Genomic DNA, 144,179 nt, shown 5'->3' with positions numbered 1-144,179 from the left:
AATGTGTCACCACACAGTCCTCCCCTGTATTAAGTACACTGTCCAGTTTAATGTCATCTGTAAGTTTTTGAGTTATAGTTTCCTTTCAAGGCATATATGTAGATGGGGGGCTACAGCAGTTCCAGCACTGAAGTTCATAAAAGACTGCACCCATTGTTTTCCAAGCTGAGGATCTATCTTTACTCCACTTTCACTTACTGCTGTTCCAGATCCAGCTTGCTAAACCTTCTGTTATTAGAATACTAACTTTGCATTTTGTGACCTAACTTACGAGTCTAGCAGGCTGTACTTTATCAAAGGAATTTTGGAAATACAAGTATGATGCATTACTTCGATCTTATGCACATCTGCTGTTTTGCTTGTACTTCATAAAGTTGAAACAGGATGGTCAAGCATAATCTTCTCGTTTGGAACACGTGCTGGCTTCGGTATTTTATGTTTGGTTTCCCGACTAATTTCTATTACATCCTTGAGTGAAGATTCCATTTTTTTTTCCAACGTTAAGTTTATTAGTTTGCAGTACCTGAATTTATTTAATTTCTCTTTCTGTATGTAAGATACTTGAGTTGTCTGGAAATCCACTGACAGCTTTTATTCTTTTCTATTGAATTCTAAAGATATGTAATCATGTGCCTGCTATCTTTTCCTTAACTTCATTAAGATGTATGGATGTAATCTGTGGAACTCATTGCCACAAAAGGCTGTGGAGCCCATGTCACTGAGTATATTTAAGACTGAGATAGATAGGTTTTTGATTATTGAGGAGATCAAGGGTTAAGGGGAGAAAGCAGAAGAATCGGGTTGAGAAGTTTATCAGTTATCATTGAATGGTGGATCAGACTCGATTAGATGAACGGCCTAATTCTGCTTCTATATTGTAATACATTCCATCAGGATCAATGTCTTATCCTCTGGCACTTATATCGTGCCTTTAACATAGTCAGATATTCTAAGGAATATTAATTGAGACCAGTGAGTTGTGCATGTCTCTCGTGTTTTCTCCAGTCAGTCTATGAGTGGTTTACTAATGCTAGAGGCAGATCTAAGATAGATCTTAGCCAGATGATGGTAGGATGAGGTGATCAGAATGGGTCTAAATGGAAACCAGTGAAGGTATTTTGCAGTGCAGTAGAGATGAGAACAGAATCCCTGCAAGTCCAGCTCCGCGCAGATAAATATTTTGAACAACTTTCCTTTCTGATGGCAGCTTCCAGCAAGCCCATTCAGGACGGCCAGTGAGATGGCATTAGTGTTGGTTATTCTGAATGCAGCAGGCCTAGTGAAGCAAATTAATCCTGTCACAAAAGTCTCAAATGGGCAGTAATCCTCTTATCACCATATGTTAAGGTCTGAAGATTAGTTTTAGGCTCAGGGCCCAGGCACAGAACAGAAAGCGTGCATGCATACTGTCCACCATATTGGATGCTTTGGCCTGTCAATCACTTTCAAGGTCATGCTTTGAATAAATGATATATGCCAAATGACTGAGTTCCACATTAGGTCAGTGCTGAACTGCCTGATAGTTAAGCAAGCTGCTGATAATAGTGGAATTTTTAATAAGGTGTCATTCCTGAACAACTTAAACATTACTCACAGAATCGTAGATTCAGGGAATAGTTACAGCACAGAAGACCATCATTAAGACCTTCCTGGTTGTGCCAGCTGTCTGCAAGAGAAAATTAGTTTGTCTCACTCCCCTGCTTTTTCCCCACAGCCTTGCAAATATAGGTACTCCAATTGCCCAATACTTTGAAAGCCATCATTGATTATACAGACACAAGAGTCTCCCAGCAGCATATTCCAGATTTTCTACACCTTGTAGATGTAAGCTCATTGTACAATTACTTCATATTTGAAGCATTAACAACTTCCTGCTGAACTCTTAAAGATATTTGTGCTTGTCCAATTCTGCCCTCTTGCACTATGCAGATTTGAAGCATTTCACTATTGGCAATTATGCCTTCAATGATACAGCCATGTTTTCTGGAATTCCCTCTTGAGTTTCTCCATTGAGATTTTTCTTAAAATTAACCTTTTTGACAAATATTTTGGTCACTGTTCTCATATTTCCTTGCATGATGTACTGTCTAATTTTGTTTGATAACACTCCAGTGAAGCAGTTTAAGACATTTTACTGTGCTCGTCATGCTATCTAAAGGTAAATTGTTGTTGTTAGGCTGGTTCATTTAGAACCTGAAGACTCAGCTTTTTTTTCTCAGTATAGTTATTCAAGTCCACACAGGCCTGAAGTATTGCTGACGAGAAATTTGGGTCTCTGAAGATACATTTCATCGGAATGTATTAGTGGGTGGGAAAGCTGAAATTTCTTGCAGCATTTTTGTAGTTTCACAAACTTCAAAAATTTCAACGTGTGGTTTAAAACATTCCCTTCAGAGAAATGGTTCTTAAAGTTGAATAACAGGAAATAAATTCTTGTCCAATAATAAGAAAGGAATCATCAGTTCAGATGTGCTAAGTGGACTTTAATATTGTACCAAAATCTCATGTTAGATAAATATTTGACCATTAGGATATTGTGGGTCCATAATGGGGAGACAGCAGCAAGTGGAGCCAGAGTTAGTAATGTCCATTTCACACCACACTGCATCAACCCGCTGACTGTGCATCAGCCCTGAAGTATCATTTGCAGGAGATAAAGCAGATGTTTAGAGCAACAAGAGCCAAGTGAAGGTACAATATGAGGAAAGAGGAGCACTCGGAGATTGCATTTGAAGAAAAGCCTGTTCTAGCCTCCCACAGATGGGAACCTCTCAGAACAGTACCATGCAGGATTTGTTTCAGCATCATCAATTCATTAAATGCTTTAAGGAAGAATGCTTGTTTTTTAAATTCATCCACAGGATGTGGAAATCTCTGGCTAGGCCAGCGTTTATTGCCCATCCCTAATTGCCCAGAGGGTGTGGTGTGGAGGTACCAGTGTTGGACTGGGATGGATTGGGGTCACACTGCTCCAGGTTGTAGTCTAACAGGTTTATGTGAAATCACAAGCTTTTGGAGCACTGCCCCTTCATCAAGTGGGGCAGTTGAGGGTCAACCATGATTGAATGGTGGAGGAGACCAGATGGCTAAAAGACCTAATTCTCCTCCTATATCTTACATCTGGGGTCACATGTAGGCCAGGCTGGGAAAGGATGGCAGATTTTCTTTCCTAAAGGATATGATTGAAATAGGTGGCTTTTTCCTGATGATTGGCAATGGTTTCATTGTCAGTATTAGACTCTTAATCCCAGGTTTTTAAAAACTGAATTCAAATGCTACCATCTGCCATTACCTGGGTCTCTGGATTAGTAGTCTAGTGATAATACCACTGGGCCAGTCCTCTCTCTTGAGTCTTTGGTATTAACCAAGTTGCATAGACTGGGCAAAGTGTGCTGATAATTTTGGACATTGAAGTAAAGTTTTGAAGATGATCATAGAAGAAAACAAAGTACAAGTTTCTCCAACACCAATTCCACCAGTAAAACACAGAACAAGTCATAAATTCAGCAACAAAACCATAAATTTCTGGAAAAACTCGGCAGGTCTAGTAGCACCTGTGGAGAGAAAGAAGAATTAACATTTCAGTTCTGAAGAATGGTCACTGGACATAGAACGTTCATTTTGTTTTCTCTTCACAGACCTGCTGAGGTTTTCCAGCAATTTCTGGTTTTGTTGCTGATTGCCCACATCAGCAGTTCCTGATTTTTTTTTGTTTAGTGTTTAAGAAATTCAGCAACCTGGGATACTCAATGTATTCATTGCCATTGAGAGCTAAGGATGGTTTCTGCAATCAATATCCGGTTCTTCTCCAGCGTTTTTGTAGCTCATTTCACAATGAAATCTTTATTAGAAATTTCTAAATGTTTGTAGTAATGGGAGGTTGCAACTGTATGGAACCTTTTGGCTCTGTTTAATAATACTGGCACAAGGATCAAAATGTTGGTTTGACAAGGTAACATGAGTCAAACTTAAAGTTCTTAAAGCACGACCTGTTCCTTCCTTTTCTTCACGCTGAGGCAATATCTGCTGCTCAAAGAATTTACAAGGTATTAACAATCACTTTCAGAAGAACTCCTTTCAAACTTAGCCACTTTGAGATGAATTTCCAGATTTTCTCATTTAGACTTAATAACGTTATACATTGGTGTTTTCCCTAACTCAAGCATCAAAAATGCAGTTCCTCACCTGCCAATTCTGTCTGAAATGAGGCCTGAACACAATCTTCGGGCTTAGGGCATGAAAGATCACCTCTGAATAAGTAGTCACTCTATCCAATTGGAAAGGTCCAACTGAATGTTAATACAGTATTAACTATCGTGACCATATTCTCATTCTCAACACTGTGCCTGGAGTTGGCTTGAAAACTGTACACTTTACTGGCGCAAAGAAGACTAACACTAAACTAAAAAGCATTTGCTTCTTGGATAAACAAGTTTCATACTTTTTTCAAATGTTTTGGCAATCTATTTCTGAAATGACTATGGGGAATGTGCAAATTCTGTCTCCAACAGATGGAAGTCAAGCTTTCTGAATATTATTCCTATGATACCTTTAGCTGTCATTTTTATGCTGCATTAATATAGATGCCAGACCAGTTGGGCTGAATGGCTTTCCGATACTGTAAGTGTATGATCCTCAAAGTGGCACAGTGCCTCAGTGGTTAACACTGCTGCCTCACAGCATCAGTGACCTGGGTTTGATTCCAGCCTCAGGCAACTGTCTGTGTGGAGTTTATACATTCTCCTTGTATCTGTGTGGGTTTCCTCTGGGTGCTCCGGTTTCCTCCCACAATCCAAAGATGTGCAGGTTATGTGGATTGGCCATGCAAAATTGCACATGTTGTTAGGCACAGTAGTCAGGGGAAATGTAGAGAAGTAAGGGAGTGGGTCTCTTCGGAGGGTCGGTGTAGACTTGCTGGGCTGAAGGGCCTGTTTTCACACTGTAGGGATTCTAGGTTCAAATGAGAAGACACAGTCTGAGGTAAACCTGTAATTGGAATGTTGAATTTGGGAGAGTGGATAATCTAACAGATGTAGACAGACTACCATATCTGAATAAAGAAAGAAATCAGAATCTCATTAACAGATGCTGAAAGAAACCACAGGATAACTCACTCGAGACATCATACATCAATGTCCAGTTTTGTCTCAGGTAGATGGCCTAAAAAGGAACCTCTCACTGTGTTTAAGATAATAGTTAAATGGCACATGTGCTTATTACTTTCATCTCACTCACAGTTGCAAACATAACTCTTCAAATAATCTGGGCACTAGTTAGTGATGGTAATAAAAAGGCATTTAACTCTTCAACTCTGCTGACATCTCCTGCTATGCCGATTAAATGGGCAATTCTGCTTTTACTTCAGACTTTTATAACTGCAAAGATCACAGTTGGGCCATATAAATAAGGCTGTGACAGGCAGACTGAGAGTAAAGGAGCCTAGGGATTTAAACCCATCTGTGCAACAGAACAAAAGCAAGGATCAGACCTGGAAAATCAAAAGAAGAGAAACTTTGGCATACTTTTAACCTTTAATATATGTCTATTGCTAATAAGAAGTAGACTGAGATGCATAAACAGGGAATGAAGGTAAAATTTGGGGAGTCATGTTTCCCGGTGAGCACAAGGTTTTAGGAAAATGCTAAAGCTGCTGCAGATTTTATGCAATGCAAGTGGTGTATTTTTACTTTGCAAACACTTGTGAAGAGTGACTAATAAAGAAACCCACTCCTTCCATCTCTCTGAACTTGTAGAGAAATACTGTAAAATTATGGGGTAAGACCTGGATTTAAAAAAAAAACAAATGGGACGAATGCTTGATTCTTCTATATTCGAAGATTTACCTCAGTCACCAACATTGAGGATATGCACTTTGAGAAAAAACACTTCCTTGATTTTGGTATTATTCAATGTTATTTAATCTGAAATCTAAGCACTTCTGTCTCTAAGGCACCACTACCCAACAAATGGATGGTGATGCTGAAACAGATCAATGTTAGGTAAGTTATGGTTGATAGAAATTGTTGACAGCCGAGTGATGGAGATTTCAAGATTTGTATAATTGTGGCATTACATGGTCTATTTGATAGTATATGGTATTTGAAAATGCATTTGCAAACCCTGATCACCAGTCATTACAGCGACAACCAACAGCCATGATGCATCAATTATTTCAGGGTTGCAAACTAGTTTTAAGTATCACCAGGGATGAAGGACCTCCTCACTAATTGGGCAACATGCACTAGTTGGGCTGAACGGCCTGTTTCAATGCTGTCAACCTCTATAACTGTATGACTTTGACCTGACTGATGATGCGCAGGTTGCACTGGATTGGACAAGGTCAAAGGTCAGGTGACACCAGATTATAGTCCAACAGGTTTATTTGAAAGCACAAGCCTGATATAGAAGCAGTGCTCCAAAAGCTATTCTTTTCAAATGAACCTGTTGGATTGCAACCTGGTATTGTCTGATCTTTGACAATGCCTTGGTCTGAGACTGAACAGACTTTTTCCTTAACTCTCTATCCTGTAAAAAGGACAGCTGCTTTTGTGATGTGTCTCAAAAAATGATTGGCATGATGAGGATTTTTTTCTTCTGCCAGTACTATTCAATACCTGCTAAATATCGGACGGAGAAGCAGGAACCTGCACCGCTCGGTTCCACCTTTGACCCAAAATTCACCCATCGTCTCTGCCTGCTCCAGTCCCACCCAAACCTATCTCTTCATATCTTGACACTGTCCTGTCAACCTTGGTCCAAGATGGGGAAAGTCAGCCAGAGCCCTGGTCTTATGGTGCTAAACCCCATCAGTGCCTTTAGGATAGAAATGAAAATGGTGCAGAATTGGAAAGGAGCTAAAACTATGAAGATGGATATCTGGTCAGTGGACTAGACCTGAATGGTTGCTGAAAAAGAAAGACCTTTACACATGCAGATAAAGAGAATATCCTTTTATTTTGATTAGAAAAAACTGAAGCAGTGATAAGGTATCGACTTGCAATCAATACTGATTATGTTGAAAAGAAGTTTGTGCAAATCCAAATTCAAGAGAAAGGTATCAACTCACTGTTACATCCTTCTCAACAAAATCAAACCTACATTACTGATATAAGTTACATATTATTCAAAATTTTCAGCTTAATTATTATCCCATCCACCTTCCACAAGGTGAAGAGGTTGTATCTGATTTAGAGGGAGCACCTGTAATGATATTATTCATTTTTTTTTGTGAAGACCCTGACAATTTATGTGTGATTAACTGAGAAAATATGCCAAGAACAGAGGATCAGCTTGGGAGAAATAGTCATTTTTGATCTCATGGAACAAACAAACAACACATTTGACAAGTACAAGAATTTTGTTCTAAGACATTTGATATGGCCCCTTTTTAAAGAGAAAATGTTTCAGTTGAATCAATCACAATTGCAATTTTGATAGTTTTGTACCTCTATTATTTCACAAAAATATCAATAAAATTAGTCAAATAGGATTTAAAGTTGACAAACTCAAAGCTGATGTTTATTTATTAGTCTGTGATTTTCCAAACTTTTTAAATTCATTCCCAGGTTGAGGACATCGCTGGCTAGGCCAGCATTAATTGCCCATCCCCCGGAGGGCAGTTCAGAATCAACCATATTGCTCTGGGCCTGGAGTCACATGAACCAGAAGGGTTTTTCCAACAATCAACAATAGACTCAGTTGTCATTAGACGTTCAATTCCGGATGCTTTGAAAACAATCGAATTCAAGTCCTTCCATCAGGTCCCTGGATTATCAGTCCAGCGACAATACCATGAGGACGCACACACGCACACGCGCACACACGCACACACGCGCGCACACGCGCACACACGCACACGCGCACACACGCACACACCCTTTGCAGTGGTTTACTTAATGGAATTTAGTATGTCCCAGATTATCATGACTCCATGTTTCCCTGTAACAGATTGACCTGCACCTATTGGGTTTGTTTGCTTGGAAGAAGGTGTGAGTTCTGCAGTCTATCAGTATCAGCTCCATTTCTGTAGAGGAGCGGAGGATTGTGGCCAGAGTTTTTACAATTGCTACACTTACTTCCCTCAATAACTAACAATGCATCCTGATCACTCCACATGACTTTTCCATTTTCAGTATTTTTAAGTACATCTTTCTTATCTATTTCTATCCCTTCCAAAAGTTGCTACTGCTTCCACCTTGACTGCCATATTGGCAATATCCTCTTCATTACTGAGGGCAGATAGAAATATCTCATTGTTGTGCTCAACAACGAGCACCTGAGCTACAAATCTTCTCGCAAACTTTGAAGAAGTATCTCAGCTATTCACCTCTGCTTCTGCAAGAAAATTTTGTTTCTTGTGCTTAATTTGTTCCAGCCTTCTTTTTTCAATTTACATGTGTATAAAATAACTAGGTTCCTTTTTATGTTTGTCATTAATCTGCTGTTATACTTGGTGTTTAACTTTCATACCTGTAGTTTTGTATTTTTTCCACTTTAGGCACATCGCAGTCAACATTGAAAGACACTCTCCAATTACTGAACAATTCTTTGTATGATTTATAGCAAGTGATATCACGGCGAATTCACTTAGAAGAGACAAAATGCTGAGCAAATGTTCCTGGGCATTAATAACAAATGTATAAAACTGCAAAACCTATTGGCCTAACTTAGTCAATGCAGTCAACTGTTTGAAATGATACCTTAGTAATGAGATGTTGTAAAATGACTAAGTCAGCATCAGCATTCACTTCTCAAATGAGTGATCATCAGCAGACCAACTGAACTAATTCTGAACTTGCACAACATCTTATAAGTATCACTTTGACAGTTACAGATAACCTTATTTTGCTCAGTCAGCAGAAAGGTGGTGAATGGTTGTTTGGGCGTATTATAAAATTATAGAGATTTTACCTGCACAGGTTATTGAACCCCTGAGCTCTGACTGACCACTTGCTGAAGTTATCCAGGATTGGCAATGGTGTGTGTGGTCTGCCAGCTGCAATTTAAACAAATTTCCTGTGAATCGAAATTCGATGTAAACCACAGGAGTTTTGTTGTGAATGCTGCATTTGCACCAGGTTGATCTCGTGACCTGGAGCTTTCCAATACATTCAGCTGGAGCAGTGTGAACTAAAGTAGCTGGAGCAGTGAGGCGCTGAGTTACAACAAAAGTCTTCTGTGTGTGAATGAATGGGGACTGTTGGCAACAGAGAGTTGCAGCCAATGGAAATATTTGAGAGCCGGGGAAGCGTCTCAAATCCTTCTTAAATCATCATTGAAAAGTCATTAGAAAATGAGCAAGGACCTCAGCACAGATTGTTAAGAAGTAGAACAAAACACCAGCTTCTTAACATAATGATGGAAATGAAGTGGAAGACACAGGGAGGAGCTGCAAAACAGATTTCCTGGTCTGTAACTAAAGCTTTTGAAACTTTGTACAACAGTTTTACTGGAGAAGGTTACATTTTGTTCACGTGTTGTTAAGCTTGTTGCTCACTGAGGTGTTTTATCTCTCTGACCTCCAATCACATCTCACATCCCCCCATCAACCTCCAGCCATATGGTACCAAAAGGGAACCTTTTACATCTGAAGAGTATTGTCCCAAGAATCAAACACAAGCCCCATTACATTGCCATGAATATTGAAAAAGTCCTGCTATCAAGTGAAGGCAAGTCAAAGAGCACTCTTGCATATCCAAGAATATAAACTCATAAAAAGTTCCCCTTTCTTCAAACCTAGTATTTGAGTCTTTCATCAATATACTCTCAAGTTATTTTCATTATTCCTCACAGGCCTATAATCATGCTTAAAGTTGTATATTTTTACTACAGTAAACATGGAATCATGGAAGTTTTATTTAGTTAAATAAAAAATCATATCTATAACTTGAAGGCCGAACAGTATCAACAATAATTCCATACCGTTTCTGCATTCACTGAAGTTTGTACAGAGATAGCAGCACCAGACGTTCCCTTCTGACAGGCAGTGAGATGCTAATGTAAATTAACTCTAGTTTTGCATTATGACCAAGGAGACAGCTGAGTTTTTAGTTAAGTCTAACGTTACTTCACTGGATTGGGAAGCATAGTTTAGTGACTGTGAGAAATGGACATGATGTATAGCAATGCCAAATTTGCAACTTGGAAATAAACATTTGGAGCCTGAACTGATTCCAAGGTCAAGAAGAATAAAACATTTCTTAAAAGAAAACCTGAATACTGCAGATGCTGAAAATTTTAAATAAAATGACCTTTCTCCAGGAATGCTTGCATCCATATTCTTCTCGTGTCAGATCAGACCTTTACTGCACATCTGTCTGAATTGACTATGAATAAGTGAAACTTTTTTGCCTGATTGTACAGTTGTAAATGCACTATTTTAAAATGTTGATGGTATTTGGTTGTTTGCATGGAGGCAGCAACAATTACCCATCTCTAATTGCTCTTGAGAAGGAGACAATGAGCCATCTTCTTGAATGTGCAGTCAGGGGTAACCTTTTCACACAGAGGGTGGTGCGTGTATGGAATGAGCTGCCAGAGGAAGTAGTGGAGCCGAGTACAATTACAGCATTTAAAAGGCATTGGGGTGGGTATATGAATAGGAAGGATTTAGAGGCATATGGTCTGATTGCTGGCAACTGGGACTGGGTCAGATTGGGATGTCTGGTCAGTTGGACCAAAGGGTCTGTTTCTGTTCTGTATAACTCTATGACTCTACAGTACACTTAAAGTGCTCTGAGATAGAAAGTGCTGTGTGACTCGAAAGGGAATTTGTAAACGGTAGCATTCCGATGGGCTTGACACCTTTATCCTTTTAGGTGGTAGGAGTGTTACTTTTTTGAATAATTCTGTCAAGGAGCATGGATTGGAGGGGGGAGCAAAAACTAGTATATTGTTCTGTCATAGTGTTGAGGTTCTATGGTTTTGTTGGAGTTGCACTCATTCAAACAGGGTGTGGGGAATATTCTATTAGGTCCCGACTTGTGCCTTGTAGATCGTATGCAGACTTTGGAAGTTCAAAAGAGTTCCTCATTACACCTTTCTCAATCTGCCCTAGTAGACACAATCTGCTCTCATAGCAACAATACCTATGTGCCTAATGCAGTTAAAGTTATGATCAATGTTTTCCAAAGGATATTATTGATGGAGTATACAGTGAAGTAATGCTATTAAATTGCCAAAGAAGATTGTTGGATCTCTTTTGATTGAGCTTATCATTGCCTGACACTGTTTGGTGAGTATGTTATTTCCCACAAATCAGTCTTTGTTGCCAGCTCTTCACTACACTTTCATTTACCTGCAGACATTCTGTGGTATTTTACGCTGCAAATTACTCTGGATTTTTTTAACCGGCCCATCTGAACAATTGTTAATGAACAATGTGAAATCTGGACCAGGAAGTGTGAGTTAGAATATTTAATCAAATCGGATGCAGAAGGAAAATATTACAAGAAAGGAATTCTAAAGATAGAATTATGACAGAGAAAAAGAAAAAGAAATGAAAGTACAAGTAAAATCCTCCTCCATACCCAACATCTCCTCACACAGCACCCCTTCACAGGATCCTCCCACACAATCACAGAAGGCATAACACCTGCCCATTACCTCCTCCCTCCTCATTCTCCAAGGTCCCAGTCACACTTTCCACATGAAGCAGCAACTTACCTGTAGTTTATTCAATTTGATGTACTGCATTCACTGTTCACAATGGACAGAGGAACTTCGACTATCTGAATCTCAGTTATCCGAATTACGGAATAGTCGAAGAAGATCTTAAGGTCCCATTGAAACACTACATCAAAGACATGTTTCTAATACTGATCGCGTCTTTTGTTTATAATGATTAAAAATGAACTCGGCTTCTGAAACGCTGCCGAGAACAGTCCTGGACATCGATGGGAGTCCAGGCACTGTTTCCAAATGATTGATCTCCCACCCTCTCTCTCTTCCCAAACTTTCCATGGAGTTCTACACATAGGTGTACCCTAACCACACCCCCTCCCCCCCCCCCCACCACCCCCCATATCCCCCAGATAATGTCTCCAACATTGTCCTGTACAGTAAAAAGTTATGTGTGTGTGCATCTGTGTGTGTGTGTGTATGTGTGTGTGTATCTGTGTGTGTATCTGTGTGTGTGTGTGCATGAGTGTGTGTGAGTATCTGTGTGCGTGCATCTGTGTGTGCGTATGTGTGTGTGCGTGTATCTGTGTGTGTGTATGTGTGTGTGTATCTGTGTGTGTGTATGTGTGTATATCTGTGTGTGTATCTCTGTGTGTATGTGTGTATATCTCTGTGCGTGTGTGTGTGTATCTGTGTGTGTGTGTTTGCATTTGTGTGTGTATCTGTTTGTGTATCTGTGTATGTATGTGTATCTGTGTGTGTGTATCTGTGTGTGTGTATATCTGTGTGTGTGTATGTATCTGTGTGTGTGTGTGTGTGTGTGTGTATCTGTGTGTGTGTATCTCTGTGTGTGTATATATCTGTGTGTGTGTATATCTGTGTGTGTGCTGTGTGTGTGTGTGTGTATCTGTGTGTGTGTATCTCTGTGTGTGTGTATTTATCTGTGTGTGTGTGTGTATATCTGTGTGTGTGTGTGTATCTGTGTGTGTGTGTGTGTATCTCTGCGTGTGTGTGTGTGTGTGTATCTGTGTGTGAGTGTGCTATTTTGAGACTCACACTCCAAAGGCAGCAGCAGTCTTGCTGTTGGTGTCCAGTTCAGCTGCCCCAGAGCGGGGGGAGGGTTGGACATGGGGTGAATGGGGTTGGGGGTGCGAATGGGGGGCATGGGTGGGAGCGGACGGGTAATTTGCGCAATGTGTTGCTGAACGGGGAGCGGTCTTAGCAAGTGCTCGTTGTGTCAATCCCATTGAACTGAGGCTTCAACAATGCAGCAGGTCCCTTTCACACGATTGTGTGTCTGCTCAGAAACAAGCCCTGAGACAGAGAGAGGGAGCAAGGCAGGCAGAGCAAGGAAAAAGGGAATTTCAGAAAACTCCTGAGCCCCAGAGGAGAGTCATTGAATCAATTAAGCAAATAATAAATTATCTGAATGAAATATTGCCCACCCATCTCATTGAGATAATCGAGGTTCCTATGTAAGTCAATGTTTCACATTGGTGAGATGAAATACAGATTGGGTGATCAATTTATGGAGCATCTACATTCTGTCGGCAAAAACGCACCCAAGTTTTCAATTGGTGGCCACTTCAACTTCCCTCTGTGTTCCCACACTGACATTTCTGTTACAGGCCTACTGCAGAGTTCCAGGGAGCCTCAGCATAAGCTTGAAGAACAATATCTCCTTTCCACTTGGGGACCTTGCAACCTCTGGGAATCAATATCTAGTTCAATAACCTTAGAGAAATCAAAGTTAATGTTTTGGGTCCGGTGACCCTTCCTCAGAATTGATGGCCGCAAGGAAAATGTTGACCTATATGCAGAAGATAGGGTGGAGGGAGGGAGTAAGCAGTAAAAGATATGTAGGGATGGAGCCCAAAGACAGAGAAGATCAGTCAGACAGACAAAGGAGTCGATAACAGTCTGGCTGGGAATAGCTGTGAGTGGATACTGTTAAGTGGCTAACAATAGGTAGTGTTTAGGCTGCCAATATGATAACAAAATAGACAGATAAGAGGCTGGAAGAACAAAGCAAGCCAGGCAGCATCAGGAAGTGGAGAAGTCAACATTTTGGGTTGCTACAGATAAAGAGTGAGGGGGATGGGGTGGGGAGAGTCGCAGAATGGTGAGGTAGTGATAGGTGAACACAGGTAGTGGGTACAGCCTGGTTGATCAATGGGAGGGATGAATTTAGTTAATAGGGAAGAGGTGGGGCTGGAAAGGGAACAGGGGGATGGAGGGGGAGGTTATTTCAAATTTGAGAATTCATTGTTAGCTCCTCTGGGCTGTAGGTTGCCCAGGCGGAAGGTAAGGAGTTGGTCCTCCAATTTGCAGTCTGAATCACTGTGCCAATGGAGAAGACCAAGGATGAACATGTTGGAGAGTGAGTGGGACGGGAATTGAAATAGGCGGTCACTGGGAGGTCAGGCTGGCTGTTTTAGCCCAGGCGAAGATGCTTGGTGAACTGGTCACCTAGTCTACGTTGGGTCTCCCCGATGTACAGAAGACCACATCGGGAGCACTGGGTGTAGTAGACTAGGTTGGAGGAGAGGTGGATGAATCTCTGTCTCACCTGGAAGGACTGTTTTGGAGGTGAGGCGGGTAGTGTACAGACAGGTGTTACATCTTTCTCGCTTACATTGGAAAGTACCAAGAGGGGTTGGAGGGGTTGGTGGGAAGCGTAGTGCAAACCAGGGAATGGCGAAGGGAATGGTCCTTGTGGAATTCTCTCATCGGCCACTCTTGCTTCATGGGCGGCACGGTGGCACAGTGGTTAGCACTGCTGCCTCACAGTGCCAGGGACCCGGGTTCAATTCCTGCCTCAGGCGACTGACTATGTGGAGTTTGCACGTTCTCCCTGTGTCTGCGTGGGTTTCCTCCGGGTGCTCCGGTTTCTTCCCACAGTCCAAAGATGTGCTGGTCAGGTGAATTGGCCATGCTAAATTGCCCGTAGTGTTAGGTAAGGGGTATATGTAGGGGTATGTGTGGGTTGCACTTCGGCGGGTCAGTGTGGACTTGTTGGGCTGAAGGGTCTGTTTCCACACTGTAAGTAATCTAATCTAATCTAATCTTAAAAAACCCTCTGGCACACCAACTCTTCACACCCCCACCTTTCCCTTCCCCTTTCCTAACACCCTGGGCCCTAGTTCTACCACTTGATGGGTTCAATGAAGGGGTGGATCTGTGAGCAGCAGTAAGTGGGAGACTGTCAGCTAGAAGTCATGAGCATTTGAGATCAGCAAAACTGGAGATGTATTGGTCTGTGAGTGAGGAGATGGCAGACTGGAGGCTTGGGAAGGGAACATACAAGTGGGAGCATCAGCAAGGTGGACTGCTCAGGGAAGAAATAATAAGGAGAACAGCCCGTGATCCAGAGGTGAGTCACATTCAACAGGAAGTAAATTTGAAACATTGTTAATCTATTAATAAGAATTTTGTAAGGGTTAGCAAGAGGATTTTTAGGCCAGTTAGGTTTAAGGTAGACAATAGTTTTTTTTATATAAAAAATTACTGGTTAGGACCATAGCCCAGCCTCTAGTATATGGTTTCTTCTGGGAAAGTGATAATTGTTTAGCATGTTTCATTCCATGCTGTTGTTTTTTAATAAATGCAGTTGAAGTGTAAAGGGGAGTCAGCTCCATTTTTCAGTGTTTCTCTTTGTTTTTACAGCCTGTTGCACCTACACTTCTCTGTATTCAATTTCATATGCCACATGTCAGCCTGTCCCACCAGGCTATCTCTTCTTGAGTTGCATCTCTATCCTCTTCCCAGTTTACAATATTTCCAAGGTTTTGAAATCCACAATTTGAAGTTGTACCAAAAGTCCCCATGAACCAAGTCCTTAATAAAGATTAAGAAAAACAGACTCTATGGAAAATAAAGAGCGTGAAAGCATGGGAAAGGTTAAAGCATGAAGACCACTGGCAATCTGTGACCTGTGGAAGGATAGGATAAGAATAGTGGACTGCTCTGACACTAATTAACAGAGTAAGGTTGAGGCTGAAAGGTCACTATGGTGAGATGAGATAACACAAGTAATAAAGCAAGTTTCTCTGACAAGATTGGGACAATAAATATTCGGGACATGACATTTAATATCTAATTAATAGTAGAGTCAGCTTGAGACAGGAGACTATTGTAATAGTTGGAATAGCTGAATATTTATCATGACAGGTTAGTCTGGAATGGAAGATCACTGTAGCAGAGGTGATAATAAATATCCAACAGTGACATTAGAATAGCATTATGTAGAATGTACAACTAAGGAGATAATGGGAACAAACATCACTGGCTTATTGTGTAGCTAGAGTGAAGTATTTTGATTAATATAGTTGGACATGCTGATAAGCTCACAGAAACATGATAAAAAATATTATAAAAATCCACAGACCCTAAGGTTCACGGGCATTTGAGAATCTGCTTTCTCGATGTCACAGTTTTTTGTTTGCAAATAAAAGACCTACGTTTTGAAGAACTCTCTGCATCTCCTGGTGATTCTCTACATTTTCTCCATGACAACCCCTACTCAGCTGTCCCTGTTAAACTTCACTATTCCTCCAAAAATAACAGCTCATCACCACTCTCTGCTTCCTATCACTCAGCTAATTTTGATTGTCACAGCCTGTTTTACTGTTTGGACTTTAATTTTGCTGACAAGCCTGCTAGCTGGCATTTCACATCAAACGTTATCAAGAAATCCGTGTACCCCTCATCGACTACATAGTCGGCATCAAACAACTTTATTGCCTCATCAAAATAAAACTTAATACCATTTGCACTTAACACAAACATTGGTTTTCTTTAATTAATCCACATGTCTAAGTGACTAGGCTAATGTTTCTTCCATTTTTCCAATCAATAAGGTTAAACTGACAGGCCTGTAGTTCCTGGAATTATCTTTGCATGTGATCTGAATAAGGATGTAACATGCAGTTCTTTGGCACAAACTATGTACCTAAGAAAGATTAAAGTTATGGCCAATGCATCTACATTGTTCACTTTTATTTCCTTCCAAATCATTGAAAATATCTCCTTTGGTCCTGTCAACTTATAAACTTTAAGTGCTGCCAACCTTTCTGATATGTTCTCACTTTCAATTTTTTAGACATCCAGAGTCTCAATTGCCTCCTGTCTCACAGTGATTTTGATAACATAGAATCCCTACAGTGTGGAAGCAGACCATTCAGCCCATCAAGTCTACACCAACCCTTCGAAGACCATCTCACCCAGACCTACCACTACCTTGTAACCCTGCATTTATCATCTTATCTATCTAGTCTGCATATCCCTGTACACTAGGACCAAGCCAACTGACCTGAACATTTTTGGACTGTGGCAGACACAGGGAAAATGTACAAACTTCATACAGACAGTCACCTGAGGCTGCAATTGAAACTAGGTCCCTGGTGTTTTGAGGGAGCAGTGCTAACCAGAGTCACCGTGTAATTCCAAACATCTTCTTGCTTGGTAAAGACATGCAAATTTCTAGTTCTCCTTGTGGCATCTGCAGTTCTCTGGTTTTCTTTTTGAAAATTCTGTCTGCTGGTTTAAACTGTTTGCAAACCAAATGACTCGATTAACAAGAAGTTGAACTTCTGGGATAGCTGAAATGAAGGTTATGAGGCAGGGGGTTCTTAGATGTGAGCCTCCAGAGTTAGAGCACATCTGTACTGAGGTGTATCAGTGTACAATGTTAGAGACGTGTTTTGGACTGAGATCCGACAATCCTTGGAGAGTTGGAAGAAATTTGAAATGACTATCTTTCCAGATGTTAGTGAAAGGTTGAAGAAATCTTAATCCTTATTCAAGTGTTTGAAACAGTTATCAGACCAAATGAGTAATTTTCCAACTTCTGATAAGTATCTGACTTGAGCTTTTTACAATTACAAGCCCAGTGGCTGCAAAAGGAAACTTAAGATCAAGAGTTTTGATGGGAATATAAGGAACTGTGTTCACTGTACTTTCAATATATATAACACAACTGACTGTGGAAAATAAAGTGTCATTATTGGTTTATTGATTTTTATACATTCAGGTTGTTTTGTTTTAAACTGTGAACCTTCACAATTTATTCTTTTGATACAGGTCTGGGTTTTCAGATTTTGAAAAATGTTATTGGTCTCCATTGAGATCTTAATATCAATGAACAATTTTGCAAGGATTATGCAGCATTCACTGTCCTTGCAGAATCTAAATAGTCAGTCTAGCACCACACAAGCAGTACCATGCAAATAAATTCTTCCGTAATCTGCCTGCCCGCACAAATAAGCATTTGTTGATATCTAATCATCTTTCTTAATACTCTGTGTTCCAACGGAAGGCTATCAGACTACCAAGAAATTAGGTTCCAAAGATGTGCAAAGGAGTGAAGCAATTAATTACGAATCTTAATGCTTGAATAGCACACCAGCATTTCCTACTCAAGCTCACAAATGAAAACTAGTCACCAGGTAATCACTATTGCAAGTGGAATTGAACTCTAGAAGTGAGGAAATTGAAGAAACTCCTTCATACTGCACTGAAGTCTTCAATATTTATGGTGCCATGTGTCTGGAATTGGGAGGTAGTAATTAATGCAAAATGCAGAAGTCCAGGTTTGTTTCCTGAATGCCTTTCCATTTTTATAATCGCCAGATCACTTTTATATAGCTGTTGCTTGTTTTCTTTCAATCAACGAACATACAAAATAGAAGCAAAATTTAGGCTACTTGACCTCGACGTGTCCTTCAAGGAGGTCAGGGCAGATCGGTTTGTATTTTGAATTCCACATTCTCATTTGCTCCTGATAACCTTTGATTCGATTAGATTACTTACAGTGTGGAAACAGGCCTTTCGGCCCAACAAGTCCACACTGACCCGCCGAAGCGCAACCCACCCATTCCTCGACATTTACCCCTTCACTTAACACTATGGGCAATTTAGCATGGCCAATTCACCTAACCTGCACATGTTTGGAAATGTGGGAGGAAACCGGAACACCCAGAGGAAACCCACGCAGACACGGGGAGAATGTACAAACTCCACACAGGCAGGAATTGAACCCGGGTCTCTGGCGCTGTGAGGCAGCAGTGCTAACCACTAGTCACCGTACTGCCCCTGCCTAATAAGATTGCATCTGTCTCTGCCTTAAAATTATCTAATGAACCATTCCTCCGCTGCCTATAAAGGCAGAGAGTTCCAAAGCTGCACAAACCTCGGAAAGAAAATATTTCTGCCCTGATTGGGTTATCTCAAATTTTAAAACTGCCCTCCCTAATTATGGACTAACCCACAAGAGGAAGCATCGTTTCCATATCTACCTTATTAAGACTGTTCAGGATCTTTTATCTTTCAATCAAGACACTCCTTTCACATCCTTCTTTAAATAAGGAGTCTGAAACTGAACACTGTAGTCGAGATGTGGGCTCACTCTATGTAACATTGATCCTGGCACCTGATAAGGAGGCATGCAACAAAGGGATGGTATTGAGCAGAGAACAGACAGCTGTGAGGGACAGATTGCAGTGAGTGGGAGCACTGTGGGAGGGAGAGGGGTGCATAATGGTTCTGGAGCAGTGAAATGATGGTTAGGAGTGGTGGGTCGGGGAGAGCTGGTAGTCAGAGGGGAGATGGTCATTGAGGGACTTTGAGATAGTGGTCAGAGTGATTATGGAAGGGTGTAATGATGGTTGGGAGGCAGCAGAGTTGGGGGAATATTACTGGGAGTTGATGGTGTTTGGTGCGGAGGCTGCTGGCTGTCAAGAGGGTGGTAAAATGGTCTTTGTAGTAAGGGGAGATTAGTCTTGTGATGGTGGAGTTGGAAGCGTCTATGTGAATCTGAGGCAAAGGTAGCTGCTCCTCTTGATGCATAAGCCATTCTATAAGAATGGCAACAGAACTTTGTTATAAAGGACACGTACACCTTCCTTAAAAATCATTGACTGATCCACTTCCAGAGGGTGGAATTGTCATCTGCTCATGCTGACCTAGTTGCCTCCATTAAAACCTTATCTTTGGCTGTGTTCAAATTAAATTTGGATTACATTTGAAATGTGTAAAATATTAAATTCCTCTTGATCTTTTCCTGCTTGTATGGGAGTTAAATTAACACTGAAGTGTCAACCTAGATTGAGTATTCATGCTTCTAGACTGGGGTTTAAACCTACAAACATTTTACTAACAGGTGAAAACATCTCATAGAGGTCTACAGCACAGGTAAATGCCCTTTAGCTCCTTGAGTCTACACCGGTCAAAAGCAAGCACTTAACTATTCTAATCCCATTCCCAGCACTTGGCCCATAGCCCTGTATGCCTTGGCTTCACTCGTGAATGTCTAAGTACTTCTTAAATGTGATGAGAGAGTCTGCCTCCATCGCTCTTACAGGCATGAGTTCCAATTCTCTCTGGGTGAAAATGCTTTCTCGTACACCTCCTCTTAACCACTTTAGCCACATCTGGCCACCATAAAGTCTAGAATGTAGAGGCTGATATACAGTTGAAACTTTGCAAAATCAATCCAAGGATCCACAGATTGAGTGCTGGAATAAAACAGGCATATCATATTTACTTAGAGAAGGATGTGCCTTCAACTGATATTTCACATCCAAGTTAATTTAGCAAAATATTACTGATGTAGATACCATTTATAGAGCTGTCTATTTTGAGTAACATGTTATATCTACTAAGAAAATAAAATCTTCTTGTTTGATGTGCAAATACTGTTTCTTGGAAAGGAGATGGCTGAGTATGGGTCATTAATACTTCAAGCATTTCAAAAGTTTGGGGTGGGCAATGTCATTGTTCTTCATTCTTTCAGGTCTCCAGTTTAGATTGCTTAGCCGAGTGGAATATAACCAGTATACTGGACCTAACTGGACAGGTGCAGAATCTTTCTTATACTTCAGCATTCCAAAAGGGTTTGGGGCGGGCAATATCACTGTTCTTAGTTTTTTCAGGTCACTAGTCCTTGCCACTTCGTGCAGATCAACAATGTATTCCTCAACACAGGTGCAAAATTTCATCTTTAGTGCTACTGAGACTTTATAAAGCTTTGGTTAGGCCCCATTTGGAGTACTGTGTTCAGTTTTGGGCCCAACACCTCATGAGGGACATACTGGCACTTGAGCGTGTCCAGCGGGGATTCACACGGATGATCCCTGGAATGGTAGGTCTAATGTATGAGGAACGGTTGAGGATCCTGGGATTGTACTCATTGGAGTTTAGAAGGTTAAGGGGAGGTCTAATAGAAACTTACAAGATAATACATGGCTAGGAAAGGGTGGACGCGAAGAAATTGTTTCCGTTAGGCGAGGGCACAGCCTTAAAATTAGAGGGGTTAAATTCAGAACAGAAATGCGGAGACATTTCTTCAGCCAGAGAGTGGTGGGCCTGTGAAATTCATTGCTGCAGAGTGCAGTGGAGGCCGGGACGCTAAATGTCTTCAAGCCAGAGATTGATAAATTCTTGATGTCACAAGGAATTAAAGGTTACGGGAAGAATGCAGGTAAGTGGAGTTGAAATGCCCATCAGTCATGATTAAATGGCGGAGTGGACTCGATGGGCCGAATGGCCTTACTTCCACTCCGATGTCTTATGGTCTTATTAACCTGTGAATGATTAATAGATTAATAGCAAAAAGATATGGAGAACTGTTGATCTACAGCAAGAACATGCAACATGCAAGTAAATAGCAAACAATGTTAATGGTTGACATTACAAAAAAACAAAATTCAACCCATTTGTTCAACATAATCTTCAATTAAATTGCATGGTTGGCTGTCTGTCTGATGCTCAATCCCCAGCTTCTAATGTTGCAGTATAATTATTATTAAAGATATGGAAATTGGAAAGCTCTGTTTACCCATTGCAAAGAATAGAAAATCTCAGAATTTTATTCAGCTTCCAGAAGCAATTGTAAACATTTTCTTGGTTCACCAGCCTGCGTATCACAAAGGAATACACACAGCACAATGTAGCTGTAATGAGCCACAATGCATTTCATGGCATCTAATTAATTTCCACAGCACTGGGGTGTTTACACAGCTGTAAACTAAATTGGAGCCAAATTAGATCTACACCCTGGAGATCAGAGTTTTTGCTCAGCAATAAATTTGCAATTTTTCAGCATTCACTCAACTAAAGCTGAATAAGAACAAATGCGAACTCACTCCAAAGATGAGTTAGTACTGGCCTGAATTAGGTGAGTTCCGTATGCCTACACGCAAAGAAAAATAATTTGCATCTCTATAACAAGTTTCATGATGTCAGAAAGTCCAAAAGTGCTTTGCAAACAATTGGATGCTATTGAAGCATTTCTGTGTGAGAAACAGAAATGATGTGCAGCATGGCCCCTCAAGTAGCAATGAGATAATGACTAGATAGTCTGCTTTTTAATGATGTTAGTTGATGGTTAAGACCCCAAATCAAATGCTCTGCATTTCTTTGAATCACAGCTGAGGTATTTTTTACTTTGCCTGATAGGACAGACTTGCCTTCATGCCTGAGAAAGTTGGCATCTCTGATAGCACAGTATTGCATCATTATTGCATTAGAGGGTCAATAAGACCATTAGACCATAAGACATAGGAGTGGAAGTAAGGCCATTCGGCCCATCGAGTCCACTCCGCCATTCAATCATGGCTGATGGGCATTTCAACTCCACTTACTCGCATTCTCCCCATAGCCCTTAATTCCTTGAGACAACAAGAATCTATCAATCTCTGCCTTGAAGACATTTAGCGTCCCGGCCTCCACTGCACTCTGCGGCAATGAATTCCTCAGGCCCACCACTCTCTGGCTGAAGAAATGTCTCTGCAATTCTGTTCTGAATTGACCCTCTCTAATACTAAGCCTGTGTCCATGGGTCCTAGTCTCCTCGCTTAATGGAAACAATTTCCTAGCATCCATCCTTTCCAAGCCATGTATTATTTTGTAAGTTTCTATAAGATCTCCCCTTAATCTTCTAAACTCCAATGAAAACAATCTCAGGATCCTCAGCTGTTCCTCCTATGTTAGACCGACCATTCCAGGGATCATCCTTGTGAATCTCCGCTGGACATGCTCCAGTGCCAGTATTTCCTTCCTGAGGTGTGGGGACCAAAACTGGACATAGTACTCCAAATGGAGCCTAACCAGAGCTTTATAAAGTCTCAGTAGCACAACGGTGCTTTTATATTCCAACCCTCTTGAGATAAATGACAACACTGCATTCGCTTTCTTAATCACGGACCCAACCTGCATGTTTACCTTTAGAGAATCCTTGGCTAGCGCTCTCAAATCCCTTTGTACTTTTGCTTTATGAATTTTCTCACCGTTTAGAAAGTAGTCCATGCTTGCATTCTTTTTTCCAAAGTGCAAGACCTCGCATTTGCTCGTCTTGCATTATGATCTACATTATGAGCTCAAAATCACGGAGCGACACTTGAATCCACAAACTCTGAGTCAGAAGCATGTATTAACCATTGGATAAGGCTTCTTTCACTTGTGCTACTTCGACATCTTTCTTCCTAAGGGCCGATATTTCAAATTTGCTGATTTTACTTAACATCGATATTTAGGTATGTCTTAAAGTATCCACATGATAGGTTGCAGTACATTGAGCATCGAACTCTGATTAATTTTCTCCACATGTTGCCTTGATTTCTTCAATATCCTAAGTAGTAAATAAGCAGCAAAACAATACTTGCAAGTGCTGGAAATTTGAAACAACTTGTGAAATGCTCAAAATGTACAGAAAGTTATTTAGCTGAGGAAATTGAAAAGACCTAGTTCAGGTGGAGATCTTCAAAGAACAATAGAACATAGGAGCAAGCCCTTCAGCTCACCAAGACTGTGTCAATACATAATGCCTTTCCAACTAAAAGCCTTTTGCCTCTATGTGGTCCATATCCCCATATTCCCTGCCACTTCATAGATTTGTCAAGATGCTATTGTACCTGTGTCCACGGCTTCTTCTGGCAGCACATTCCAGGCATTTACTACTCTCTGTGTAAAAAGCCTGCCTCTCACAACTCCTTTAGTCTTACCTACTTTTATCTTTAACCAAAGAAAAAGACTGACTATCCATTCTACTCACGCTTCTCCTAAATTTGCAAACATCTATCAGGCCGCCCCCCCCATTCTTCAACATTAAACTGAAAATAAACCATGTTTATCTAATCTCTTCTGATGGCTAATACCCTCCAAACCAGGCAACAACCTGGTAAATCATTTCTGCACTCTCTCAAAAGTCACCACATCCTTCTGTTAATGTGGTGATCAGAAGTGGACACAATATTCCATATGCAACTGAATTGAAGTTCAATGCAGTTGCAAATCTGTGGAATTGAATACTCAAAATCAGATTAATATTTCATACCAACCTTGTACTTGTTTCATAAAATGTTAATCTCCAACTCCTCCTTCCTGTTCTAATTAACGGTTCTCCATCGAAACACATTACACATTAACCAATCTCCTGAACATATCACACAGTATCTTTCATAAGGATAAGGCCCCAGTTCAAGAAGAGAACTCTCCACACCATCTCAACAGCAATTAGGGACAAGAAATGAATGCTGGCCAAACCAGAGATACCGATATTCCATGAAAGAATAATTTTAAAAATTCCAATCTTTTACCAAGAGACCCGGATCATAGGAAAACTTTTAATGGATCGTAAATCTAGTGACATTGGTTGATAAAAGCTGGGAGTGGGAAGCAAAAAAAAACCAAGGAAACAAAACTATTTTTTCTAGTTGGGAATCTCAAACTTGAACTTAAGCTCACATCCAAATCATTTATATAAATAATGAAAAGTGGTGGACCCAGCACCGATCCTTGTGGCACTCCCTGGTCACAGGCCTCCAGTCTGAAAAACAATCCTCCACCACCACCCTCTGTCTTCTACCTTTGAGCCAGTTCTGTATCCAAATGGCTAGTTCCCCTTGTATTCCATGAGATCTAACCTTGCCAAACAGTCTGCCATGGGGAACCTTGGTGAAAGCCTTACTGAAGTCCATATAGATCACGTCTACTGCTCTGCCCTCATCAATCCTCTTTGTTACTTCTTCAAACAACTCAATCAAGTTTGTGAGACATGATTTCCCACACACAAAGCCATGTTGACTATCCCTAATCAGTCCTTGCCTTTCTAAATACATGGAAATCCTATACCTCAGGATTCCCTCCAACAACCTTCCCACCACTGACGTCAAGATCACTAGTCTATAGTTCCCCTGTCTTGTCCTTATCATCTTTCTTAATCAGTTGCACCACGTTAGCCAACCTCCAGTCTTCAGGCACTTCACCTGTATCAATAACACAAATATCTCAGTAAGAGGCCCAGCTTCCCACAGAGTACAGATGTTCAGGTCTTGGGGATGTAACCACTTTTACGCGTTTCAAGACATCCAGCACTTCCTCCTCTGTAATTTGGACATTTTTCAAGATGTCACCATCTTCATCCCTACATTTTGTATCTTTCAATGTCCTTTTCCACAGTAAATACTGATGCAAAATACTCATTTAGTATCTTAATCATCTCCTGCGGCTCCACACTAAGGCCATCTTGCTGATCTTTGAAGAGCCCTATTCTGTCCCTAGTTACCCTTTTGTCCTTAATGTAATTGTAAAAACCCTTTGGATTCTCCTTAACTTCATTTGCCAAAGCTATCTCATATTCCCTTTTTGCCCTCCTGACTTCCCTAAGTATACGCCTATTGCCTTTATGCTCTTCTAAGGATTCACTCAATCTATCCTGTCTATACCTGACATATGCTTCCTTCTTTTTCTTAACAAACCCTCAATTTCTTTAGTCATCCAGCATTCCCTACACAAACCAACCTTTCCTTTTACCCGAACAGAAATATACTTTCTCTGGACTCTCGTTACCTCATTTCTGAAGGCTTCCCATTTTCCAGCCATCCCTTTACCTGTGAATATCTGCCCCAATCAGCTTTTGAAAGTTCTTGCTTAATACTGTCAAAATTGACCTTTCTCCAATTTAGAACTTAATCTTTTAGATCTGGTCTATCCTTTTCCATCACTATTTTAAAACTAATAGAATTATGGTTGCTGACCCCAAAGTGCTCCCCCACTGACACCTCAGTCACCTGCCCTGCCTTGTTTCCCAAGAGGAGGTTAAGTTTTGCAGCTTCTCAAGTAGGTACATCCGCACACTGAATCAGAAAGTTTTCTTGTACACACTTCAAATTCGTCTCCATCTAAACTCTTAACACGATGGCAGTCCCAGTCTATGTTTGGAAAGTTAAAATCCCCTACCATAACCATCCTATTATTCTTACAGATAACTGAGATCTCCTTACAAATTTGTTTTTCCATTTCCCTCTATTAGAAGGTCTATAATACAATCCCAATAAGGTGATCATCCCTTTCTTATTTCTCAGTTCCACCCAAATAACTGTCCTGAATGTATTGCTAGTAATATCCTCCCTCAGCACAGCTGTAATGCTAGCCCTTAACAAAAATGCCACTCCCCCTCCCATCTTGCCTCCCTTTCTGTCCTTCCTGTAGCATTTGTATCCTGGAACATTAAGCTGCCAGTCCTGCCCATTCCTGAGCCATGTTTCTGTAATTGCTATGGTATCCCAGTCCCACGTTCCTATCCATGCCCTGAGTTCACCTTCCTTCCCTGTTAGGCCCCTTGCATTGAAATAAATGCAGATTAATTTATCAGTCCTACCTTGTTCTCTGCTTTGTCCCTGCCTGCCCTGATTGTTTGACTTGCTTCTGTTCTCAACTGTACCAGTCTGAGATTGATCTCTTTCCTCACTACATCCCCGGATCCCACCCCCTGCCCCCCACCACCCCGGCCTTACGAGTTTATATCTTCCCGAGCAGCTCTAGCAAATCTCCCTGTATATATTAGTCCCCTTCCAATTTAGGTGAAATCTGTCCTTCTTGTACAGGTCACTTCTACCCCAAAAGAGATTCCAATGGTCCAAAAATGTGAATCCTTCCCCCATACACCAGCTCCTCAGCCATGCATCCATCTGCTCTATCCTTCTATTCCTGCCCTCACTCGCTCGAAGCACCAGGAGTAATCCAGATATTACTACTCTCGAGGACCTCCTTTTTAAATTCCTGCCTAACTCTTTGTAATCTTCCATCAGAATCTCAACCTTTTCCCTTCCTATGTTGTTGATTTCAATGTTTGGAATAATCTCCTGCTGTGCCCTCTCCCCCTTGAGAGTATTCTGCACCCTTTCTGAGACATCCTTGATCCTGGTACCAAAGAAGCAACAGGCCATTCTGATTTTTCGCTGCTGGCTGCAGAAACGTCTGTTTGTATCTCGGACTAGAGAGTCCCATAACACAATAGATCTCCTGGAACCCCATGTACCCATCATTGCATTAGAGCCAGTCTCAATACCAAAAACTTGGCTGTTTAGATTAGATACCCTACAGTATGGAAACAGTTATCCTGGCACTGTGAGGCAGCAGTGCTAACCACTGAGACACCGTGCCATACAATATCCTTTTCCATTTTCAGTGCATCAGATTTGAGAGATTGTGGTGAGTACTATTGATCATATATAAGAGTTGAGGCATCCCAAAACTGTTGGATATTTGTTTGCAAGATCTTGAACAGTTATTTGCAGACTTAAGAGAAATGTTTGACCTTGATTTAATCTCACAGGAGAGAAATTATGCATCACCTACATCTCTGTCAGCTTCTTTCGATTCCTTATAGAAGTAGGGTGAGGACTATACATGCAATAGATTAGTTTAAATCGAACCAGCCTTGTATTATCATCAATCTGATCTCTCTCATGTTCTGACTGACAGAAACAGTTCTACAGTAATCGACTCATCTGTTGCAAGCCTGTAGTACATTTTTTTCTCCTATAGATCACTCAGCTTTGTCTTTTCTTATTTCCAAGCAGTTTTGTATTAAGTGAAAGGAAGCTGAAGAAACACTTGTTTCATTTAAGTTTAAATTGGGTGAATGTTTTGTGATGTAATGGTAATGATTAATGAACTCGTCATCCAGAGGTCTGGAACGAGAATTTAGGAAATGGAAGTTACAATCCCACGATGACCGGCTTCAGAATTTGAAATCAGCTTTTAAAAGCTTATCAATTAAAAATGGCTATCAATAAATTGCGTTCGTGAAATCATTGGCCTGCCCTGAATCCAAATTTATTCAACCAAAGTGGCTTTTCATTTATGGTTTTAATTTCCTCGCTGGATTCCTCCAGTGTAGAGTATTGCCAATTGTGCTTGTATGGCCAACAAAGTTGTAAAGGACAGGCCAGAGACCTTCATCAACTGGCAGGCCTTCCACTCCTTGATGTTCAACTGGGTCTGCGATTACAACAGGAGCTACTTCCATATATGTGCTTGCTATCCAGCAACTGCCATGCATATTTGGAAATTCAGGATGCATCCACACAAACATGGATTCCAGAGGACAATGACTATGCTTGGAAGAGATGGCTCCTGATCCCTGTAGGAGATCCCGACATCTGTAGGAGATCCTGACACAGCTCAATAGAGGGATTGACACTAAAGGTACCTGCTGTCAACAATCACTGTAGAGCAGGCCATTGGACTCTAAAGATGTAGTTCTAGTGTAGTGCAGGTGGCCGGATTAGTGAGGTGGCTGCCCTGCATTACACTTCTGCAAGGATCTTGCATGTAGTGCTCTGCTCTTCACATATTTCAGAGAGATGTGGCCCTTGATGGTGCTGAAGTTCTAGAACACCATGGCTCATCAGAGTAAGAGGAGGAGCTGGACACAGAAGGGACAGAACAAGAGGAAGAGGAGGAGGACAAAGATGCAGAACACAGATTGGTCTTGGCTGCACAGTGTGGAGGTGCCACAGTCCAGAACAGACTTTGATTTCTCATCAGGAAAGCATTAATGTCAGGGATCATCTGATTCAGGCATGTTTCATCTGAGCCCCTCTAACCCCCTCTAATACCATGATCCAGTAGCACACTTTGAGTTGCTAGTATTGTGCTTCTATTGGAGATGAAGTAAATCCACTTCTTTTGCAATAAATTGATCTATGGTAACTCCGCCCTTTCCTTTATGAAAGCTTGCTCTCCATGTGTCCGATGTAATCCTCCAATACACCCTCTCTCTTTCTTTATGTAGCCACTACACATCGAAAGTTCTTTAGCCTGGAGCCATGATTACATGGCCTCAAAAAATAGAAAAAGGTATGACAGGCACATGCAGACCGTAGCCTGGTGTGGCGAACTCTGCTCTCAGCAACGGCTACTTCCTTCCTGGAGGCTGAAAGGAGCTGAGGCAGCCTGTGTATTTGTCTCCTCTGTGGTTGCTCAGATCCATATCATGTCGCTCCTCATCTTGGAGATGCTAGACAGGTCTCCTTCCGTACCTGTTGCATTAGCATAATTGCATGCACAGTCTAGACTCTGAGAGATGTACAGAACGGAAACAGACCTTTTGGTCTAATTCATCCGTATCGACCAAATATCCTAAATTAATCTGGTTCCATTTGCCATCACTTGGCCCATATCCCTCCAAACCCTTTCTATTCATGTACCCATCCAAGTGCCTTTTAAATGTTTCAATTGTACCAGCCTCAACCACTTCCTCTGGCAGCTCATTCCATACACACACCACCCTCTGCGTGAAAAAGTTGCCCCTTAGGTCCGTTTTAAATCTTTCCCCTCTCACCTTAAACCTATGACCTCTAGTTCTGGACTCCTCCAACCCAGGGATAGGATGTTGTTACTCTATTCATGCCCCTCATGATTTTATAAACCTCTATTAGGTCACCCCTCAGTCTCTGACACTCCAGGAAAAACAGCCTCGGCCTATTCAGCCTCTCCCTATCGCTCAAACCCTCCAACCCTGGCAACATCCTTGTCAATCTTTTTTGAACTCTTTCAAGTTTCACAACATCCCCTAGGAGGGAGACCAGAATTGCACACAATATGTCAAAAGTGGCCTAACCAATGTCCACGTGATCTCCCAACTCCAATACTCAATGCTCTGATCAATAAAGGAAAGCATGCTAAATGCCTTCTTTACTATTCTATCTACCTGAGATTCCATTTTCAAGGAACTAAGAACCTGCATTTCAAGGTCTCTTTGTTCAGCAACACACCCAGGACCTTACCATTAAGTGTAGAAGTCCTGCCCTGGTTTGCCTTTCCAGAATGCAGCACCTCACATTTATCTAAATTAAACTCCATCTGCCACTCCTCAGTCTTTATGAATGTATGCGCTTCATTTCAAAATGATAACATCATTGAATATAATGGGGAGATTGCAATACTTTCTGTTGTTAGACAGTGGCATTGCCTGGAACGTGTATGGCAGGAATGTCATTTGCCAAGTACCGACTCAAGTTTGTATGTTGTCCAGATTCTCCTGTATGTTGGCATAAGCAGCTTCAATAACTGAGGAATCCCAAATGGAATTAAAGATTGGGCAATTATCCGTGAACATTCCACTCCTGATCTTATGACTTAAGAAAAGTTATTCATAGGAACATCAGAATGCTCAGAGAGGATACATTTCACGTGACATTAAGATAGATGCAGGCATAGGCAGAGGAAGAAGAGAAGCTGCATAATGACTTGGAGAGGTGAGGAGAATGGGCAAAGAAATTGTGTTGGGCATTGGACTGCCCCGCTGAGAGTACTTTCTGTGCCCTTGCCAGCTTCAGTGAATCTTCAATCGATGTTCGAATGGAGCAATCGTGATTAAGTAGAGGTGGGAGAGGTAATAGGTGGTATTCAGCAGGGCATTTCCTTGTTCACCTTTGACCTGATGCCATGACGTTTCATGGGGTCTGAATTCAAGTTTGTGGACTCCCAGAGCAATTCTTCCCTGATTGTCACCTCTGCTATGGTCTATCCCAGTGATGGGACAGGCCATACCCAAGGACATTCATGATGGTGTCTGGGACATTTTCTGTAAGGTATGAATATCATTCTGTTAGGATGTTCCTTGACTCGTCTGTGCGATAATTCTCCCAATTTTTGACAAAGTCTCCAGGTGTTAGTAAGGAAAACCTTACAGGGTTGAATTTACTGTGGTTGTTTCCAGTGCCTGGAGTGATATGATTTGATTCCCTACTTTATGGAAACAGTCCCTTCGGCCCAACAAGTCCATACTAAAATTCCAAAGAATACCCATCCGGACCCATTCCTCTACCCTATATTTACCTCTGACTAATGCACCTGATACTATGGGCAATTTAGCATGGCCAATTCATGTCTTTGGATTGTGGGAGGAAACCCACGCAGACACAGGGAGAATGTGCAAGCTTCAAGCAGACAGTCACTCGAGGCGGGAATCGAACCCGGGTTCCTGGTGCTGTCCAATATTTATTGATCCTTCCAGTTTCATTCCTTTCTTGAACTTTTGTAGTAGTATGTTAGAACTGAGTTGCTTGCTAGGCCACATCAGAGGGCATTGAAGAGTCATTCAGTTTTCTATTGATCCAGAGTGAAATGTAGGTAAAGATGACAGAATAACATTTTGTTAAAGGGCATTACATGGGTTTATGAGCCAAATGACAATAGTTTCAGACTTTGTAATAGTTTTAAATTCCAAATGTTTTAATTAATTGCATTTAAATTCAGTGTCTCCTTTGTCATTGGATTGGAAACATGTTGCTTGAGGAAAAAAAAATCAGACACAGTCTGAGAATTCTTGCCCCTCACTGCTTCTAATGCTATTCCAGTTTCCATTTGGGCTGAAAATGTGTTGCTAAAAAAGCGCAGCAGGTCAGGCAGCATCCAAGGAACAGGATGCTGCCTGACCTGCTGCACTTTTCCAGCAATACATTTTCAGCTCTGATCTCCAGCATCTGCAGACCTCACTTTCTCCTCGAACAGTTTATATTTGGGTCCATTACAACCACATTATAATATACAACCACATTATAATATACAACCACATTTACAATATCTGTAAATTTGTTCACCTGCATCTTCCCATTAGTTTGTGGTTTACAGTCAACACGAAATAAGGGAATTTTATCTTTTTTTGCTTCTTGGACATGAAGATGATGATGTTCGGGTTGGTTGAGGATGTGCCTGAAGTTATGAGGTTGCTTGGTCTGAATCTCTGCCAACAGCATTTGCCCCATCGCTGACACACCAATTTATCATTTCCTTGGAAGGCCTGCATCTGTTGCAGCAAGTGAAGAAATCTTGGGGAGTAGAGACGTTGGCTGTACTGATTGTGCTCTCCACACCAAACCTTCTTCTCTGCATTTCAGCTTCTAGTCATCAGACTGGACTCACCTGACTCCAGACATGAGAACTTTCAATCTTTACTGGCTATATAAAGAAAGAGAAAGGAAGTATTGAAGCACCACCCAATCACTTCTGGCTGAAAATGGTTGTAAAAGCTTCCAACTTTTGTGCGGAGGTGCCGGGCTTCCCATTGGAGATATTCATGGAGCCTCCTCCCATTGTTGGTTGTTTAATTGTCCACCACAATTCATAACAAGACCCGGCAGGACTGCAGAACTTTGATCTGATTCAATGGTTGTGGAATCACTTAGTTAATTCCAAATCACACTGTCCCATGTCAGATCTCTCATCGATCATGCATCTGGTCCCATGTTGTAGCTTCATCATGCCAACATCCCATTTTTGAATTTTTGGCTGGTTCCCCTCCTAGAATTGGTCACCTGACCTGACAGCAGTGATTGAATGAGAGATATGCTGCACCAAGATGTTCGAGATAAACACCACAAACACAGATGATCAGCTCAATGTCACTTTGTTGTTTAGAAAACCCATTGTGCATAAATTGGCTGCTGTTGTTTTCAACTTAATAGTTCAAAGGAATTTAATTAACTATAACGTGCTTTGGCATGTCCTCATATCATGAAAAGTGCACTGTAAGTGTAAATCTTTCTTTCTCACTGTATAAATACAATACACCACTGAGATTATTGATTGATGTCAAACAAAGCAATGCTGTCATAATTTATTGATCCTGTGGTGTATACCTAACATGTATTTTTGTAGCAGAGCCTGTCATTCCTCACTGTAAATCCTTCCGATGTGTTCACCAGCATGTACCAACAATCTGCAAGGGCCCAGTGCTCTATGCAGTCCTTACTGACAGCCTAACAGGATTTATTAATCCATGCACCATTTGTTAAATGTGGGGTATTTTAAAAAAAAGGTCATAAGAACCTGCTTAAGATAATCAAAGTTATTAGTTTGGAAAGGTTCACCTCAGCCGTGGTGTGTGAATGAGGGCACATGCCAGGAGGTAAGTATTACAGAAAATAAGTGGAGGCTCTGCGTTACCCATTCAAAAACATTTTATTTTATTTTGCATTAATCCCTGTATGGACATTGATCTACTCTTCAGCCACACACATAATTCACTCAACACCACAGAGTGAAAAGTATTTACAGAAATGACATTGCTTCATGTTTTACAGTGGCATAATCAGGGAAAGAATGAGGAGGAAAATCCAAAATGCATTTCAACCAGACAAAAAAAGAAATCAATTGAGAATTGTTGTTTGCAAAATACATTCCCCTAAGTTTATTTATTTAATCCTTAAAAATATGTTGGTATAATATCCAGCTCCATTGCCCCAGGTCACCTTGCAAACCTCCTAATATTTGGTTGGGAAAAGTAACAATTGATCAAACACTCTGTCACACTTAGCCATGATAGTACGTGAGGAGATGAGAGAAATGACAGAAAATTTGAGCTGAGTTTCATCAGTATGGATATGGTAACTGGCTTTGAGTTTGTGCATGATATGACCCAGTGATAGTTTACAGAGAAGGAAGTACAGAGAGTAACAGGTATAGATCTTGACCTCAAGGATGATTGTATTGGATATGAAGAGGTTATCACTACAAATGGATTGGCAGTGTCTATATCAGAGCTGAAAAATGTGTTGCTGGAAAAGCGCAGCAGGTCAGGCAGCATCCAAGGAGCAGGCGAATCGACGTTTCGGGCATAAACCTTTAATCATTCCTGATTCCTGCCTCATTCCTGATGAAGGGTTTATGTCTGAAATGTCAATTCTCCTACTCCTTGGATGCTACCTGACCTGCTGTGCTTTTTCAGCACCACATTCCCGACTGTGTTAGAGAAGGGAAGACATTGGACTTTATTTTTGAGAAGGTGAGTTTTCAACTAAATGTTTTGAGGCTTAATCTTATTTTAGGAGGTTGAGGCTTGAATTGGGGCTAGTGAAGAACCTATCAATATGGCTTTATTTTGCAATTTAAATATTTCAGTAAAGTTGAGAAATGGAGAATGAGTTTTAAAAATTAGCAATCCTCAAAACAGAGGATTACAAGTTGGGTGAAGTTATGTAAACAATGTGGAAGAGAATAAAAAACTCAGCGGAATAACAGAGAATCACTCACGATTCATGATCTTGGCAAAAATACAGGGTTCCTTACACACGTTGCTGAAGAATATGACCTTGGAGTACAGATTCATAGTTCATTGAAAGTCACAGGTCAATAGGATAGTGAAGAAGACATTTGGTATGCTTTCCTTTGTTGGACAGAGTTTTGAGTACAGGAGTTGGGAGGTCATGTTGTGGCCACTTTTAGGTAGGCCAGTTTTGGAATATTGTGTGAAATTCTGGTTTCCTTCCTATTGGAAGGATGTTGTGAAACTTGGAGGATTTCAGAAAGATGGCACGGGCCATTTCCCGGGGGCAGTACCAGAGTGCACGGGCCATTTCCCGGGGATAGCAGCAGTGTGAACGGGCCATTTCCCGGGGATAGCAGCAGTGTGAACGGGCCATTTCCCGGGGATAGCAGCAGTGTGCACAGGCCATTTCCCGGGATAGCAGCAGAGTGCATGGACCATTTCCCGGGGTAACAGCAGTGTGCACAGGCCATTTCCCGGGGTAACAGCAGGGTGCACGGGCCATTTCCCGGGATAGCAGCAGTGTGCACGGGCCATTTCCCGGGATAGCAGCAGTGTGCACGGGCCATTTCCCGGGGTAACAGCAGGGTGCACGGGCCATTTCCTGTGGGTAGCAGCAGTGTGCACGGGCCATTTCCCGGGATAGCAGCAGTGATTAGATTAGATTAGATTACTTACACTGTGGAAACAGGCCCTTCGGCCCAACAAGTCCACACCGACCCGCCGAAGCGCAACCCACCCATACCCCTACATTTACCCCTTACCTAACACTACAGGCAATTTAGCATGGCCAATTCACCTAACCCGCACATCTTTGGACTGTGGGAGGAAACCCACGCAGACACGGGGAGAACGTGCAAACTCCACACAGTCAGTCGCCTGAGGCGGGAATTGAACCCAGGTCTCTGGCGCTGTGAGGCAGCAGTGCTAACCACTGTGCCACCGTGTCACCCTAAAATTGAATTCAAGTTCCATCTTCCGCTATGGCAGGATTTGAACCAAGGGTCCCAGAACGTCACCTGGGTTTCTGGTCCAGTGACAATACCACTAAGCCATTCCCTTTTTTGCATCCAAGTGTCCCATTTCTTCCATACTAAATCCTGAAAAGGTTTATTGGTGCTAACATCTAGTGGCGGCACCATGCTCATAAGGCCTCCAGGGATCATTGCAATGTCAGTATTGTTAGCTCATTGTTCACTGATAACACTTATTCTGTGTGATCTGAACATATCCCAAACCAGTAAGCTTTCTTCCTGTCTAAGTCCATCCAGTCCCATATTCCAGACTTCCCTTATCCATGTCTTGCAGCCACCTCCATTCATCCACCCTTTTTCATGGATGAGGAAAGCAATGCCTTTTTAGAAATTGCTATTTGGGCAGGGTTTTCTGTTTAAAAATCACCACAGGCTATAACTTTGTTCCATTTGCCATACAACCAAGTACCACAGTGAACCGACTCCTTTCATGGCCAGTAGTCTTAACCAAAACTGTTTTTGCTCCAATCTTGTCCACAGTTTTGTTCACTGGCGTATCAAAGTTCACTGGGGTTTTGTCCATGTTGTTGATGCACGAGAGTATGCATCTATTTTTCTTCTGATTACAAAGAGATGGAACCCAATTAACTTGCCATTAAGTTCTTCTGGTAGACGTTGGGCAACATTGGTTTTCTATCTGAGCACTAAATTATACCTTTTCATTAACCTACTGTACCATCCAGCACTGGCTTTGAAATCAATGAGTCCATCTTTTTTTGCTGTGTTTTTGTGCGTATTCTTATACATTGTTGAGTCACTATAATTCCATTCTGACAACACTGACTTACCCAGTCAGCAACCTTTTCTCCTAGCAGTGGCCACTTGTTCAACTGTCCTCAGTTGGCCTATTTCTGCTTTGGCACAGCCTTTAACTGTGCGGCATTTATCATCCAATCTCAGACAAGTTTTTCGGAAACACAGATTTCCCTTGCAGCCAAGCTGTTGCTCTTCTTCTCTGCAAATTCAATAGCTTTTAGTTTAAACCGTGCTCTATACTTGTTTTTTCATGATGCTATTTTGTCAGAAAAATTTGACGGAGTTTTCAATAAGTTCAGAGCACAATTGTACATGACACCTACTTCGAAGAAATTGAGGCAACAGCAGAGAGACAAGGTTGAGGGATGCTATAACATACTGTAGATATTTGCATTCACTGGTCAAATATATGTAAGTAAATATTACATAAATAAGTACTTAAAGTAGATAAAATATTTTTATGTACATATGCATTTATCAACACTTAATTTAACGATTTGTAAATTACATTGCGCAAATATATACTGATGCGCATAACATGTGATGTTGCAGGTATTGAATCAAAAATTTGCAAATCATACCCTTTAAGTCTACATATATGGTCAAGAGGAGGCCCCTGAAAAACTAGGATCAACTTAAACATGAGGTCTATGAAAAATACGAGATTTTTTGCCAACTTCATGTATAAGCTGACCCTTTATTTTTGGGCAAAACATATGGTATTTTTCATAAACCTCATGTTTAAGTTGATCCTAGGTTTTCAGGTCAGCTTATACATGAGGTTGACCTATACACAAGTATATATGGTAGTTTCAGTCCTTTTTTTAGATTTGCTGTTAACCTGAACAAAAGAGATCTTGTATTTCTCAATCCAAATCTTGCTTTCTGTTGATTTTCTATTTCAACACATTGGCCTAATGGAAATGTAGATTTAACAAAAAAAAGTCTGCTGTTGCCATGTTTATTATTCCCATGACAGTTTCCCACTACAGAGTTCACATTTCCACATCTCTCTGCTGGCATGAACACACACTTATTAAAGTAAGATATCAAGGATTCATTTGGGAATTGAATTCCCTTAGTATTTTTCTGCAAATTTATTGAAGAAGCTTGCTATATTGTAATTAAAAGGCAAACATATTCAAGATGAATGAAGTGGCTTCTTTTGTCTTCTAGAATTTAAAGCTATTTACAAGCTGCACATTACCCTCAATTATATCATTACTTTTCAAAGCACTGTATGTTACATTAAACATTACCAAAACTAAACAAAAGTTCCTATCAAAGTTTTAAATATGAGGTCGGAGTTATGAAGGACTAGCCATTTAGTTATCCAAGAAGTCTTTTGTTTTCCCTTCAATTTGTTCAATTTTACGTCCCTTTGTGTAATTGTTCAACATAATCATGCATTTTGCATTAAGTAAAAGCAGACAAAATGGTAATTTAATCACCTTTTTTTCTTGCAATCCTTAACAGGAAGAGACATGAAACAAATGTTTTGGGAGGTTTATTTAGCCTCCTCTTGTTTGAGGCAAGCCAGCATCCCTCCCTGGGCCCCACAGAAACAGCGATAGGACAATCTGCTGCTTGAAGATGATAGACAGAGGAACTCAGAAGGCAGGAGCAGAAGTAGGCAGTCCGACCCCTTGATCTTGCTCTGCCACTCAATCCCCTAATCCCATCATTTCCCATATTCCTTGATCCCTTTTGCCACAAGAGTTACATCTACCTTCTTCTTGAAAATACAGAATGTTTGGCATCATCCATTTTCTGTGGCAGTGCATTCCATAGGCTCAGCACTCTCTGGGTGAAGGAATTTCTCTTCAATTCAGTTGGAAAAGATTTATCCCTTATCCTTAAGCTCTGACCCCTAGTTCTGGACTCCCTACAATTAGAAACATCCTTCCAGCATCTAACCTTTTAGTCCTGTTGGGATTGTATAGGTTTCGATGAGATCCCCTTCATTCTTCTAAACCATACTGAATAAAATCCTGACTCAATCGCTCCTCATAGGTCAGTCCTGCTATCCCAGGAATCAATCTGGTATACCTTTGCTGCACTCTCTTTACAACAAGAAGATCCTTCCTCAGATAAGGAGACTAAAACTGCACAGATTTCACCTGTGGCTTTACTAGTGCCCAGTCATTCCTGATGAAGAGCTTATGCCCGAAACGTCGAATTTCCTATTCCTTGGATGCTGCCTAACCTGCTGTGCTTTAACCAGCAACACATTTTCAGCTAGTGCCCAGTCTGTGTAGGTTGTAGTACACAGAAAGCCTGACACCAGTGCTGTGATAGATACCAGCTCATAGGCATAGCTACTACTATGTTGGTAGTACCATAGTGGTATACCTACTAAAAGTAAATTTATATTCAGGGAGAGCCCCAAAGACTGGGATGAATTTAGAATCCAGCAAAGGAGCACCAAAAACCAAAAGAAAGAAAATAAACTACAGCAGCAAACTAACCAGGTATATAAAAAAACTGACAATAAGAGCCTCTTTAACTGTTAAAAATGAAGAGGGAGAGGTCAAAGTGAACATATCCCTTGGAAAATGAATCTGGGGAAACGGTTGTGGAGAGCAAAGAAATGGCAGAGACGTCAGACTCCTTTTTGCATTGGTCTTTATAGTGGAAGATATTTCAAACATTCCAATAATACTATAAAATACAGGGGAGAAATTAAATACCAACGCCATTACTAAAGAAGTAATACTAAACAAACTAATGGGATTAAAAGCAGTCCCTGATGACTCGCATTCTAAGATCAGAAAAGAGGTAGCTACAGAGATAGTGGATGAATCAATTGTGGATGAAACAATCCTTCAATTCTCGAGAAGTACTGGAGGATGGGAAAAATGTCCATGTGAAACCCTTACTAAAAAAGGGAGAGAGGCAAAATTTGGGTCACTACTAAGCATCTATTGTTGGAAAAATGTTGGTATCAATTAATGAAGAAGTAATAGCAACTCATTTGGAAAACCATAATTTCATCAAGTAGAGTTGGCTGGTTCCATAAAAGAAAAATCATGTCTGACTATTTATTTGTTTTCTCAAGGAAGTCTCCACTAGAATGGATAGAGTGGATGTGTTGTGTTTGGATTTGCAGAAGGCATTCACAAATTGTTAAGTCACAAGATCAGATTCCATGGTGTTGAAGGTTTTATATTTGCATAGCTAGACAAGTGGCAAATGGCAGGAAACAGTGAGTAAGGATGAGGGATTGTTTCTCAGACTGAGCAACCTGTAATCAGTAGGGTTCGACAGCAATCAGTGCTGGCACTGCAACCATTTCCTAATAAGTTGGTGGAGGGATGCCAGTGTTCCATAACCAAATTTACAAATGACCCAAAAAAAGGTGGGAAGGCAACTGGCGAGAGGAGTACAAACAGTTTACAGAGAGATGTTGATAGGTTAAGTAAGTGGGCAAAATATTGACAAATGGATTAGAATGTGGGAAAATGTGAATTGTTCATTTTTGATGGGAGAACAAAAGAACAGCATTATTTAAATGGAGAGAAACTGCAGAAAGCTGCAAAATAAAGGGACTTGGAGGGACTTGTGCACAAAACATAGGAAGCTAGCACACAGGGGCAGCAGGTTAATGGAATGTTGGACCGTATTTCCAGGGAGTTCAGCATATGAGTAGGGAAGTCTTACTATAACTGTACTGGTGCTGGTGAGACCATCTCTGGAATACTGTGAGCAGTTTGATCCTCTTATTTAAGAAAAATATTATGTATTTGGAGGCAGTTCACTAGGATGATGGAGGGATTGTCTGATGAGCCAAGGCCAAATAGAATGGGACTTTATTCACTGAGTTTAGAAGAATGAAAGATAATCTCATTGAAATATACAAGATTTTTAAGGTGCTTGACAGGGTAAGTGCTGAGAGTATGCTTCCCCTCGTGGGAGAGCCAAGGACCGGGGGCATAGTATCAGAATAAAGGAGTGCTAATTTAAGACTGAGATGAGGAGGAATATCTTCTCTCAGAGGGTTGTGAGTCATGGGAACTCCTTGCCTTAAACAGCTTTGGGCCAGAATCCTTGTCCTTGTGTATATTAAAGGCTGGGACGGACAGACAGATGGATGGGCAGGCACATGATAATGAGGGGAATAAAGAGGTCTGGGGAAAATGCAGAAGGTGAACATGAGGAATGTCAGGTCAGCCATGGTCCAATTTAGATTAGATTAGATTCCCTACAATGTGGAAACAGGCCCTTCGGGGCAACAAGTCCACACTGACCCTCTGAAGAGTAACCCACCCAGACTCATTTCCCTCTGACTAATGCACCTAGCTCCATGGGCAATTCAGCATGGCCAATTCACCTGATCTGCACATCTTTGGACTGTGGGAGGAAACCAGAGCACCTGGAGGAAACCCACGTAGACACAGGGAGAATGTGCAAACTCCACACAGTCAGTTGCCTGAGGCTGGAATGGAACCTGGGACCGTGAGGCAGCGGTGCTAATCACTGATCCACAGTGCCGCCCCAAATTTAATGGCAGAGAAAACAGCCTACTCCAGTTCCTATTTCTCATTGTCTTATGGTTTTAAAAAGATCGTTTTTTTTACATTAATTTTGTCAGGACTCACTGTAGTGCACTAAAAATCATACTTAAACTTAAAGCTTAACTTAAACTCTAACCCTTTTAAATTCCCTCCTTCACAAACAGACAGACAACAAAAGCAAGCTGGATCTAAAGAGTGGAAAAAGTTTTTAAAAATCTTTGAAACACAGATCAATAGCACAGTCTGTTTGCTTTCTTTCATTTTGTTTTGATACTTTGATGTTGAGTAAAAAATGAGGTCTGCAGATGCTGGAGATCACAGCTGCAAATGTGTTGCTGGTCAAAGCACAGCAGGTTAGGCAGCATCTCAGGAATAGAGAATTCGACGTTTCGAGCATAAGCCCTTCATCAGGAATAAGAGAGAGAGAGCCAAGCAGGCTGAGATAAAAGGTAGGGAGGAGGGACTAGGGGGAGGGGCGATGGAGGTGGGATAGGTGGAAGGAGGTCAAGGTGAGGGTGATAGGCCGGGGTGGGGTGGGGGCGGCAGAGGAGATGACCTGGGGGGAGATGCTGGTGTTGCGTCTGACACTAGCCTGGAGGGATTCTGAGGCATGGAAGCTGAGGGTAATAGTGATCTTCATAGAATCTAAAAGTACCTTCCTCATCCTGCTCTATAGCTGGAGGGTGTGTTAGATTAGATTATTTACAGAATGGAAACAGGCCCTTCTGCCCAATAAGTCCAACCAACCTTCCAAAGAGTAACTCACCCAAACCCATTCCTCTATATTTACCCTAAACACTATGGACAATTTAGCACAGCCAATTCACCTGACCTGCACAACTTTGGATTGTGGGAGGAAACTCACACAGACATGGGGAGATTGTGCAAACTCCACACAGACAGTCACCTGAGGCTGGAATCAAACCTGGGTCCCTGGAGTTGTGAGGCAGCAGTGCCAACCACTGAGCCACCGTGCCTACCACATTGTAGGAGGTGACACTGTTCAGTAACCACACTCAAGACCATATCTTTAAATGTCCCTTATTTTTGGACTGTACACAGGAAGATATTGTTTTCAACTAAGGATTCTGTAATGAGATGGCTCCAGTTTCAAAGATTTTCTGCTGCACATTGTGAGTTGTATATAATGATGCCTATTCCTGGAAAAGTGAGAGCAAACCAGATGGGCACAGCCAATAAGTTCTGAGCCAATGTCCCGACAGTTTAACAAGAATGTGCTGATTGGCTCCTGACCAAGTGACCATGGCTTGAGAGAGGCCAATGCAGGGGAAAGAGAAAGCATCAAACCATCTCGACGAATCAGAAAGTCTCTAGTGACAGCGAGTCAGCTTTCACTCACCAGTCTTGACAAATTCGCTGTTGAAGAAGAATAAAACATCTTCAGAGATATTGAAACGTTAATTCTCAGCCAATGAGTGAAAGAGTGAACCACAGTGTGTAAACAAACTCGTGTCAACATCAAAGTTGGTTCACTCTTTCACTCATTGGCTGAGAATTAACGTTTCAATATCTCTGAAGATGTTTTATTCTTCTTCAACAGCGAATTTGTCAAGACTGGTGAGTGAAAGCTGACTCGCTGTCACTAGAGACTTTCTGATTCATCGAGATGGTTTGATGCTTTCTCTTTCCCCTGCATTGGCCTCTCTCAAGCCATGGTCACTTGGTCAGGAGCCAATCAGCACATTCTTGTTAAACTGTCGGGACATTGGCTCAGAACTTATTGGCTGTGCCCATCTGGTTTGCTCTCACTTTTCCAGGAATAGGCATCATTATATACAACTCACAATGTGCAGCAGAAAATCTTTGAAACTGGAGCCATCTCATTACAGAATCCTTAGTTGAAAACAATATCTTCCTGTGTACAGTCCAAAAATAAGGGACATTTAAAGATATGGTCTTGAGTGTGGTTACTGAACAGTGTCACCTCCTACAATGTGGTAGGCACGGTGGCTCAGTGGTTGGCACTGCTGCCTCACAACTCCAGGGACCCAGGTTTGATTCCAGCCTCAGGTGACTGTCTGTGTGGAGTTTGCACAATCTCCCCATGTCTGTGTGAGTTTCCTCCCACAATCCAAAGTTGTGCAGGTCAGGTGAATTGGCTGTGCTAAATTGTCCATAGTGTTTAGGGTAAATATAGAGGAATGGGTTTGGGTGAGTTACTCTTTGGAAGGTTGGTTGGACTTATTGGGCAGAAGGGCCTGTTTCCATTCTGTAAATAATCTAATCTAACACACCCTCCAGCTATAGAGCAGGATGAGGAAGGTACTTTTAGATTCTATGAAGATCACTATTACCCTCAGCTTCCATGCCTCAGAATCCCTCCAGGTTAGTGTCAGACGCAACACCAGCATCTCTCAGTTTGTTGTGTATTGGCAGAGCAGGGAGATCAGAGGTAGTGCACACATGAATAAGAAACTTCAGTCTCTTTTTGAAACTGGGAGTAACAGCAGAAGTGGGGTTTATGGGGATAGTGAGATTTCTAATGGTGTCTGGAGCCACTGAATGTGTGCATGTAGCTTTGTGGTCACTGCATCTGATGAGAAGAGGTACTGAAACTGGAAAATATTCTGCTGTCTTAAAATGTAATTGGCACGTGACCATCATTACAGAATTATTGCAAAACAGAAGAAGGGCATTCTATCCACCAGTCTGCTATGTTTCTCCAAAGAATAGCTCATCAAGTCCCATTCTCCAGCTATCTCCCTGGAACCCTGTGCACTGTTCATTTTCAGATAACAATCAGATTCCCTTTAGAATGCATTCACTAAAGCTGTTATTCCCATGCTCACAGGCATTGCAATCCAGACCTTCATGACTTGCTGCATGAAAATATATTTTCTCATGTTCCTTTTGCTTCATGTGTCAATTAATTTAAATCTGTGCAACCTCATTCTTGAACCTTTCACAAGTGGGAAAATTTCCCACTCTCTGCTCTGTCCAGACATGATTTTGAGCATACCTATCAGATCTCCTTTTAACCATTCTTCTCTAAGTCATAACTTCTCAAATCTATCTTCAAACTTGAAATTCCTCATCTCTGGAATGATTCCTGTGAACCCTTTCAGTACTTTTTCCGATTCCTTCCCCCGTCTCCTAAAGTCTGGTTCCCAAAACTGGAGGCAGTATTCCAGCTGAGACTGAGTGTGTTTTATAAAAGTTTAACCTAACCCTTTTGCTCTTGTACTCTATTATCCTGTTAATAAAGTATGGAATACCTATGCTTTGTTAACCACTCTCACAACCTACATGACTATCTTTAATGACTTATGCACATGTACTCTCAGATTCCTCTACTCTTGCAGCCTTTTAAAAGTTTACTGTTTAATTAAATAATATCACCATGTTTGTCCTACCAAAATGTATCATCTCACATTTCTCAACATTGAACTTCATCTGACAATTGTCTCTTCCTTTCACCAACTTGCCAATGTCCTTTTGAAGATCCCCACTATCATCTTCACAGTTTTCATAGTTTGCTTCCAAGCTTTACATATCCTGCAAGTTTTGAAATTGTGCCCTATATGTCAAATTCTAGGTCCTTAATATATATTGGGATAAGCAAGGGTCTCATTGGTCCCTGGGAAACTCCATGACAAATGTTTCTCCAGCCTGAAAAACCATGCAGTAACTCTCTGATTCCTGTCACTTAGCCAATTTTGTATTCATGTTGCTACTGTCTCTTGTACCCCATCAGTTAATATTGTCCCAAATTAATATTTCTACAAGATTCCTGACTATTAAAGTGATTGACTGCCACCTGGGATTTTCTTTACATCTAATATGAACAAGGCTGTAAAGTTGCAATTCTCCCATCAGAGTATGGACGGAGTGGCAGTGCTGGAGGGATAAGTGTGCTATCTTTCTGACAGAGGACAATAGCTTCTTTGCACCTCAGAGCCATGACCATGCTGAGAAGTGTCACAGACGAGTGGGAGAGTTGAATAGAACTAAGTTTTTACTGCTCTCTTCTTCTGTAGATGACAGAGGCAATTGTTAATTTTCATTTCCCTATCAAAAAGGAATGCACTGGTGTGTTTACTCACAAGTTGTTTGCAGAATCTAACAACAAATTGATTCACTAAGGTTATCATTTACGATTAAAACAAAGAAGGGTTTATTACTGCTTTCAGAACCTAGAGGAATGGGTTGACTAAGAGGACAGGATTACACTGTTGCTTTTTTAAAACTGCACAGATTGCAATATACACTGAAAATATTTTACCCAAGATCGAATATGGACAATTAAAAACATTCTCTCTTAAATGAAGAATATCAGGTTTCATTAATTTAAAAAATCTTATTATAAAATGAAACATATTGAATTAAAATACAGAGTTGATTAACACATGTAATTTATAACGTAAAACTATAAATGCTTTGCCCTCTAAATAATTCAAAACAGACACCTCTCAGATAAAAGAGGAGAAAAGACTTGTTTTTTTCTGCATGGATTCACCCGAGAAAGAAATAAGAATATTTTCACATCTTGCTCAGCATATTCAATAGAGAGAGGTTCTTTCAATCACTCTTCCAGAAGAACAATCAGGTTTCTCCCTGATTTCACAGCAAGGATATTTCAGGTACACAAGACACGAGCTGAGTAGCTTGTTCTGTGGCAGGTTCTCCCCAGTTGAAGCTCCAAGTACAATTCCAAGCTTGAGAGCACATTTAAAACAGAGCAGCCATAAAATCCAGTTGTAAAATAGTCAGGTGTTTTCCCTGAAGCGAACTCAAGCAACCAAGACCAACAATTATACAGAGCAAAGTGGCTTCCAAGAAATGCCTTGTTTAAAATAAATTCTAATGTGTATTTACATGGACATTAAAAAAAAAGTTACAAATGTTCAAACTGAAGTCCACAAAAATAATGAAATATGAAACATCTTCAAAACACGCAAACACATTCGGGCGGCACGGTGGCACAGTGGTTAGCACTGCTGCCTCACAGCGCCAGGGACCTGGGTTCAATTCCCGCCTCAGGCGACTGACTGTGTGGAGTTTGCACGTTCTCCCCGTGTCTGTGTGGGTTTCCTCCGGGTGCTCCGGTTTCCTCCCACAGTCCAAAGATGTGCGGGTTAGGTGAATTGGCCATGCTAAATTGCCCGTAGTGTTAGGTAAGGGGTATATGTAGGGGTATGGGTGGGTTGCGCTTCGACGGGTCGGTGTGGACTTGTTGGGCCGAAGGGCCTTTTTCCTCACTGTAAGTAATCTAATCTAATCTAAACATCCAAGACAATATTAGAAAAGGGAATTACGTATTTCTACATTTATTTAAGAGTGTATTGAGGTTTACAGCACCACCGGGTGGAGCTACATGCAACCAAGCATAAAAACTGTAAGACCAAAAGACATGGGAACAGAATTAGGCCATTCAGCCCATCACATCTGCTCTGCCATTCCATCATGGCTGGTATGTTTCTCAACACCATTCTCGCGCCTTCTCCCAATAACCCTTGATCCCCTTCCAATCAAGAACCTTAACTATCTCTGTCTTGATTTTAATGTTGCTTCATGTTTGATGTACAGTTAATAACATTTCCTTTACAATACAAGGGAATCTATTTAACAAGAATGATTGTTCACTCGTGATAAGATCCACAAGGAAAAAGTTTTGTTTAGTTTCAGCCACAGTGACAATTTACTAATAAGAAGGGTCTCCACCATATGTTAAAAAGGCTAGAACAAAGATAGCAATTTCTGGAGAAACTCAGTAGGTCTGGCAGCATCTGTGGAGAGAAGGTAAAGTAATTATTTTGAGGCTACTGACCCTTCAACAGAACTTTACAGCAATTTCTGTTTTTTGTGTTAATCGAACCCAGGTCCCTGGCATTGTGAGGCAGCAGTGCGAACCACTGAGCCACCATGCCACTCTGTTGTTGGTCCACAACACTTCGTGGATGCCCTGTCTGTTCAAAGTCTACCCATTTAGCATGGTGATAGTGCTATATAACACGATGCAGGTTATTCTCAATGTGAAGGCGGGGGCGAATCTTGTCTCCACAATGACCATGGAGACTGTGGTCACTCTTATTGATAGGACATCTCAGAGGGCAATTGAAAGTCAAGCATATGGAATCACACACACACACGTAATCCATGTAAGACTCTGTTAACTCAATTTTTAGATTAGAATCAGTCTAAACATTATGGCACAGACAGGGAACACAGGGGGCTAACACCTTCAACATATTATAAGGTTCACCATTGTAGACTAATGGAGAAAGTGAAGTCACATGGTGTGCAGGGTGTTCTGGCTAGGTGGATAAAGAACTGGTTGAGCAACAGGAGACAGAGAGTAGTAGTTGAAGGGAGAAAGGTGACCAGTGGTGTTCCACAGGGGTCAGTACTGGGGCCACTGTTATTTGCAATATACATAAATGATCTGGAAGAGGGCACTGTTGGTATGATCAGCGAGTTTGCAGATGACACAAAGATTGGTGGAGTAGCAGAAAGCATAAGGGACTGTCAGAGAATACAGGAGGATATAGATAGACTGAAGAGTTGGGTGGAAAAGTGGCAGACGGCTTTCAATCCAGACAAATGTGAGGGGATGCATTTAGGCAAGACTAATCCTAGAGTGAATTATACAATGAATGGAAGAGCCTTAGGAAAATTTGATGGGCAGAGAGATCTGGGAGTGCAACCTGAAGGTTGCTGCACAGGTGGATAGAGTGGTCAAGAAGACATATAGTATAGAAGGCCTTGATTGGATGGGGTATTGAGTATAAGAGCTGGCAAGTCATATTAAAATTGTACAACACATTGGTTCGGTCACATCTGTACAGATCAGATCGCCGTATTATCAAAAGGATGTGGATGCTTTGGACAGGATGCAGACAAGGTTTATGAGAATGTTGCCTGGTATGGAAGGTGCCAGCTATGAAGAGAGGTTGAGTAGGTTAGGTTTATTTTCACTAGAAAAAAAGAGATTGAGGGGGGACCTGATTGAGGTTTACAAAATCATGAAGGGTATAGACAGGGTGGATAGAGACAAGCTTTTTCCCAGGGTGAAGGATTCAATAATCAGAGGTCATGCTGTCAAGATGAGAGGTGGAAAGTTTAAGGGGGATACATGCGGCAAGTACTTCACACAGAGAGTGGTGGGCGTTTGGAACGCGTTGCTGGCAGAGGTGATAGAGGCAGGCACGGTGGATTCATTTAAGATGCGTCTGGACAGATGCATAAGTAGGTGGGGAGCAGAGGGATACAAATGCTTAGGAATTGACCGACAGGTTTAGACAGTATGTGTGGATCGGCTCAGGCTCGGAGGGCTGAAGGGCCTGTTCCTGGGCTGTAAATTTTCTTTGTTCTTCTTTGTTCTTTATGTTATCTGGCTGACACCAATTGTTACAGTTAATCTGAGAATGTAACTTTTAAAAAACGTTTTGTGATTTACATATGAAAAAAGTGAAACTATCATGGTCATTCTAACAGATGAGAGACTTAACAAACAATCAAGGTATTTTTCAATGTATAATTTCAGTTACATCACACTGTAAACTTTTGCTATAAATTCTGTGGCTTACAATTGTGTGCTCCACAACCACCTGAAGAAGGAGCGGTGCTCCGAAAGCTAGTACTTCCAATTAAACCTGTTGGACTATAATTTGGTGTTGTGTGATTTTTAACAAAATAGAGGCACAGGTTATGAAAATCAAAAATATCAGGAAATACTTTTGTACACACTTACAATCAGATAAACTTGATAATTGAGTTCAAGTATGAGAGTCATTAAAGAGAAAGCCGTATGCCACAATGGGAAGTCAGGTTGGTCGTTTGGAAAGATGAGGATTAAATGGACTGGAGATTTTAGATTAGATTGCTTACAGTGTGGAAACAAGCCCTTCGGCCCAACAAGTCCACACCGACCCGCTGAAGCGCAACCCACCCATACCCCTACATTAACCCCTTACCTAACACTACGGGCAATTTAGCATGGCCAATTCACCTGGCCCGCACGTCTTTGGACTGTGGGAGGAAACCGGAGCACCCGGAGGAAACCCACGCAGACACGGGGAGAACGTGCAAACTCCACACAGTCAGTCGCCTGAGTCGGGAATTGAACCCGGGTCTCAGGCGCTGTGAGGCAGCAGTGCTAACCACTGTGCCACCGTGCCACCCACTAATGAAGGAATTCCTACCTTGGTATCTTGTGATTCATATTAATGGACTTTTTAATGGAGAGTCAATGATTTCATGTTTTGAAACGGGGATGCATGCACTGTGATATATTTATGCTATTAAAAATTGAAACAGAGATAAACAAACCTTATAATCGCTTTATTTATACAGCAGCGTTTGTAACTTCAATTTAATTTACTTCATAAATTAAAATTAATGACTGAATCTTTGAGTATGAAGTTGCCTTTTTGTGACTTTTTTTCTCATTTTTTATTCGCACTGTCATCAGCAAAATTTAGTAATGCCTTCCTTAACCACATGCTTGCATATTTGCTTTATGATCAGAAGTTTGTACTTTTCATGTTGTGCATTTAAAAATATATATTTTGCATGTGCAGAAATTAACAAACGATGCTACGTTGCAGTTTTATATTGCTGATGGTGAGCCTTGCTTTCAAATATGTAGAGAATATGTTTCCTGAAATGTAACAAATGAACATATCCAACTGTAGTCATCTTTGCTTAATATTCATTATGATTTAATATCATTGGTTTACATCTGTTATGAGGTGTCATGATGCCTATTGGGTGCATCAACTCAACTACTGATATAAATATTCCACATCATGTCTGAGGTACGGCATTCATTTCTTATCTGTAATCTTTGATTGGTGGTTGCTCATGGCGACTGACACACACCACTTGGTAATGCAATGCAAATACTGACCTGTGCAGTGTGAATTAGGAGAAAGTGAGGACTGCAGATGCTGGAGATCAGAGCTGAAAAATGTGTTGCTGGAAAAGCGCAGCAGTTCAGGCAACAACCAAGGAGCCCGAAACGTCGATTCTCCTGCTCCTTGGATGCTGCCTGACCTGCTGCGCTTTTCCAGCAACACATTTTTCAGTTGTGCAGTGTGAATGCCATGTATTAATATTTGTTCTATTTAAAACAGACAAGCAGTAGGTATGGTGACATTCAATGAAAATGTACAATGGTCTGACTGAAATAGAGATAAATTAGCAACAAATATAGCGCATGGAAGACACTTACCTCTCTTTTCCAACGATTCAGTGGAAAGGCAACATTAAAGTCTCAGTGCTGTGATGTTGTATTTTTAAAATATGTTTCTCTTGCCTGAAGACTGCTTCAGTAATCTGATATTTCCCCATAGCAAAGTTAAGGAGATTATTTTCTTCAATTGGAACAGATAATGGTGCAAGAATGCAAGAGTATGCAATAAATAAAACTCCTATGCTGCTAGACCTGCTGAGCTTTTCCAGCAACTTTTGTTTTTGTTTGTGATTTACAGCATCCATAGTTCTTTCATTTTCTAACAAAACTTCTGTGTTTTCCAAATATTACAGTTCAGAGCATTGAGATGTTGTGAAGAGAGTAGCCAAAAAATAAAGCAACAGTGAGAAAATATGAGCAGATTAAAATAACACATTCCCAAAATCACAGTTCGGTTGGCAGAATGTTGCCCTATAACTTAAAATGCAGCAAATGGGACTGGCCACCAATGGGACCAATAGTGGGCTGGTTGATCAAATATTGAAAATGTGTTGCTGGAAAAGCACAGCATGTCAGGCAGCATCCAAAGAGCAGGAGAATCGCGTTTCGGGCATGAGCCCTTCTTCAGGAAGACCTGCTGAGCCTTTGCAGCAACGTTTGCTTTCAACTTCAGGTTCTTCCGGAAGAAGGGCTCATGCCAGAAATGTTGATTCTCCTGCTCCTTGGATGCTGCCTGACCTGCTGCGCTTTTCCAGCAACACATTTTCAGCTCTGATCTCCATCTGCAGTCCTCACTTTCTCCTGGTTGATCAAATATTCCAGATAATCAAGATGTTCACATAATCACGGTAAACCCTGACCAACTGAAGCTTCGGGATATCAACAGCCCTGACAAATCTCTGTAAAAAAAATCAACACACATTCTAAAATCAAAGTAAAAACACAACAACTAATATAAACATAATATAGAGGGTACACACATCATTGTTATACTTTATTTACATCATAAATACTTGGACATTGTGGTAGATTTGAGATATATCATTTTTTTGCCATTTCTGAAGAGTTCTGGTTGATAAGGTGCTGGTTAAAGCAGAGTTTGCTGTATACGTGGATCAGATCACAATTTCAGTGCAGCACTAATGACAACAACCAATGAGGTGAGCCACACAACACTGGATTCCTGGCTTCTGCTGACTGCTACCAGCAAGCTGCTGCTGCAAGGCTGAGATCTCCCATTACTGCAGCCAACGTCTGGCATCAGGCATGGAAATGGGACTTACATCCACTCAGCGGGCAAGTTGGATTGTTACATGTGAGTACCCACTTCTCAGCTTATTACATATACAAGGGAAAGAAGAGTGGAGGGGTCTTAGCACCAGGGAGACATCATCCCTTTGGGACATACTTAGTTGAAGTTCTGGGACCCATACATAAAGGGCCTCTGGAGAGCCCTTTACTCTCTGCAGCATCAGTCGGCCTGTGTTGCACACCTTCCATTCCTCACTGTCCCACACCTCACCCCTTTAGAAAACTGAGACTGATAGAAAGTTCCCTTCAGTTTGAGTAATACTTCGCTGGAGGTTACCACCTCGTAAGAATGGCCCTGTTTGCTTCTCCCCTCTGCACGTGAAGCAGCAATGTGCAAATATATCTTGAGTATTATAAACTACAGCGTGAATAAATCTTTATGTTCTTCTTTGTCACTTCTGGAGCCCACCCTAATTCCATACAAAAAAGGAGACGATCCCTGTATGTGCACCCATCTCCACTTACACCTCCAGTATTACCTCTGAGAAAGGTCACGGCCATCAGAGGGAACACCGTCAGGGAGCTCCTTCCCACCTTCCACTTGTACAGAACCCATCACCTCACTGGATAATCCTTTGAGAATAGGCTTGGGGTCATCAAAGCACTGACATAGGTCCACTGCTGGTGGGGAATGGTAGAATCAATGTCACTGCCATTCAAGTGACAGATGAACAATGTGCCCTGCCTGAGGAGATTATGAGTATCCTGATTAAATCCTAAATGAGTTAATGGAGATAGGCAGGGGAATGTCTGCTTGACCTGGCAGAGATCATGCAGCAAAGGATGGAGCAGTCTGTGTCCATGTTCTGCTGTGGCTCTGGCATGTGAACACATTGTGAGCCAGGTCCAGCAGAACTGTCAATATCTGAAGGAGATATGTTGGGGACTTCAATCCATTGCTCAAACTATAGAGGCATTCATTCACTGGTGCTGCAAGTCTGGGAATCCCTCCAAGACCAGCATTTGTGGAGTGACTAAGAGCCTTAGACCTTACTGTGAGCCTGGAGTCACACGTACGTAATGTCAGATTTCCCACCTAAAGGGCATTAGTAAAGCAGATGGGAGTTTAACAGCACCAGTGTCATCATTACTGAGACTTATATTCCAGAGTTATTTAGTGAATTTAAATTCCTCCAGCTTCTATGGTGGGATTTGAACCCATGCCTCCAGCCCACTAGCCTGGAGCTCTGGATTACTAGCGCGCTGATATTTCCTCAATGCCACTGTCTCCCCTAACTGCTTCCCAGTTTAGGAATGTAAGACAGAACAATGCATTGTACTGACAAATGGTCTTTTTTGCTAAATGAATGTTGTATCATTTCCTTGAGGACAAAAGTGCTCTCATTCACCATGGCCACCTAACTCAAAGTGTCTTTGTGCACTTATGAAAAGTCACCCAGCCTCAAATCAAGTTGCTGTTCAGTTCTCTTGATTCTGTCATGTCCCACTAATGCCTTAGCCTCTTCAGCAAGATTATCAGCATCATCCTCCCCTTCTTTCTCATCTGAAGAGACATGAGGCTCATCCATGCTCCTCTCTAGGAAGTTCTCTGTTGAGCTGGGCTGTGGAGGATACAGCAAACAATCACTAACCTGGAGGCACAGCACTCAGAATATTGGAGTGTGGTGCCTGAGTGACCCACACAAGAGAACCTCATTGTAAGTAAATCACTTATCTGCAAAATGATAGCCCTTTGTTGATATATGTGCTGCATTTCCTTGATGTTCAGCATCAATCTGTGAGTTGCAGACATAGCTCATAAGCCATGTCTTCTGGGCATAGCCCTTGTCATCCATGAGCGAGCAGAAATAGAATACACGACAGGCCTGTGCCAAATCCTAGTCCTTAATTAGATCTGCTACTTATTGCCCATGTGTGGAAGCTATCTCTCTATTCGCCTCACATTCATGGGTCTATCAAAATCTACCTTAAACAATGCTAATGTGCTTGTTTCCACCACCTGCATTGGCACCCACCCCTCTGGGTGGAAGATCTTCCCCACATCTCTCCCCAAACTTTCCCCCTCTCACCCCCTCTTGTAGCTAACCTTTCCACCCTGGGAAAAAGCCCCATCCATCCTATCTTTGCCTGTCATAATTTTGCCGACCTCTATCAGGTCACCTTTCATCTTCCATCTTTCCAATGAAATCAACCTGAATTTATTCAACCTCTCCTCATAACTAAACCCTCCAGACCAGGTAACATCCTGGTAAATCTTCTCTGCATGCTCTTGAAAGCATCCACACCCACCTGGTAATGTGGTGACCAGAACTGCATGCAATATTCCAAATGTGACCTGTTTTACAGCTGTAACATAACTTGACAACTTTTATATTCAACGCCCTGGGTGATGAAGGCAAGAATGCTGTATGCCTTCCTAATCACCTTATCCACCCGTGTTGCCACTTTCAGGGATCTGTGACCCAGATCCCTCTGTATGTCAATGCTGCTCAGGGTTCTGGCATTTACTGTGGGTTAATGAGGGAAAGTGAACTTTTGTGGAAGTTTTGCACATTGTAGGCATTGTAATAGCTCCCTGGATATCTGTAAGAGTTGTCACCTGTGATCACACATCTGGGGCCTGGTACAGGCTGTCAGACCACAGCCTCGCTCAGCAGCTGCAATGCTGCTGCAATGTAGTGTCAATATGAAATTCTTTGCCAGTCTGTACTGTCAATCCTTTAACTATCTTACTTCTAACTTATTTTTTCAACACTGTTAGCAATGCTTCTATTTTTCCTCTTTTGTACCCAGGATTTGTACCAAGGTGCTTGTACCTGAGATGGTGCCATCAGAAACAGCCATTGTAAAGACTTTTCACTGTACTGGAGCACATATGACAATAAAGCATAGTCTATCCGATTCTATGAGTTGGCATGAGGGAGTGAATTTGTATCCTGTTTAGGAACCTTGCTAGATGATGTTAGTGAGCTCTGTGCACCACATGGTGGCTATCAATGAGCCATTAGATATGAAGGAAGTCACTGACCCAGGCAAATCTCATGGATCAGGCAGCTTGGCTTGGCTGGGTCCATATTGAACTGTGCAAACAGATGCACTTTCCAGACAAAGCATCCATAAACTCCTGTGGATGGCCAATTTAGACAGTTTGATCTTCAGTGCCTCAGGCTCAGTGTATTCTCCTAAACCGTGCAGCTTCCATGAATGGTTAATGTCGGTGATAGTGTCCATGGTCATATGAAGCTGCCTCTGGGGTTGCCTTTTGCTCATTTGCGGGTAGCTACATTATCGTCACTGGACCATCTCTTGGTGCCCGACAGTACTGCAGACCCCAGCACCCCTCTTCAGGAGCCATCTGTTCCTTCAGAGCTGCAGCGCCCTGTGCCTTGTGTTTCTATTCATGCCTTCAGTTGCATCCCGTTAAGCACATCAAATCCAAGAGAACTAATGGGTTCAGCTGGCATGCATATCGAGTGGAAGTGTGGATCTGTGAACAAATAGCAGTTAAAATATTAAAAATCACACAACACCAGGTTACAGTCCAACAGGTTTAATTGGAAGCACACTGGTTTTCGGAGCGACGATCCTTCATCAGGTGATAGTGGAGGGCTCGATCGTAACACAGAATTTATAGCAAAAATTTACAGTGTGACGTAACTGAAATTATACATTGAAAAATAGATTGCCTGTTAATGCTTTCATCTGTTAGAATACAGTGATAGTTTCACTTCTTGAGTGATTTTTAACTTTGTACATCCCAGTCCAACACCAGCATCTCCAAATCAGTTAAAATATGGTTGGCTTTTTTCCTGCTAACTTGCCCTTATTCCCCTGGTCTTTTGGTCCTTATCAGCTAGTTCATACACTTGGTGAATTGTGGTCCACTCTCTTGAACCATAGTGAGGCCCATCCTGCATGAATCCTGACCATTCATATTCTCCCTCATGCAGCCCTGTGCAAGGAATTGGAGCCACATGCCTTCCACCACAATCAATGCATGAATGACGAAACTCGTGTGGATTCTTAGGAGCCATTATGATGCACCGCAACACAGTCCAGCAATCTTTCACTTGATAGCATGCAAGGTTTGTGAAGGTTTGTAGCTCAGGTTGAGGTTTAGGGTGTAGGTTTGCTCACTGAGCTGTAGGTTTGATATCCAGATGTTTCATTACCTGGCTAGGTAACATCATCAGTGGCGACCTCCAAGTGAAGCGAAGCTGTTGTCTCCTGCTTTCTATTTATATTTTTCTCCTGGATGGGGTTCCTGGGGTTTGTGGTGATGTCATTTCCTGTTCGTTTTCTGAGGGGTTGATAGATGGCATCTAGATCTATGTGCTTGTTTATGGCGTTGTGGTTGGAGTGCCAGGCCTCTAGGAATTCTCTGGCATGTCTTTGTTTAGCCTGTCCCAGGATAGATGTGTTGTCCCAGACGAAATGGTGTTTTTTTTCATCTGTGTTTAGGGCTATGAGGGAGAGGGGGTCATGTCTTTTTGTGGCTAGCTGGTGTTCATGTCTCCTGGTGGCTAACTTTCTTCCTGTTTGTCCTATGTAGTGTTTGTGGCAGTCCTTGCATGGAATTTTAGAGATGATGTTGGTTTTGTCCATGGGTTGTAGTGGGTCTTTTAAGTTTGTTAGTTTTTGTTTGAGAGTGTTGGTGGGTTTGTATGCAACTAGGATTCTGAGGGGTCTTAGTAGTCTGGCCACAAACACTACGTAGGACAAACAGGAAGAAAGTTAGCCACCAGGAGACATGAACACCAGCTAGCCACAAAAAGACATGACCCCCTCTCCCTCATAGCCCTACACACAGATGAAAAAAACCACCATTTCGACTGGGACAACACATCTATCCTGAGACAGGCTAAACAAAGTCATGCCAGAGAATTCCTAGAGGCCTGACACTCCAACCACAACGCCATAAACAAACCCATAGATCTAGATGCCATCTATCAACCCCTCAGAAAACGAACAGGAAATGACATCACCACAAACCCTAGGAAGCCCATCCAGGAGAAAGATATAAATAGAAAGCAGGAGACAACAGCTTTGCTTCACTTGGAGGTTGCCACTGATGATGTTACCTAGTCAGGGAATGAAATGTCTGGATATCAAACCTACAGCTCAGCGAGCAAATCTGCACCCTAAACTTGATAGCACGTTTACAGGCTTCATAAGTCCAGACTATATAGGAGCAGAATTAGACCATTAAATCACTTCACCATTCAATCATGGCTAATACATGCCATTCAGATGGTTTGTCATGAAGAAGCATAAAGCTGAGTGTCCAGGGCATGTCTTCCCTGTCAGGTACATACCTCATATTAAAGGCCAGGTTTCAGAAGGCACCTTTTTCTTGATGATTACAAACCAGGTTGTGACTGTCATACCATTGCAAAAGATTTTCTCAACCAAAAGACACCTAAAATGTTTTCCTAATTTACTGCCAAAACTTTAATGCCATGGGAATCTGAATTTTGGCATCTGCGCTGTTCAGTTCCCCCTCCCTTCTTTCAGCCACTCCAGGTGGATCTTGAAGATTCTGTCTCAATAATGACTCCAGGCAGGAACAGATATCGATTGGTTAAGTGGGAATACTGGGGAGGAGGAGGTCAATGCAAACAGTGAATGGCAGCGCCTAGAATCAAATATGTAGTCAACAGGCGACTCACAGCAAGGGAAGTTTAAAAAACACCGACCTCTCTTCAGAACGCAGCTTCCAGCAATCCTTCAGGATGACTGCGCAGGCTGTCAATTAACTGCCTGAGAATATTGATCACAGTATTTCTGTGGTTAGTCACTAACAAAGTTTAGAAAGGGGACGTCAAGAGAGATCAATTTCCCTATTTACATACTCCAAGAGCCAAATAGCTGTTTCAGGCACAGATTTTGAACATTAATGCAAGAAGTTGTCCCAGAGTTACCTGTTTGAAATATTGCACTACAGCACAGATATTGTACAAAAACCCAATGTCACATTGTTGCCCAGTTTCCTGCGTCTACAAGGTGGCATACTTGTGGCTATAACTTGGAAGATGGGAACCTATTGCTTATTCATTGTGGGTACTGGAGGAGATCATAATGGGCTACATTGACAAGCTTCTTCCTCCAGGCTCACCTACAATTTGCAGCCTCCCAGCCGAGACTGCAACTGAGGCAGTCAGTCCCAGCTGACTGACTCATGGGGACAATTCTAGGAGCTGACAAGATACTATGTGTCCTTGCATCTCTTCCAATGGCACCTCAACTCTCCCACTGCAGATAGTGATGTGAAGATGTGAAACTGTTGGGCTTAATATGATGAACATCTGGATATAGACTTGCTCGCTGAGCTAGAAGGCTTGTTTTCAGACATTGTTTTTGTCAGTATACTAGGTAACATCATCAGCGAGCCTCTGGGTGAAGCACTGGTGGTATGGCTCACTTTCTATTTATGTGATAAGGTATCTCAGGGGGTCATAAATGAGATCCAAGTCAATGTGTTTGCTGGTAGAGTTCCGGTTGTAATGCCATGCTTCTAGGAATTCTCATGCGTGTCTCTGTTTGGCTTGTCCAGCAGGGAAATTAATCTCTGTTTAAGGTCCTCTTTCAAAAATTGTTAGTGACAAACATGAGAATTCCTAGAAGCTTGGCATTCCAACTGGAACGCTATTAGCAAACACATTGACTTGAATCCCATTTACCACCTTCTGCAAAAAAAACAGGAAATGGCATCATCACAGGAAATGACATTACCACAGGAAATGGCATCACCCGCCCAAGGAAACCTAAACACATAAATAGAAAGCGGGCTATACCACCAGTGTGCACTGATGATGTTACCTAGTATGGTGATGAAACGTCTGAAAAATGAACCTTCCAGTTCAGCAAGCAAATCTACATTCAGAACCTCAACCTGAGCTACAAATCTTCTCAAAACCCATTAACACCTATGGTCACAATATGCTAAAACTGGCCTAAAAATGGGAAACCAATGCCATCCGACAAAGCACCACCCTCGAACAGCTGTACTTCCTGTATGACTGCCTAAGGAAACAGGGACTACCTAAATGTCTTCAATACAAACTTCCCAAAACACCCCATTAGTCAAAAGAATAGTTGAGCAAAACAGCCACAAAATGGTTTTAGAAATGATTAATGATGCCCACAACAGACTTCGCAAATACAGCTGGGTAATTTCACACCAAAAACTTTACTCACTAATGCAACAGACCATGAATGGACAGATGCAATACAACAAACCATAGACATTAGACTGCAACAAACACAGAAAATGAAAAAAACTAGACCTGCAGAAAAAGAACTAGACAAACTTACACAAAATAACAACACTGACAATACAGAAGCATAGATAGAAAACTTATCTGACTGACCCTTAACAGACACTGAAAAAGCTGTCTTTGTAAGAGAATTAAGTTACAACTTCCAAGATGTGGACAAGAAAGATTTCTTCACAGAAACAACACTGATAAACAAATTTGTGAACACAGTTCACAGAGGAAACCCAGCAAACCATCAGACAGACAGTCCCATCAACATTAAGCAGGAAAAGTAAGGAAACACATTCATTACACAAGGAAAGAAAGCGCTAGAAAGACTAAAAAAAACAATGTTATCATACCTGCAAAGGATGCTTGACAGTCATTTTAAATCAAGGAGACTATATTGAGAAAGCAACTGCACTACTTGCAGATACCAACATTTAGCAACAAGTGGTGATAGACCCAACCCCACAACTAGAGAACCGAATCACAGCTCTACTCAAAAAACTTCAGTAATCTGGAGAAATAAATAAGCCAACTTCCAAAAAATGAAACCAGATGGATCCAACACACCATGATTCTACTGATTATCCAAAATTCACAAATCCAATTGCACTCTCAGACCCATAGTCTCGCTACCTGGAACACCAACTTACAGATTGGCCAAGGAGCTACATGAAAGACTAAAACGCTTAGTAGAAGACTCACGCCATTCCATCCACTCCACCCAAGAATTCTTGAAGACCACCAAAGACACCAAGATAGAAGAGGATGAAATAATGGTCTCCTTTGGCATAAAAGCCCTGTTCATATCCATCAACATCAACCTGACCAAGGAAACACTGATGACATTATTAGAAAAACCAAAGAAACATATACCAAACACCACCAACTTCATCAGCAAGGACAGTATCATCATACTAGTGGATCTATGCCTTACCATCCACTTCACCTTCAACAACAAAACCTGCAGACAAACCAATGGAACACCCATGAGATCGCTTAGCAGAGACAGTGATGCAGAGATTCGAACAAACAGCTCTGCCAACCATCCAACTCAAACTTTGGGCCCGCTACGTGGATGACATCTTTGTCATCACTAAACGAAACAAATTAGAGGAAACCTTCATGACCATCAATAATACCCTTACTGGCAAAAAATTCACTAAAGAGGAGAAAAATGACAACAAACTGCCATTTTTAGATGTCACAGTAGGCGAACAGCCAATGGACAACTTCAAACCAGTATCTGCAGGAAAACAACACATACAGACCAAATACTGAACTACAGAAGTAGACATCCCAACACCCATAAACAAAGCTGCATTAGAACATAATTTCAATGAGCCACCACACACTGCAGCACAGAGGAACTACGCAGAGCTGAGGAAATTCACCTATACAGAGTTTTCAAAAAGAACGGTTACCCAATGAACACAGTCCGCTGATTTCTCAGCAACAAACCCCAACAAGCAGACAAAATGCATCCAGAAACCTTAGCCACTTTCCCCTACATCAAAGACATCTTGGAAATGACTACCAGACTACTCAGACCTCTTGGCATCATGGTAGCCCACAAACCCAGCAACACACTAAAACAGCAGCTAATGAACTTGAAAGACCCTACACAGAAAACAAGCAAAACTTTTGTCATTTACAAAATATCTTGCATGAATTGTAACCAACACTGCATTGGACAAACAGGCAGAAAACTAGCCACCAGGATACATGAACATCAACTAGCCACAAAAAGATATGACCCACTCTCACCAGTATCCTTACATATAGATGAGGAAGGAGAGCACTTTGACTGGGCCAATGCATCCACCCAAGGACAAGCCAAAAGCAGGAGAATTCCTAGAAACCTGCTATTCCAACCAGAACTCTATCAACAAACACGTCGACTTGGACCCCATTTATCACATCCTGAGAAAAAGAACAGGAATTTACATCACCACAGGAAATGACATTGGCCACCCAAGGAAACCTAAACACATAAGTGGAAAGTGGGCCATGCCATCAGTGCTTCATCCTGATGCTGACTAATGATGTTACTTAGTATGGTGACGAAATGTCTGAAAAAAAGGACCTTCTAACTTAGTGAGCAACCCTGCATCCAGAACCTCAACATGAGTTACAAATCTTCTGAAAACTCGCTATGATGAACATCTCTCCCACATCTGCCATTGAAAATTGCCTCTGATGAATGCAAATTTAGTTTGATTAATTCGACAAATCTATGTAGTTCAGTAAAGATTTTAATCCTGTTCAGGCATGGATGTTGTGCCATTTATAAATAGAAAATTTTCAGTCCCCCAATTGATGCAGCTTTGCAGCTGATTGAAATAACTCCTGATAATAATGGATTTGCTGCCATTTGTTCTAATGAAAAGTTCAATGTTAATATTCCATTCTTTGGTTCATTACTTGTGATAAAGTACCATATTAGTGGGACTCTTGAGTTATAATCTCTGTTTGGTGATTGCTTTATATGGTTAAAGGTTTAATTCAGTCTCGTTCAGCATTATTCACTTCTGCCAGTGCCGTTAATGTAACAAAAGGCAACAGAGATGCCAGAAGGATGGTTTATGTATGAAAATTGCACAAAAGTGCAGTAGAGGGTGCTCTTCAAAAGCAGATGACAAGGCAAATTTAGATTGTAATATTGCACATGTTAACTTATCTGTTAAAACAGCAAACGGAACAAGTTCATATATTAACCCATTGACCAAAACAGAGAAATAAAACCAATGCAAATCAATTCATTTAACACTTAAGTTTGACAAGAAGGAGCAGCTTCTAAGTCCTTTCATTGGGCAGTTTCCATATCCATGCATCCACTCTGGCCACAAGAAGAGATTTTTTAAATGATGACAGGTTGGAATTTGTAGACATACAAAGGTACTTGGATGACCTTGTCAATAAGTCACTGAAGGCTAACATGCAGCAGCAGCTAGTTATTAGGCAGGCAAATGGAATGTTAGCCTCTATCACAAAGAAGATTTGAGCATAGGAATTGTGTAGTATTGTTTTAATTGTACAGGGGTTTGGTGAGACGGTGCCGAGAGTATTGCATGCAGCTTTGGTCTCCTTGCCTCAGGAAATCAACACTTCCTATGAAAGGAGATTAAGTAAACTGGTCCTATCCTCTCCAGAGTCTTGAAGAGTGAAAGGTTATTTCATTGAAACCTACAAAATACTTAAAAGGTGTACACTGGCTGGGTGAGTAAGATGTTTCCACTGTTTGGATAGTCTGCATAATATAAACAGAAAATGGTTACAAATTAGAATCAAGTTTAGGAAAAGTTTCACTCAGAGGTTTGTGAATTATTGAATTCTTTATCCTCAAGGGCTCAGTCTTTGAATATATTTAAACTAGAGGTTGATGTACAATTTTGATTAGCAATGGCAGAGAGGGTTATGGGTAAAAAGCATTGAAAAATTAAATCAGCCATATTAAAAGGTACAGTAGGCTTATCAGGCCTGAATGGCCAAATCCTGTTTCTCGGTATTTTTCAGCATTCATAAAGCCATTATTGAGCAGTCCTGTTCAATGTATCTTTTTTGTGTTTACATTGTGTGCAGTCAGAATGTGTTGAAGCTGATCACTATAAAGGTATTTTAAGAAGATATTTTAACTCTTGAGTTATAATTTGATCACATTCACCAAGGGCACTGTGATGATATATTTCATTTGTTTGAGTAGAAATCAGCCCTTTGTTACTCATTTGTTTAAACTAATATAATTCTTCAAAACATTTAACTCACCTGGAACAGTATTTTATGCAACACTGTAATACAGTGAGTTCTTTGAGTGATTAGGACTGCTTAATAAACTGCTGGTGTATCACTGTTAAAATGAAACTTTTGTTAATATTATCATCAGGTAAATCTAAGGCAATAAGATGGTCAGCTCCTCAAAAATAATAAAACTCTCTCCTTGAATTTGCTATCTCTGTGGAAAATCTGCACCAACAAAAATAGATTATATTTTATATTGACTGTTGCTGAAATCAGAATTTTCTGTAAATCAAACTTGATGCTTTTAGCTTTGTTCACTTGACAATTTAATAGATTGAGTCCCATTCTATGATTCTATTAATTTAGCTTAGTGCTGTCATAGTGTAAAATTCAAAACAACTATTCAATTCTTCAGTTAATTACAGTGCAGAGCATTACTGGAAATCTTCAATCATAATCTCAGTTCACTCTCAGACAACAGAATCTTTCTGCTATTCATCATGTTATCCAAATCTCTAACCATCATCAATAGGCTTTGGGCTTTTATGATATCATTATCCTAATTTGTATGTTCCACCCTGTGTGCCTCTACAATCGTATTTAGGTACATAAATATCTGCACTTCTGATTTTATCCTCCATTATACAGCCACCCGCTTTGATTTTTTTTTAGTATCATAGCCTTAGATACTGCAATGCTTCTCTCTTCCCTACTTCAAAAGATAGTTTAGAATATATTTTATTGATTTTGCTCTCCGTATTGCCCCCAAAATTTTGATTTCTGTAAAGTGCTTTGGAGTGTTTTTTTTATCATAAAGGCTTTCAGAACATTGTTAACAAAAGCTGGTATTTATATGATGATGATGTTTTAACTGTCTCCTTTAATTAGAAACCAAATTGTTATAATCGATATTGGATATCATGGTGGCTGGATGGCTAGCACTGCTGCCTTATAATGCCAGGAGCTTGAGTTCAATTCCAACCTCAGGTGACTGTCTATGTGGAGTTTGTACATTCTCCCTATGTCTATGTAGGTTTCCTTCCATAGTTCTAGGACAGTTGGATTGACTATGCTAGATTACCTGTAGTGTCTAGAGATGTGAAGACTAAGTGGATCAAAAGCAGCTGTTCCCTTAAGTAACAGGTTAATAAAGAGGGGTATAGTTTTAAGATGAAGGGCAGGAGGTTGGGAAGGGGTTTGAAGAAAATGTTTTCACCCAGAAGTTGGTGGGAATCTGGGGTGCACTATCTGGTAGGGCAATAGAGGCAAGAAACTTCACAATCTTTATCAAGCAAATTAATGAGCCATAACTCTTGAAGCTATGGACCAAATGCTGGAAAGTGAGATTAGTATAGGTAGTTTGGCACAGACTTGATGGGCCAAAGGGCCTGTTCTGTAATGTATGGCTTAATGGGATAGAACTGCCTAATATTTATTAGCACTGTTGGTGTGTGAACATTACTTATTGCACCTACCCCAATATTTTCTTCCTGTACAAATAGGGAAGATTTGATGGGGGAGAATTTCATTCAACTAAACAGTTTGTGAGAGGACCATGTGTTGCTTTGAGAGTGATGGCTTGTGGAAAAGCTAGTTAAGTGGGCAATTTGATTGTATCGTGAAGTTCACATGATCCACAGGGGCAACAATAAATTCTTCCTCTTTCCTTAGTTAAAACGCAAATGTTTTGTACAAAGGTAGACGTCACACAACAGCAGGTTATAATCCAACAGGTTTGATTCGAAGCACTAGCTTTCAGAACGCTGTTCCTTCATCAGTTGGTTGTGGAGTATAAGATTGTAAGACACAGAATTTATAGCAAAAGTTTACAGTGTGATGTAACTATAACTTTCAGTTACATCACACTGTAAACGTTTGCTATACATTCTGTGTTTTACAATCTTATGCCCATTAAGACTATGCCCATATCCCACAAATGAATAAACAAAAAGAAAAGCATCAATCATTCTTGAGAATGTGGTGGTGAGGTGACTTCTTAAACTACTATAGCCCTGGGAATTAGGTACATCCGTAGACTGGTTAAAAAGGGAGTTTCAAGATTTCAACGCAGTGAGTGTGAAGCATCGTCAAAATAGTTACGGAGCAGGACTGTGTGTTACTTTGAGAGTACTTATAACTGGTGGTGTCCTTATGTATCTTTGTCCATGCATTTCGAGGTGGTAGAGGTCACATGTTTAGAAGGTGCTGTTGAAGGAAGTTTTTGTGAATTGCTGTAGTTTATCTTGCTGATGCCACTCTGCATCAGTGATTGAAGGAGTGAATGTTTACGTTGATATACAGGATTCCAGTCAGGCAGGCTGCTTTGTATGGGTTTTAAACTTCCTGAGTGTTGCAGGAGCAATCCAGATGGCATTCCATACTAATCCTGACTTGTCTTTGACAGATGGTGGACAAGTTTTGACCAGTCAAGAGTTGGATTACTCACCACAGAATTCCAAGCCTCTGACTTGTTCTTGTAGTCATTGTATTTTATGACTGGGTTCGACTGGTTAGTTTTAATCAATAGGATTCTCCCCAGAATGTAAGTGATGGGGAATGAGTAGTTGTGAAGTAGGTTCTCCCTGTTGGAGGAGGTCATTGCCTGACACGAGTGTGAAGACAAAGGTTACTTGCAACTCACCAGCCCAAGCCTCCATGTTGTCTGTGCCTTGTTGTTCATGGACAGAGACTGCTTCAGTATCTGAGGAGTCACAAATGCTGTTGAAAGTTATGCAATCTGGGACAGTACCCCGAGAAATTCCTGCTCTGGTTTTTTTGGGACTGAGATGATTGACATCCAACAATCATCAGTCTTTGTGCTGAGTATGACACCAACCTGCAGTGAGTTCCCCTCCCCCAGTTCCATTTCCCATTGACTCTCATTTTGCCTGACCTCCTTGATGTCCGAAAAAGTTAAACATTTTCTTGACATCAAGAGCAGTCATTCTCACCTTCTCCGTTGAGATCAGCTTTTTGTTCATGTTTGAATCAAGGCTGGACTGAAATCAGGAGCTTAGTGGTCTTTGCAGAACCCATGTAGCATCGGTGAGAGCAGATTATTGCTGAATATGTGCACTATTGATGACCGTTTCATTGAATTTACTGAAAATCTAGAGTTGATTAATGGGATAGTAATTAACTCTAGATTGGATTTCTGTGCACAGAGTCATACCTGAGCAATTTTCCTTTCGCCAGGTGGATGCACTGCAAGTTGTGCTGGAACACAATACAATTCGTAACACAACTTTTCAGCACCGTTGTCAGAATGTCAAAAGAGCCCATAGCCCCAAATCTAGTGCCTTCAGCTGCTCCTTGATATCATGTGGAGTTGAGTAAATTGATTTGGTTGAAGGCTGGCATTGGGGATGCTGAGAATCTCAGGAAGAAGTTGCTTCTTAAATGTGTACATTCTTCACAGAGTATCAAATCCACTACTGTAGCATATTAAGGCCCACTTAAAGATGCATATATTTCAGCACTTTGGTAGCAGAATTCCCTCCAGATTTCTGAATGTTAAGAACACATGGCTCAACTTATTTCTAAGCTTCTGTAGATCAGAGAAGATGTTTATTATTGCAATAATGATCTCCGCATGACTATAAATTGCTTTTAATATTTGAACTGCACTGATATATATTCATAGATCTGGATTGAGCCACTGTGAGGTAACCTTCAAAGTTTAATAAGTTTACAGCAATATATTTGATTTTTAAAATAAATGCTTAAAGTTGGAGTGAGGTTAGAACTACCTAACCTCAGAAATGCTGCATTAATGACAGAATTTCAATAGGCAATTGATTTATCTTTACTTTTCTTGATATATTAATTTCTGAGTTGATCATACTTTGTTGTCTGAGTATTATTTTTCCAGATCTTTGTTCAGGTGAGGTGGTTTCAACTGCTCTCTGCTAAAATGTTATTGGAGCAAATTTGTCAATCAAATTTTGGGTGGGTTTAAACTAATTCAGCAGGGGAATGGGAACCGAAATTGTAGTTCAAGTATACATGAGGCTGAGAGTAGTGAAGTTAGAACTAAGACTTCAAGATTACAAGAAGGCACCAGCAAGCAAGAAGTTGATTTGAAGAGTGTCTACTTCAACGCCAAGTGTATCCGGAATAAGGTTTGATGAACTTGCAGCATGGGTTGGTACCTGGGATTTCAATGTTGTGGCCATTTCAGAGACATCGGTAGAGCAGGGAGAGGAATGGTTGTTGCAGGTTCCGAAATTCGGATGTTTCAGCAAGAACAGAGAGGATGGTCAAAGAGGAGGCCCTTGTTTGTCAAGGACAGTAGTGCGGTGGCAGAAAGGACGTTTGAGGACTCTTCTACTGAGGTAGTATGGGCTGAGGTTAGAAACAGGAAAGGAGAGGTCACCCTACTGGGAGTTTTCTAGAGGTCTCCGAATAGATCCAGAGATGTACAGGAAAGGATAGCAAAGATGATTCTCAATAGGAGAGAGAGTGACAGGGTAGTTGTTATGGGGGGCTTTAACTTTCCAAATATTGACTGGGAATACTATAGTTTAAGTACTTTATATGGTTAAAGTACAGCAGGTCACGCAGCATCCAAGGAACAGGAAATTCGACGTTTCGGGCATAAGCCCTTCAACTCCTGATGAAGGGCTTATGCCTGAAACGTCGAATTTCCTGTTCCTTGGATGCTGCTTGATCTGCTGCGTTTTAACCAGCAATACATTTTCAGCTCTGATCGACAGCATCTGCAGACCTCACTTTTTACTCGTACTTTATATGGGTCAGTTTTTGTCCAATGTGTGCAGGAGTGTTTCCTGACACATTATGTAGACAGGGTAACAAGGGGCAAGGCCACATTAGATTTGGTTCTGGGTAATTAACTCGGCTATGTGTTAGATTTAGAGGTAGGTGAACACTTGGTGATAGTGACCACAATTTGGTTATGTTTACTTTAGTGATGGAAAGGGATAGGTGAATACCGCAGGGCAAGAGTTATAGCTGGGGGAAAGGCAATTATGATGCATTTAGGCAAGATTTAGGATGCATAGGATGGGGAAGGAAACTGCAGGGGATGGGCACAATTGAAATGTGGAGCTTATTCGAGGAAAGCTACTGTGGATCCTTGATAAGTATGTACCTGTCAGGCAGGGAGGAAGTTGTCGAGTGCTGCAGCCATGGTTTACTAAAGAAGTTGAATCTCGTGTCAAGAGGAAGAAGGCGGCTCATGTTAGGGTAAGATGCAATGGCTCAGTTAGGGCACTTGAAAGTTACAAATCATCCAGGAAGGACATAAAGAGAGAGCTAAGAGCCAGGAGGGGCCATGAGAAGTCATTGGCAGGTAGGATCAAGGAAAACCCTAAGGCTTTCTACAGGTATGTCAGAAATGAAAGAATAACGAAAATCAGATTAGGGTCAGTCAAGCATAGTAGTGGTAAATTGTGAGTGGAGTTAGAGAAGATGGGGAAGTGCTAAGTGCATACTTCTCATCAGTATTCACACTAGAAAAAGACAATGTGGTCCCCGAGAATACTGAGATACGGGCTACTAGACTGGCTGGGATTGAGATGCATAAGGAGGAGGTGTTAGCAATTCTGGAAAGTATGAAAATAGATAAGTCCCCTGGGCCAGATGGGATTTATTCTAGGATTCTCTGGGAAGTCAGGGAGGAGATTGCAGAGCCTTTGGCTTCGATCTTTATGTTATCATTGTCGACAGGAATAGTGCCAGGAGACTGGAGGATAGAAAATGTCGTTCCCCTGTTCAAGAAGGCGAATAGAGACAACCCTGGAAATGTAGACCTGTGAGCCATACTTCGGTTATGGGCAAAGTGTCAGAAAGGGTTGAAAGAGATAGGATTTATAATCATCTAAAAAGGAATAAGTTGATGATGGATAGTCAACATGTTTTTATGAAGGGTAAGTCATGCCTCACAAACCGCATTTAGCTCTTTGAGAAGGTGACCAAACAGGTGATGAGGTTAAAGTGGTTGATGTGGTGTATATGGGTGTCGGTAAGGCATTTGATGAGGTTCCCCATGGGATTGAGGGTGATTTAGAGGTTTGGATCAGAAATTGGCCAGTTGAAAGAAGACAGAGGTTGGTGGTTAATGGGAAATATTCATTCTGAAATTCAGTTACTAGTGGGGTACCACAAGGATCTGTTTTGGGTCCACTGTAGTTTGTCATTTTTATAAATGACCTGGATGAGGACAGAGAAGGATGGGTTAGTAAATTTGCAGATAGTGATAAAGGATGTTGTAGGTTACAGAGGGACATAGGCAAGCTGCAGAGCTGGGCTGAGAGGTGGCAGATGGAGTGTGAAGTGATTCACTTTGGAAGGAACAACAGGAATGCAGAGTACTGGGCTAATGTTAAGATTTTTGGAAGTGTAGATGTGCAGAGGGATCTCGGTGTCCAGGTACATAGATCCTTGAAAATTGCCAACCAGGTTAATACGGTTGTTAAGAAAGCATATGGTGTGTTAGCTTATATTGGTAGAGAGATTGAGTTTCAGAACCAGAAAATCATACTGCAGCTGTACAAAACTCTGGTGTGGACACATTTGGAGTATTGCATGCAGTTCTAGTATCTGCATTATAGGAGGGATCTGGAAGCTTTGGAAAGGATTCAGAGGATATTTATGAGGATGTTGCCTGGTACGGAGAATGTAATTTTAAAAAAACGTTCTGCGATTTACATATAAAAGAACTGAAAACAACATGTTCATTCTAAAAGATGAGAGCCTTAATGAATAATCTAGGTCTTTTTCAATATATAATTTCAGTTACATCACACTGTAAACGTTTGCTATAAATTCTGTGTCTTATGATCTTATACTCTACAACCACCTGATGAACGAGCAGTGCTCCAAAAGCTAGTGCTTCCAAATAAACCTGTTGGATTATAACCTGGTGTTGTGTGATTTTTAACTATGATTTTCCAAACTTCCTTCGATCAGGATGGTGCCAGAAAACTGGAGAAGAACATGGGTCACTTCTTTGTTCAAGAAATGGTGCAAAGATACACCCAGCAATGACAGGCCAGTTACTTTCATATGGATGAGGGGGAAGATTTTGGGAACAATAGTTCTGTACAATTTTACTACTCATATGGGAATATGTAGTTTAATAAAAAGAAATCCAGTACAAATTTGCTCAGGATAATTTGTGTTCAATTCATTTGCATCAGATTGTTGCTGAGGTAATAGAGAAAGTTGATAGGGGTAATTCTGCTGATGTGATTTACATAGACTGTCAAAAGTTATTTGCTAAAGTGTAGCCCAGGCAGTCATCAAAACAAAGTTAGAGCTTATGGAATAAAAGGCACAGTAGCCACCTGGATGTAACATTAGTTGAGTGATAGAAAACTATAGGAACTTAATTAGAGTGATGATGAATGGTTATCTCTCATATTGAGAAAGATTTATAATGGAGTTCCCCATAGTTCACTTTTCGAATCCCCACTCTTCCTGATACATATTAATTACCAAGACCCTGATTACAAGGCATAATTTCAAAGTTTACAAACTTGGAAATATTGTGAACTATGAGCTGAGTGATCTCAAACCTGAAAAGAATATAAACAGTTGGTTGAATGGGTGGACAGACAGCAGATGAAATTTAATTTTGGGTGGCATGGTGGCTCAGTGGTTAGCACTGCTGCCTCACAGTGCTAGGGACCCGGGTTTGATTCCAGCCTCGGATGACTGTCTGTGTGGAGTGTGCACATTCTCCACATGTCTGTGTGGGTTTCCTATGGGTGCTCTGGTTTCCCACACTCTGATGATGTGCAGGTTAGGTGAATAGGCCTAGCTAAATTGCCCATAGTGTTCTGAGATATGTAGGTTAAGTGACTTAATTAGGGTTATAAGTAGAGTAATAGGGTAGACGAATGGGTCTGTGTGTGATACTCTTCGGAGGGTTAGTATAGACTTGTGGGCTGAAGGGTTTGTTTCCACCCTGGAGGGATTCTATGAATCTCAAAATGGGTGGTACGATGGCTCAGTGGTTACCACTGTTGCTTTGCAGCGCCAGAGACCCAGATTCGATTCCCACTGTGGGCGACTGTCTGTGTGGAGTTTGCACATTCTCCCGTGTCTGTATGCATTTTCTCCAGGTGCCCTGGTTTCCTCCCACAATCCAAAGATGTTCAGGTCAGGTGAATTGGTCATGCTAAATTGCCCACAGTGTTAAGTGCATTAGTTACCTCATAGTCAGTTCTAAATAAAGGGGATGAGATGGATCTGGGTGGGTTACTCTTCAGAAGATTGGTGTGGACTTGTTGGGCCAAATGGCCTGTTTCCGTATTGTAGCGAATTTAATCTAAACTAATGTCGGGAGTGTGGTGCTGGAAAAGCACAGCCGGTGAGACAGCATTCGAGGAAAAGGAGAATTGATGTTTTGAGCAAAGGCACTTCATCAGGAAAGGACAAAATTTAATACTGGCTGTCCACAGAAGAGAAGTGTGTAATGGTTAAAGTTCCTCAACTGCATCAGAAATCATTTCCTAAACACAGTTCTGCTTCTCTCCTTATTAACTTTTAGGAGGAATTGATGTTTGGTCAAGGATGTATACTTATAGTGGTCCCATTGAGTGATTCGTCAAATTATATTGAAATAGTATTAATACATGCCTTAAATAAAGTTAGATTTCTATGATAGTACAACCTCTTTTCTGATATTTACTGATATGTAATTTTAGCAACAAATAATGTACACAGAATAAATTTTCATGTGGAATTTTCTTACACAGCAAATGGTTAGGATATGGAATACATTGTCTAGGAAGGTGATGGAAGCAGGTTCAATTATAGCAGTTAAAAGTGAATTAGATTATTGTTTGAATAGGGAATCATGCAGACAGAAAGGCAGGAGCTGGGCACGAAGTGACTAGTTCCTGGAGAGAACAAGCCGAGATACAATTCCCAAAAAGTAATCCTCTTGTGCTGTAGTCATTCTATGATTCTTTTATATGAGAGGCAAGTGTTGAACAGTAGGTTTGGTCAGGAATAAGTGCACAATATAAGTTGAACTAAAAGACGGTAGGATCAACTGGAAAAACAATTTTGTGTTTAAATTATGAGAGCTTCAAATGGTGTAGATTGAGGGCTGGCCAAATTGAAAACAATTGGCGAAAGGATTTGAGGACAGGTAGGAATCTTTATTCCATGTGGTGAATTGATTGACAGAAATTAAGTTGGAATCAAATGCAATTGAATCTTTCAGAAGGAATTGGACAGATATTTGAAAAAACAGTAACTCCAGGACTATTGATGGAGATGAAGTGATTGGAACTATTTGCATAGATCTTTTGTGGAGCTGGTATAATGTAATGAATAGCTCCTTCTATGCTAAATGAGTCTATGGCATTCTGTCAAATCCAGCTTTCTGAATAATCAATAATAATCAAGCAAAAAACAGAAAGTTGAACCGATGATTGGTGTAAATAAACAGGAGCTGAATAACCAGAGAAGTAGAACACTGAAAAATCAGCAGTGGAATGATATACCAATCAAATAAATTTTCAAGTACTGAGTTATGAGGTCAGAATATCAAAAGTTGCAAATAGCACTATAGAGCTTAGTACCTATCAAACTGCTCATTGATATTGTTTGAATTACAGAAAAGAAATTTCAAAGTCGACATGGTTCCTTAATTTCCAGAATTCTGCTTGTGGTTATGGTGATATCAGGCACAGCTAGTCTGAACACAGGTACACTGGGGGTTGTTTGACTAACATGGATGATAACAAATAAAACACCAGTTTTACGTCTCTCTCAATTTTAATTTCACTGACTGATTCATGAAGAAGAAATAGCAAAACTAGAAGCCATCAATAAACTAATGTTTATGGTTACAATGAGGTTAAAATAGAAAACACAGAGTTCAGTTATTGTCCTGGAGAATTGTGAGAATATGGAGGAGAGTACATCAGTGTCCATCACAAAGGATGACTCATTGGTGCCACTCGAGAGTGTGTTGCTCGAAAAGCACAGCAGGACAAGCAGCATCAGAGGAACAGGAGAATCAACGTTTCGGGCCAAAGCCTAAAATGTCAATTTTCCTGCTCCTCAGATGCTGACTGACCTGCTGTGCTTTTCCAGTACCACACTCTCAACTCTGATCTCCAGCACCTGCGGACGTCACTTTTTCCTCATTGGTGCCACAACTAACTCTTTTAGCCAAGTCCTGAAGGATCGAGGGCTGGCCAAATTGAAGACAATTGGCAAAAGGATCTGAGAGCAGGTAGGAATCTTTATTCCATGTGGTAAATTGATCCACATAAATTATGTCAGAAGCAGATTCAATTATATCTTTCAAAAGGAATTGGATAAATATTTGAAAAAAGTAAACTGGGCTGGTGATGGGTGGTGACCAAACCATTGTAAGAGACAACATTAGGTGACCTCATTCTCACCATCTACCTGTTCAGATGTGAAGGTATTGATAATATTATTAGGAGTGATCATAGCACAGGCTTGTTGAGACAAAGTCCCCATTTTCACACTGAGGATACCCTCCTTTTCATTAAATGGAATAAACTCAGACTCAGTAGCTCAAAACTGGGCATCCATTAAATGCTAATGTATGTGCCATCAGCAGCAGAGGAATCCCATTCTACCATAACCTGGAACACATGGCCTTGCATTGACCTCACTTTAACATTACTAGTAATCAGAAGATCAACCCTAATTCAGTGAGGAATGTAGAAAAATGCATTCAAAAGCATCACCTAAAAGGTGTGAACATGCTGAAACTATAAGGTGGGAGTCCATATGAGCAGTGGAAGCAAATTGCTAAAGACAGAGTTAAGTGATCTTTCAACCATGAGGTCAGAACAAAATTCTGCAGTCCTCTCACTTATCTAATTGGAGGAGGACAGTCCATGGACATTGTCATCCTCAATGACCTAGCCCCCAGTACATGGAAGTGGTAATGTTGAAGCCTGCGGTGTTGAGTTATTGACATATTTTGGCCTCATCTTGAAAATCTCAGCATCACAGATATCCATCACAGACAATCCAATTAATTTCATGTGATTAAAGAACCAGTTGAGTGCACAAGAAAGAGCATTGGTCATGCGCCTCAACATGATCCTGGCTGTAGTCCTGAAGATTTGTATTATGGATCTAGGTGTGCCTCCAGCCAAGCTGTCCCAGTACAGCTGGAACACTGGCCTCTCCCTGGCAGTGTATGAAACTACTGATGTATTTCCTCCATGGAAAAAATTAGATAAAGTCTATCTGGACAACTAATACTTTGAACCATCAGCAAATCAATGGGAGTTGTCATTTTTTGTGTTCTGAAGCACCAAATACTCACCAATCGTTTCTCACCAACGCTCAATTTTGGATCTGGCATGATCACTCAGCTTTAGGCTTTAAGCCATCTTTAATGATACATTTTCATAGTATATCTTACCCAGTGTGGCATCAATGCCCTCGAGTAAAATCAATGTCATTGGAAATCAGGGGAAATGTTTTCACTGGCTGGAATTATATTGAGCAGAAAGGAAACTGCTTGTGATTGTTGGAAGCCTGTCTTCTGGGTGTGTAAACATCATTACGTGGCCTCCCAGTGTCTTAGGCCTAACCATCTTCAATTGTTTCACTAATGACACTCTCTCTTCCATAATTTCAAAACTGGCTTTTCTTTTTCTAAGATTCCATTGTCTTTGGTACCATTTGTGACTCCTTCAGTTATAAAGTAGACATGACCCATCTGCGACAAAATGTAGGCAAACGTCGGGCTCAACCTGTTTGGTAGCATGTCCTATTTTCACAATGGAATCGCACCAAGGTAATGATCATCTCAACAAAGGAGGACCTGACTATCTCCCCTTAATGTTCAATTGCATTGCTGTCATCGAACCCTATCATCCAACATTCAAACCACCCAACAGCTGAAGCAAGAACCCCTCATCTTCCGCCTTCGGACTCTTCAACCACATGGCATCAACATCGACTTCAATAGTTTCCAAATTTCCCCTCTCCCCACCTCATCCTAGATCTAACCCTTCAGCTCAGCACCGCCCTCTTGACTTGACGTACCTGTCCATTTTCATCCCACCTATCTGCTCCACCCTCCCCATCAACCTATTACAATTACCCCTACCTCCACCCCCATATTGCCTTCCAGCTAACTTCCCCCTGGCCCCACCTCACCCTCCTATTTATCTCTCAGCCCTATCCCCCACCACATTCCCGATGAAGGGCTTATGCCCAAAATGTTGACTGTCCTGCCCCTCAGATGCTGTCTGACCTGCTGTGTTTTTCCAGCACCACACGTTTTGACTCAGAAACTGAATTGGAACAATTACATAAATACTAACGCTATCAGAGCAGGTCAGAACTTGCCAATACACTTAGCATCTCAGTAGATATGCTCATCAGCATTCTCCTATCACTCATTGTAGTTATCTTAATCCTATGCAATGAAATCACTCTGAAATCCTGCCCACGAATGAGCTGACAGATTAACTGGTCTTTCTTTCTGTAAGTTTACAGCTCACTCATTCATTGCAGCTCATCATGTGCTGGTCCTAAGTGTACACGACCTTGTCATGTTTGTTCAGCATCAGTATCTAAACTGATGGTTGTGAATGTCACATCGAGTGCTGCTGCTTCTTTATCAGCAACCTGTTTTAGCTCATGTTCAGGGTGTAGTGACTGATTGGTCTGATTTTTGGGCTTTGGAAAGCATATATATAGAAGGCATGGGTTGAAGTGAGGTTAGGGATTTTTGTTTGAGAGCAAGAGGTCCATGTTTCAATGCTTTTCCGTATCTGTTGTCACTTCGTGTCAGAGAGCAGAATGAGAGTGAGGTGGGTATTGAGAAGAGATGATACTATCATTCTGAACACACTTGTTGATGCAGGATGTAACAACCTGAGTAATCACTGGCTCGAGAGATGGAGCACTGTTGCTCCACAACTCACAGGTTAATGCAGGAGTGCCAAGGCCCCAGCCAATTCTTTGTTACTCTTTAATCTGATGGCCAACCTTTCCCAACAAATGGGAGGGAATAACTTCAGTGCATGGATTGCAATGAGTTTGCTGGATGTGCATCTCATAGCTGATCGGCTGGAGGTGTGTGGAGGCAGGAAGAGGTGAATAAGAAGACCATAAGATACAGGACCATGAGATATAGAAACTCAATTACGCCATTCGGCCCATTAAGCCTGCTCCATTATTCTATCATGGCTGATATGTTTTTCAACCCTATTCTCCCTGAAACTGGCAGCATAAGCATCAATGTGATGATGAGGTGTTGTATCTGAATATTAGACATCGCTGCTGAATTGCCAATATTTTTGTCATGAAACTGTGAGTAACGGGCAGAATGAGATGTTGGTTGAATAGTGAATAGGAGGTGCCTTGCGAAGATCCAATCATGTGATAACCCACATGAGGTGAATGATCATGTTCCCTGAGTACACCTTGGTTTTCAGGGCCAGGATTGACTTCCATACAAATTGTTCCTATAGTCTGCCCAGGGTTTACTTTAAAGTGCTCAAGGAACATTGCACTTCCTTCCTTTCCACCTCCATCACCAATGCTACAAGATTGCAACGGTACAGCTGGATTCTCTCCCTTGGCTAATGTTCCATTTATTGTGGTTTTCCTCTCAACTAAAGCCTCTGCAGAAAGTCAGCAACATTTTGTATTGTATGTGTGCAGTTCCTCTTTAAGAGACCAGACTTGCTGTGAATCATGCTTATTGTGAGCTTTGCTGACCCTTTGTTGAGTCTGCAGGCAGTCAGCACCATTTTCTATGCTGGGCAGTTTGCTGAAATTATTTAGATAACGATGCCGTGTGAAGTTAGCAAGCTGTCTTCATTAAATGGATATGGTGTGCTGTTAAACATGCATTGCGATTCCCCAGCCTAGAAACAATACTTAGCCAAATTCTCCCCCGACTAGTTCAGCTCAAAGCTGCAGGGATTTTGGCTAAATTTGAGGAGTGGATGAATAATTATGACAAAATGGAAATTGACAATTACTGAGTGGAGCAGAAATGTTAGGATAGAGGAAGTGGGGTACTGCAGGGCTTGATGTGTAGGATACAAGAAATAGCACTTTTCAGAATATTCTACAATTCTTATAGAACCAACAGGCACAGTATGAGGCTACCTGACAGAAAGCTGTTTCTCTTCCCTCTCTGGCACAACACGTAAACGGTTCGCAGCAGTTAGAGGCCGATGTGAAACAAAATAATGGCCAAGGAGAATTCTTGTAGCAGTTTGTGGCCCCTCTTATTTGTACAAGTGTCTGGCAGAGTTAACAAATGGCACCCAGTGTTAGATAAACTCAGCCAAAGTGACAGACAGACAGAGGTGTGGTTACACATCAGCTGCCCATTCTTTAACTATTGAGGACATAATGTTCAACAGTGATTGACACAGAGTAAAACTGGGTCCAAGAAATGAAGTATATCAATATGTGCATTTTGATTAAGGGGGCACTTTTCATAAAACAGCTGTTTTCTTCAGATAGAAGAGATCGAAGGAGAACAAAAAAATACCAAAAATAGTGTTCATTAACACTTTGGCTAGAGATGAGAATGCTGACACGATGAACAATACAAATCACCACTCACATATGCTACTGGTCCATTTGTTCTTTGGGCCCAGTTAACAGTTCTTATTTGTCTTGGTTTAAACACTTTGTTGTGAAAAACAGAAAGGTGGAGTACTGTTGAAATGGTGATCCATTGGGAAATGTGAGTCTCCAAAGAGTTCTGGGTGTCCTTGTACACCAATCAATGAAAATAAGCAATTAGCAAGCAATTAGGAAGGCAAATGGTGTACTGATCTTTGTTGCATGAGGATTTGAATTCAGGAGTGATGACACATCACAGATATACAGGGCCTTGATATAACCACACCTAGGGTATTGTATGCAGTTTAGATCTGCTTACTTAAGAAAAGATATATTCCTAGCATAGACGAAGTGCAGAAGATGCTAACTGGGCTGATATCTGTGATGGTAGATGTGTTCTATGTTGAGAGATTGGTTCAACTAAGCCTATATTCTTACAGTTTAGGAGGATGCGAGGTGATCTGTTTGAAATGTGTATAATTTTAACAGTCACATTGACATTTTTGGTAAGTACCTCCGTCCATCCATGTTGATGCTACTTTCAAGAAAGCACACCAATGTCTCTACTTCCTCAGAAGGTCAAGGAAATTCAGCATATCCACAATGACTTTTAAGTTTTAGAGATGCACCACAGAAAGAATCTTATATACACTCGATGCTTGGAAAGTGTCTCCCGTGGTTGGTGAATGTAAAACCAGGATCATTACTCTCCAATTCCCTCAGGCAACAATTATTGGGTAAAGTACAATTTGTTGAGAGTATATTATACCAATGAGCAAAGTAATACTTATTTTCTGTAAAATTATCTCTTGCTGTAAGAATTCATTCTAATCCTTGATGTTGATGGTGGTGAAGGGTGACAATTCTCCTTGTGATAATTTTATTCATAGAATTATACAAGATATTCAGATGATTCAGTCCAAACAGTCCATGTTGATGTTTTTGCCCCAATTAACATGGACTAGATTTTCCTTGGTGTCACATTGACATTTTTGGTAAGTACCTCCGTCCATCCACATTGATGCTACTTTCAAGAAAGCACACCAATGCTTCTACTTCCTCAGAAGGTCAAGGAAATTCAGCATATCCACAATGACTTTTAATTTTTAGAGATGCACCCCCGAATGAATCCTATCTGCATACATCACAGCTTGGTATGGCAACAGCTCTGTCCAAGAACACAAGAAACTACAGAGAGCTGGGATTACAGCCCAATCTATCACACAAACCAGCCTTCCTTCCATTGACTCCGGTTACACTTCCCACTGCCTCGGGAAAGCAGCCAACAAAATCAAAGACCCCTCCCAGCCTGGCGATACTCTTTCTCATCCGCTTAGATCAGGCAGAAGTTGCAAAAGTTTGGAAACAAGTACCAAGACTCAAGAACAGCTTGTTCCTTCCTGTTATCAGACTTAAGAAAGGACCTCTTACATGTTGATTTTTCTCTGCACCTTCCTGTAGCTGTAATATTATATTCTGCAGTCTGTTCTATTACCCTGATGTACTTAGATAAAATATAATTTGTCCGGTTAGCACACAAAACAATACTTTTCACTGTATCTTGGTACATATGACAACAATAATTCAAATTATAAATGATAACTAAAAACAATTTAACTCCCATCTTGTGATTCATGACAGGAACTTTGTTTCTGGGATCTCTCTAATCAATATTTTTAAAGACAAAAGGGTTACTAGGAACCTGTGACAAATGGACAAACACTTAGGATTAAGAGACCTTTAACATTGCAAAAATTCTGCAGCCAACTATTGAAACAGTTCCATGCTGTAGCAGTTGAGGAATCCTTCTTCCCTGCACATGTCTCTGGGCTGCAAAATCTTTTCACCAACTTTTTATTTTGATCAATTGTCATTAAATTATTCAAATTCATTACCTCCAAAGGGCAGTTGTAAAAATAACCTTGCTCCACATTAATTGTCAGTGTACTTATCTGACTCAGAGGTTGAAATATGCTGTGCTCCTGACTGGAGTGATTTCATCATAAGAATGACAACCCACTTAGCCACAATCAGAGCCGATCAACATTGTAATCTGCTAATGCGTCAAATTGGTTTTGGTTTGCTGCTCTTGTTTTGTTCAAAAGATATTCTTCTTCATTATCACACTTACCTTGTTAAATGAGGCCAATAGCTTGTGAAAAATAACATGATCATAAACATGTTTCTTGAGCCCTCTGTCAATGCTACTAAAGTGCCTTGTTAATATCCTAGGTGCAGTATCTTGCTCCTTTTTGGAGAGAAATGAAATATAATAAACGTGTTCAGGTCTTTGGGGGGCATTTAATGGAATTTTTTATGTTCTTGGTTTTTGCTCAGGAAGCCAGTAACTAGTTTTACGCCTCTTGTTTTTTTTCTCGGCTGCTTTCTGCTGTGAGATGCTGTAAATTGCGTATGTCTCTCATCAGTGATGAGACCTAACAGGATAGAAGACAAAAAAGTGTACAATCTTGTTTATATTGCCAGTTTCTGCTCTTTTGCATCCAGTTCAATGATTTTTTCCATCACTCTCTTGTCATGATATTTAGTCATTTCGGGAGTAAAGTGCATTTAAAGAGTTGCACTGTTTGTTTGAATATAATTGATGCTTTAATATCTCATCTGCAGGACCGCTATTGGACTCGCCCAGGAACGGAATCTCTGACAACTCACTTTTCTTTAAAAATAAGAAATATACTTTGAGAATTTCTTATGTAATTTCAGGCACTCAATCAAGCTATGGTTACTTGTGTCATGCTGACAACATCTGTTGCATTTGCCATAGTAATGAAACTGAGATGTGATTTTAGTGACATTTTGGTTTTAGATTGCAATTAAATTATCAAATCCATTTAAAATAATCAGCGTGACATATTATAAATAGACTTGATATTAGCACAGTTAAATATGCATGTTAAATATACATTTATGTTTCCTGTCAGATTCTGAGAATAAAGTCTGGGACTGTATTTTAATTCAGAGGGAGAGACACACCTGGGCAGATCAAGCCTCCTTCTCCCATACTTGATGCAGACTTCCATTCGCAATCCTAGAGCAAAGGAGATAAACGATAATAACATCTACTTTAATTAAGTTAACTGGACCTTACAACCCTTCCACCAGACTGTCTGTATCCATGGAAATAAGGCAGCCATATAACATCAAGCATTAGACATTAAAATTTTTGCAGTATAACAGGCAAACATGTGCAGAGACAGGAACTCCAGACCTTGTACCTAAGGGAACTATCTTGACAAACTGCTTTCATCTTTAATTATACTCCATTCCTAACATATTTAAAGCTCACTGGCAAATAATCGACAAATCTTCATGCAAGCGCAACACAGCGTGGCATCACAAAATATGTATATGCAAAATGACGACCTGGAATGCTTGTAAAAATGTAAGTTTCTTTTTATTTCTAAATAAATCACATGTACAGACTGTCAACTTGCTTAGCATTAGCTGCTAAAGTGTCCTGATTACATTTATTTATTTTCATCTGCAGTGCTTATTTAAATGAATACTGAGACTCACTGAGTCACCTAATGTGGTATTTTACTTCTATGGTGACAGCATTTTCTACTGCCTCTGTTAGCAAGTCTCCTGCATTAGTAACGGTAACCATAGAAACAAGCCCAAAATATAATCCTTTCATCCATTACATAAATAGATTGAAAATCTTCTTAAGGAAAATCAGAGACCAATGCTGTCAGTTGAAGTATCTGTCTTTATTGTTATGTTGGAATTAAGAATCAATGCTCTGCAGTCCATTCTCAATCCTGTCAATAAAACTACACATATTTCAGCTAATTTGGACTGACTCAATACATGCTCAGTATGTCAACAATAGCTGCTTTGAGACCCAAGTGTGTGTATGGGTCTGTGTGTGCACTCAGCCACTCAGAACTTCAACTGAATGCAACCGCTCATCACTCTCGTTTGATTAAATACAAATAATTGAACTGAAATGAGTAGTTGCTGGCTTCCATACTGGATCTCACAGGTGAATATATGCCTGTAGCGAAGAGTTTGCTCCCTTTCAATAGTTGAATATCTACGATTTTAGTTTTGGCTTTTAAAGTAGCACAGGGGAAGTAAATCAGTTAAAAGTAACAGTTATAAGGATGGGTAAGTGAAAGAAAATGTTGAAAGAGGATTCTTTTGCAATGATAAAAGGATAATTGCTCCATGTGTTGTAGTAGCAAGCCCCTTAATACAGGAACATTTGCCATTCTGTTCCGTTCTAATTTAGTTGCTCATTAGCAGATAAAGAACTACAGAGAGTTCTACAATTTGGCCTCAGGATTGTCAGGCAATAGTGGGGCAAGTGGGCCAGCATCCTTGCTCCTGACTGACATATAGTGACTTCTGGAAATGCACGTATTGATACTGGCTGAGGACAGAATTAAAAATGAACTGAGTTGCATGCCAAGAGTCACAGTCTCTGGTTGTATGTAGAGAATAGCCACTTTGCTGAGATTTAAAGTGAGAGAGAAAAAGGGAAATTATAAATGCATGTTAGATAGAAAACTGTATTAGTGCACAGGACTTCGGAGCCTCTTGAGTGCTTTCGATTAACTAAAGTATTTTTTTGAAAAACAATTTGCACACCACAGGGTCCCAGAATAAGTGAAACGATGTGTTTTAGTGATGTCGATTGAGGAATTAGCAAGACAAGCTTGCTTCTTTGAGAGCCCCATTTTATTTTTTGGGTTAATGCCATAGCATTTTCTTAGAGTAATCTCAGAGGTACAACCTGACCTTGAAATGCATAACATTCCTTCATCATCAACTGGGTCAAAATCCTGGAACTTGTTGGTGTTCTTTCCCAGTCAGATTGCATGTTTTTTAACTGTACAGGAATTCCCAGGGTAATGAGGAAGTGCAGTAAACATTGGGCTTTGGGACTGGTTGCAGTTTGTTGGAGGTTCATTTGCCATGTTCTGCTTCATTAGGAGTTAACTGCAGCATGACATTAATATGGACTCTATACCATCAGGACTGTGGCTGTGAGTGGCAGGAGTTCTCTTCTGAACTTTCACTGTCGTAGGTTGCAGGTGTTGTATGAATCGGTGATTTGTGATTTTTGAAACGTAATACTTTGGGCCATGGAATTAAACCAGAACTGAGACGTTTGAGGGTGTATGTGGGGACACATTTATTAGTATAAGTGTTCGGTATGGGGGTGTGAAATCGTACAGATATAAAAGTAAGGGCAAATGTATTTCACAATGTGCTACTGGAGACACTGAGATTATAAAGGATATAGGCATTGGACTGCAGACATTACAGCTACTTGGAATGTTGGTCACTGAAGCAAATGAGTCATAATTTCTCAAGATCGCAGGTGGAAATGCCAGCAAGGAGAGTTATAGAAGTTGGACTGTAAATGATGATGACATTGATTAGGGCATCAGACGCTGTGGGAAAGGAGGTGAGCTTGCGGAGGAAGAAGAAAAATGACTTTGGTGGAAAGCACATGTGGAGAAAATCTTAATTAATAATAATTTCTGGTCTAAAATTAGATTATCATTTTATTTTCTAGTGCATATCATTGACAAAGAAAGCAGGTGATATAATGAAATTTGCGTCAGAAGTAATGAAGCCAAAGGAAATGTTGAAATTTTAAATGGGAATGAATACCTCATTAAAATTATTGGCACAGATTAAGGGGTAAAATATGCAAGGCAGCATTTCCCATGCTAATCCTGATTAAGTTTGGAAGGATTCCTGCATCATTTGTACGTCCTGCTGGGAGTGTGGATTCTTTCCACTGGGATCCACTTGGTTGATACCAACTGTATAAATTTCATTTCATTCCTGCATATGCTAATTTGTCAACAAGACTCAAACAATCCAAAGATACTGCACATTGAAAAATATAATACTGTGCATGAAAAGACAAATATTTTCTTTTGAAATTTGTTTTCCCTGTTATCTTTCATTTTAACTCTATAATAATTGTTTTTTTTTCCCCATGGGGAACCCCAATTCTCTTCCTTTGTGAGAATTAATACCATATTTCAAAACCTGACTCTAAGTAGACTGGGGCATGATCATTGTTGAGAATGTAGTGCTGGAAAAGCACAGCAGGTCAGGCGGCAGCATCTGAGGAACAGGAGAATCGACGTTTTGGGCAAGAGCCCTTCATCATGAATGAGGCTTGTGAGCCGAGTTGTTAGAGAGATAAATGGGAGGGCATGGGGCTGGGGGGGAGGGTAGCTGAGAATGTGATAGGTAGATGAAGGTGGGGTAATGGTGATAGGTCAGAGAGGAGGGTGGGGTGGATAGGTAGGAAGGAAGATGGACAGGTAGGACAGGTCAGGAGGGTGGTGCCAGTGTAGGCTTGGTACTGGGATAAGGTGGGGGCAAGGGAAATGGGGAAACTGGTGAAATGCACATTACGCCAGTGTGGTTGGAGGGTCCCAAGGCAGACGATGAGGCGTTCTTCCTCCAGGCGTTGGGTAGAGAGTGTCGATGAAGGAGGCCCAGGATCTGCATGTCCTTGGCAGAGTGGGAGGGGGAGTTGAAGTGTTCGGCCACGGGGTGGTGGGGTTGGTTGGTGCAGTTATCCTGGAGATGTTCTCTGAAGTGCTCTGCAAGTAGGCATCCTGTCTCTTCAATGTAGAGGAACCACATCGGGAACATCAGATACAATAAATGGCATATGTGGAAGTGCAGATAAAACTCTGATGGATGTGGAAGGCTCATTGGGGCCTTGGATGGAGGTGAGGGGTGAGGTGTGGGTGCAGGTTTTGCAATTCCTGCAGTGGCAGGGGAAGGTGCCAGGAGGGGAGAGTGCATTGGTGGGGGCATGGACCTGATAAGACAGTTGCAGAGGGAATGGTCTTTACGGAAAGCAGATGGGGAGGGGAGGGAAAAAATCTCTGGCAGTGGTGTCCATTTGTAGGTGGCAGAAAAAACCTGCACTTCCACATATGCCATTTACTGTATCTGTTGTTCCTGATGTGGTCTCCTCTGCATTGGGGAGATAGGACGTCTACTTGCAGAGCACTTCAGAGAACATCTCCAGGATACCCACACCAATCAACCCCACCGCCGAACACTTCAACTCCCCCTCTTACTCTGCCAAGGACATGCAGATCCTGGGCCTCCTCCATTGCCACTCTCTAACCAACGGAGGTTGGTGGGGTAGAAGGTGAGGACTAGGAAAGTTCTGTCCTTGTTGTGGTTGGAAGAGTGGGGTTCAAGGGCAGGGATGCGGGAAGTGGATGAGATGCACTGGAGGGCACCATCAATTATGTGGGAGGGAAAATTGCAGTCTTGGAAGAAGGAGGCCATCTGGTGGAACTGGCCCTCCTGGGAGCAGATGCGACAGAGGAATTGGGAGTAAGGGTTAGCATTTTTACAGGAGGCAGGGTGGGAGGTGGTGTAGTCTAGGTAGCTGTGGGAATCAGTGGGTTTGTAGAAGATGTCCATATTGAGTCTGCCACTGTTGATAGAGAAGGAGAGTTCCAGGAAGGGGTGGGAGGTGTCTGAGATGGTCCAAGTGAACTGCCTCAGCTGAGGGTCACACTCTATCATAACTGCAAAGGCACCACCCACGCCGTCCTCCTGCTCCAGCACTTTTGATTCCTGGCTCCCAATGCCACAGCTTCACACAGACATCCAGTCCCTACAAACCTTCATCCGCCACGACAAAGGCCTCCAAGCCCTCCATTTCTTCCTCTCCCGGCGTCCCCACCAGTACCCTTCCTCTAACACTCTTATTCGTTTGTCTGAAGTGGTCCTCACCCTCAATAATTTCTCCTTTGAATCCTTCCATTTCCTCCAGATGAAAGGGGTAGCCATAGTCACCTGCATTGGCACCAGCTATGCCCATCTTTTTGTTGATTACATGGAACAGTCCATCTTCCACAGTTACACCGGCACCACTCCCTATCTTTTCCTCCACGACATTGATGACTGTATCGGTACCACCTCGTGCTTCCATGAGGAGGTTGAATAGTTCATCAACTTCACCAATACATTTCACCCTGACCTTAAGTTCACCTGGACCATCTCAGACACCTCCCTCCCCTTCCTGGACCTCTCCATCTCCATCAACGGTGACCAACTCAACATGAACATCTTCTACAAATCCACTGACTCCCACAGTTACCTGGACTAAACCTCCTCCTACCCTGTGTTAAAAACAACATCCTTTATTTCCAATTCCTCCGCCTCCATTGCATCTGCTCCCAGGAGGGCCAATTGCATAGAACATCCCAGATGGCCTCCTTCTTCTAAGACTGCAATTTCCCCTCCCATGTGGTCGATGATGCCCTCCAGTACACCTCATTTACTTCCTGCATGTCTGCTCTTGAACCCCATCCCTCCAACAACAAGGACAGAATCGCCCCCCAGCTACCCTGGTCTTCACCTTCCACTTCACCAACCTCATGATACATCGCTTCATCCACCACCATTGCAATCACCTACAAACAGACCCCACCACTAGAGATATATTTCCCTCCCCTCCCCTGTCCACTTTCCATAAAGACCATTCCCTCCACGACTCTCTTGTCAGGTCCACACCCCCCACCAACCCACCCTCCCCTCCAGCCACCTTCCCCAGCCATCACAGGAATTGCAAAACCTGTGTCCATACCTGTCCCCTCATCTCCATCCAGGGCTCCAAAGGAGCCTTCCATGTCCATCAGAGTTTTACCTGCACTTCCACACATGTCATTAATTGTACCCATTGCTCCCAATGTGATCTCCTCTACATTGGGGAGACAGGAAGCCTACTTGCACAGCGCTTCAGAGAACATCTCCAGGGGTCCATAGCAATCAACCCCACCGCCCTGTGACTGAACATTTTAACTCCCCCTCCAACTCTGCCAAGGACATGTAGGTCCTGGGCTTTCTCTGCTGCCACTCCCTAACCACCCAACGCCTAGAAGAAGAATGCCTCATCTTCCGACTTGGCACCTTCCAACCACATGGAATCAATGTGGACTTCACCAGTTTCCTCAATTCCCCTCCCCGCAGCTTATTCCAGTTCCAAACTTTAAACTTGGCACCTCCCTCATGACCTGTCCTATCTGCTCCACCCTCCTCTCTCACCTATCACCATCATTCCCCTACCTCCATCCAGGTAAAAACAATGACTGCAGATGCTGGAAACCAGATTTTAGATTAGTGGTATTGGAAGAGCACAGCAGTTCAAGCAGCATCTGAGGAGCAGCAAAATCGACGTTTCGGGCAAAAGCCCTTCATCAGGAATAAAGGCTTTTGCCCGGAACGTTGACTTTGCTGCTCCTCAGATGCTGCTTGAACTGCTGTGCTCTTCTAGCACCACTAATCCAAAACCCCACTTTCATCTACCTTGCGCACTCTCAGCTACCTCCCCCTCAGCCCCGCCCCCCTTCCCATTTAACTCTCCACACCCTCAGCTCATAAGCCTCATTCCTGATTAAGGTCTCTTGCCCAAAATGTTGATTCTCCTGTTCCTCGGATGCCGCCTAACCTGAAGTGCTTTTCCAGCACCACATTCTCGGCTCTGATCTCCAGTATCTGTAGTCCTCACTTTCTCCTGGGGCATGATCATTTCCAGCTTTGTTGAATTTGGAAAAAAAAATTATCGTCCTAAAGCAATGCCATTTTTTAGCTCACCATCTTTAATGTTGAATTGCTTCTTTCCTTCCTTGATGGTAAAACGCCTTTTGTTCTTCATTGCAATGACCAGAAATTTCTACCAATCCTTTTGCATTATTGATCCAAGTATTTGCTGTCAACATTTTGTGTTTTGGCTTCCTTAATGCAGATTAATTCTGGAAGTTACATGGGGATATGGGAACAGATGAGGCTGAGAATGATATATGAGGCATTGAAACCTAAATGAGGATGGAGCAAGTGAGACTTTAAGTATCTAGAAAAGTAAAAAGAGAGAGGGTAGCAGGCACAGGATATGAGGAAGGAATGTCTTGGAGAGGAAGAATGTGCTGTTTTCCATGAGAGTTATTAAAATATATCCTTAATAGGGAAACAGCACTGGCTATGCGAAAATTTATTGACATCCTTATATGCATTTAAAGGTGATGATGAGTTGGCTTCTTAACTCCACAGTCCATGGCTTTCGATAGGATAAGGGTTGGGGCAGTAGTGTTTAGATACACCCACATTGCTTTTACGATGGGAATTACAGGATTCTAACTCAGTGCCAGTAAATAAACGACAATATGATTTCAGAATGGTATATGGTTTAGAAGGGAATTTACAGGTTGTGGTGGCTGCTGTGCAAATGCTGCATTTCTCCTTTTTGATGGTAGAATTCATGTTTTTGAAAGGTAGTATTGAAGGAGCCTGGGTGAGTTGCTGTATTTTGTAAATTGTGTGCACTGGTGCCACTGCACATTGGTGGTGAATGGGTGCCAGTCAAATCAAGTTTCCTGAGTGTTAATAGAGCTAAACTCATCAGGAAAATCGACATTATTCTGTCACATTTCCTGACTTGTGCCTTGTAGATTTTGGAAGTCAGGAATTGAATTACTCATCACAGACTTCCTAGCCTCTGATCTTCCCTTGCAGCCATGGTATTTTACATGGCCAGTCAGTTCAGAATATTAATAGAATAGACTTTAGCAATGGAATTGGTATTGAATTTAGATTCTCATTTATTGGAGATGGTCATTGCCACACATGATGTGATTGCTACTCATCTCTTAACCACCAAATGCAGCATGTTGTCCAGATCTGTTGCATGTGAATATGGACTACCTCAGTATCTGAGGGGAAGTGAATGGTGCTGAACAATGTGCAATTATCAGTTAACATCCTACTTCTAACTTTCATGATGGAGGGAAGGGCATTAAAACTACAGAAGGTGGTTGGGTCTAGAACACTCCCCTGAAGAAATCCTCTGATGATGACAGTGGCTGAGCTGATTGACCTCTAACCAAATTCTCCAATCAATGAAGCGGCTTCCATTGACTCCAGGTTTCTTTGGCTCCTTGATGCGATTCTTGGTCAGAAGTGGCTGTGGTATCAAGGTCAGTGACTTTCACCAAGGCTATGATGCACTCAGGAACAGAGTGTTATATGATGGTGGAAGGGTCTGAATGGATTAATGCGGAAGAGTGCCTTAAGTACTCCCAAATATGATGTCACACTTTCTCAGTGGGAGAACAGCTTAGAATGTTGAAAGAGCAAGTCCTACCACCTAGTTCTCCCTTATAGTCATTAACATTACTTGCACATAATCATTGTTATGCAAAAAGAACCCTATATTTTGGGTAAGAAGAGAGCCTCATTTCATTAGCATACCAAATAGTTTTCCTCTATCACCTCAAACCAAGCAGAGAGGAAGGAGGCTGGTAGCAGCAATCTGAAAAATAGCTCATACATCATGGTGAGCAGTGGTGAGGATTCATCTTCCAAAACTGGCTGTGGCAGAAGGTAAACTCTCATCTGGGTGCAGGTCATTGTTAAACAAGTGCTGTATGATGGACCTATTGCTAACCCTTTCCATCATGTTGGGAGGATCAAGAGGACACTTGTCATGCCTTTCATACACATGGCATACTGGGAAATTTTCTACATTTAAAGGTAGATACCAGAGTTTGAGATGTACAAGTGGTATGCCTACTTCCAAAGCACATATTCAGTACAATCGCTGGAATGTTGTCAGGATCCACAGCCTTTTCTGTTAGCCAGTAGTTTCAGACATTTCTTAATACCACAAGGAGTGAATCAAATTGGCTGAAAACTGGCCTCCTTGATCTCAACAACCTCAAGGGAGCTAAAAGGGATCATGCATTTGGCATTTCTTACTTGCAGGACCTCAATTTGACCTTCTATTGCAGCACTCAGATTTCTAACTGAACTGCTTCTTCAAGCATGGGACATATGATGTGAATGAGTATCCTTTTCTTCAAAGAGAGGGATATGTTCTTGGGATATAATTCTTAGGATATAATGGAAACATTCTTGGGATATCATGATTCCCAGCACCTGCAGCAGACGTAATGCACCCCTACTTTAAGAAGTACAGGTTAGATTTAGGCTATCTACAACTGATGTTGCTCACTCAATATTGGATGGAGATATTGATAGGTCAAGTGGGAAGAAGGTGGAAAATGGTGTATGATGTGGGAAAATGTGAAGGTGGGAGGGAGAGCAACAGAACAGGGAATTATTTAACTGGAGAAAAATTGCAGAAAGCTGCCACACAAAGGTACTTGGGGGTACGCTGCACATTAAACACAGAAGGCTAGCACAGAAGCGCAGCAGGTAATCAGGAAGGCTAATGAAATGTAGGTCCTTACTTCAACTGTACAAGGTGCTGGTGAGACCACATTTGGAATATTGAGAATAGTTTTGGTCCCCTTATTTAAGAAAGATACTATTTCATCGGACGCATTTCAGAGATTGTCATATGAGTAAAAATGAAGCAGGTTAGAACTCAATGGTGGTTAGAAGAATGAGAGATGAGCTCACTGAGATATGTAGGATTTATAAGGGGAGTGATAAAGGAAGTGTTGAGAAGTTGTTTCACCTCATAGGAGAGTCCAGGAGCAGAGGGCACAGTCTCAAATTAAAAGGGTGACAATTTAAAAGTAAGATGAGGAGAAATTTATTCTTTGAGGGTTGTGAACTGTGAGGTCAGAGTCTTTCTGTATATTTAAGACTGAGATAGATTCTACATCAGTGTGAATAGTTACTTAGAAGTCAGACTATGTATTTAATAGACTAACATTTCCTGAGTAATAACTTTAATTAATTTCATCAATATTAATTTATGTATGTTGTTGGAAAGTGATTGAGATCCACAGCAGGACTTCAATTTGGCCTTTCATTGCAGTACTCAGACTTCGATTTGAAATGGTTCCTTGAACCCTCAGAATTCTCTGATTTGAAATTAAACTTTCAGTCAGAAATAAATTGCCCAGTTGAATCTTCAGTTTCTTGGATAATTTCTTTGGAGTACTGGAGGCCTGTGACCAGTGAATGGCCACAAGTGCTGGGCCCTCTACTTTTTGTCATTTACATAAATGATTTGGATGCGAGCATAGGAGGTGTACAGTAAGTAAGTTTGCAGATGACACCAAAATTGGAGGTGTAGTGGAAAGCAAAGAGGGTTATCTCAGATTAGAATAGGATCTAGGCCAGATGGACCAATGGGGTGAAACTTGAAAGGGTTTAGAAAAGATTTACTAGGATGTGCCAGGTTTGGAGGATCTGAGCTACAGGGAGAGGCTGAATAGGCTGGGGCTGTTTTCCCTGGACCGTCAGAGGCTGAGGGGTGACCTTATAGAGGTTTACAAAAGTATGATGGGCATGGATAGGATAAATAGACAAAGTCTTTTCCCAGGGGTCAGGGAGTCCAGAACCAGTGGACATAGGTTTAGGGTGAGAGGGGAAAGATATAAAAGAGACCTAAGGGGCAACTTTTTCATGCAGAGTGTGGTACGTGTATGGAATGAGCTGCCAGAGGATGTGGTGGAGGCTGGTACAATTGCAACATTTAAGAGGCATTTGGATGGGTAAATGAATAGGAAGGGTTTGGAGAGATATGGGCTGGGTGCTGGCAGGTGGGACTAGATTGATTTGGGATATCTGGTTGGCATGGATGGATTGGACCAAAGGGTCTGTTTCCATGCTATACATCTCTATGACTCTACGACTCTCCTATGATGGGAATTCTGCAGGATTCCCATGCATGCTTCCCATTTGCGCTACAAACATCAGGCCATTGAAACAGCTGGGCAATATAATTTTGGTAAGTACATAAGCTACGTATTTTAAAGCATTCCTCTAGCTCTTGATCTGATATAATTCATTATTACAAAATAAGACAATTATGTTGCCTTTATTTCTCCAAGCCATCGATTCTCATTTGAGCTCATATTGTTTTTTTTATGGGATGACAAGACAAATCCCAAGACCCTCCAGTAATACCATGCATTAATAGCCTCTAATAAAAACTGGGTAAGATATCGGCTTTCTTCCTTTTCTTTCAGCTGAGGAAAATACCTGCTGCTTTACAGTTAGGGATAAATCTTCACATTTATATGTATTCTCGGAGAGGTTGATGTCTGTTGGGGTAATGAATGTTGGCACTTCAGAACAGAGTGTTTTCCCTTTTACTTTTTACACCATGTCAGCATTTAATTCTTTCACATCGAGCAGCAGTGCAGCCCAGCTGCCAAGTATATCTCTCCTTGTCCATAAATACCAAGACAGATTGTAAAATAAAACTTAGCAGAAAGGGCCGATAGGTAGTTTATGCAATTCAGAAAAAATAACTTTCATTTATAAAGCACATTTTAAGACTTGGTGATGTCCCAGAGCACTTTATAGCCAAAAGAGTGCTTTTTAAAATGTCGTCACTGATTTAACGTAAGGAATGGAGCAGTCAATGTGCATACATCAAAGTCCAAAAGATAAGCGTGTGTTTCCTTTAAGTCAGTGAATATTGGCCTCCTGGTCTTCTACAAATAGTTCGACAGAATCAAAGCAGGAGAGAGCTTTGTTGTTTTATCTGAAAGACAACTCCTCTAGCTGTTCCAGCATGACACAAGTATAGTCTAGATTATGTTTAGATTTTAGATTTAGTTTGAAGCTTTATTGCCATGTGTACTCAAGTACAGGAGTACAGTGAAATGTATACAACGTCACCACTGCCATATTAGGTACAACGATATTTCGGTACAAATTGTAACACAGGGAAACAAGTTGAAAGTAAATCATTAACATAGTTCTTAGTATAAGTTGAAAACTAAAGAAATAGTTAACAATACAGTCCTTCCTTGTGTTAAATGAAAATAAAGGAACAAAATTAAAAGTTCAAATCTCAGCACTAGGACTTGAACTTGCAGTTTCTGACAGCCAGCAATGGTGCAGCAGAGTCATGGCTGATGTGGTAATATGGCCTTCGATTGTGAGAGGAGGAAACACAGGAATGGAAACAAAATAATAGAAAGAAGCTGAAGTAATTCAAGAGCCTCAAATACACAATTCCCTGGAGGGAGGAGACTGTTTTAAAGTTCAGATTTGTACTGGATATTGTCTCAACCTCAGTTTCATCATTGTCTGATGTACATGATGTATGGGTGGCACAGTGGCTCAGTGGTTAGCACTGCTACTTCACAGCACTAAGGACTTGGGTTTGATTCCAGCCTCAGGTGACAACCTCTGTGGAGTTTATACATTCTCCCATGTCTTCGCAAGTTTCCTTTAGGTACTCTAGTTTCCTCCCACACTCCAAAGATGTGCAGGTTTGGTGGATTGGCTATGGGAAATGTAGTGTTATGGGTAGGGGAATGAGTCTGGATGGGATACTCTTCAGAAGGTCATTAGGCTGAATGGTCAGCTTTCACACTGTAGGGATTCTATGAGTTATGTGTGCCTTATGATCATGAGTTTATTGTTACAGCTCAAATCAACTTTGACAATAGCAGAGACATGTGGTTATAATCATGAAAAATCTGGTTGTTTGAACTGGATGCTAAATAGGAACATGTAAGCTTCTCCAGTCTTCTGAAAAGAGGTATGATTGACACTCGAGTGAGACAAGGTTCGATTATATGGACAGACAGGAGTAGATGACTAACCCTTGAGTCTGCCATGCTGTTCAATAAAATCATGGCTGATCGGATTTCTACACATTCCTACATACTCTGATAACCTTTCAACTTCTTGCTTATGGAGAATATTCCTACCTCTGCCTTAAAATATTCAAAGACTGTAATTTTACTGTCTCTTTTGAGGAAGAGCATTCCAAAACTCTCAACACTCTGAAAAAAGGCAATCTCATTATTTTCATTTTAAATGGGGAACACCTTTTCTTAAGACAGTGATCCCTTGTTCTAGATTTTCCTACTAGAGAGACATCCTATTCGTATCCATCTAATCAAGAACCCTCAGGAAGCTAATGTTTCAAGAAAGTCACTTTTACCTCTCTCAAGTTCAAATGGATACAACCTAGTCTGGCCAACTTTTATCTTAAGACAACCTGCCTGTTCCAGTTATCAGCTGCAAATGTGTTGCTGGTCAAAGCACAGCAGGCCAGGCAGCATCTCAGGAATAGAGAATTCGACGTTTCGAGCATAAGCCCTTCATCATTGTTCCAGTTATCAGTCGATTGAGCTTTATCTGAACTGCTTCCAATAAATTAACATTATTTCTCAAATAAGGAGGCTAATACTGTACACAATAGTCCAGATGTTGTATTATCAATGCCAGTTTTAAAATATGTCAACTTTTATAGAACAATGAACATAAAACATAGAACATTACAGCACAGTACAGGCCCTTTGGCCCTCAATGTTGCACTGACCTGTGAAACCAATCTGAAGTCCTTCTATCCTACACTATTCCATTTTCATCCATATGTTTACTCAATGACCATTTAAATGCCCTTAAAGTTGGTGAGTTTATTACTTTGCAGCCAGGTAGTTCCACACCCCTACTATTCTCTGAGTAAATAAACTTCCTCTGACATCGGTGCTGTATATATCACCCCTCAATTTAAAGCTATGTCCCCTCATGCTAACCATCACTATCCAAAGAAAAAGCCTCTCACTGTCCACCCAATCTAACCCTCTGATTATCTCATATGTCTCAATTAAGTCATCTCTCAACCTCCTTCTCGCTAACAAAAATAGCCTCAAGTCTTTCAGCCTTTCATCATAAGATCTTCCCTCTATGCAAGGCAACATCCTAGAAAATCTCCTCTGAACTCTTTCCAAAGCTTCCACATCCTTCCTATTATGTGGTGACCAGAACTGTACGCAATACTCCAAGTGCGGCTGCACTAGAGTTTTATACAGCTGCAACATGACTTCATGGTTCCAAAATTCAATCCCTCTATCAACAAAAACTAACATACCTTATGCCTTCTTAAGGTATCAAAGTTATCAAACTGGGTGACAACTTTCAGGGATCTATGTTCATGGACCAAGTGTACATACACACCGAGATCTCTCTGGTCATCTACACTACCAAGAATCTGACCATTAGCCCAGTATGCTATATTCCTTCCAAAGTGAATCACCTCACACTTTTTAGCATTAAACTCTATTTGTCACATCTCAGCCCACTCTGCAACTTATCTATGTCCCTCTGTAACCTGCAACATCTTTCGGCACTATCCACAACTCCACTGACCCTTGTGTCATCCGCAACTTACTAATCCATCCTGCTATCTACTCATCCAGGTCATTCATAAAAATGACAAGCAATAGTGGTCCCAAAACAGATCCTCCTCAGCACCAGATCCTTGCGGTATACCACTAATAACCGAATTCTAGGATAAATATTTCCCATCAACCACCACCCTCTGCCTTCTTTCAGCTAGCCAATTTCTGATCCAAACTGCCAAATCGTTCTCAATCCCATGTCTCCATATTATCACACTTTCCAGAATTGCTAACACCTCCTTCTTGTGAAACTGAATCCTATCTAGTCTGGTAGCCTATATCTTAGTATTCTCCTCAACATCATTGTATTTTTCCAGTGGTGAAACATATTCATTTAGTGCTTCTCGTATCTCCTTGGTCTGCATGGACAACGTCCTTCTACTGTCCTTGACTGGCTGTAATCTTACCCTGCCAACGACTTCTCATGTCCCCTCCTGGCTCTTCTTAGCTCTCTCTTTATGTCTTTCCTGTCTAATGTGTAACTCTCAAGTGCCGTAATGGAATCATCACATCTCATCCTAACATAAGCCTTCTTCTTCCTCTTGACAAGAGATTCAGCGTCTTTAGTAAGCCATGGTTCCCTTGCTTGACCACTTCCTCCCTGCCTGACAGGTACATACTTATCAAGAACATGCATTTGTTGTTCCTTGAATATGCTCCATATTTCAACTGTGCCCATCCCCTGCAATTTCTTTCCCCAACTTATGCATCCTAAATCTTGCCTAATTGCATCATAATTTCCTTTTCCCAGCTATAACTTTTGCCCTGCAGTATATAAATATCTCGTTCCATCAGTAAAGGTAATACGATTGAATTGTGGTCACTATCACCAAAGTGGTCACCTACCTCCAAATCTAATACCTGGCCTGGTTCATTATCCAGTACCAAATCCAATGTGGCCTCACCCCTTGTTGGCCTGTCTACATATTGTGTCAGAAACCCTCCTGCACACATTGAACAAAAACTGACCCACCTAAAGTACGCAAACTATAGTATTTCCAGTCAATATTTGGAAAGTTAAAGATCCCCATAACAATTACCCTGTCACTCTTGCTCCTATCCAGAATGATCTTTGCTACCCTTTCCTCTACATTTCTGGAACTTTTCAGAGACCTATAGAAAACTCCCACCAGGGTGCCCTCTCCTTTCCTGTTTCTAACCTCAACCCATACTATCTCAGTAGATGAGCCTTCAAATGTCCTTTCTGCCAATGCAATACTGTCCTTGACTAACAATGCCACACCTCCCCCTCTTTTACCATTTTCTCTGTTCTTACTGAATCATCTAGATCCCAGAACCTGCAACAACCATTCATGTCCCTGCTTTATTCATGCCTCTGAAATGGCCATACATTGATGTCCCAGTTATCAACCCATGTTGCAAGTTCACCCACCTTATTCTGGATGCTCCTGACATTGAAGTAGACTCACTTCAAACTACTTTCCTGACTGCTGGTGCACTCTTGAGACCTTGAAACCTTATTTCTGACCTCACTACCCTCAACATCATGGACACTAGAGTTACCATTTCAGTTCCCATCCCTCCCCTGTATTAGTTTAAACACTCCCAAAGAGCCTTAGCAAATATCCCCCCTAGGATATTGGTACCCCTCTGGTTCAGGTGTGGACCATCCTGTTTGTAGAGGTTCCATCTACCCCAGAATGAGCCTCAATTATCTGGATATCTGAATCCCTCCCTCCCTGGAGACATATGTTCACCTCCTCCTCTCTCCCTATTCCTCGCCTCACTCACAGGTGGCACGGGCAATAAACCAGAGATAACAACTCTGTTTGTTCTAGCTCTAAGCTTCCACCCTAGCTTCCTGAATTTCTTCCTTAAATCCCTATCCCTTTTCCTACCTATGTTGTTGGTGCCCATGTGGAATACGACTTGGGGCTGCTCCCCTTCCCCCTTAAGGATCTCAAAAACATGATCCAAGACATCACGAACCATGGCACCTGGGAGGCAATACATCAGTCGTGAGTGTCTCTCATTCCGACAGAACTTCCTATCTGTTCCCCTAACTATGGATTCCCCCATGACTAATGCTCTGCTCCTCTCCCCCCTTCCCTTCTCAGCAACAGGGACAGACTCTACGCTAGAGACCTGTACCCCATGGCTTATCCCTGGTAAGTCATCCCCCCCACAACAGTATCCAAAGTGGTATACTTGTTATGGAGGGGAATGGCCAGAGGGACCAATATTCCATTCTTCTTGAAATAAAAGGCAACATTTCAATTGCCTTCCTAATAACAACAGAAACATAACCTCCCTACTTTGTATTAAATTGCAGTAAACAATAACATGATGTTAATCTGCCTAATTACTTTCAGCACCTACATCATGCCATTTTGTGATTCATGCACTCAGACATCCAAATCCTTCTGTATGTGTTCGGTAATCACTCACCATTTAGATAATATGCTTCTATGTATTCATCCTTCCAGAATTTCTTTTTACTTCTTGACAAATCTTTGTTCACTCACTTAATCTATTTAAAACAATTTGTGGCATTTTTATTTGCTCTTTACAATTTACTTGACTCCCTATCTCTATATCATCAGCAAAGCTCAACTATACCTTCAGGCCCTTCACACAAATCATTCAGATAAATTGTAAAAAGTTGGGGTTTCAGCAAAGATCCCTTTGATACACCATTTGCTACATCTTGTCAACCAGCAAATGACCCATTTATGCATACTGTCTGTTTCCTGTTGCTAGCCAATCTTCTCTCAACGTCAATATGTGCCTCCCAACACCATGAGCTTCTATTTTCTGCAATAACCTTTTAATGTAGCATCGTGTCAAATGTGTTTTGGAGCCAAGAATGAAGCCCATCAAGATTCAGAGACTTTTAAGCCTGCAGTTCCAGCTGTTTACTTACTACTGTTTCCTGTTGATTGTAATTTTCGTGAGTTCAAGATGAATTGAACCAACATGTATTATTTGCAAGTTCTATTGATATTTTTATTATAGCTGGTTCCAGCATCTCCCTACCAGGTCTGTCTCTGCTACTGGCTTGCTGCTGTCTTGAAGGTAAAATTATAAAATCAATCTGGGTGTTTTTTTTACAAACTATGGGGTAATTCTAATAACATAAAATAAGAAATAGCAAATTTACAACCTCTTCTACATCTCTGATTTCGATTTCCATTTAGAATTGATTGTTACATGATTCCTCATCCTGCATTCCCATTTATAGGCATTCCATCATGTAGCATGAAATAATTATTCAAAGCAAAGTGGATGTTTTCCCTTTACTCAAACCAGAGCAATAAGGCCAATGCTTCTACAGCAGTGTTGAATAAAACTGAATTTCTTGTTGGAGATTGAACATACAACCTTTCGGGATTTATTTCTTGATTATTGGAATTGAAAATTAGAGGGGTTGCAGTGATTCTGGGCTGAAATTTAGTCAGACTAGGCTTGGAGTACAGTGCATAATATAAAGGGCATAGAAACAGTGGAAAAAATGCAAAAAAAAGTTCTTTTTGAGGACTGAAGAGAAGATTGAGTGATGACCCTGATAAAAATCTCCTCTTCTACAAAGAAAAGAGGTTTTTCCTGATTGTTGCAACATCTCTGTTCTGATATTATCTTTCTGGATATTTTATGCAACTGCTTGTGAGGGGAGGTAGAAATACTGAAGTTGATATTCCTTGTGCTGGAGTCCAGACAGGTAGACATGAATATGAAATAATTCCGTAAGAAATTCAGGAACAATTCCTCACTCAGGGAATGGTAAGAATATATAACTCACTAACATAAGGAATTGTTGAGGTGATTAATCTAAATTAAATTCAGAAGAAGTCAGTCAAATATGAGTTAGAAAACCTAAAAATCTCTAGTGATAGAATGAGATGAAATAAGGTGTGTGGTACATAACACCACCATAGACATGCTGTGTCAAATCCCTGTTTTGTAAATGCTAAGTAACACTGTGCAATGTACTTTGACCTCTAGGTCATGATCTAAACTGTAAAGTTGAAAATTAGTTCTAATGCACTTGGCTCTTTAAAGTACTGTGATATTATGCTTCTTTAAATTATAGAGATTATCACAATGGAGAATGATAAATGGTAACTTGCAATGCACTTAAGAAGCACTGCTAATAAACAGTTAGATGTTTACCTTCATTTACTCAATTTTCCTGAATGTAACTAAAACTCAAGCAGTCGTGACCACAGACATTCTGAAAACCTGATTGCCTCATAGACTCATGTATATCTGGGACTATGGTCCTGTCTTTAACTCTGGACAAGTGGATGTGTTCTTACTGGTTTAAGATCTCCCTTATTACATGAGTCTATCATCAGTCAAGCACATGTTATTTCTGGAAATAAATAAGAACAACCGGACATGCTTGTCTGCACATTTCTATTTATTATACAGCCAATGTAGACAACACATACAGTCCAGCAAATTCAAGAGGAATAGCAAAGAGTTGGAGGAAATATTTCCCTGACTAGAACAAGAAATAAGGTCAGAAAAAAAAGCAGATGAAATATTTTATAACAGAGACAGTCAGATGCACAACATTGGCAGAGATTCAGTAAAACAAAACAATGAAGAATTGATATTACATGGTTTGATTGTGACAGGTACAAGTGAGGATTGAAATTAAACTGACAGCATGCAAATAGCAAAAGGGAGCAAGGAAACTATAAAAACACGAAGACAAGATGAGTACATTAAACTGATGACAACCCAAGACATAAGATATTTGGAAGAATGAAGATGGAATACAAGATACAGAATCATGTAAACAAGTAAAATTCAACACAAAATATTTATTCAGTGGAACAAGAACAAATATTATTAATTATCTATGGTCAAACAATCAGAGTGCAAGAAGATACTCTTGTTAAGATTCAGAAATTAAAAGGCATTGTTCATGATATGACCACTGAAATAATGACCAGAGTCATGAAATATGTATTTCAGAATCATAGTGTGAGAGAATTAAATTGGATTCCAAGCTAACAATTGCTCAGTTACATTAACCAGCAAGACAGTGCAAACACAGGAAAATTGTGTTAACTTTGTCTGCTACACCTACTTCCCTTCACACTCTACCACCTTCAGATCACCTTTGGAGGTTGAAACTGACTTGGGGCAAAATGCAGAATGGGGATAAAAGATCAAAACCTTGTTTTGCCGATTTCAATGGAAAAGGCGGGGTGCAAAACAAGCTGTCAATCTGCTATCACGTACTTTGTACTATTGTGAAAGATGAATTTCACCATGGTGTTGTCTTTGCCTTTTCCTCTTTAAAATCTATCCTCATGGACTTTTTTGTGTGGTGTTGCACATATCTATTTGGGAATCAGCATGAGCTCATTCACACCAAATCCCACGCCAGTAACTTCATCAGAGAATCTAGACTGACATGTTAAGTGGGCGACAAGAGGTTGCATTGATGACAGGCTGTTGTGTATAAACATTAAAAGTGGATGTGCATTTAAATAAATTATCCAAATATGGTAAAAAATGGGTACCTTGCCCTTGACCACTATATCCTTGCTGAGCACTGTTCCACCTCCAATATTTTTGAATGTATTCCTAATTGTCATATGGCTTAAAAAGCTGTGCTACTTTAAGAGCCGAAAGTGAGGTCTGCAGATGCTGGAGATCAGAGCTGAAAATGTGTTGCTAGAAAAGCACAGCAGATCAGGCAGCATCCAAGGAACAGGAGATTCGACGTTTCGGGCATAAGCCCTTCCTGAAGAAGGGCCTATGCCCGAAACGTCGAATCTCCTGCTCCTTGGATGCTGCCTGACCTGCTGCGCTTTTCCAGTAACACATTTTCAGCTGTGCTACTTTAAGACTCAAGGATGCTAATAAGTCAAGGACCAGAAAGACCAGCTGCTGTGTGCCATGAGAAGAACATTAGAAGTTGGTTCTGTACATTGCTATACAAAATTGCAGGTTTTATCCTGAGTTAATTAAAACCTTTCAGGAGATTTTGAAGTAAACTCAATTCACATTATTTAAAATTGTGTTACCTGAAACATTAGAAAATATGAGATGGTGATCAGTGATACTTTCTCTTTAAAAAAAAAGCAATGAAGCAAGCTTGAAAACCATAGGAAAAAGAGTGTAGTTAAGATTTGAAGTAGTGCAGAAGTTACATTGATACTGGGAATACAGAGAGAAAAAAAATCACTACAGAAACAGTGAATACTTGATTTGAGAGTCTAGTGGGGCAGAGAACTGGTTCCACATTGGGCTGTAAAAGCAAGAAAAACAAAATAACAAGCTTGAACTGCAGCTGAAAACAATACATGACAGAATGTGTAAAAAGTAAAAGAAACACAGGGACTCCGTGACTGAATCTCTACACACCGTAACCTTACTGTACCAAGTCTATTATAAAATCCACTAGACATTAATAACATTTTCAAAAGACAGAGAACATCAGAAAGCTGAACTGAAAGACTATGAGCTTTCTATCTGAATTAAGACTTTTTAAAACAGAGAACAGAGTCATCTTTTCAAGTTATAGCTGTTATAGAACCCAATAAGCAAGCAGCAAAACTAAAAATAGATATTTAAAATAAGGGCTTGCACATAATCAAAACACTAGGCCTACCTAAAGAAGACTAAAGAGATCCTGCTAAGTTGGTACAAATGAACGAAAACCGTATTGATGTATAAGTAAACTTCAGAATTCACCCTGTAGAGGTGATGTCTTACAGACCAAGAAACAATTGATCAATTTGTCAGTCACTGTCATGACAGGACAAGGACTAAGATTTTACAGATTATGCGCTGTCTGATTGGATAATGGAGCTGGCTAAACCTCAGTGCATGTCAAAACATTCCGAAAGGACATCTTGAAGGAAAAAAGTCATCACACAACCTATTGCTTAAAGATGGATTAATGTGAAGCTACTGTATCTAGATAATAATATCTGTAAGTATCAGATACAGTTACCAGTAATAATAGAGACTTGAAGTCTCGAGGAATTAAGGGCTATGGGAAGAATGCGGGTAAGTGGAGTTGAAATGCCCATCAGCTATGATTGAATGGCGGAGTGGACTCGATGGGCCAAATGGCCTTACTTCCACTCCTATTTCTTATGGCCTTATGGTCTTATGATGCAATAGCAGAAAGCAAGTAAGCTGGCTGAAAAATGCAGTGTCAGTCCTGATGAAAGATCCTGACCCAAACGTCAACCGTTTCGCTCCTGTGATGCTGCTTGACCTGCTGTGTTTTTCCAGCTCCACTCTTTATCAACTCTGATTTTCTAGTATCTGCATCACTGACTATCTCCAAGCCACCACAAAGCTGTCCTGCATTGGAAGATCTTTGCAGCTCATGCAGTGGGAAAGGACACTGGGGCCTGCATATGCAAGAAATCACATTGCAGAAATGCAATCAGAGGCTACAATGGGATGTAACCAAAAAGAAACAAAGGCAGTAGATTGGAAATAACAATGGAGAGGGCACCAGAGACCTGCATAATCACAAGCATGCATGTAAGGTTTGCAGCAAAACTGAGCAGAGGGAAGACTCCGAGGGGAAGAACCTTTCATCGGAAGATGAACATGCTTTCCACTTTTGTATGTGACACATTGTGTGGATGTTGTCAGACAATTAGAAGCTTTTATCAATATTGACACCATATGCTCAAAGAAAATTGACATACCCTCAAAACTAAAATCACCTCAGGACTTAGTACAGGTATCCTTCCAATCAGAATCCTGAAAGGTATCATTGGAATTCAATGTACAACAGAACAATTGGAAATCCTGCATGAAAATCCTGCATGAAAATCACAAAGTATTTTTCCTGGTGATTATTAAGGTACTAAATACAGTAAAAGAGATATAGAATAGTCATGTTGAGTTAGTCCAGGTCTTGTACCGTCTCCCCGAGTTGCATTTGTATCTCCAAGTTGCTGCCCCAGTCCTCAGTACAGAGTGCTTCTCCATCACAGCAGTTTCCCCACAAGCCCACCTTGATGTTCACTCTACAGACCCCCTCCCTGACACCCCACCACTGACTGTGCAACAAGCAAGAAGCAGATGCATGCATAGCTATCGCTGACTAGGAGTTGTAGTCTGAGCTGGTAAGTAAACTTGTAGCAGACTTTCAAGTAAACCCATGCTTCCGAAATAAAAATGTAACACTGCAGATGCTGGAAATCTGAAACAAACACAGAGATTGCTGGAGAATTTCTGCAGGTATGGAAGTGTTTGCGGAGAGAGAGAAAACCTTTCCAAGGAAGTGTCATACTGGACACAAAGGATTATCTCTGTTTCTATCTCCACAGATGATTCCAGATGGGCTGAGTTTCTCCTGTACTTTCTGTGTTTGTTCCATTCTTCTGAATCAGTCATACCAAAAATCATAAGGTGCTTCCAGTCACATGATAGCAATCTTAAATTATACTTTGATCCATGGGCAAGGTATCAGTTTTTTACGCTGTCAGCTCCACCCATATTCTTCCTGTGAAACTCTTTATTGCAGATCAGTCCTTACTCAAGAAAGAACCACCCCTCCCTGCTAGATCTCCTCTAGTCACACAATGCTACATCACTTAATGATGCAGCTCCCTCTCTTTCCCTACCCACAAAGAACATTCATCTCAAGTTGTAAAACAGCTATAAAGGTGTTCAGCAAACCTTAAAGGGTTATTGAAACTAATTAATGAGCCAGATAATCCTACAGTGCTCTCAGCACAAAATGTTCTCAGGAAATGAACAAAAGAATAAAATAGGAGGTGAGGCAAGTTTTTTAAACAGAATGAATTGTTATGATCATTTTGTGTGTGTTTGTGTGTGTGTATTTGTGTGTGTGTGTGTGCGCCCATGAGAATAGAGGCCTAGATAATTGAGAGCAGCTAAAGAGGGCAATGGTCCCATATACCAGTGTTGCATTTACAAAACATGGGAGTTGCTGGATGACACTGTGATCCAAGACAAAAACGTCTGAAGTAAGTGTCAGTAGCTACAGGATCTTCACTGGGGAGTTTGAACAACAGTCCAAACTGCTGATAGGGTGATACAGTGGGGAAGGGGAAATTACCAGGGTATTCTCATCCAGGAGCTGGTTATACCCCTTAGGATAGAGTTTTGTCTTTGGTCAGTTGTCATGGGTAGGAGGGTATGAATGTAAATGAGGCAGTTAAGAAGACAGAGGGACAAACTGACATTTGGCAAATCCAAGTAAAGACATTAACATGTGGCTTAGAAATTGGTGTTGGAGATGTGAGTTCTGGCTTGTGGGACACTGACATTAATATAGGGAAAACCAGATCTGTGTCCATTGGGACAGTATACACCAGAACTATGCCATGTCTAGCATTCTAGTGACCCACCTAACTCAGAATGTAGAAAGGTTTAGACTAAGTGGGGAAAGCAAGAGTTCACATTTAGGAAAATCTAGTATATCAATGAGTAGAAACAATGCTACAGCACTTACATGCGCAAAGATAAACAGATCATGACACAAAGGGAGACAAAGTACAAATCTAAATGTAAATTAACAGATAAAGCTGGACAGTACAAAATATTACAAAGAACAAAAATAAAAAAAACTCTGTATCGAATGCACTTAACATTTGAACAAAACATATGAACTGATAATGCAAATTTGTTCAATCACAAAGCCATTGCAGAGACATGGTTGGAGGATGACAAAGACTGGGACCTGAATATTGAAGGTTACAAAACATTTAGAAGGACAGGGAGCTAGAAAAAGGCGGAGGAGTGACTCTGTCAATTCATGATGGTATTAGCACAACAGAGATTTTTTGATAGTTCATTGAATTAATTAAGAAGCGGCAGTTGAGCAATAATATGTTGATTAATTAAACAAAGAAAAACATACAATCGTGACAATTAGGGATGGTTCACTGATACCAGAAGACAAATAGGCTGTTGATGAAAAATGTGTTAGTCTCATTAAAGTTGTGAAGGCAGCATCCTGCTCTCCAGCCAAGGTATTTGGGAACTCTTCCCTGTGTCTTCCTCCTTCTTTTCTTCCAGTCCGTGTTCCATCTGGAGAAGACAGTCTCTGAGGACTGCCTGTTGAGGGGTGCCCAATAAGGACTGTTGCCTACAAAGGCTGCCTGATGATGACAACCCTGAGAACCTATTGACACAGCCTAGTCCTAGGGGCTGGTAACTTGCAGTTGTCAATAAATTGCCTGAATCCTTCTGGCCAATGGACGACTGCTCATAACATTAAATGACCATTGCCCCCTTGCTCACTTCCATATGGAAGTTAAGTTGCATTCCTTCCAAGAACAAAACCTCCTTATTTTAGAAAAACAATACATTGGCACTCGGGTAGAGTGGTACCCAATTAAATCTTTACTGCTGTAACACGGTTGAATGCGGTCTTAGGCTACACAGGAAATACTGAACATTAAATAACAAGAGACACAAGTTTAAAAGGGAGACCAATTTACAATAAGAGGGAAGAATGAAGTTCAGGAAACCAGAGCCATCCTGGGTGGAAATAAAGGAAGAAGTCACTTGGAGAAATACTGTCCAGGTCCATGAACAGTATCCATTATGGTAGGATAAATTACAATATCAGAAATAATGAGGGGTTTTTAGAAGCATACTGTAATAAACTTGGAGGATTTTAAGCAGCATGTCGTGGGAAAAGGTCAGATGGGAAAAGATACCTTTCATCATGACAAACGTAGGAACAACCCTTTGAGCTTGCCCTGATATTCAATAAAATCATTGCAGATCCTTTACTTTTTTATTCTACATTATTCCCAGATTTCTGTAGATAAAAGATAATTAAACATTTCAATTCCTATTTTAAACATACTCATTAACTGAGCTTCAGATTCCAAAGATTAAGGATCTAAGATCCCTTTGTTTTGAAATGGTGTCCCTTGACCCAGAGAAACATCTCAACCAATATTTACCATATCCACCTCTTTAAGTATTTTGTGGGTTCCAATTAGATCTCTTGTAATTCTTTGACATCAGAGAACACGAGCCCTGTGTCCCCATTCTTGCTCCAAGTACATTCCTGCCATTCTAGGGATAAGGCTGAAAAACCTGTGTTACAGTCCTTTTTTGACAATAATGTCCTTTCTAAGATAAGGGACAAAAAATGCAAACAGTCCTCCAAGTGCAGTCAAAACAAGATTCTATATAATTGAAGCAAGACTTTGCCATTCCTGTACTCTAATCCTTTTGCAATAAAGGCTGATATACAATTAGCCTTTATAAATGCTTGGTGCACCTGTATATTAGACGTCTATGCCTGATTGAGGACATCCTCGTCCCTTTGTACACCCACACATTCTAAGCTCTTATCAAATATGAAATGCTCTGCACATTTATTACTCCTACCATATTTTCCTACATTACATTCCATCTGCTTTGTTCTTGCCTACTCATTAAGTCTGTCTAAATCCTCTTGAAACTTCTTTGCATCTGCCTCATGGCACATTACCATCTATTAAATGTGATCTGTGAACTTAGAAATTTGCAGAGTATTTGGTACCCACATCCAAATTATTTTTAGTGAACAGTCAGGATGCATGTACTGATCATCTTAGAGTCCCTAAAATGTGGAAACAGGCCATTCAGCCCATCGAGTCCACACCAACGCTCTGAACTGTATCCCACCCAGAGACATTCCCCTGTCTTATCCCTGTAACTCTGCATTTTCCATGACTAACCTACATTTCTCTGGACACCATGAGTGAGTAATTTAGCATGGCCAATCTATCTAACCTGCACATCTTTGGACTGTGGGAGGAAACCAGAGCACCCAGAGGAAACCTATGCAGACATGAGGAAAATGTACAAACTCCACACAGACAGTCACCCGAAGGTGGATTCATCATAATACCCAACTTGTCAAATTCTGTCAACACAAGAGTAACTTGCTTGTTGTTCCTCTGTTGATTGCTGTTAGACAATTCTAAATCCATGCCAGTACATTATTTCCTATCCCTTTCTATTGGCTTAAATTTGCTCATCAATGCCCTTGTGGGGGACTTCAAAAGATTTTGAAAATCCAACTATACTTCAACTACTGGCTTACTTTCATCAATTCTGTTTGTAACAAGCTCAGAAAATTCCAACAGGTTTATCAAACATGATCAGCCGTTCTCAAATACATGATAACTATGTCCAATCAGATCAATTTTACACAAGTTTATCACATTCTTCATAATAGGTTCTAGCAAATTACCTACCAATGATACAAAGCTATCAGGTAGGTAGTTTGCTGCCTTCTCGCTTCCCCTTTTTAAATAATGGCATGCCCTTTGTTACATTCCAATCTGTGGAATCTATAAAATTGTGGAAGATGATCTTCAATGCACTGACTATTTCCAGAGTGACCTTTCTCAACATCCTGCGGGAGAGAATAGCACATCCTAGGGACTTATCAACCTTCTGTTTCATTAACTTTCCAACACAACTTTCTTACTGTTATTAATTTCCTTCAATTCCTTATTCTCCTTTGGATTTCTAATTCATAGTATCATGGAATCATAGAATCCCTACAGTGTGGAAATAGGCCATTTGGCCTAACAAGTCCACACCAACCCTCTGAAGAGTAACCCATCCAGACCCATTCCCCACCCTATTACTTCACACTTAACCCTGATTTCTGTAAGATGCAGTTTTATCTTTTTCAGCAAAGACGAACTCAAAGTAGTCATATTTCTTATTGCAAATTCTCATCACTCTGTGTGTAGTGGACTGATGTTTGTGTTAGCCTAACATTTCTATTTTGAGTATCTACAGAAGTTCTCACGGTCAATGTTTATGTTTCTTCAAGTTTAGATTCATATTTTATTATCCCTTGGTATCAGATTCTTTATCCATCTTTGAGTTTTTTTCCCCCAAATCCTCCAATCTTCCAGTGTTTTCCAATTTTTGACAAGTTTACAGATTCTTCTTTAAATCCTATACAATTCATAACTTTTTTTGTTGGCATGGTTAACTGATATGTTTGGGTATTGTGTCTTTCAATAATACATTGTTAGAGAAAGTATGTAATAATTATTTAAAGGCTATCCATTATCCATGTACCATCATAACTTTCAGTGTGTTGTAAGACCATAAGACCATAGCAACAGGAGTAGGCCATTTAACTGTTCAACCTGCTCTGCTGTTCAATAGGATCATGGCTGATCTGACATTCCCACCTTCCTGCATTTTTCCATAACCCTTGATTCCCCGATTGATCAAGAATCTGCTTACCTCAGCCTTAAACATACACACACAGCTCTCCGTGGCACGGAGTTCCAGTGACTCTCACCCATCAAAGAAGAAATTTCTCATCTCTGTCTTAAATTGGTGCCCCTTTATTCTGACACTATGCCCTCTAGTCCTGGACTGTCCGATGAGGGGAATCATCCTCTCTTCACTTCCCCTGTCAAAGACCTTAATAATCTGAAATGTTTCGATTAAATCATCTCTCACTTTTCCATGCCCCTGTGAATAAATTCCTATCTGTTTAGCCTTTGTTTATAAGACAATCTTTTCATGTCAGTATCATCCTAGTTAACCTTCTCTGAACTGCATCCAATTAAATGACATCTTACATTCAAGAAGCGAACCAAAACTGCTCACAAGACTCCAGATATCATTTCACCAGCACCTTGCACACTTGTAGTAAGACTTCCCACCTCTTATATTCCAACCTGTAATAAGAGCCAACATTCCATTAGCATTCCTGATGACCTGCTGCACCTGTGTACTAGAGGTCTCTGTTTCATGTGCAAGTATCTTGAAGTCCCTTGGTGTTGCAGTTTCTGCAGTTTTTCTCTAGTTAAATAATAATCTGTTCTTTTGTCCCGCTTCCAAAATGAACAATTCACATTTTCTCATATTCTACTTTTGTTGCCAACTTTTTCTGACTTACTTAATCTATCATCATCTCTCGACAGACTGTTTATATCTCTGTAGCAACTTGCCTTTCCATATTTATTTAGTGCTGTGTGCAAATTTGGCTACACTACATTTGCTTCCCTCCTCCAAGTCATTAATATATATTGCAAACAGTTGTGGTCCCAGTACTGATCCCTGTGCAACCCAAGTGTTTATAGTTTGCCAACATGGAAAAGAATCCCTTATCCCCATTTGATGTTTCCTATCCATTTGTCATTTCTTTATCCATGCTAATATACTACCTTCAACACCACGAACTCTTGACTTAACATTTGGTGAGGTGCTTTATTGAATGACTTCTTGAAGTCCAAATATGACACATTTACTGGGAGCCCTCTATTCATTCTGGTTGAGACTTCCTTGAAAAGCTCTCATCAATGAGTCAAACACAATTTTGCTTTCAGGCTGACTCGATGAAATTATGGTTTCCAACTTGCTTATCTATTATTTCTTCAGTAATTGATTCCGATATTTTTCCAACAATAGATGTTCAGCTAATTAGCCTATAGTTACCCTGCCCTTTGCTTCTCCCACTTTTTGAACAGGAGTAACGCATGGATGGTTCTCCCATCCTCCATTCCTTCTCCAGAATCAAAGGACTTTTCGAAAATTACAACCAATGCACCCCCTATCTCTGTAGCTACCTCTCTTACAATCCTAGGCTGCAAGCCATCAGGGCCTGGGAACTTATCTGTTTGTTTCCCACTCATTTTTTAATACTACTTCTTTAGTAATGGTATTTAATTCTTTTCCCATATTCTTCAGTATTAATGGGACATTTAAAGTATCTACCAGTGTATAGACTGTTTGAAAATATCTGTTCAACTCCTTTTTCATTTCCTTGTTCCATAAAACCTCCATAGTGGGCGGCACGGTGGCACAGCGGTTAGCACTGTTGCCTCACAGCGCCAGAGACTCAGGTTCAATTCCCACCTCAGGCAACTGACTGTGTGGAGTTTGCACATTCTCCCCGTGTCTGTGTGGGTTTCCTCCGGGTGCTCCGGTTTCCTCCCACAGCCCAAAGATGTGCAGGTCAGGTGAATTGGCCATGCTAAATTGCCTGTAGTGTTAGGTGAAGGGGTAAATGTAGGGGTATGGGGGGGTTGCGGGTCGGTGTGGACTTGTTGGGCTGAAGGGCCTGTTTCCACACTGTAAGTAATCTAATAAAAAAAACCATTTTCCCAAATTCACTTTTCAAGAGGATATGTTCATTTGGACCTGTCTGTTACTTTTTATATATTTAAAGAAGCTCTTATTGTCAGTTTCTTTACTCCTTGCTAGTTTGTCCTCTTATAAATGACTGATTCAACCTCAGCTAGACTATTGTAACCAATTTTGGGGACCTTACCATATGAATGCTGTTACAGCCTTTGTACATTTAACCGGAATGGAACTAGGGATTATGGACATCAGTTATGTGGAAAGTCTAGAGAATCTTGGATTCAGGATGGATTGATTCCTATATTTTTCCAGCAATAGATGCTCAGCTAATCAGTCTATAATTAAACTCCTTTTGCTTCCCTCCTTTTTTAAGATGGGTGTCACGTGGGTAATTTTCCCATCCTCCGGTACTTTTCCAAAATTAAAGGATTTTTTGGAAAGTTACAACCAATGCATCCACTGTCTAAGTAGCTCCCTCTTTTATAATCCTAGCTTCACTTTGACCTTTCTGTTCATTTATACGTATTTAAAGCTCTTATTGTCAGTTTTTGAAGTCTAGAGGATCTTGGATGCAGAAGACATTTAATAGAGATGTTTAATATTTTGAGGCTTTGATGGAAGATTTAAGAAGAAACGACTTCCACTGACAGTGGGTCTGTTGGGTAAATGTTTCAATTTAAGATTAATAACAAAAGACTGAAATGGAGGTAAGAGATTTTTTATTTTACATAGCTGGTTTTATGATGTGGAAAGGTGGTAGAAGCAGTTGATTCATAAATTGTAAAAAGGAATTTGGTTATATATTTGAAAAGCAGAAAACCATAGATTGATAGGAAAAGAGCAGGGGAGTGGAATTAATTTCAAAGAGCCAGCACAATGACAATAGCCCAAATGGCCTCTTTGTAAGCTTTCTCTATCTGTTTTGACAATTCTTTGACAATCATTATGAGCAGGCAGGATCTGGTTTCATTATGCAAGGAATTATGCAGCCTAAATTCTTTTTCAAAAGTATTTGAAATGCTCAGTATTTTCCAGCAGGCAGAAACCAAGCTTCAATGAGCAGCACCAACTCAATATTAGTAGCAATTTGTCAAATGTCAACACATATTATATTTTCCAAATTAGAAACTACACATAACTGTTTCTCGAACAGGTTTATTTTAAATGAAAGCCTTAAATAAATCTTTAACAATCAATCAATGCAATTTGTGTTTACATAGACCTTGTTAAAACAAAATTTTTGAAGCAACATTTTATGAACAATTTTACTTCCAGACATTTTGCAGCTAGGAATTTCTTGTAAAATTAAAAGGTAATGTTTTTATTTTACAAACTTAGCACATAAATCCATTATTAATGCAAGTTTCACTGTGCAGTTGCATGCAACATATTGAGTAACTGGACAAAATCAATGAGCAGGTTTATATTTTGGGCATTTAGTGAGGTGCTAAATCCCAGTTGCGAGAAGATAAATTGATAATTTACATGGGAATTTACACTTAATAGCCAGCAGCAGTATGGAATATTAGAGATTAAATGCAGCACTGAAATCAAAGTAATCACTCACTTCTAAAATAAACAGATGACAGTGAGTTCCAGGTGTTCTTTCAATTCAGCAAAAGATCCTCATAACTCACTTGTGAATGGAGTACTTATGAATTATGTGCCTTTTGTACTTATGGAGACATGCTGTTAGCTCACTGTCACAGACACATCCTCCACTTATGTATCATTAAATAGACATAGGAATGGCTGACCCAATGTTATTTGAAGCTTGGTAATAATCCATAATGCAGACCAGACTTCAATCAAATAGTCTGACATCAATGAATATTGCTTCATTTTCACTAACCAGAAGCCATTGTTACCAATGCTGAGATGGACTGACACTTTCATTTGCTAAAATAGAACATGTGCATTACACCCAATAGGAAGTTGTATATTTCCATAAACACTTATTCCAATTATATAGCAGATGCGATTAAACCAGAGAGCAATGTAATGATTGACTTTATTTCCATTATTTATTCTGTGTTGTATTTTCTTATGGACTATTGACACCTCCCTGTCTTTTTCAGCCTCTTGAAAAAGTATTGTCCGTGGATGGATATAAAGGGATTGCTGGGCCCTTAGAGGTGGAATTCCATCAAAAAGCCAGGAAAACAGAAATATCAAAATGGATAGCAATAAAATCTCAAGGTGTGAACTCAGGAGAGTGAACCCATTTAGATAATGTTGGAACAGTTAAGATTAGAACTGGAATACCAGGAGAGAAAATGAAAAAGAGAATTTCAGGAAAAAGGGAAAAAGGCAGGTAAGAGAAAAAAGAGAGAGGCAGGAAAAGGAAAACCAGAGCAAATTCCAGCAAGGGGAAAGAAAGGTTAAGTTAAAAACAGTTCGAGCTGTAAAGAGAGAAGTTCACTGAAGGCAACATTGGTGAGGGAACAATATTTAACACAGAGTTAAGTGCGGAAGTATTCAAATTCACTGATTTAATCATTACATTTGATGAGGAAGAGATGGATACTTTTTCCCTCTCTTTTTGGCATGGCTAGCATAGCAGTTAAGATCACCAGTCCAACAATGAATATCACAAAAGTTCACAAACTTTGCTCTCTCTTGGGCTGAGGAATCTGCCGCTGACTATGAGGAAGTGAGAGGGGTTGTTTTAAATGTGTACCTGGAGCCTGACCAGTCATACCCAGAATTTGAACATTGTAAGCAGCTACCCTCTGACCAGAGAATGAGCACTTAAAATAGAGGCAAACTGTGGTGAGCCATGGAGGTCATTCTCCTCAAGGAGTTCAAAATGGAATACCTTTCTCAATCCAGATTTGGAAGCCCCATGAGCAGTGAAGCCCATGAAAGATTTACTGGATGAAGAAGGGTCATTTGCCTGAATGCATACAGCTCCAATAACATTCAAGAAGCTTGACACCATCCAGTGAAATGCAGTCCACTTGATTGACTCCACATTCACAGACATCCACGCCCTCCATTACTGATTCTCAGTAGCATCAGTGTGCACTTTCTACAAGATGCACTGCAGTAAATTTACCAAAGCTCCTTAGACAACATTTTCCAGACTCATGCTCACTTTCAACTGGAAGGATAAGAGCAACAGATACATCGAAACACCACCAAATGCACATTCCCCTGAAAGCCACTCACCATTCTGACTTGGAAATATGTCACCGTTCCTTCTGTGTTACTGGATCAAAATCCTTCAGTTCTCTCCCTAAATGCATTTTGGGTCTACCTACAGCATATGGACCGCAGTGACTCAAGAAAGCAGTTCGCTGCCCCTTCTCAAGGGTATCTGAGGACAGTCAATAAATGATGACCCAGCCAGAGATGCCCACACCCCATGATTAAATGAAAAAATAGCAGGTGAGTTACTCAGTGCAGGATTCGTTGCTCACCATCTAAACATAGCAAATCAAAAATGAATGATCAAAGGCTGAGAGAGAAAAAAATCCTTTTGAAACATTCATTCATCAAATCCCTACAGTGTGGAAACAGGCCATTCAGCCCACCCCGAAGATCATCCCACCCAGACCTACCCATTCACATTGCACTTCCAATGACTAATCCATTTAATCTATACATCCCTGGACACTATGGGCAACATAGCATGGTCAATCCACCTAGCCTGCACATGTTTAAACTGTGGGAAGAAAGAGTTGAGAGTGTGGTGTTGGAAAAGCACAGTCAGTCTGGCAGAGTCCGAGGAGCAGAAGAATTGTCATTTTGTGCTTTCGTCAGGGGAGGAAACCAGAGCACCTCAAGGAAACCTACACAGACACAGGGAGAATGTGCAAACTCCAGACAGGCAGACCCCCTAGGGCGTAAATAAACCTGGGTCCCTGATGCTAAGAGGCAGCGGTGCTAACCATTGAGCCACTGTGCTACCCTTGGCAATATAAACTTCTATTGCTCATTAACAAAACAATACAATACATTATTTATTCATTTAGAATTAAAAGCTTTAAGAAGAGCAGAAATTGCTTGGCCAACTTATTCATTCAACTCCCACAGACATTGCTTATGGTCATTTAAGACTCAACATATTAATTAATTAATTGATGTGAATATTCCTTTTAGAATAAATTTAATGCTATTCATAACTCTGCTAATTAAGCCGAATCAAATGTTATATTCTAATAGAAAGCCAGATTAATTACAGTTCAGACTATGGTAAATCATAACATGTACAGAACATATGTCATTCAAGAACAGGGGTTAATTATACTAAGTTAATTCAGAAGCTATAACTTCAGGTTATTGCAGCTAATCTTCCACATTTTTAATCTAACTTTTGCTACTAATGAAAAATAATGGAAACCTAAGCTAAAAAAATTCATTGTTCTTAAGGTACAGAGGATAGAGTACAAAAATAGTTTGAATAATCAAAAACTTCAAGTTGCAGGGCAAGGTTTAAAAGTATAAGTACTTTTTTTGGAAAGGATAGAATTTAGAATAGAAGTTGTGAGGGTGCACTGCGGGTGTTGATGACTCACCAGATGTGGGCATGAGGTGCACAATCAGGGTTACCATCCTGGAGCCCGAATTCCCAATTGGTTTCCACTGAAAGGGTTCTACACCAGCAGTTGACTCATAACCTCAAGCTAACCGAGTCAGTTTTCATGCCCGTGAGTAGGTTAGGCACTGGTGACATTAACAAACTGTTTAAATATTTACGTGGCATCATGTTGTCAAAATGTTTCAAAGTACTTCACACAATGAATCCTGTGAAGAATTCATACAATACAACACAATTCCGAAACCGTGAAGGGGCTTTCTGTCAGGAAAAATTTGGGAGATGCAAACTAAAAAGAAGAAATTCTGGAGTTTAGAAAAAAGAACTTTCAAACAAAGAACTGAACCTCTTGTAGTGAAAGTTACCATGAAAATCCATTTAAACAAAACATATATTTGGATTATGGAAAAAATATTGTTGTTTTGTGGAGTTTTGTGGAGTTTTGTTTCACAAGTAAAACAATGTTTTTTAACGTAATTATTGCTCAGTAACTCTCAGGCACTTGCAATCTATAGCTCACAAATATTTTTGCAAAACTATTTTTATAAAGTTAAACACCAAAATTTATAATTCTGTAATGTCTATTGTGCAATGAAAACCTGAAGTGAAGATGTAGACACTTAATAGCTGAGAAGATGTTGAGAGTGTTCAAAAGAACATGAAAAATATATAAAAATCAAATGAACTGTGGATGCTGTAAATTAGAAACAAAAACAGAGATTGCTGGAAAATCTCAGCAGGTTTGGCAGCACCTGTGAAGAGAAATCAGAGTTAATGTTTCGGGTCCAGTGATCCCACCTTAGAATTCATGAACACTATATGCTTTACATTGCTCCTAGAAGTGATGAGAAAGATAGCAGTCCAAAACAATCCAGGAAGGGAATCTTGAATAAACAAGTAATTAATGGTCTTGCCAGATGCAAAAGGGAGGTGTGGGAAGAGGGGTAAGATGGAGTAAAACTCCATGAAAGGATTAGAAATGGAAAGTTTGAAATAGTCAAGGGCCACTGAACAACAATTAGGTCAAAAAGTACTTTATCAGCTTCAACTCATTGCAACCATATTTTTTAGTACAATTTAACTCCATAAAACAATAATATTACTTCTACAATCCAAATAAATGCTATGTTTTAATTAATTTTCATAAGATAGCCAGTGAATGATGACCAAAAGGATAAAAGGTACAAGGTCAAATAGAGGTAGGCAGGACATTGACTGACAATATTATGGAGCTAGAAGTCGGCAGTCTTAGAGATAGGTCAAATGTACAGTGTTTAATGTTTCCCTCTGGAAAAAAAATCCAGATTTTATGTTAATGTGTAGTATTATGTTAAGCATTATGCTAATGGTACTCTTGCACCTAGTATTTGGATTTGATTTCTAAAGGATTTGAGATGGAGAAAGGTTTGGTATGGCTCCATAGTTGCTGGTACATTTTAGCTGAAAATCTTTTAAGTTCCCAGAACATTGACTGGATTTTCCACTGACCAGACAGTCACTGTTCCAGTGTAGATGGGAGGTGTGCATGGTGGAATCCTTGTGGAAGCAGACCCCAAAGGAATTGTCTGGGAAATTGAATTTGCTGCTGGGCAAATCCTCTATACTTGGAATCCTCTGAAAGTCTCTATTAAACTGTACACTTCGGATGCTTCCAATGAAACTGAGTGAAGTAATTACTCAGGAAAAGTTAGCTTTGGAAGTACATGTTCAAAACTATTTAACAGACTGAATACATACCTCACACCCCTCAACTCCCCCAATCCATTTACACCCCCAAATGCTGATCCAAAGCTCCCACCTTCCGAGACACATTATCTGTCAGCAGCTGTCAAAGTGATTGTTAAGACCTTTAAATGTCAAAATATAGCAGCTGACTATTGTGAAAAGGGGGCATAATTTGCTTTCCCCCAACAGTTCTAAGCTACAAAGTAACTGTTAGAATGGAAGTATGGCTTTGCATTTCTGCTGGAGCTTTAAGTGGGACAACCTCTCAGAAAGACAGAATGCTCTTCTTTTGTATGAAAAAGATCGACTAGAGTGGCAATCTGCATGACATTGCCACTCTGCAGCAAATCTAGCCCGATGTGTCAAAACCAGAGTGAAGCAGCATGGAATTAGTGATGGAATCTGGGCTGACATTAAATCACAGAATGGTTAAGGTACAGAGGGAAGTCATTCAGTCCGTCACACCTGCATTGGTTAAGGGTGATAAATGTGCATCTTGTAAAATGACAGACTATTGTTGTAAATTGACCATAAGTTTAAAAAAGTAAAACACATACAGGTAGAAATATTTCTGTAATTTTTCAAAAAATAAACAATGAAGTCTTCAGTTCTGAAGAGAAGTTATATTAGGCCTAGAGTATTAACCTTGTTTCTTCCTTTATAGATGTTCCAAAACCTGCTGTATTTCTCCCGAAATTTCAGTTGTTACTTAACAACATGTTTAGTTGAGGCCAAGAGGCCAACAGACCATTAAGCCACCCGACAAACAACAAACAACCATGCTTCAAATCTGGATTAAGTCTTTCAGTAAACAGTACAATCAGTGCTGCATTGAATCATTCAGATGCTGGGGTGTATATTCTCTTATAACATTATCGGTACATTGCTTGAAATGTTTTGAATGAGGGTAAGGTTAGTGGGAAGATAATGATGATTATTGTATATGAATCAGTCAATGCGGCCTTTGAGCACTGGGGATATATGGAATTTTCTTTACCTTCCAGGTCAATCCTGGAGTATTTAAATAATTTAGATAGGTTCTTGAGTATCAAGAGAATCAAGGGTTGAGGAGAGAAAGCGGGAGAAGGTGTTGAGAAGCTCATCAGCTATGATTGAATGGTGGAGCAGACCTGATGGATGAAATGGCCTAATTCCTGCCCTTTTTACTTATCATCTTACCGCCTAATTTGGCTACAAAAAGGGAAGAAATAGTAACCTTTGATGCAATTTGAACAAAATTCCACAGTAAAGACTGAGGTTGGTCAAAGACCATTTCAATTTAATAATAGCAACAATTCTACCAAAGAGACACTTCAAGGCACTGGAGCAGTCCCACCAATGCCGTCTCCCCAAGATCCTGTGAAACTGTTGGGAAGAAAGACACACCAATACCAGCATCCTCAACCAGGCAAACATCCCCAGCACTGAGGCACTGATCACTCTTGATCAGCTGTGATGGGCTCGGCACATCATCCACGAGATTCCCCAAGCACGTGCCTTACTCCCAGCTCCGAAACGGCAGGCGAGTCCCAGGTGGACAGAGGAAGTGCTTCGGGGATACCCTCAAGGCCTCATTGGGGAAGTGCAGCATTCTCACAGACACCTGGGAATCACTGGCCTGAGACCATCCAAAATGGAGGAGGAGCATCCAGGATGATGTCAAACATCTCAAGACTTGCCGTTAGGAAAAATTGGAAGCCAAGCAAAAATAGGGAAAGGAGCGTGCTGCCACACTAATATCATACCCACCCCATCCTGTGACCAGCACCTGCCCCAGAGGTATAACAGAGTATAACAAGCTTACAATAGCCACATTGGACTGTACAGCCACCTACGGGCTCATCCTGAGAGTGGAAGAGAGTCATCCTCATCTGCGAGGAACCTCCAAAGATGGTTAATGACAATGGCTATTACAATAGGAATCTGGTTTGCATTGGTTTGAGAAAACAATTTGATAGTGGACTGCTGCCTCACAGCGCCTGGAGACCTGGGTTCAATTCCTGACTCAGGCGACTGACTGTGTGGAGTTTGTACATTCTCCCCGTGTCTGCGTGGGTTTCCTCCGGGTGCTCCGGTTTCCTCCCACAGTCCAAAGATGTGCGGGTCAGGTGAATTGGCCATTCTAAATTGCCCATAGTGGTAAGGGGTTAGGGGTATGGGTGGGTTGCGCTTCGGCGGGTCGGTGTGTACTTGTTGGGCCGAAGGGCCTGTTTCCACACTGTAAGTAATCTAATCTAATCTAAATATAGTTGTTGAGCAGATTATAGATTAAAGGCTAATGTTATGGAAGTAGCATGGAAAAACAAAAGGACTGGGGTGGGGGGGGTCACAAAATACTTGAGGCATTATGAAATATGAAATTAGAAAGGTTGGAGGTAGACAAAGGAATTGGGATAATGAAAAAGTTGTCAAGGTGGTTGGAATAGATTCATCAGTAACTCTGACCTTAGAATTGGTGTGACAGTAACAAGAGAATGGCCAATGGTATGGTTGGGGATGTCGCGTAAGGGCTGGTGTGAGCAAAAATCCAATGAAGGATGTAACAATATTTAGCAAGAGGTCAACAGCAGAGGATGAAGAGTGTTTACTGCTGGTGTAAGGTAAGGATAGCTAGGTTAAGGTTATGATGACTTGAAAACTTGGCATCTTTGCGCTCTTTGAAACAAACCAGTATGCAAAGTCTGTGTGACCTTATAACTTTTGTACAAAGTATTTGAATCAAAACCACAGCAAATGTAATCATTCATGAAAATCTCAGATCTGAGCAAAATGTTCACACAGTAAGTAGAGGAAATATATAAAATGTAAAATACTAGAAAATCACCTGTAATACTAATGAAAAAGGACAGGCTGATGAGAAAAATAGCTTTGAAATGTCAAATGTTTGTGCCAGCTAAAATAGATATAAGAAAAATTAATTCAAATCTGCTGAGATATTTACAAGTCTCCCTATGTAAATGTGTTGATATTTACACAATATGCATGAGCAGCTCAGAAATGCAAACTTTCAGAGACTCATGTTCTCTGCCATTTCCTTATCATTGATTAACAATTCACAAATTCACTCTCTAGAGGACTAACACTAGCTTTAGAGGCTCTTTTCCTATTTAAATACCTGCAGCGACTCATACAATCTGTTTTTATGTTACTAATTAGCTATCTCTCATATTCTAATTTCTCCCTCTTTGTTCCCCTTTAGTCATTCTTTTGTGGTTCTTAAGACCTGTCAAATCTTCAGATGCACTCCAACCTTTGTAGAATTTGTACAGTCTTCTTTTCAATATGATTCTCAGCTTAATTTCCACATTTAGCCCTGAGTGACATATCTGTCTTGAAGAATCTTTGGGTGATATACTTGCTGGGAATCCTTAAATGTCTGTCACAGCATTTCTACTGTTTTATCTTCGAGGCAAAAGTGGATACTGCAGATACTTGAGATTAGAGTCAAGATTAGAGCAGTGCTGGAAAAGCATAGCAGGGCAGGCAGCATCGGGGAACAGCAAAATCGCTGTTTCGGGCAAAACCCCTTCATTGGGAATGAAGCTGGGAGCCTTGGGGATGGAGAGATAAATGGGAGGAGGTGTGGGGCTGGGGAAGGTAGCTGAGAGTGGAAGAGGTGGATGGAGGTGGGTGCTTCAGAGAACATCTGCAGGACACCAGCACCTATCAACCCCACCGCCCCATGACCAAACATTTCAACTCCCTCTCCCACTCTGCTGAGGACATGTAGGTCCTGGGTCTCCTCCTTCACCACTCCCTCACCACCCAACGCCTGGAGGAAGTTCACCTCAAATTCCACCTGTGAACCTTTCAACCCCATGGCATCAATGTGGGCTTCATCAGTTTCCTCTTTCCCCTTCCCCCCACTTTACCCCAGTTCCAACCTTCCAGCTCTATGCCATCCTCATGACCTGTCCCATTTGTCACTCTTTTTTCAGACCTATCCGCTCCACCTTCCTCTCTGACCTATCACCTTTACCCCATCTCCATCCACCTATTGCACTCTCAGCTACCTTCTCCCTAGCCCTATCCCCTTCCATTTATTTCTCTACCCCCAAAGCTTCCAGTCTCATTCCTCATGAAGGGCTTTTGCCCGAAACATCGATTTTCCTGCTCTTCGGATGCTGTCTTATCTTCTAACCTAGTTTACCAGTATTCTTTACTCAAGTCAGGTTTCAGATCATTATAGTTACCTTTACTTATACTTAAGTGCTGGTCTAAGAACCAAACTTCATATCAAATTAAACGTGAAACTCAGTAATGTTACAATTGCTGTCACCTGAGGATCGTGTCTCAGAGGACGTGACTCTGGAAGAGCTTGTGCCCTAGTTAGCAATAAGAGTTGCTGACCTAAGAGTCTATTCTTGACACACTCACGTACTATCATTGCATCATCTAATTTCAATTGTTGTATTAGTTTTAGATTTTCTACTTGAGCATAATACTGGTAGAGTGCAGTATTGCACCCATAACAAGAATGCAATCGAATCTCTTTGCAAATTAATTGGTTAGGGTAGTTTTGAAGATTTTCTTAAATGAAAACTGAAAGAACCACAGTTGCTGGAAATCAGAAACAAAAACAGAAATTGCTGGAAAAGCTCAGCAGGTCTGGCAGTATCCTGGAGAGAAATCAGACCTTATGTTTTGGACTCCATGACCCTTCATATGAACAGTTCTGAAGTAGGGTCCCTGACCCAAAATGTTAACTCTGATTTCTCTCCGAAGATGCTGCCAGACCTGCTGAGCATTTCCAGCAATTTTTGTTGATGATTTTCTTGTCTTGGTCAGGTATCTCGCATGGGAGGAGCTGGATGCTGGGTTGTCTTAGGTACTGGTCACATTGCCACATGGTCAGTGAGTAGCGAATGACCTCAGGATGGCCTCAGGTGCTTGCCACTCTGCGCACGGTTACTTATTACCCTACAATAACAAGTGTCAATATTCTAATCTTGAAGAAGCTCAGTAAGTAATTGTGGCCGTAAGAGAGTCACTGAGAGAAGTGGGGTCACTGGGAGTCAACCATTGGAATCCTGAGACCTGGAGGGCTAGTCCAAGAGCTACATTTTTACTTGGGTAGCTGCTGCTTGCCAGGATTAGGAGGAGAGAGGGCTTGTGGATCGGAGGGAGGCTGCAGGACAAGGGACTGGATGTTACACACTGGCAGAGCAAGAGGGTTGGAAAGAGGAGGAGGCATTGAGGAGTTTAGGGAAAAAGTAGGAGGCTTTAAAGTCAGTGAAGAGACTGAAAGGGGGACAGGGAGGCTGCAAAGAAGTGAGAGTATTTTCACATGTTTCATTAGATGAACACTCACCTAACATGGAGGTGGGAAGCTCAAAATTACTCTGGTAATGAATTACTTCCAAAAAATTAATGTGAAACCTTGAACTAAATGCTGCATAGTTTGAAAGCGAATTCATGCAAACATGCACTGGATGCTGCTGTAATGAATTCAGTGCCAAATGCCGATTACCAGACCAAAGGGTCGTTCTCTCATTACAGAGAGATGGTGAGTGGTGGTGGTTCAAGCTGAGGGTCACCACACCTCAAGTGAGAGGAAAGGCTGAGAAATTGAGGACTCTGGGAAAGGCCGTTTATCATCCGCTGTCAGTCCACAACTGTTTTCATAGAGCACCTCCCTTCGTCTCAGCACCATGCACATTTCATTGCCCAATGTGCCCCTTTCACTTGATGTTGGTAGCACGACATCAGATTAAGGACTTCATCCATAGCAGAGTGCAGGGGAGTTGGCAGCCGGTTAGTGGAGCTCCATATCAACTGGTGCCAGTGCTGCCCTGCCATGAATGTAGACCTCAGTACAGATGTTTTTAGATTGAGAATGGGCGTGATCATATCTTGAGGATAGAAACTCTACTTAATACTGTATACTTCAGCAAGAGTGAACATGGAGATGCTCTGGTCCAGGTGTCCACCATTACAAGCAAACAGGCTTGATTCAGAAAGACAAGGGATTATCTCCTTATTGGACAGTCACTTCACTTTTTAAAAAGTGACTTGGAAGCCAGATTAACCGATATACAAGATCTTATTGGGTGAATTTTCAATTGGACAGTAGAATGCATGTATCCAAAAGGATCTTCAGGGAGAAGGGGGAAATGAAATTCACTAAGAAGTAAAAATGAGAATAAGACAAAACAAAAACTTAAGTAATTTAGCTGAAGTCATCACGCACGATGGAACAGAAAAATTGAGTTCAGATCCTCAGGTCTGTGTAGCTCCATGGGTTATATATTCAGTAATAGAATTCATTATACTCAGAGGACAAAGAAGCAATATCATGTATAGTGATAAAATATTACTTTGAGCACACATTCCAGAGAGGAGAGCAGCGTTTTAAATTTCAGAAATACCAGACTTACTCCCAGTGGGAAGAATGACAGAGATGTAAGGGATGTGAAACCATATGTGTCCTCAAATACTCACGACCCTTGAGTGAAATCAGACAGCAGATATCAATTGTGTGCTGAGTACACACTAACAAAGGAGTTTGATCTGCTATTTCCTTTCTACCCTGCACTCAATTATAATTCATAGTCCTAGCCACTCCATCCAGTTCGAGAATATTAGATATCAGAGGAAGTAACCTGTGAACAATAATGAAACAATCAAAAGAAAAGGCTGTAGTCTCACAGCACAAATTCAGTACTGCAGCAACACAAGAAAACATTTCAGTAAAGCTATATCCAATCATACATTCTTCTAAATTAAGTCAGCAGATTTCAGGCACTAATCCTCTACGTATTGGGCTACAATTTAAAAATAGAAGTATTTTTCTAAGGTCGGAAATTACAACCATCTTGTCCTACTGCATCAGGTTCTAACTATAATGATTATAGAATACACCCATTTATCATATATCCATTTCAGCAGAGTTGAAGTTATTGTCACAAAAATGTATTATTCACCACTGGAAATTCAGTGAGGTCCAGCATTCTTGTTGTAGATTAACTGAAATAAGGGTGATAAATGTGGTAGAATATAAAAAAAAGTGTTTGGTTTTCACATACTTAGAACACATTGTGCTTTGACTGAAAATAATTGCCACAATCAGGTGTGGTTTCACTTTGAAAACTTTTGCACCATTGGCAATGAGAGAATACCATTTTCCCAAGATGGATCATCATAAAATCATAAAGTGATTGAATCCCTCCCATAACAGAAAGGCCATTCAATCTGTAACTCCTGCGCAATTCAACTATTTATTGAATATGCTTTTGAACAATATTGAATCTACTGCTACCATTCTTTCAGGCATGCATTCTAGATTTATAGCTGCTCACTATATAAGATGTATTTTTCTCCTATCATATTTTGTCCTTTGCGCCAGTTACCTTAAAACTGTGCCCATTGGTTATGGAACTAAAACAGTTCCTCCTCATTTACTCCACCAAAATTGCTCGTGATTTTGAACACCTCCGGTATATTTATTCATGTGATTCTCAGTGTTCTAAGGAAAACAACATCAGCTCCTTTGATTTGTCAACAAGTAGTGCTACTCGAGTACATCTTCTCTGACTCTATTTGAGGTCTTGACATCCTTCCCAAATGCAGTACTGAGAACTTGACACAATACTCCTGCCTGGGCTTATTATTTATAGATGTTAAACTCAAGTTACTTGCTTTCCAACCTATGGACAAAATCATGCCATTTGTAGCAGAGATTAGCAGAAGAAACCTCTCCCCTCTTGGCATCTGAAAGTCTGTTGGGTCTTCTGACAATGGAGCACCATTGGTCCTCCATTGGTCACCAGTGGTTTTCCGATCAGAATTGGAGTTCTAGTTGAGGAGGTCCTACTTGCCTAGAGCTACTGCCCAATCATAGGCCAGCCTCTCTGGATCTCAGCAGCACCTGCCCAATCATAGACCAGCCTCTCTGGATCTCAGCAGCACATGCCATGGTTGCTGCCAGGATAACACCCTGAGGATAGATGAGGGATTCATGGATGGGCTATCAATGACGACAAGCCAGTGATGCCCAAGTCCCAGAAATGAATAAAAACAATTTTTAAAAAAATGTTGGTGCAGTGGGAGAGGTTGAGTCTTGCAGTGTGGAGGCTGCGTGGTGAGAGAATTCATGTTTGCAATGGCAAGATGTTTATTTACATCCATTTGTATGAACTAGTATGATGTGCTTATCTAATCTTACTTCAATTGATATGCATTTTCCCATCCTTCCTCCCACCTGGTAAAAAATAAATGTTGACAATTCCTGACCTGAAAGAGCAAAGCTCCTGTAGGTTTCTAACACTGACAACAGTCACCAACAGCTCAGGGCATGGTCCATGGCCAGCAACTGCCTGAACCCACTCCGACCCCACACCCCCTCGCCCCTGTCCTCAGATATTGGCATTGGATAGGTAATAGTCTCACCCCAAGATCATGACACATTCTGAATCACTTATTATATAATTCTGCACACTGATGTGTCACTCTGGGTGCACCAACGTCTTTCTTTGCCTGGGACACTTTGTACAAATGGGTAGACACCCAACACAAGCATCAGAACAGGGTGCATCTCAGGTGTCTGCACTTGTTGTATTTATGTACACACTTCAATGCTCACAGCATCTCTGCTTTGCCTTTCTGTGCTTTGCCTCCTCTTAAAAGCTTAAAAGCTCACAGTTCTTCAGTCTTGCCTTGGTGTTTAATGCAGACACAAAACCAGGCAGTTTCTCAACCTTGTCAGCAGTTGTCAGTAGAAGGGGTGGACAGGTTGCACCATGTCAGTCTCACAATTGCATATGTGCCATCTGGCAAACGCACTTCATTGTATCAACTAAATGGCCATTTCTCCAAGTTTAAGGGGAGTTGTGTTCAGTCAAGCCAAGGAAAACAGCCTTTAGTCAAGGGGTTCCAGCACAGTCGGTCATTGTTTGTTATCTATCCAGGGATCTAGATATTCAGAGCAGTCAGATCAGGGATCTGTACCGCTAAAGTGGGCCACAATCCAGCGCGGTCAGTCTGCGGATGTGCGTTAAGACAGCTGGACCAACCAGGGCTCTGGTCAGGCATTAGTCAGGGGCACTTATCCAAATTGGTCAAGGGTGTGGCTCAGAGTTAGTCCTGAGGGTCAGGGTGGGGTCACATTCAGTTCTGGGGTTGGGCCACAGTCAGTCCTAGGGGTCACCTTGGCCAAGGGAGTTTATTAAGGGCCACTGCTGATCTAGAAAAAGTCATATGCTGGGATTCAGAGTTAATGTGGGAAACACAACAAATAAGGGCATGGGAGGATAAAAAGGCATGGGGTACCACAGGGAGGAGTTATGGGCAGTCACAACCACCTTGGCTTCCACAGGGTGTCAGTGTGGCAATAAGGTTGGCATGAATAAACGGCAGGCTACACTGGGCAGTCGGGGAAAAATAACAGTCCCTGAGGCAAGATTCTAAGATGTGTTGAGGTTACTATATCTTATGTATCTTTATGAAGATGTACTTGTTTTTGCAGTAAAGTGTCAGCCATGTCACCTATATGTTGTGATACCCTGCCCAATATGTACCCTGTGATTTGGGCTTTAAAAATAGCACCTTCTCAGGAATCCTGGGATGCCCTGGCAGTGGCAGCAAATTCCACTTCTGGCAAGAGTTAGGAGAAGATGAGTGGACTGCTGCAGAGGAGCGGTGCATAGGTGATGAGGCAAGTTTCAAGGAATAATGAAGACAGTGAAGGTGGTGGCTTCAGGATAGTGAACAAGGTGTTTGGTATGCTTGCCTTTATTGGTCAGCATATTGTGTATATCATGTCATGTTGCAGCTGTACAGGACATAGGTTATACCACTTTTAGAAGATTGTGTGCAATTCTGGTCTTCCTGCTATAGGAAGATGTTGTGAAGCTTGAAAGGGTCGAGAAAAAATTTACAAGGATGCTGTCAATGTTGTAGGGCTTGAGCTATAGGGAGAGGCTGAATAGGCTGTTTCCCCTGGAGCATTGGAGGCTGAGGAATAACCTTATGGAGGAGTATGAAATCATGAGGGACATGGACAGGGTGAAAAGCTAAGACCTTTTCCCCAGGATGGGGAGGGGGTCCAAAATTAGAGGATATAGGTTTAAGGTGAGAGGGGATAGATTTAGTTTAGATTACTTACAGTGTGGAAACAGGCCTTTTGGCACAACAAGTCACTACCTACACTCCAAAGAGGAACCCACCCAGACCCATTCCCCTACTTTTACCCCTTCAGCTAACACTACTGGCAATTTAGCATGGCCAATTCACCTAACCTGCACGTTGGACTATGGGAGGAAACCAGAGCACCCGAAGGAAACCCACGCAGGCACGGGGATAATACGCAAACTCCATACAGACAGTTGCCTGAGGTGGGAATTGAACCCGGGTCTCTGGCGCTGTGAGGCAGCAATGCTAACCACTGTGCCACTGTGCTGCCCAAAAGGGATCTCTGGGGCAATCTTTACACACACAAGGTGGGGTGTGTAAGGAATGAGCTGCCAGAAGAAGTGGTGGAGGCTGGTACAATTACAACATTTAAAAGGCTTCTGCTTGGGTGTATGAATAGGAAGCGTTCAGAGAAATATGGGTGAAATGTTGGCAAATGGGACTAGATTAATTTAGGATATCTGGTCAGAATGGATGAGTTGGACCGAAGGCTCTGTTTCTATGCCATACGTCCCTATGACTCCATGATTCTATGAATAGCATGCAAAATCTCACCAGGGCTAGAAATCCTCCAAGAAACCCATCACAATTGACACTTAGCTGATTTCTAGTTAAATTCAGCTCATGTGCTTGATTTAGAAGACGACAAAACAAAGCACTTCCTCAGCATTCCACCAAATGCTACTAGGGCTGCATGGTAGCTCATTGGTTTGCATTTCTGCTTCACAGTGTCAGGGACCTGGATTCAATTCCTCCCTCACCTGACTACGTGGATTGTATACATTCTCCCCGCGTCTGTGCGGGTTTGCTCCGTTTTACTCCCACAGTCTAAAGATGTGCAGGTTAAGTGCCCACAGTGTCCAGGGATGTGCACGATAGGTGTGTTAGCCATGGGAAATGCAGGGCTATAGGGTAGGGGGGGTGGGTCTGCGTGGGATGTCCTGAAGAGGGTCAGTGTGAACTTGATGGGCCAAATGGCCTGCTTCCACACTATATGGATTCCAAAGTGTCAATAGCTTTTTATGCTCAAGTCTCTGAAACACAAATTGTACATAAGGCAGCATGAGCTCCATTTTGTGATAATCTTTAAGACATGTTGACAATTCAGGTATTTCTGGGTGTCCTGCCTATTGCAAACTAGACTTAGTTTTGTCATCTTCACCAAATGAATTCATAACTGACTTCACTACAGGATCCAGTAAAGCACAATCAAAATGGAAAATGACATTTTCTGTACTGTTATGTATTAAGTGTGCATCAATTGCATTTGCAGGACGCATCCCCACAAGAATTTGAAATTAAGCTAGATCAGACATGCATGACATTACACAGGAAAAACTTTAATTAAATGTTCTAATTTAAACTTGTAGGGAATAATTCCTTTGCTGTGTGTGTGGTAAACAGGAAAGTGATAGGCTGACCATGCACAGTTAAGGCCCAAAGGAGTCAGCGTGGGATCCCAAATAATTTTTGTGGTTCACTTCCATTATCAGAACAGTGAAATCAGAGCACAGGGCACTTGTTTAAAGAAAATAAGTTCAAAGCAGTTTCAGAAAAAAATTAGATTTGATTTTTGATTGCCATCTCCCAGCAATAATGAAGGCAGTTAAAATAAGGCAAACTGATTACTCTTTTTGATCAAGCTACCTTTTCATGATCCACTGACATTAACCCGCTATTTGATCATAAAATAGTCTCTTCTTTCCAGCAACTGTCATAAAAATCTACATATAGCTTTAGGCAGCATCTCAGGAATAGAGAATTCGACGTTTCGAGCATAAGCCCTTCATCAGGAATAAGAGAGAGAGAGCCAAGCAGGCTGAGATAAAAGGTAGGGAGGAGGGACTAGGGGGAGGGGCGATGGAGGTGGGATAGGTGGAAGGAGGTAACGTGGCTGAAGAGCTTCTGTGCAGAGGAGATGACCTGGGGGGTGCAGTGAGAGAGGGACTCACTGAAATCCTTGTAGAGGGAGGAAGAGAGCTTCTTCAAGGAAGGCATCCTTGTAAGAGGATTCGCAGTAGGTTAAAATCTTCGAGTAAAAGTGCTTTGATTTATCTCAGCCTGCTTGGCTCTCTCTCTCTTATTCCTGATGAAGGGCTTATGCTCGAAACGTCGAATTCTCTATTCCTGAGATGCTGCCTAACCTGCTGTGCTTTGACCAGCAACACATTTGCAGCTGTGATCTCCAGCATCTGCAGACCTCATTTTTTACTCGAAGATTTTAACCTACTGCGAATCCTCTTACAAGGATGCCTTCCTTGAAGAAGCTCTCTTCCTCCTTCTACAAGGATTTCAGTGAGTCCCTCTCTCACTGCACCCCCCAGGTCATCTCCTCTGCACAGAAGCTCTTCAGCCACGTTACCTCCTTCCACCTATCCCACCTCCATCGCCCCTCCCCCTAGTCCCTCCTCCCTACCTTTTATCTCAGCCTGCTTGGCTCTCTCTCTCTTATTCCTGATGAAGGGCTTATGCTCGAAACGTCAAATTCTCTATTCCTGAGATGCTGCCTAACCTGCTGTGCTTTGACCAGCAACACATTTGCAGCTGTGATCTCCAGCATCTGCAGACCTCATTTTTTACTCGAAGATTTTAACCTACTGCGAATCCTCTTACAAGGATGCCTTCCTTGAAGAAGCTCTCTTCCTCCCTCTACAAGGATTTCAGTGAGTCCCTCTCTCACTGCACCCCCCAGGTCATCTCCTCTGCACAGAAGCTCTTCAGCCACGTTACCTCCTTCCACCTATCCCACCTCCATCGCCCCTCCCCCTAGTCCCTCCTCCCTACCTTTTATCTCAGCCTGCTTGGCTCTCTCTCTCTTATTCCTGATGAAGGGCTTATGCTCGAAACGTCGAATTCTCTATTCCTGAGATGCTGCCTAACCTGCTGTGCTTTGACCAGCAACACATTTGCAGCTGTGATCTCCAGCATCTGCAGACCTCATTTTTTACTTACATATAGCTTTACCCAACAGCAATTGAGAATCCTTTTAAATATTACAGAGGATGGTTAGCTCTTGGTTTTTGTAGACCACGGTCGATAGGATTCAAGTCTGTCTGAAAATTCTGATGAAAATCAAAAGGAAATCAAAGAAACTTGATAAAACTTAACAATGTGCTTACTCTGCCATCCAATTATGGCCACAAATGCAGCGGAAACTAAGGCAAAAACAAGGACGATATATTAGGGCCAGCAGAAGGTAACGATGAATGTCGCCTCCATTGAGGATGATCAGAGTTCACTTACTGTATCTTCTCAACCACTGGAGCTGTCTAACATATAGCATGATCTTTGAGTAGCATTTTACCAGCGGCAGCCAAATTACTGGTTTCCACCCGGATCAAGGATAGTCGTCAACTCCCTAGAGTTGCTGGCCCAATCAGACAGCCAGTAGTGGCTCGTAATGACCAGTGTTGAGGCAATATCACAAAGAAGAGAGGAAGGTGCCCTTGGAGATGAGCACATTTTGTTTGAGAAAACTGGGAACAGGCAGGTCCTAGAAATCAAAGGGAAGAATGATTATTGCACTAAAGGCTTCTTCAGCATGTGGGAAAGCTTTGCCATTCAGCTGAGGGTCGGAGCTTCTCCTTGGCCCACTAAACAACCAACAAAGCGGGCTCCAATATCCAGAGACTCTATCTGATGGTTAATTGATTCATTAATTAAATACACTAACCTTAACTGGTGGACTACTATGCCACTGAAGTTCCTGACAATGGCAATATGTCATGGTGCTGGGAAGATATTGGGTACCACTTCCTTATACCTCCTTGTGCCATATTTCAAGCAGTTCCTGCCTTCCTGCAGATCCCCAAAGAGCTGAGATTATTCAGTCCACCCCTTCATTACAGATGGTTAAACTGTATTCAGACATGTTACAATGACAGAAAGGAAAAGACCCAATGAGTCTATTGAAGCTTAACCACACAACTGCTGTTCCTTAGGCATAATATATATAATGCATACTCAAACAAAAACATACAATTTGTTGAGAGAAATGGAAAAAACAAGTAAAGCTTCAGCCAATTAGGGGCAAGTCAAGGAAATATCTCTCTCACTCTTTAGGTGATCAAACTTGGTCTAGTAGATCACTCTGCCTCTGATTAATGTTACATATTTATACCATTTATGAGGTGATCCCTGTTTTAGCCAGAAACAGGATAGTTCTTAATTGAAAGAATTCAATGTATCAACAGTAATCATACGAGCTGGCACTCTTTTCCAGAGGTATTGTATTCTCTAAGAGAAGAACCACCCCTAACATCCAGCCTTACATATCTTGATATTGTGAAGTATATGTGGAAAAATTCATCACATCTTTCTCGAACTCATAATGTCTACTCTATCTCTCGTTTCATGCACTGAATTGTAGATATACAATATTTGAACCAAGAAAAAAAATGATACTTTCGGGGAGAGAAACACATCATTACTGTTTTGCTTCAAAGAAAATAGATCAAAAACGAAGCATGCTTTTTATCAGTTTTATGAGTTGTGCTGAAAAGGCATGAGTGAATAGATAGACTATACAGTATGTTATCACTGGTACATGGAAACACATAGAACTATAAACATTCCAATATTTGACAGGATCTTGAGATGTCAAAATATAGCTATTAAAGCCAAGAAGATACCCAAGAAAATGTCAAGGAGTCAGGAAGGTCATTTAGCTCATTGAATCTCATTCTTTCAGCCTAAAATTCAAGTCAAGGAACAGGAGTAATCTATTTAGCCCTTCGGGCCTGTTGCAACATTCAAGATCATGACTGATCTTTCATCTAACTCCATATCTCTGCCTTTGTTTCATAGCCCTGAGTACCTTTGGATAACACAAATCCATCAACTCAGATTTACACTATCAATTGATACGGCATCATATTACATTTGTGAAAGAGAGCTCCAAGTTTCTGCTCCCCTTTGTGGATAGACCTGTTTCCTCTTCTAACTCTTGAAAGGTCTGACTCTGATATTTTGACTATGTCTCCCAATCAAATCAGATCAGATCAAATCACATTAGCTGTAGTTCTACACACATTCAGTTATAATTGATGGATGAAATTAAACAACTAATCAGAGGAATCTCCAAAAACATAATATTAAACATCTTTTTATCTTTGCTTCTCCTGCCATCATCCTCATTCCACCAGTTTAATAACTCTTAACTTCGAAGTTCAAAATCATCAAACACCAGGTTATAGTCTAACAGATTTATTTGGAAGCACTAGGTTTCGGAATTTTGCTCTTTCATCAGGTGGTTGTGGAACATTACCTTATAGTTCACAATCACCTGATGAAGGAACAGTGCTCTGAAAGCTAGTGCTTCCAAATAAACCTGGTGGACTATAATCTGATGTTGTGTGATTTTTAACTTTGTACACCCCAGTCCAACACTGGCACCTCCAAATCTTAATTTCTATGTTTCTTCAGTTTGGGTGAAAGGGCATTTCGAGCTGAAAAAAATCTTTTTCTCTCCAGTGATGTTGCTTGACCTGCCCAGTGTATTCAGATTTTCTTTTTGTATTTCTGTTCTACCGAAAGACTGTTTGCTATCTTTTACCCTGAAGGGGAAAATAAAACTGAAATGTATCTTTTGTCTGAATTATGTATTGCAGCACATCTCTGGTAGTAGTGTGAGCTGACTGATGCTGAAACAGACTACAGGAGAGGTGATGACCTAATGGTCCAGAGACTCAGGTAATATTCTGGGGACTTGCGTTCAAATCTTGCTATAAGAGATGGTGGAATTTGAATTCAATTTCAATCTGGAGTTAACTATTGTATATTTTGTTGGAAAAATCCAACTAGTTCACTAATGCTAATGCCTGGCCTGGCCTACATGTGACTACAGACCCACAACAAAATGGCTGACTTTTAACTGCCGTCTGGACAATTAGCATACCGCATCATTTGAAACAGGGTTTACAACAGTAAGAATGCAGGGAATGTACAAACTGATTGTAAAAGATTCTACAGGTATTTGAAAAGAAATATATTAATGAATACAAATTCAGTTCCTTGCAGTCAGAAACAGGGAAATTTATAATGGAAAATGAAAAGATGGCAGATCAATTAAATATATGTTTTGGTTCTGTCTTCATAAATAACATCCCAAAAATATTTGGAAACACTGGATCTTGTGAGAGAGAGGAACTAAAGGAAATCAGTATGAGAATAAAAATGGTATTGGGAATATTGATGAGATTATAAACTGATAAATCCACAGAGCTTTTAAGGAAGTAGCACTGGAAATTGTGGATGCATTGGTGATCATCCTTTAATACTCTACAGAACATTTTCTATACTGTAGATTGGAAGATAGCTAATGAACTCCCTTATTTTAAAAAAACTACAAAGGAAACAGGGACTATAGACACATTAGCCTGACATTGTTTGTGGGAAAATGCTAGAGACCATTATAAAAGATTTAGCAACAAAGCACTTGGAAAACAGTGACAAGATTGGACAAAGGCTAATTGAATTCATGAATGGGAAATCATTTTTGACAAATCTATTGGAATTTTATTTGGATCTAACCGGTAGAATTGATAAGGGGGAACCAATATATGTGCTTTATTGGAACTTTTAGACCGCTTTTAATAAAGTCCCATGAGAGAGATCGTCATGTAAAATTAAAGCACAGGGGATGGGGGTAGAGTCATAGAGATGTACTGCATGGAAACAGACTCTTCGGTCCAACCTGTCCATGCCGACCAGATATCCCAACCCAATCTAGTCCCACCTCCCAGCACCCGCCCATATCCCTCCAAACCCTTCCTATTTAAATACCCATTCAAAAGCCTCTTGAATGTTGCAATTGTACCAGCCTCCACCACATCCTCTGGCAGCTCATTCCATACATGTACCACCCTCTGTGTGAAAAAGTTGCCCCTTAGGTCTCTTTTGTATCTTTTCCCTCTCACCCTAAACCTATGTCCTCTAGTTCTGGACTCCCCAACCCCAGGGAAAAGATTTTGTCTATTTATCCTATCCATGCCCCTCATAATTTTGTTAACCTCTATAAGGTCACCCCTCAGCCTCCAATGCTCCAGGGAAAACAGCCCCAGCCTGTTCAGCCTCTCCCTGTAGCTCAGATCCTCCAACCCTGGCAACATCCTTTTAAATCTTTTCTGAACCCTTTCAAGTTTCACATCTTTCTGATAGGAAGGAGACCAGAATTGCACGCAATATTCTAACAGTGGCCTAATCAATGTCCTGTACAGCTGCAACATGACCTCCCAACTCCTGTACTCAATACTCTGACCAATAAAGGAAAGCATACCAAATACCTTCTTCACTATCTTATCTACCTGCGACTCCACTTTCAAGGAGCTATGAATCTGCACTCCAAGGTCTCTTTGCTCAGCAACACTCCCTAGGACCTTACCATTAAATGTATAAATCCTGCTAAGATTTGCTTTCCCAAAATGCAGCACTCGCATTTATCTGAATTGAACTCCATCTGCCACTTCTCAGCCCAATGGCTCATCAGGTCCAGATCCTGTTATAATCTGAGGTAACCCTCTTCGCTGTCCACTACACCTCCAATTTTGGTGTCATCTGGAAACTTACTAACTGTACCTCTTATGCTTGCATCCAAATCATTTATGTAAATGACAAAAAGTAGAGGGCCCAGCACTGATCCTTGTGGCCCTCCACTGGTCACAGGCCTCCAGTCAGAAAAACAGCGCTCCATCACCACCCTCTTTCTTGTACCTTTGAGCCAGTTCTGTATCCAAATGGCTAGTTGTCCCTGTATTCCATGAGATCTAACTTTGCTAATCAGTCTCCCATGGGGAATCTTGTCGAACGCCTTACTGAACTTCATATAGATCACATCTACTGCTCTGTCCTCATCAATCTTCGTTGTTACTTCTTCAAAAAACTCAATCAAGTTTGTGAGACATGATTTCCCACACACAAAGCCATGTTGACTATCCTGAAACAGTCCTTGCCTTTCCAAATGCATGTGCATCCTGTCCTTCAGGATTCCCTCCAACAACTTGCCCACCACCGAGGTCAGGCTCACTAGTCTATAGTTCCCTGGCTTGTCTTTACCGCCTTTCTTAAACAGTGGCACCACGTTAGCCAACCTCCGGCACCTCACCTGTGACTATCAATGATACAAATATCTCAGCAAGAGGCCCAGCAATCACTTCTCCAGCTTCCCACAGAGTTTTCGGGTACACCTGATCAGGACCTGGGGATTTATCCACCTTTAACCGTTTCAAGACATCCAGCACTTCCTCCTCTGTAATCTGGACATTTTGCAATCTATTTCTCTGCAGTCTATATCTTCCATATCCTTTTCCACAGAGAACTGACAGAAATAAAGAACCGGTTGGCAGATAGGAAACAAGAAGCAGGATTAAACAAGTCTTTCTTTAAGTTTTAGCTGATCATTGGTGGGGTACTGTGATCAGTGCTTGAATCCCAGCTATTCAGATGAGAGAATTATCTCTAATCTGGCAGAGGACACAAGACTGGGTGGGAGGATGAGCTGTGTAAAGGGTGATTCAGTGTGATTTGCATAAGTTAGGAGAGTGGTAAATGCATGTCATATAAGATACAATGTGAGTAAATGTAAGGTTTTCCACTTTAGTAGCAAAAACAGAGAGAGGCAGATTATTAGCTGAATGGTTACAGATTGGGAAAGTTGGAGGTGCAGTGACACCTGGGGAGATGTCCTTATGCACAACGTTGAAAGTAGGCACGCAGGGGTAGCAGATGGTGAAGTAGGCAAATGGCGATCTTAGCGAGAGGATGAGAGAACATGAGCAAGGATTTCTTGCTGTGATTCCACAGCCCTCAGTAAGACCACACCTGGAGCATTTTAGAAACAAGGAAACAGAAAATATGAGCAGGAGTAGGCCATTTAGTCCTTTAGCCCTTTGAGCCTGTTCCAATCATAACACCTCGGATCATAAGTTATAGGAACAGAGTTAGGTCATTTGACCCATCCAGTCTGTTCCATTATTCGATCATGGCCTATATGTTTCTCAATCTTATTTTCCTGCCTTCTTCCTGCAATGCTTGATCTCCTATCAGTCAAGAACTATTTTTGTCTTAAATAAACTCAAAGACTTGTTCTCCACAGCCTTCTGTGGTATTGAATTCTTCAGATTAATGACCCTCTGGCTGAAGAAATTCCTCTTCATCTCAGTTCAATAGAATCATCGTTTCACTCTAGGTTGTGCCTTAGCCTGGGCCCTAGTCTCGTTTACAAGTGGAACCATTTTTTCCACATTCACTCTGTCTAGACTCCTAAATATTCTGTAAATATTGAATGAGATCACCCCATATTTCCATCATGTCTAGACCCAGAATCTTCAACTGCACATCAAATGTCAAGCTCATCATTTTGGAATCATTTCTGCAAACCTCCTCTGGACCCTGTCCAACGCCAACATGACCTTTCTTAGATACAGGGCTCAGAGCTGCTCATCATATTCCAAATGCCGATCATAGTTGATCATCCAACTCAGTCCCCTGTTTCTGCTTTTTCCCTATATACTTTTATCTCCTTACCCCTAAGAACTATATCTAACACCATCTTGAAAACATTCAATATTTTGGCTGCAACTGCTTCCTGTAGCAGAAAATTCCACAGGCTCACTATTCCCTGGGTGAAGAAACTTATTTTCATGTCTTCTTAGACCTTTCTTTTCTTAGCCCTAACCTGTATCCTTAAGAATCACTCTGGGAAATCTTTGTTGCACTCAATCCATTGCCAGAAGATCTTCCCTCAGCTATGCTTACCAAGACTGCACAAAATGCAATTCCTAGCTGAACAGTTCTGATCTATGAAAAGTGATAATTGGTTAGGACTAGATTCACTAGAGTTTCGAACAACAAGGTGGAATCTCATGGAAACCTATAAAATTGATTGATGAGCCATGATCTTTTTTTAATTTCAAAAATATACTTTATTCGTAAAATAATTTGATGGTCTGTACAGTTGGTCATGCCATACATACGTAAACATTTACATACAGAGACAGAATTTATAATTTTTATGTTCAGGTCTGTATGTTTATCAATCAGATGTCCATATATTTAGCTGAGGCGTCAGCAGAGCCCAAATGACTGCATGGGACCCTGGTTATTCTTAGGCACAGGCAGGTGTTACACGGTGGTCTTTCCCCACCCTTCCTTGGCAGCAGCTGCCCCAAGCTTCAGCGTGTCCCTCAACAAGTAGTCCTGGACCTTGGAATGTGCCAGTCTGCAACACTCAGTCGGGGTCAACTCCTTCAGCTGGAAGATCAACAGGTTTCGGACCACCCAGAGACGTCATTCACCTAGTTGATGATCCTCCAGGTGCAGCTGATGTCCGTCTCGGTGTGCGTCCCAGGGAACAGACTGTAGAGCACGGAGTCCCGCGTCATGCAGCTGCTCAGGATGAACCTTGACAAACACCACTGCATTCCTCTCCATACTTCTTCTGTGTAGGCACATTCCAGAAGGAGAAGCAGTCTCGTCCCCCCTGCAGCCACTTCGAGGGCAGTGTGCGGTGCGGCTGAGAGTCCGGGCATGCATACAGAATCTCACAGGAAGAGCTCTTCTCACCACCAGCCAAACCATGTCTTGGTGCCTGTTGGAAAGTTCTGGCGATGAGGCATTCTGCCAAATGGCTTTGACAGTCTGCTCAGGGAACCGCTTGATTGGATCTGCCCTCTCCTTTTCCCAAGATCATATTGAATGATGGAGTAGGCTTGAAGGGCCTAGTGTCCTACTCCTGACCCTATTCCCAATGTTTCTGTGTTTTTACATACACTTTTCCCTTCTGCTGACTGGCTCTCATCTAACAAATTGTCTCATTTACTAAGTTAGGATGGGTGAATATTGTCCTTTTTTCACATGTAAACCAACTCGACTCGAGAGAGTAAACAAGCCGAGGCAGATTCGAGGCCTCACTGATTTGTTTACATAGAAAGGATTATTCACTTGGGAAACAGAGGAAACAAACCACTATGGGTCAAATGATTTCACACATTTCCAAATTCCAATTGCAAAGTAATACAAAATAAGGGGAAATCAACCCCCAACATGTCCGCACAAAACTCAGAAATAATCTTTTATTGCATGGTTGAATTTTCTGGTGAGATTTAATTTAACATTTTCATTAATTAATTCCTTGTCATTAATTAATAGCAGCAGCATCTTTTAGTGATTTATCCGTATTATTAATAAGTACAGTTCCGATGATCATTTCCAGACTGTGCATTAATTATTTACCGATGAGGTCATGTATCTGTACTCTGCACCAAGTTCCAGATCCAGACAGACTATTGATCCTCATTTGCCTCATGCACATTTCAAATGAGGAATTATATCTGCATGAAACATTTACTTAGTAATGACAAAAAGGGAAATTATGAAGCACTCTTGCATTTCATTGACGTTTTTGCCAGCAGGGGACTCTCTCCTCTGTTTTCCAGAAAGATTCTCAAACCAAGGCAGAAATTTGTTACATTTGAGAAACTAAAGAGGGCAAATCCCCACTTGAAATACAGAACTATTCCAAGCTGTACCCCGTCCCACTCACCAGACATGTCTAAATTTTAACACCGATTATCCCTGGGAACTTTACAAAATAGGTGTTAATGACAGATTTGTCTTCATATCTAGTTTAATCGAACAGCCTGTTATTGAGCTGGTAATGGATTCCAATTACTGACACAATGTTAAATGAGATTCTATTACTCCTTTGTGAAGTTTCATTTTACAATCAAATAGCTTGATTTTTTTTTTGGTCTATTGATGGTATTGATTATAAAATGCTTTCTAACCCCATCACAGCCACTTTGTTACAAAAAATAGATCTTGTGGGAAATATTAGTCATAGGCTGCAAAATTAGAGTAGGACTGAGGCTCTTTATGTCAAAATTGTGTCTGTACCACTGACGCCTGATGCTCGCCACATTGCGTACTATTCAGGCTGGTGGTTTAGGCGATAGAAAATAGACTGATTGGAAGGTTGAGCAAAGTACCTTGGTGCTGTGCTTCTAATTGTAACTCTTCCAACTAAAGGCTCTCACCATGGTGTACAGCTGACTATGCACTCACATGCAGAAAGGACATCAATCTCCAACTGCTCTATCAACCGCCCTTAAACAAAAACAGAAATTGTTGGAGAAACTCAAAAGGTCTGGAGGGATCTATGGACTGAAAGCTGTGTTAATCTTTCAGGTCTTCAGAAGGGTTACTGGACCGGAAATATCAACTCTTTTTCTCTCCTCACAGACGCTGCCAGACCTGATGAGTTTCTCCAGCATTCTCAGCTTTAGAACACAGAACATAGAACATTACAGCACATTACAGGCTCTTCGGCCCTCGACATTGCGCCGACCTGTCATACCAATCTGAAGCCCGTCTAACCTACACCATTCCATGTACGTCCATATGCTTGTCCAATGACGACTTAATGTACTTAAAGTTGGCAAATCTACTACCGTTGCAGGCAAAGCATTCCATACATGCTCCTGTCCCACTGAATTCATCTCTACCTACCTCGACACTATCCTATCCCCCCTAGTCCAGGAACTCCCCACATACGTTCGAGACACCACCCAAGCCCTCCACCTCCTCCAAGACTTCCGTTTCCCTGGCCCACAATGCCTCATCTTCCCCATGGATATCCAATCCCTCTCACGGCACATCCGCCATGGCCAGGGCCTCTAAACTCTCCATTTTTTCCTCTCCAGATGTCTCCAACAGTACCCTTCCAGCGACACTCTCATTTGTTTGGCCGAACTGGTCCTCACCCTTAACAATTTCTCCTTTGAATCCTCCCACTTCCTCCAGACCAAAGGGGTAGCCATGGGCACACATATGGGCCCCAGCTATGTCTGTCTCTTTGTTGGCTACGTAGAACAGTTAATCTTCCGTAATTACAACGGCACCACTCCCCACCTCTTCCTCCGCTACATTGATGACTGCATTGGAGCCACCTCGTGCTCCCGCGAGGAGGTTAAGCAGTTCATCAACTTCATCAACACATTCCACCCTGACCATTTACCTGGACCATCTCGGACACCTCCCTCCCCTTCCTGGACCTCTCCATCTCCATTAATGATGACCGACTTGACACAGACATTTTTTACAAACTCACCGACTCCCACAGCTACCTGGATTACACCTCTTCCCACCCTATCTCTTGCAAAAATGCCATCCCGCATTCCCAATTCCTCCACCTCCGCTGTATCTGCTCCCAGGAGGACCAGTTCCACCATAGAACACACCAAATGGCCTCCTTCTTTAGAGACCGCAATTTCCCTTCCCACATGGTTAAAGATGCCCTCCAACACATGTCGCCCACATCCCGCACCTCCGTGCTCAGACCATACTCCTCCAACCGTTACAAGGACAGAACGCCCCTGATGCTCACCTTCCACCCTATCAACCTTCGCATAAACCAAGTTATCCACCGACATTTCCACCACCTCCAAAAAGACCCCACCACCAGGGATATATTTCCCTCCCCACCCCTTTCCACCTTCCGCAAAGACCGTTCCCTCCGTGACTACCTAGTCAGGTCCACGCCCCCCTACGACCCACCCTCCCATCCTGGCACCTTCCCCTGCCACCGCAGGAACTGTAAAACCTGTCCTCATACCTCCTCCCTCACCTATCCAAGGCCCTAATGGAACCTTCCACATCCATCAAAGTTTTACCTGCACATCCACTAATATCATTTATTTTATCCATTGCTCCCGATGCGGTCTCCTCTACATTGGGGAGACTGGGCGCCTCCTAGCAGAGTGCTTTAGGGAACATCTCCAGGACACCCGCACCAATCAACCACACCGCCCCGTGGCCCAACATTTCAACTCCCCCTCCCACTCTGCCGAGGACATGGAGGTCCTGGGCCTCCTTCACCGCTGCTCCCTCACCACCAGACGCCTGGAGAAAGAACGCCTCATCTTCCGCCTCGGAACACTTCAACCCCAGGGCATCAATGTGGACTTCAACAGCTTCCTAATTTCCCCTTCCCCCATCTCACCCTAGTTCCAAACTTCCAGTTCAGCACTGTCCCCATGACTTGTCCAGACTTGTCCGACTGGTTTATCTTCTTTTCCACCTATCCACTCCACCCTCTCCTCCCTGACCTATCACCTTCATCTCCTTCCCCACTCACCCATTGTACTCTATGCTACTCTCTCCCCACCCCACCCTGCTCTAGCTTATCTCTCCATGCTTCCAGCTCACTGCCTTTATTCCTGATGAAGGGCTTTTGCCCGAAACGTCGATTTCGCTGTTCGTTGGATGCTGCCTGAACTGCTGTGCTCTTCCAGCACCACTGACCCAGAATCTGGTTTCCAGCATCTGCAGTCATTGTTTTTACCTAAAGCATTCCATACCCTTACTACTCTCAAAGTAAAGAAACTACCTCTGACATCTGTCCTATATCTATCACCCCTCAATTTAAAGCTATGCCCCCTCGTGCTCGCCGTCACCATTCTTGGAAAAAGGCTCTCCCTGTCCACCCTATCTAACCCTCTGATTATCTTATGTGTCCCTATTATGTCACGTCTCAACCTTCTTCTCTCTAACGAAAACAGCCTCAAGTCCCTCAGCCTTTCCTCATAAGACCTTCCCTCCATACCAGGTAACATCCTAGTAAATCTCCTCTGCACCTTTTCCAAAGCTTCCACATCCTTCTTATAATGCGGTGACCAGAACTATATACAATACTCCAAGTGCAGCTGCACCAGAGTTTTGTACAGCTGTAGCATAACCTCATGGTTTCGGAACTCGATCCCTCTGTTAATAAAAGCTAGAAAACTATATGCCTTCTTAACAACCCAGTCAACCTGGGTGGCAACTTTCAAGGATCTGTGTACCTGGACACCGAGATCTCTCTGCTCATCTACACTATCAAGAATCTTACCATTAGCCCAGTATTTTGCATTCTGGTTACTCCGATCAAAATGAATCACTTCACATTTGTCTGCGCTAACCTCCATTTGCCACCCCTCAGTCCAGCTCTTCAGCTTATCTATGTCTCTCTGTAACCTACAACATCCTTCATCACTATCCATAACTCCACCGACCTTAATGTCGTCTGCAAATTTACTAAGCCACCCTTCTAAGCCCTCATCCAGGTCGTTTATAAAAATGACGAACAGCTGTGGACCCAATACCGACCCTTGCGATATTCCACTGGTAACTGGACTCCAGGATGAACATTTCCCATCAACCACCATCTTCTGTCTTCTTTCAGCAAACCAATTACCGATCCAAACTGCTATATCTCCCACAATCCCATTCCTCTGCATTTTGTACAATAGCCTACTGTGGGGAACCTTATCGAATGCCTTGCTGAAATCCAAATACACCACATCAACTGGTTTACTCTCATCTACCTGTTTGGTCACCTTCTCAAAGAACTCAGTAAGGTTTGTGAGGCACAACCTACCCTTCACAAAATCGTGCTGACTATCCCTAATCAAATTATTCTTTTCTAGATGATTATAAATCCTATCTCTTATAACCTTTTCCAACACTTTACCAACAACTGAAGTAAGGCTCACTGGTCTATAATTACCAGGATAGTCTCTACTCTCCTTCCTTAACAGGGGAACCATATTTGCTATCCTCCAGTCTTCTGGCACTATTCCAGTAGACAATGACGATTTAAAGATCAATGCCAAAGGCTCAGCAATCTCCTCCCTGGCTTTCCAGAGGATCCCAGGATAAATCCCATCCGGCCCAGGGGATTTATCTATTTTCACACTCTACAGGATTTCTAATATCTCTTCCTTGTGAACCTCAATCACACTTCGTCTAGTAGCCTGTATCTCAGTAATCTCCTCGACAACATTGTCATTTTCTATAGTGAATATTGTCGAAAAATATTCATTTAGTGCTTCCCCTATCTCCTCTGACACCACACACAACTTCCCACTACTATTGGTCCTAATCTTACTCTTGTCATTCTTTTATTCCTTAAATACCTATAGAAAGCCTTACGATTTACCCTGATCTTATCCGCCAACAACTTCTCATGTCTTCTCCTGGCTACCTTGTAACCCTCAAGCACCCTAACTGAGCCTTCACATCTCATCCTAACATAAGCCTTCTTCTTCCTCTTGACCAGAGATTTCACTTCCTTCGTAAACCATGGTTCCCGTGCTCTACAGCTTCCTCCCTGCCTGACAGGTACATACTTATCTAGGACACACAGTAGCTTTTCCTTGAATAAGCTCCACATTTCTAATGTGCCTATCCCCTGCAGTTTCCTTCCCCATCCCATGCTTACTAAATCTTGCCTTATCGCATCATAATTGCTTTTCCCCCAGTGGTAAACACCTATCCCTTTTTATCACTAAAGTAAATATAACAGAATTGTGATCATTATCACCAACGTGCTCACCTACTTCCAAGTTTAACAGCTGGCTGGACTCATTACCCAGTACCGAATCTAATATGGTTTCGCCCCTTGTTGGTCTATCTAGATACTGTGTCAGGAAGCCTTCCTGCACACACTGGACAAAAACTGACCATCTATAGTACTCATACTATAGTGTTGCCAGTCAATATTTGGAAAGTTGAAGTCCCCCATGACAACTAACCTGTCTCTCTCACTCCTATCACGAATCATCTTTGCTGTCCTTTCCTCTACATCTCTGGAACTATTTGGAAGCCTATAGAAAACTCCCAACAGGGTGACATCTCTTTTCCTATTTCTAACTTTAGCCCATACTACCTCAGTTGACGAGTCCCCAAACATCCTTTCTACAACTGTAATGCTGTCCTTGACCAACAATGCCACACCTCCCCCTCTTTTACCATCTTCTCTGTTCTTACTGAAACATCTAAGTCCTGGAACTTGCAACAACCATTCCTGTCCCTGCTCTAACCATGTCTCTGAAATGGCCACAACATTGAAGTCCCAGGTACCAACCCATGCTGCAAGTTCACCCACCTTATTCCAGAGGGCTCCTGGCATTGAAGTAGACACACTTGAAACTAACTTCTTGCTTGCCGGTGCCATCTTGCGTCCCTGAAACTTGATTTTGGATCTTCCTACTCTCAATTTCTATACTTGAACTACAATTTTGGTTCCCATCCCCCTGCTGGATTAGTTTAAACCACCCCAAAAGCCTTAGCGAATTTCCCCGCCAGGATATTGGTACCCCTCTGGTTCAGATGAAGACCATCCTGCTTGTAGAGGTCCCACCTACCCCAGAAAGAGCCCCAATTATCCAAGAATCCAAAACCCTCCCTCCTGCACCATCCCAGTAACCACGTGTTCAACTCCTGTCTTTCCCTATTCCTTGCCTCACTAGCACATGGCACGGGCAACAAACCAAAGACAACAACTCTGTTCGTCCTAGCTCTAAGCTTCCATCCTAGCTCCCTGAATTTTTGCCTTAAATCCCCATCTCTCTTCCTACCTATGTCATTGGTACCTATGTGGACCACGACTTGGGGCTGCTCCCCCTCCCACTTAAGGATCCCAAAAACATGATCAGTGACATCACAAACCCTGGCACCTGGAAGGCAACACACCAACCGTGAATCTCTCTTGTTCTCACAGAACCTCCTATCTGTCCCCCTAACAATGGAGTCTCCAATGACTAATGCTCTGTTCCTCTTCCCCTTCTCTTCTGAGCAGCAGGGACAGACTCTGTGCCAGAGCCCTGTACCCCACTGCTTTCCCCTGGTAATTCCCCCTATCCCCAACAGTATCCAAAACGGTATACTTATTGTTGAGGGGAATGGCCACAGGGGATCCCTGCACTGCCTGCTGGTTCCCTTTCTGTCCCCTGACTGTAACCCATATGTCATTTTCTTGTACCTTAGGAGTGACTACCTCCCTGTAACTCCTCTCAATAACCCCCTTTGCCTCCCGAATGATCTGAAGTTCATCCAGCTCCAGCTCCAGTTCCCCAGTGTGGTTTTCGAGGAGCTGGAGTTGGATGTGCTTCCCGTAGATGTAGCCAGCAGGGATACGAGTGGTGACCCTTAACTCCCACATTCTGCAGGAGGAACATTTTCAACTGCCCTAATCTCCATTCCCACTATTCTAAATTCCCAAAGAGACTGTTGTAAAAATAAGGAATAAAAAAACTAGTTATCTTAATAATCTGGCACACAGGTCCTTTTGTTTCGGTTAGAGGAGGTGGCTGGGTGGAAGACACTACCCGAATAGTGTTTCGGGTAACTCAACCACACAAATATATGACTTCCCACAAGTCCTTGGTCCTCCGTTGCACCTCTCAGCAAATGAAGGCCCGACTCCCGAGGTAAGTCCCTTTTATGCGGGAAAACTCACCCTTCCCGGCAGCCCTTGTTTCACCTCTCCTTCTCTCCTCGCCCTCTGGCAAAATGAGATTTGAGATTTGGGCAGTGTGGTGGCTCAGTGGTTAGTACTGCTGTCTCACAGTGCCAGGGGCCCAGGTTCAATTCCAGCTGTGGTTGACTGTCTGTGTGGAGTTTGCTTGTTCTCCCAATGTCTGTGTGGGTTTCCTCTGGATGCTCTGGCTTCCTTTCACTGTCCAAAGATATGCTGGTTAGGTAGATTGGTCATGTTAAACTGCATAGTATCCAGGGATGTGTAATTTAGGTGGATTAGCAATGGGAAATGAAAGGTTATAGGGGAAGGGAGTGAGTCTGGGTAGTATCCTCTTCAGAGATTAGGTGTGAACTTGTTGAGCCAAATGGTCTGTTTCCACACTGTAGGGATTCTATTCTATTTCCAGCACCACACTCTTGGTTAGATCAACTACCCTGACCTTAGTTGCTGATGGATTTAACTTGGCTGCTGCTCTATGAGAAGTATTTTGAGGGTTTGCACTGCTTTGTAAAGATGCTGAAGTTTACAGAGAATGGCTTGTGACATACTTGAAGGATTTGGGCCCAGATTTTCAAGGGTCTACACAAATTGAGTAGTGCTTGTTTCTGGTCCTCTTGGACCATACATCACAGGGCGAAGAAGGAATACAGAACACTAAAGCTGCTGGAGATTGGGTCAAAGGCGGGTGATGTGTCCTTAGCAGGAGGCTAAAGATACTCAAGAGCATAATCAGAGTGAGCAATAGTGTGCCACCAAGGAGGTGCCTTTCCCTGAAATCTTCCACCTCTTGTAGTTTGAGCTGCAAAGTCAAATAGGATGAGGATGGCATAATCAATGAAGGTTACCATAAAGACCTTATATGTACTGAGCTCCATCCAGGTTGGATTAGTTACAGTATAACAACTGCTAATCATTTTGATAGGGAGGACCCTGAAGCTATTTCTCTAAAGAGAGCTGAATACTTTTCATTCCAAAGGAGAGGCACTGGACTCAAAACATTAACTTTACTTTCTCTCCATAGATGCTGCCAGACCTGCTGAGTTTCT

Source organism: Hemiscyllium ocellatum, chromosome 6 (assembly GCF_020745735.1).
Source record: "Hemiscyllium ocellatum isolate sHemOce1 chromosome 6, sHemOce1.pat.X.cur, whole genome shotgun sequence".
NCBI lineage: Eukaryota > Metazoa > Chordata > Chondrichthyes > Orectolobiformes > Hemiscylliidae > Hemiscyllium > Hemiscyllium ocellatum.
Note: the sequence above shows the minus strand (reverse complement) of the source record.